General features: G+C 32.7%; 9 protein-coding genes and 1 pseudogene across 12 annotated transcripts; 2 read left to right on the forward strand and 8 right to left on the reverse strand.

Moving 5' to 3' along the window:
* Nucleotides 1-369: 369 nt before the first annotated feature.
* On the reverse strand, nt 370-9,945 carry LOC133202707 (uncharacterized). 3 transcript variants are annotated; one of them, XM_061338564.1, is made up of 10 exons: nt 9,686-9,719; nt 7,277-7,380; nt 6,881-7,006; nt 6,235-6,393; nt 5,615-5,751; nt 4,064-4,163; nt 3,687-3,781; nt 2,735-2,898; nt 2,409-2,549; nt 370-1,410 (listed from the first exon to the last, which is right to left on the reverse strand). In XM_061338564.1, exons 1-10 carry the CDS (start codon nt 9,708-9,710, stop codon nt 1,292-1,294), a joined length of 1,170 nt encoding a protein of 389 aa, XP_061194548.1. In that variant the 5' UTR covers nt 9,711-9,719; the 3' UTR covers nt 370-1,291. The 3 variants fall into 3 exon arrangements, with proteins under 3 accessions (XP_061194548.1, XP_061194550.1, XP_061194549.1); XM_061338566.1 differs by lacking the exon at nt 9,686-9,719 and adding an exon at nt 9,837-9,945 and having other exon boundaries at nt 371-1,410; nt 7,277-7,376; XM_061338565.1 differs by lacking the exon at nt 9,686-9,719 and adding an exon at nt 9,837-9,945 and having other exon boundaries at nt 371-1,410.
* Nucleotides 9,946-12,921: 2,976 nt separating this feature from the next.
* Nucleotides 12,922-25,183, reverse strand: LOC133202704 (histone deacetylase complex subunit SAP130-like). Of its 2 annotated transcripts, none has more exons than XM_061338562.1 (18): nt 25,061-25,183; nt 23,075-23,199; nt 22,742-22,838; nt 21,544-21,759; nt 21,183-21,384; nt 19,485-19,918; nt 18,626-18,709; nt 18,230-18,455; nt 17,714-17,871; nt 17,126-17,537; nt 16,655-16,780; nt 16,346-16,458; nt 16,116-16,215; nt 15,559-15,662; nt 15,146-15,280; nt 14,931-15,034; nt 14,572-14,700; nt 12,922-13,823 (listed from the first exon to the last, which is right to left on the reverse strand). In XM_061338562.1, the coding sequence occupies exons 2-18, from the start codon at nt 23,180-23,182 to the stop codon at nt 13,674-13,676; spliced, it is 2,898 nt and encodes a 965-aa protein (XP_061194546.1). In that variant the 5' UTR covers nt 23,183-23,199; nt 25,061-25,183; the 3' UTR covers nt 12,922-13,673. The 2 variants fall into 2 exon arrangements, with proteins under 2 accessions (XP_061194546.1, XP_061194545.1); XM_061338561.1 differs by having other exon boundaries at nt 19,485-19,921.
* Nucleotides 25,184-32,691: 7,508 nt separating this feature from the next.
* LOC133202883 (craniofacial development protein 2-like) lies at nt 32,692-33,543 on the reverse strand. The gene has a single exon (XM_061338754.1). The coding sequence runs from the start codon at nt 33,541-33,543 to the stop codon at nt 32,692-32,694; it is 852 nt and encodes a 283-aa protein (XP_061194738.1).
* Nucleotides 33,544-37,939: 4,396 nt separating this feature from the next.
* LOC133202706 (mannosyl-oligosaccharide glucosidase-like) lies at nt 37,940-45,732 on the reverse strand. The gene is made up of 2 exons (XM_061338563.1): nt 45,195-45,732; nt 37,940-40,015 (listed from the first exon to the last, which is right to left on the reverse strand). The coding sequence occupies exons 1-2, from the start codon at nt 45,435-45,437 to the stop codon at nt 38,144-38,146; spliced, it is 2,115 nt and encodes a 704-aa protein (XP_061194547.1). The 5' UTR covers nt 45,438-45,732; the 3' UTR covers nt 37,940-38,143.
* A 3,286-nt stretch (nt 45,733-49,018) lies between these two features.
* Nucleotides 49,019-57,724, reverse strand: LOC133202884 (uncharacterized). The gene is made up of 3 exons (XM_061338755.1): nt 56,085-57,724; nt 53,876-55,482; nt 49,019-51,267 (listed from the first exon to the last, which is right to left on the reverse strand). Exons 1-3 carry the CDS (start codon nt 57,722-57,724, stop codon nt 49,535-49,537), a joined length of 4,980 nt encoding a protein of 1,659 aa, XP_061194739.1. The 3' UTR covers nt 49,019-49,534.
* A 15,423-nt stretch (nt 57,725-73,147) lies between these two features.
* On the reverse strand, nt 73,148-75,150 carry LOC133202885 (uncharacterized; annotated as a pseudogene).
* Nucleotides 75,151-77,774: 2,624 nt separating this feature from the next.
* On the reverse strand, nt 77,775-79,041 carry LOC133202708 (uncharacterized). Its single transcript, XM_061338568.1, has 3 exons — nt 78,950-79,041; nt 78,213-78,430; nt 77,775-77,977 (listed from the first exon to the last, which is right to left on the reverse strand). Exons 1-3 carry the CDS (start codon nt 79,018-79,020, stop codon nt 77,868-77,870), a joined length of 399 nt encoding a protein of 132 aa, XP_061194552.1. The 5' UTR covers nt 79,021-79,041; the 3' UTR covers nt 77,775-77,867.
* An 8,543-nt stretch (nt 79,042-87,584) lies between these two features.
* LOC133202669 (uncharacterized) lies at nt 87,585-89,078 on the forward strand. The gene is made up of 3 exons (XM_061338526.1): nt 87,585-87,732; nt 88,206-88,423; nt 88,671-89,078. The coding sequence occupies exons 1-3, from the start codon at nt 87,617-87,619 to the stop codon at nt 88,778-88,780; spliced, it is 444 nt and encodes a 147-aa protein (XP_061194510.1). The 5' UTR covers nt 87,585-87,616; the 3' UTR covers nt 88,781-89,078.
* Nucleotides 89,079-91,849: 2,771 nt separating this feature from the next.
* LOC133202715 (uncharacterized) lies at nt 91,850-95,861 on the reverse strand. The gene is made up of 3 exons (XM_061338574.1): nt 95,669-95,861; nt 92,766-92,983; nt 91,850-92,004 (listed from the first exon to the last, which is right to left on the reverse strand). The coding sequence occupies exons 1-3, from the start codon at nt 95,791-95,793 to the stop codon at nt 91,898-91,900; spliced, it is 450 nt and encodes a 149-aa protein (XP_061194558.1). The 5' UTR covers nt 95,794-95,861; the 3' UTR covers nt 91,850-91,897.
* Nucleotides 95,862-101,853: 5,992 nt separating this feature from the next.
* LOC133202547 (uncharacterized) lies at nt 101,854-109,077 on the forward strand. The gene is made up of 3 exons (XM_061338385.1): nt 101,854-102,142; nt 107,086-107,279; nt 108,362-109,077. The coding sequence occupies exons 1-3, from the start codon at nt 102,024-102,026 to the stop codon at nt 108,820-108,822; spliced, it is 774 nt and encodes a 257-aa protein (XP_061194369.1). The 5' UTR covers nt 101,854-102,023; the 3' UTR covers nt 108,823-109,077.
* The last annotated feature ends 3,821 nt before the right edge of the window (nt 109,078-112,898 follow it).

Genomic DNA, 112,898 nt, shown 5'->3' on the forward strand with positions numbered 1-112,898 from the left:
CCTTATAACCGAGATTTCCTTATAAGTGAGTTCTTTATGACCGAGTTTTACTGTATACGCTCATTTAACAAAACCCTGAACTGGAGCAATTGAATCTACAAATTTTTCAAACAAAATTATTTCTAAAACAGATTCAAATTTATTTAACAACTCTATCAAATACATGATTGTGCAGGAAATACCAAGAAGAAAGTAAACCTAAATAAATTAAACATTTTCCACTGTGTTGTACGTTTAATTTGACAATTTATTTTACAGAATCTTATTGGCATTTTATTTATTAAAGAGGAGACCTATAACTTTAAATATAAATCAAGAATGAGGTATCAAAATCCCAAAGAAACAATCACAAATCAAATGATAATACAAAGAAGGTGGGTGAAAAAGATAGGAGAAATGCCCATGGTTCAACAAACGAGAAAGTGAAAAATTAAGTCTCAATTATATAACATTTTTATCCATATTTCAATTAACATTAGTGTATATTTGATGTAAAAATCTCCATAATTTTTAACAATCTCACAGGTTTTGAATTATTCATCTATAAGATACATCTACAAGTAGCATACACACACCAAAGAGGGCAAAAATGATCATTTCTTCATACTATAACACATTTTTTTTTTTACATACAATGCATGAGTGGGTCTTTGTTCCAGCTTTTAGAAAGTACATGTATGTACCTTCAAAGTATGCATTAAAATAAAATTATACATTTTTTGCGTAACAAAACTTGAGCAAGCACCTTACATACCTTTAAAATACACTTTTATAGCACAACATTCTATCCTTTTTTGAGAAATATCCAGTTATCTAAGCTGATTTACAAGGCTCATATTAAGAACAAGATTTAAATGCCACCATCTGATATGAGTTTATGAGTTAATTGTTTGGTGAATTGGTCAATGTGTCAATCTCTTAAGAAAAAAGAAATTCATGTTCAAAATTTTTATTGCTCATGTTCAAATTTCAAGAAAACCATAATTTTCTATTACCATAAAATTATTTTTGCTGAGAGAATTTTCCACAGAGAAGTTTCGTTTGTATTAATTTTATACCTTTAAATAATAAGAACTTCACTCCATAAACTTACTGTGGTAGTTCACAAACTGAATTTGATTTTTATACATGTGAAGCAGTAAAGGCATTTTCCACATCTAATTCACCTATGTTCATTATCATGTTTATATTTTTGCATCTCTACACTTTCAAATGTTTGAATACTAGTAAAGTCTCTGAATAAATGATTTTAAAACATCTAAAAAAAAATCTAAATATTTCTTGTAAAATATCAGCTAGGGTTTATAAAGTCATCCATGTCAGTCCAAATGTGAATCTGACTGCTATTTGGTGTGTTTCTTTGTTTTAAGAGGTGATTAATCCGACCATCAAAGAGTCCAAATGTTCCTCCTGAAATATTTTAACATTAAATATAGTTAAAAGGTAAAATATTTAATAATTGTATAAATACATTCTATTGATTTTATTTGCTTTTTTGATAAATATGCTTAAGAGCAAATTTTTTAAACAATACTTGTAAAAATGTTATTCTATTTCAATCTACACTTTGAATAAAATATATGTTAGAGGAAAAATATGGAACAATTAATGTATTCTTGTATACTTTTTGTACAGTTTGAGAGCACAAACGTAAATAGAACTATCTACAACTGTTATACTTCATAGGGATTAAAAAATTTTGATTTTAATTTTTTCAATATCCACACTCTCGACAGAGTTGTACCGGGGTATTTTTTTCTATATTTGCCCTCTCAATAAAGTCTTGAATTCATGAAGCTGTGATAAAATATGATATTGAAAAATTGCTTAATATATGTATATTCACAATGAGGACTCAATTTCCATTTGTAAAAATTTAAACATTCACAAATAGGAGCCATAGAAAATTAAGTTGAATTTTAAGTCTTTACATACTACTGTTATTAGTACTGTATGTGTACTTAAAAAAGCGGGCTTCATATTTTAGCGGCTTTGGCACAGACAATTCATGAATACCGCTAAGATATCATTTATAAATACAATTTATGGCACAAACATGTGTAGAGCTAATTCATGATTTTTCCAACAACTCCATACACAGTGATTGTGCTAAATTTTGAATACACCTATTTATGTACACTTAAAGTATGTCCAAAAGACCTTGTCCTTCAAGTGTTTATACATGTATCTAGGATCATAACAGAAAATGACTTTAGATAAGGACATGATCAAACTTTGTACACACATTCTAATTATAAGTGCTATGTCCTACACAAATTGAGAAAACATATTTCTGAGAGAAAAGCATATTGATTCCTATTGCTGATTTACCCAGTCTCCTACTTTTCATTGGGAAGGGGGAATACTTAAAACAAAATATAAGAAAAGTGTAAATAAAAACTGCATACCTGTGTGAATAAATAGAATCTGGTTTCCCCTGAATCTGTGAGGATTATTCTGTAACTCTGACACCAGACCTCGGACAGCTTTTCCAGTGTAAGTAGGATCAAGAATCACACCTGTTGATGCTCCTATGTCCATAATGAACTCTACAAAAATAAACTATCATTTTGTTTTTGAAGGTTTTAACACATGCTGAAGAGATTGTATTTGTCATTTATTTATTATAGCAAATGTATTTCTTTTTATAAGTTTATAAATGTAAGTATATTGTTGTAAAGTGCAATTTCCTTTTTGAGTCAATTTATAAAATTTTTTTTCTCTTTAAACCTACCTAATTCTTCTTCAGTAGAGAGGCCATAACCCCGACCTTTATAGCCCTCTATAATGTCCAGAATTTCCTCTGATTGGACATCTGTCAATCCAAGTTCTGATAGTGTTTCATTCACATGATTATGAAAGTACTTAGCATCATCACAAACTATAACAGCATGTACCCTAAAATAAAAAAGGGCATAGGAACAACTACATATTGGTGAAAAATAAATCATTGGTTTATAAAGCATTGATTCTATATTGTGTCAGAAAAAAATCTTTGATTTCCAAGCAGATTTTTTCCTAATTTTCCACAAACATTCTCTAGATGAATGAAGATATTAAAAAGGGCTTTCTGGAAAGATATACACACAGTAATTAAAAAAATATCAGATGGATGTTGACAATATCAAACGGCTAAACTTTTGATCTTGAGACAGGATTGTGATACAACTTGACCTTTATTCCTGCGTGATGAATGTATTACATGTAATGGCTTTGATCTTGAATGATGATACTGACTTGACCTTTGACCCTGTAATGACTTTATCTTTGATCTTGTCAAGGAATGGGTAAAATGACTAACTAGACTTTTATCTAATACTGATTTGACCTTTGATCTTTTAAGATAATACTGACTTGACCTTTGATTCTCTTTGATGAAATTGTTAGTGACTTGACCTTTAATCCTGTAAGATGAATGTGCAATGGGTAATGACTTGACGTTTGGTCTTGTATAATGATATTGACTTGACCTTTGATCCTGTGTGATGGAAAAGTAATGCCTTGACCTTTTATCCTGTAAGATGTATATGTTACAAGAAATACGGTAACTTGACTTTTTATCTTGTACAATGATACTGACTTGACCTTTGATCCTGTGTGATGTAAAAGTTAATGACTTGACTTTTTATCCTGTAAGATGAATATGTTACAAGTAATCACCTTTGATCTTGTATAATAATACTTACTTGACCTTTGATCCTGTGAGATGATTGGCTATACAGAGTCCCCCAACAGTCCCTCCACTACCACATGCCACCACAATATCTGTGATCCACGGTATCTACAAGTTTTAGTAATTACATGTAATAATAAAAAAAGTTATACATTACATGGAAATTGTTCCATGAAGACAAAGGTTATTAGGAGGCAAAACAAAGAAATTCAATTTGCCTCTCATTAATTAAGATCCAGATACCTTACTTCCTCCACACCTGTCTAAGATTTTATGGAGCAAAAGCGAAGATGTATGATCTAAACTTAATTTTTTGAATATGAAACAGACTTAATAGTTCAGGAATTGTGAAATGAAATGTGTTTATTTTTAATACTTACAGATACTTACACAAGGCAACATTTCTTCAAACACTGTAAGAAATCCAAACACTCCTAATGTGTTGGATCCACCAACTGGTATTAAATAGCTCTCCTCTCCTGTCTTCTCTCTGTTGAAGAAAGTACAGAAGTCAAATGAGCCACTACTCTCATTTCATCACTTTAACTACCTGAAAAATGATTATGTACATAAACAAAATCCATTATTGTGGTCTTTACTTTAAGACATTGGTTACAATTACAGCAAACTTGGATATTATTTATTCCTATTTTGGCCCTATTCTAGCCCTGGAGGCACATTTGACAAATCTGACTTATACTTAGTGGTGGAGATTTTCATTACAGTGTTGTTTGATTGATTGTAGCACTGCTACTTTTGCAAATATTGTTTTAAGATTTAACACATATATCCCTACTGTATGTAAGACTATGATCCTCTGTTGTGGCCACAACAAAACTCTGGAGACTAAACCTTGAAAAATTTGAATCTGTACCTCTATGTACTCCAAAGTTGATATTAAAAAGATGCTTGAATTTCTGATTGACAATATCTTTGTAGTTTTTGGAGATCATCTTTCAACAATCTGTCGGAATTCCAATGGGTACCAATTGTGCCCCATTATTACCAGACCTATGTTATATTCGTATGAAGCAGAATTTATTCCAAAACTTCATGAGAAGGAGAAAACACTTACTGTGGCCTTCAACTGGACATTTTTGAAATATTGACGAAGTATCATCAATAAACAATAGTAATTTCCATTCATATGTACACTTGATATATCCCAGTGAACTTGAAATAAAAGATATCACAGAGTCTGACACATCCATTCATATTTGAATATTTTACTAGAAAAAGACAATAATGGTAACCTAACACAAAAACTTTATGATAAACATGATGAATTCAACTTTACTGTCGTCAACTTCCCTTATTTATGTAACAATACAACCTTATCAACTGCATATGGAGTTTATGTCCCCCAGTAGATTCGATATGCAAAAGCATGCTCTAATTGAAAACAATTTCTAAAACGAAGCAAGCTTTTGACAAACGAGTTGATGAAACAAGGATATACAGTCTTGTTTGAAGTTGACATTTGCAAGTTCTACGTTTGATACAATGCCCTTGTCAGCAAATACAATCTGCCATTAAGTCAAATACTGGCCGATGTTTTTCATACAAACTGTTAGGCCATTATTAAAACTCACTTAATGGTCTACAGATTTTTCCATTTGCCTGATCATGACAAGGAGCACATGGCGGGTGTGAACGGTTGATGGGGGATGCTTACTCCTCCATGGCACCTGATCCCAACTCTGATACTTTTAGACATCAGTGTGTGCTCTGCTCCCGATTTGTATTGTTTCAATGGACTTTTGAGCTTGATTACTGTTCATTATCTCCATATCTCACTCTACAGATGTTTGCTTATTAAATTACTTAACTGCAACCTGTGGTATTAAAGAATATAGAGATATAACCAGATGCTCTTATTTGTATGAGTAATACATTTACAATGTACTATTCCCAGATACATAAGTACAAAAGTGTACAAACCTAATGGATTCAGCAAGTTTTTCCATTCTTGGTTTCAGTTCTGTGAGGTAGGGAGATAATTTTGGCACCATGTACATATGAGCACCACACATTCGATTCAACAATACATTGCCCTCACAACCAACATCAGCTTCACTCTGCAATGAGAGGATGTTATGTTTTGTCCCCACCCCCATCCCTCATTCATTTGTTATAGGAAAGCTATACTGTATACAGGGTTATTTTTGCCACAAATTATTTTTGCAATTTTACACTTGTGAGCAATTTTGTGCCATTTTAATTTCGCCTAGTCACATTTTTGTTTAAGAAATTATACCTTTTTTCTTTGTCACTCACTTGCGTCTAGGACAAAAGGAGCAAATATATAACAGAGGGGGGGGGGGGGGGCAATTTCCCTGTATACAGTTTAAGTTCTTGTGGTATTTATTTGAAGTAAATTTAATTTACTTAAAGACTTTGTGGATAGTTTCTTATTTAGCCTGCATGTAATTCTTTTCAGTATTATTTTATTTCTGTCTAAACTCTGTTTGTATCCTAGTCATTGTAAGAAAATGAGGAAATGATGTGTTAATACTTTGCACTACACAATTTAGTGTTGTTCATTACAAAATACTTTGTACCTCGATATCTGCCCTAAGCACTAGATGTGGAGTCATTCCCAGCTCTCTGGCGGCCAATGCAGTGATTCTGCAGTGATTGGACTGAATTCCACCACAAGTAATCACATGTTTACAACCCTTCTCTATAGCATCAGCCAATAGGAACTCAAGTTTTCTGACCTGTAGGTAAAACAGCATAAACAAGTATTAAATTCTATTTGAAGAAAATATATGAGCACTGCCTCCCTTAATTACTTAATAACAAAGATTTCGCTGAAGTAGTTTTCAGTCCTAATTTAATTTGAACAACAAAAAGTAATAGATTTTATCAAATCTGAATGCAAACAGAAAATAAAAAGTGTTTTCATTCTAAAGTTTGACTATCAAGTACATGTATTAATATGAACAAACTATAAACCCTTGATATCTAAAACATGTCCAATTTGGGAATGTCATAAAACTGAGATATTTCTGGGCTTGGAGAATTTGAAATTGAGGTTCAAATTCATTATATATTCAGGATAGCCAACTCTGACCTTTAACTAAGTCCTCTTATTCTAGATATTAGAAATCAAGATGCTGAGGTTCAATTTATTATGCTCTAAGTAAAAGTACCAGTATGAACATTTAAAATCCAATTAAAACTTAAAACATTATATCTACATGCCTTGTTTCCTGAGATGGCTGCTCCAGTAGCGTCCTCTCGTCTGATAAAAACTTCAAACTGTTTTGGAAAACCAGGAAGATTCCAGGGGTTTATCATCCTCACTTTATCATCACCTCTAGGGCTCAGCTTTAAATTCAATGAGGACTAGAGTTGGTTCCATTGGTGTATAAAATGAGTGGTGCTTATCAAATTCATATAAATGACAACACCCATCACATTTATAAAAAATTAAAATACAAAGTTTTTCGTTTATCTTATGAAGAGCAAACTTCGGATGTTTTTCTTCTTTCAAATCCTTCTTCATATTCAAAATTAATATTCATTGTCAACAAAGTGACTTAACAACCAGCCATGACCTTGAATTTTGCCAAACATTCTATGATCATTTCAACTTACTGGTATCATGGTTTTGGGAATATTCTTAAGGCCCTGCGCCCATCTTGGTGGATCATAAGGCAACAGTGTCTTTAGCATTGTAACTGTTTTGCTTCCCATTCTACCTGAAGAAAAGATCATTTTTTGTCATCTGTGAATTCATTTATTTACATTTGCAGCTGTTTTTTTTTTATTTTTTACTAAGCCAACTATGAAATTGACTTGAATGCCTTTTTGTGTATAGTCATGTGTAGAAATGTACACAGAGAAACACTTGCTATTGTGACATCACAGTGTTGCAACGGAAATGTAACAAAAAATATAATAATAAACAGCAGCAAAAAATTCAAATATTGAGTTTATATTTGTTAAAATTGTTTTTAAAGCATTAAAACGCAAATACAGTTTAACTTCCATATCTGCAAAACTGATATCTTGAATACCATGAATAATATGTCCAAGTGTTTTGGAAGTCCTAACCCTTTATTCTTCAAGTATTTAACCCTGGATATCTCGAATCCTCTGATATCTCAAGATTTACTTCTCAGTCCCTTTGAGCTTGAGATAACGAGGATTGACTGTTATCATAAGGAATGTTTTTTTTAGTTTTTGAATGACTTATGTTATGTTGGTGTGCAAATCACACAGACTTGCACGTAGACATATATGCTAGTGCACTTCATGAAATATGCTTAATATATGTGACACATCTGTGTTATTTACACATCAATTAAAGGGTTTTTATCACGTCTCAAAATTTTTGGATATGACAAAGTTTACATGTTATTTAAATCATATATCTAAAAATCTTTGCTAGGAAATTAATATTTTTGATGTTTCAGAGATTCAAAGTTTGAATTTCTCAATATGCATATATTGATTGCCAATGTTACCCGCCACTGCTCTAACATCATAGGTGTCAATCCTGGTTAAGCGAAGTACTTATTGTGTTTACAGAAGGATTCATTTGTTGCATCTATTAAACCTGTTAGATAATAATTAAGTGATAATTGGATAATTGACAGCTAGTAAGGTATAATTTGTGGCTTTAGGATGCACAGATGAACACAAGAAAGGTTTTAGGAAGATTTTTTCCACAGTTCCTGGACTTGTTCGAGAGATGAAATGGGGGTCTCTTTCCTCAAACGCGACGGCATTCATCTCCATTCAGAACAATGCCCGATCGTTAATTTTGTGTACTATAAATTATTTTAAGGAAAAGAAACCTTTCTTTAAAAAATTTCCAACATGCATTTTTAAAAGTCGCACAGAATCTAGTAGGAATGTTGTGAACTTAGTAATGGTGCACGGCGCCATTGAAGAAGTGTCACTTCTAGTATATGATATTCACTGCTGGAACAGATAGAAGATATTCAGGATTTATTTATATATAAATAATTGAAATAATGAAGAAGGAGAATTTAAAATTCCTATATTTATAAATATTTACGAAGTTAAACTTAGTAATTCGTTCTATTCAGTAGAAGTCCCGAGTTGTCAACGGCTTCGTCTTCGGTGACCTCTCCAATTGTCAACATATTTTCTGGTCATTTCTCTTTGCTAGGCATTCATACATAAAACATTGACCATTCATAACCAAAGGAATATGGCCGATGTAAAAATTTCAACCTGCCACATTGTGTGGTCTATTTATTTAACGTAAAAATGTATTCAATATATTTTTTCTTACGATAAGCTTTACAAGTTCTAATTGACACCTATGACGTTTCAGTACCACGTGACCCTTATCTAATTAGTTGAGATTTTTACTACAAGGACCTTATATTACGGGCGTTTCATCGTCTAATTACGACCGTTTTCAAAATTATTTCGTAATTAAATGATAATTATATGTTACAAGAATATAATTTTGTTTCATTTTTAAGAAATTTAGATACATGATAAAAACCCTTTAACACTCACCAATAAATTATATAAAATTAAAAAATTGGTCAAATTTAAAGAATATATAGATAATTATATTCTTTTAGGGGATTGCCATTTGATTCTTGGAGGGGGGGGGGGTTCTGCAAATTATGTTGATTCAGATTTCCAAGATCTTGCAGCCCCCTCCCCCCAAACAGGAATGAAATCGTTGTCTCTTCTTTATTTCTTTAAAAACAGAAAATTCCAATTTAATTAAAAAAAAAAAAATATTCCAAACTTGAATTATTTGTCTCCTGGATCAATCGGTAACATTAAGGAGCATAGCTGAGGTGGATTGATAATGAATTTCAAACTAGAATTTCAATCCAGTATTTTCTCAGTCGTCCGTGTCGAATTGTACTCGCCCATTTCATAGTCTATCATCAAATATTTTGACTGTAACAGATGGAAATAATGTAAACTGCATATATCCAATGAATCTTGCAAGTTAATGTGTTTCGCGGTCTTAAACTGTTAAAGCTTTTTACAGCAATTATTAAATACCATCTATGTCATATCTGGATTCCATTTTCTTTCGTAAGCATGCATTGTCTAGTATCCATAACCCAACCACATTGATAAGATGTGACCTACTTCTGCAAAACACCGAGTGCCCCATTGTAAATAAATAAATTGCATGGAATATTGCACTCACATAAGTATTAATATGAATACTTCTCCTTTTTCTTTTCAAATGTTACCGAAAATACAATTATTTATCCGCGTCAACTTTTTCTTTAGTTGTTTTAGCTTTGTAAGTTTGTTTACTTTTCAACATTTCGGTGATAAATCATACAGGAATAACATTCTCGTTCACTAATTTCAAAACCTTCGACAATCAATGTTGCTCCGGATTCAGCCAAACTCAGGTTCCGAAAATCTGGCCTCAAGACCAAAAACTGAAAACAGACTTAGTTCAAAATTTTTATTTTGTATAACTTGAGTTTTATATAATATATGTGCTTAAAAATTGCAGGTTTATATTACGTGATTACATTCAAGATCAAACAATTTTCTTTCATTATCAAAATTATTTCAAAAGTTATATTGATTTGAAATTTTGAATCAAGTCTGTTTTCAGTTTATAGTCTTGGGGCCAGGAGTTGGGTAATGTTGAAAATGCTCACAAAATTATCTCTTTATTCTCAAAGTAATGTGTATTTACCCATGATATTTCTTTAAAGTTAATAATTATAGTTAATCATATTATACGAGGGAAAATTATCAAATCTCTAATATATTTTCAGGACACTCCGACATGGGAATAAAAGCATTTTGTAATTGGAAATTAAATATATTTTAGGATAAAAAATTATAGGTATCCAGGCATTTGGAGAAAATTCCATGTATTTCATACTTACATGTATACGGTACTTTCTAAAGTTCTTCTATTTACTTCATATTGTTATATATACATGTAGTACCTAGTGTAAAACCTTTGTGCTATCAGTGCAAGACATCACAGACCACTTATAATTTCATATCGTGCTAATAAACATTGGTATCTAAGGCTAGATTAAAGGCTAAAGATGAATCTATTTAAGTATTTTGTACTTTTATAGAGACATTATCAACTTTTTACAAGACCGTTTCAAAGAACCCTGAATCAAATTGCGATGAATGAAATAAAAATTGTTGCACGACAGGATTTCAATTTCAATCTTTTAGAGAATTTTTAATCAAATAATAATTTTAAGAGATATCCTTACGTGAAAAAAGAAAATAAATACATATATTTTAAGTTAATCAATCTGCCATTGCAATCCAAAAATAAAACAAGAGCATAATATACGTGCTTATATTAAATACACGTACATTGTAAAGAAGAATGGATTCATACTTTCTGGTATGGATCGACTCATCTGAGTGCCTCCATTATCTTAATCCAGGGAAGTTTTTAAACACTTTTTTGCCAGGGGATCGTCATTGACAATTTTCTGAGCACTTTTAGTTTTTCGTAATTCTCGTTTCTCTTGCAGTAGATGGCCAAAGTAAAATGAGTTCAAGAAAAGGATCCTTTTCAGGACCAGAAACCAGGACACACAATACAAAGAAGATTGGAAAATCTCCGTACGCAGCTAGACCTACAATCACGTTACCAACCTCAAGACCAAATCAAGTCATAAGAGATAGCTCCAAGAAAATGCCAGCGAAACAACTGAAGCCAAAACCTCGCGAGAAGCAGCATGAAAATTCTTCTGGAAGAATCAACATTCAAAATCAGCAAGAACCGTCAAATGTAGAGAGTGCAAATTCCGAGACATCTCAAGAAGCGGGAGAGGATATTGTAACTCCAAGTGAAGATGGGAATTCTAAAGGTGAGGAACCTTCTCGGTGTGTATCTCAAGATTTCAGAGAAAACATGGCCGATGAAAGAGGGAATAATGGAATTCAAAATGATTCTACACAGACTGAAAATAAGGACAGCGAGACCGTGGAGGAGATAAACGAATCGACCAAAGAACACAATATCACAACGAGCGGAGTGACGTTGAAAAGTTTAACATCGTCTTTAAAGGAAAATACTCCCAAGAACATGGAATCAAAAGGTCCCATTTCGTCCGAAATATGCACATATCACGGAGAAACTTTCATTATGTTTTGCAATGATTGTAAATCATCGGTATGTTCCGAGTGTATTAGAACCGAACACAAAGAACATGAATGGATGCAGCTCCGCAAAGCTGGTAAAATAATGCGACAAAAACTGGTCCAGTACAGAAAAGATATTGTCAAAACTTACCTTCCCAATTACATGGCATGTTTAGAGAAATCACGAACTGAAAAGGAAAAAGTTCTTGACCAACGGAAAAAGAAAATGGAAGAAATTAATGCTCAGAGAGCTATTATAATAGCAAGAGTGTCTGAGCTCAGTCAAACAATGCTGAATTCTTGCGAGGATGATCTGAAGAAAAACGAGGACACTGTTCAGACAATGGAGAACAATATTGCTGAACTGGAGTTGGTGGCTTCAAAGTTGGAGGAAACCACTCTTCATTGTGCCAGCGATGCTGAGACAGTCCAGATGGAAACGCGACTCTCATCAATCCTGAACAAACTACAGGTAGATCCAACTGATGTCACTTTCAATAGAAACGTCGATTTCATTCCAGGGGAAATCGACATGGATCAAATCCAAATCATGATCGGCAAATTAACTGGCTTAGAGAACGATGACGTGAAACATGCAGACGACACTCCTACTGATCAAGATGTTTCCATGGTGAGCTCACGGTCACCAAGAAGACCACTACGGCCATTGAATGATTTTCAGAAATGTGTACAATGTAAGCGAATGGTTAAGAACGTTGTGAAAGTTAAATACATGTGTGGACATAAGATATGTAATTATTGCTGGTTTTCTACAATGAATAGCACCCGTTGTCCACATTGTAACTCTCTTTAGCTTTAATGGGTTTTTTCTGCCCTCAAATACAATGGATACATGCACTTTTCTGACTTCAGATGAACTGAAAAGTAAATAACTTAAATATGAAATACTTCATATTTTTTTCTTAATACATGCACTATATTATAAAGACTTGTCAGTTTGAAACACCCTATCTTATAATTACTGGTATACTTTGCCAAATCAATTATCTAATTATCAAAATGTATGTACAGACTGAACTCATCCAAAATTTGAACTGTTGAAATACACGATGATTCATTATATTGCATTTAAAAGACTTATCTGAACGTATCAAGTTACAAACAACATTTTGTAATTTCTTTACTCATTTTATTGTATTTTGTATGATAAATGCAATGTACAACATAATTTTCAACTTTCAGCTGACATAAATGTGACTATCAACCATGTGTTAATCACCTAAATAATAAAATTTGTAAACCAGAAATCACAAATGGTTTTTATCAATAATTCTTTTACTTCATGTCAAGTTTATACTATTATTACTTAAGATGAACTGTACAATGTCAAAGAGCTTTTTTAGAAAACTTATTTTTCACACAACTCTTTGGTGACAAAGTAACAAATAAAATGTATGTAACATGTTGAATGATGAAATAAATAAAATGACACAGAAAACACGTTCTACTGTCACAATGAAACAAGTGAATTTCAATATGAAATAATAGAACTTATATCAAATTTTCAACAATGCATAACAAATATAACACATGGATATTTAAGGGAGGTAAACCCTGGGAACTGCTGTAGATAACCTTTTTACATGTAAACATCATTAAGGTTCATCTTTCTTTTGATCATGTCATTGTCATGGTTACTTAAACTTAAAATTTGATTTCTATGCAAAGAATTGAAATCCAGTGTTAAAGACTTTTAACATTAAACCATGCCCTTAATAGAAACAATTAAAAGAAATAGCATAAACAGAAAAGAGGCAACAACAAATCTGTTGTCAAGTTCAGTTCTTGCTTTATACATGTATTTGTATCACATACTTTCCATACTCAGGTTGTCTCTCACTGATTGGTCAGATTGTATAATTTCATGCATTGGTCAATGCTATGATCTTTCCTTCTTTTTAATTGGTCTCTTGCTAACATGCTTATTGATAATTTCGGATATTTTCTGTTTATGATCTAGCACTTTCAACATGTTTGTTCTTGATTCTTCAAGTTGATCCATAATGAGTTTGCATCTTTGAATGTTTGCCTGCCAAAAAGATAAAACCAAACTCAAATAATTCAGAAATTCTCAGATGTCTACCTTATTGAAATTCTATCAGTATGAACAATTAATATTACTGTCACTCTCAGGTAGTCTTCAGAATTTTTTTGATAATGTTTTGTTTTATTTTTCATGCTGACAGTTATCAAAAACTCTGTATTTGGGATAGTATTGACAAGAAGCAAGTGTGTGAAAACTACTTTAAAACAAAATTTCTTACTACGTGTATTTGCTTGCAGCAGATTTTTTATGATGGCAAATAGCTTTGAATCATCCCTTTTATTTTCTTTAAAGTAATACGAGCTGCGACTTTGATGTCGGAGATTTGGTTGCAAAATTGTAATTAACTACTTCAATGACAGAAAAAAGAATGTTTATAAACTCTCTGTTGTTCATATTTGCGATGGAAGAATTAACTATTTCTAAGGTTTGGTTAAAGCAGAATTACATTATTGTCACCCTGTTCAATATTGATATACATGTAATACTTATGTAATACTAGATATTCGATTGTACAGAAATCTTTTTTCTGAAACTTTATTTAAGTCGAATTGATCAAAAAGGTTTAAATTACATAAAAATGTATCAAAATAGCACATTTTAACAGCAAAATTAAATTCTCAAAAATGCAGCTCATATTGCTTTTAAGTAGAACTGACAGTGCTAAAGTGTACACATGATTAAAGATAGCTCATCTTTACTCTATTTTTGTGGATCCCAGACATGTACTCACCTGAGTTAACTCGTGCATCATACTCAGTTCGTCCTCCATGGACACCACAGTGAGTTTATTCTGAGGACGTGGGGACAAAGCAGTTTGAATTGATGATAATTTGCTTAATAAAGTCTTCTCCAGATCATTCTGAAATGTTATAAAGCAGAATAATTATATCATGGGACATGTACATTATGTTTCATACACAATAATTATTTTTTTTCAAACACTCATAGGCTTAATCTGAAAATGTTTTCCATAAAATAAAGATTTAAAACTATTTATCCTTATCCATACATTTAAATATTTATTTAAAATTCAAATTCTTTTTCATAAATGCCTATTTTTTTTAATCAATGGCAGACCTGTAAACTCACCAGATCCTCCATCTGTGCTGCCATGTGATACAGCTTCCAGCCACTAGCCTTCTGAGCAGCTCCTCTCTGATTGGCTAATTCATTCACAGTAGGGCGTCGCTCCTCTGTAATATTCAAATTAATGCACTTTTTCCAGCAAAGTCCACTCTTTCTTTATTACTAAAAGGTTTGTGCAGCTTTCTAAAGTCTAATGGAGATTGAGTGATATTACATACCTTTTGGTTTAATTTCTGTATGTCTATTAAAATGATTATTTCTAGGTTTCCAAGAGATATTATAAAAGTTCATAAGAGAAATGTTGGGTCGACATTTCTCTACAGTCCATCGCACACCTTCATCATCCACATATTCTGCAACAATAAAAAATAATGATAAAATCAATCTGAAACAATTCAAATATGTATTCCATATTGCATGATTGACTTGGTTTTATCATGAGAAAACATAAATACTAAAATTTTATTACAAATTTTGTATTCTAATTACACTTGAAAGGCTTTTTCAGGAGATTACATGTACTTGAAAATATCTGAATGTGAATAAATTTACTTGTGAAAAAAATCACTTGTACAGATCTGTTCTTGAGAAAAAATGTCCTCTTATATCAAATCTCACAAGAGTTATCTACCTTCTCTAAATTCATTATTAATGTCTTCTTCCTCTTTCACAGATTCCACTGCCACCTTCTCCTCATCTGAGGACACATTGTCCTTCAGCTCCTCATTAGCATTTCTGAGAAAGTCATAAATACATTAGAAGAAAAAGTTTTAGCAGTAAAGGAAAACATCCCCCCTCCCCCAAATCTTATCATTCTTTGGCATGAGTAATATTAAATCATAAAGAAATCAATAAACATATCTCATGACAAAGACCAATTTTATTTTCACAGTTTTACTACTTCCAACATACAGTAAAACTTGGTTATAGGGAAGTCACTGAGACCTCAAAATCTGCTTCCTTATAACAGAAATTCTTTAAGTGCGTGCGTATAAGGAACAGAGTTAAAAGTCTTCAACGGGATTCATAGAAGATTACTCATATCCAAGATTCCTTATAAGGGAGTTCTTTGTAACCAAGTTTTACAGTAGTACAATGATATTTTATGCATAATCATGTATAGATTTACAACATTCATATTTTACTTTTCTAATCCTTACAATATAAATGAATGACGGTTAAACTTACAGCAGCTGTTTTCGTGGTTTCTTCCTGGGAGAAGCATCTGTGCTGTTGGGTAAAGAGTTGGACAAAGAAGCAATGCTGCTATTAATAGCTGCAGACAAACCTGTAAACAAAAACAAAGTTTATACGCTAATCTACAACCTACTGATTCAGGCTTAAGAATAATGCAAACAGAAAAGGCAATTAAATGCTTAATAATGTTCTCTACCCAGTAACCAAAAATAAGAATTTACCATTTTCCAGCCCTTCCATGGGTTCCTGTTTAATCTTGAGTTCAGCCATGTTGTTTTGAGTTGGTGTTGTGGCCTCGCTTGATAAGGCTGTATCAGTGGATGACTGACTTTCACTATTAAAATTCAAAATTTCTATTTTACCGTAATAAAATCAAAAGCATTAATGTATGCATATTGTACATGTATATGAACATCCTATGGTTACACACAACATTTGTGATGCTTGTATTTTCCTTTTATTATTTGTAAAATTTAAGTCTTTAATATACATGTCTATCTTTAATGAAAAATATAAATTTGAATTCCTACCCTGCAGGAGTAGCTGGAGTTTTGGGAGAGCTCGTGTTGGATTGGGGGGCAGAGTCTGTCCTAGAATCTGGACGAGGACTGTGTCTGTCCATTGTATTCAGACCACACACTGGTTTCTTCACAGGTCTATAATGCATAATTTAAAGGTACCACATACAGGCAAGTCGAAATTTTAGCGAGACCCAAATTTAGCGATTTGTCCTTAAAAATTAGTATTTAATTTTAGCAGGAAGTGATTTTTGCGATTTTTTGTGCATAGATAGATACCAGTAACAACTAATACAGAAATAAATATTTAAGGATATTTAAATTTGGCAATCTAAACACCCTCGATAAAAATGCCAAAATTGGATCCTCCCTAAAAGTATTTAAAGTACATTATAATGCATGATTCAAATTTTAAAAAATTTTTTTTTCAACAATGAGAAAACTAAAAGAAATCTAAAGCATTTATTAATTCAGATTACTCACCCTTCATTGGTTCGCTTTCTGAGAATGCTTGGTCTGGGTGAAGCATTTGGGGTACTGACTGGGGTATTGCTGTTAGATTGAGAATTCTGGGGTGTAACTGGAGTTGACGGATAATTAGGAGCAGGATTACACTGTCCCATGACTGTTAGTGCAGGAATAGGGATAGACGCTGCGGTGGCTGACGACAGGGTTGATAGACTGTCTGTTGGGGTGGTGGGACGTGCTGTTGACTCGGGAACGGCCGTTGATCCTGTGAAAGGAAGGTTTCCAGACAGTGCCTGTTGGGCTCGAATAGTATCCATGGTAACTACAACGGGCTGAGATTGATTCAATCGCACACCTGCCCCTGGTGTCCCAGAAAATGTGTGTGCTGCTTGTAATGAGGCTGCTAAATTTGGAGTTTGATTTTGCACTGAAATATCAATCATAAAATGTAAAAGATCCTTTGTTGAATTTATTAAATTAAGCAATACCACTAATTTCATTTGTTAGTCAGTTGTGTGACAAAAATGATAACTTTTATTACTACTGCACTCAGACGGGATATTGTGTTTTATTAATCAAATTCACTTTGAAGACTATACTTACGAAGCCCTGTTCTGATGGTAGAAGCTGTAGATATTGTAGGGATTGCATGTACATTTGGCTGCGCATTTGCCAAGGCCTGCTGCATCAAGGGACTGCAAGGATATTGCATCAAGTATTCAGGAATGAAGTATGGATATATCTGACTGGACAAGGCTGGCCTAAAAGATAAAATGAATATCAGCTAGATAAAAACACTAAACAATTAACAGACTGAACATGTTATTTTTCAATACTAGTAATGAGACCAAATTGTTACTGTATAACAAGAAACTAAACTTAGGATTATTTTTACACAAAAAATTCTTTACAAATGATATGTTCAACTTGTCACGTTTTATTTAGCCAGAAGACTTTAAAAAGTTCTATGCCACAACTTTCCCATTGCAATTATTGCCTACATTTTCTAAAAATTACAACATCAATACTTCCTCTACTATATCAAACTGAATAAGAAATAAAAAAATATCTCCAAGAGTGATCATGTTATTCCTTTTTCTACATGTTTGTGGTACTTGCCTTTCTGCATGAGTGAGAGTTGATGGTGCATTATGAGAAGTACTAGGCTGAGTCCGGTGTGGCATGAATATGCTAGCGGTAGACGTGGAGTGGGCTGGTGGCGCAGTCCCTGGATGGGTGGACTCCGGTCGAGGCCTTTCCAGAGTGCTTGGGGTGAGGGGAAGGGTGGAGCTAACTGTGTGAGGGGCCAGAGACAAAGGGGGCTGTCTCACTGGGGGTACTTTTGCTACAAAATGATAACAAACCTTGCCATAGCTTGCATTTTATAGAATTACTAAGATTAATTCAGTCTAAGAGAGAAAAATACATAAACATTTAATATGTAATATTGCGATCTCATTTTTTTCCTTTGTTTTGACACCATCCAACATAAAAAACTTAATAAAATTGTTCTACCTATGGGAATGGTTGTGGCTGTCGTGGTAACAGATGACAAAGCTGCAGATAAAGCAGCAGAAGAGGATGATGGGATAGTGATACCTGAAAAAGTTAAAATCAAATGTAGAAACTCCAACATGAATCATTACAGGAACCTTTTACCTCTGAAATATGCTTCCTGGTTCTCACAGCATGCCGTTTTCTTCTGAAATCTTGTGCAATCTACTAGCTTTTTCAGTGTATAATCAAGAAAAATTAATTTCAAGTTTTGAATTGTTTACACACATTCAGATGATGAAACCGAAGTAAAGCTAACTTACTTGAATGCCTATAAAAACAATATAATTCTATATTTACATTCCACATGTATTTTGCTTAGAAAGTGTGAGGAAAGCATGGCATTCAAAACACCATAACACAGACAGGGGGTCAAAAGGTTAAAGTATGCATTTTATTTTGATATCACAAACGCTGTGGAAGTGCAGTGTCATAAGCGAATATCAAAATTCACGCTCACATTGAAAAGAAGCTGTTGCAATGGCTCTTCCATTTGTTGTAACTTTACCGAGGGATAATACAGGAATTTTGAAATAAAAATCACATTTGCAGTCAAGGCAAGGAGTTAAAAATGTAAATATAAGCAATAAATCATTATTTTTTGAAAGATATAGCCTCATAACTAAAATGATGTGTGCAAACAAATTTTCATAACGCGCTTATGTGCGTTACTCAATTTGTTTGCACACACCGTTGCAGTTATGAGACTATATCTTTCAAAAAATAATGATTCAATGCTTAAGTATCTTTGTGTTTCTAATTCATAATCAGAAGAGATGTAGGATGTTGAAAATCTAATAAATTATTCCCCATTCATTACCTTTGTTAGTCTTCAATGGATTTGTCACAAGATTATGTGGAGTCACTGATGAGTTTGAAGTCTGAGTCACAAACACTTTAGTCCCAGAGAATGTGGAAGTCTGTGGCACATGTACTGTTTTAGGGGGTCGAATAACCGGATCACTAGTCGTCCTCACGGGTTGCTTTGCATCCAGGGACCTCTGTAAGGACCCAGCGATAACAGACTTCACTGCGGCTTCCCCAACTGGTCGGACCTGAGTTGTAATAATTGTTTTGGGGGCTGTATCAACTGTAGTTGTTCTCAAGGCCTGAATGAGCGGCTTTTGAACATCTATTGTTCTCTGTATAGTGGGAGGTTTGGAGATACCCTCCCCAGCTTGGCGGGGGGCTTGTAGGGTAATCTGAATGCTGCCCTGTGGGGTTGTGACTGTGCTTGGTACAGTTACATTTGTCCTGCTGAAAAAAAGAAATCATTACTGAGAAACAACTTTTTGAGACTTTCATTCATTATTTTCAGGAAATTATACCTATGTTATTTCATATGATCACTTTAAGCAATGTTTTCCCTAGTCATTTTTTCACTATTATTCCCATTCTCCATTTAAGACTAGAAGTAGGAACAGTTTGAATCTTTCAGGGATTTATCTATCTTATTTGACTATCCTTTTCACGTGAAGGGGGAAATATTAGAAAAAAAAAACCAATTGCTCAACATTTACACTGGAGATCTGAATATACTATGGGAGTCTGGTGGCATGCCCCCAGGAAATTTTCAAGAAAAAAATGTTACAAAAATGCATTCTGAGAGCTAATCTGTGGTATTTCTGGAAGTTTCAAAAATAAAAATATTTCTAATATTGCATGTATGTTAAATCGGGAAATTTTTTGTCATAAAAAGGGAAATTTTGACATTTTTTTCCAAATGGGAAAGGTAACCTTTACCATTAGTTAAAATATCATTGATAAACCATTGTAACTTTATATGATACATACAACAACTATCTTACAGTATTTACACAGCATCCCTAAATCTCTGAAACAGTAAAACTTAGGGCTATCTACCCAACCCTCAGACAACAATTTTTTTATTCTATCAATGGAGTTGCATATGAACAAATTGATTCAAAGAAGGGTTGTTCAAGTTGATAATTTACATGATAAATTACATAATTTACTACTTACTGTTTACTACTGTCTAACTCTGCCTGCTTGGTTTAATAATCATCATTTTAACTTTTTTTTTTCTCAGTTTCAAACAGAAGTGAGCTTCTTGAAAACATTTGTAACATTTAGAGGAAATTTGAGCTGGCAATAAAGAGAACAAGGAAATCTTGAGCCCAGTTTATTTATCAGCTACTTCCTCTCATGATTCAGATCATTATTATTGAAGTCTTATACTGAAGTTACAAGTGGAAGTAATTAATGCACACCTGCAGCTGTTGTAAGTCATTACATCTCAAAATATCTCATTTAAATGTAAATTTTTATGACAAAATGTTTATATTATATAAAAACATGACATAATATCACTACCAAAAAATTTCATCACAAAGAAAATTGCTTTTATCCCAGGACCTGTGTATGAAAAAATAAATTTTATGCATGGTTTCTTCTTCAAGAAAAATATTTCTATGGGTGGCACCTATGGGTGGCACCCCCTGAAATCTTCTGGAGTCCTGCAGTAGGGTGGATTTTTTTTTACTGGAATAGCCCATACCTTGATCCTTCACTGGCCTGAGTGACAGCAATGGTTACCCCTGGAGTAGGAGACTTTGATGTTGGGGGTGTGGTTGATTTGATGAGAGAGGAGGTCTGAACCTTTGTACCAGGACTCTGAAGGCTGACCGTGGGGTGTCTCACCATTGGCAGGGCAGTCATGGACTTAGGCCCAGCAAATGCCGATGCTGCAGCCATAGGACCTAAAACAGCATAAGGAACATGTATGCCTAGTGGAATTTTTCCTTCCATATAGACAACTCAGTAAAGCTGTACATATGTGGAAATCTCCTATTTTTTTTAATATAATTTATTTTCAATTTTGTTTGCTAATTAGTATGTGAAAACATCTGAGCTCTAACCTTTTGGGAGATGAGAGGCAAATCCAAGATGTTGAGTGCTGCCACCCCTCAGAATAGAGCTGACATTGGTAGCTGTCCCTGGGCTTATCTGGACAATACTACCCTGGGGGATAGTGGGGGTGGTGGTAGTGTTGACAAGGGGTAGAGTGGAGGGTGCTGAAGGGGCAGCAGTGGTTACCACACTAGCCACTGGTCTTGGCACTTCTGACAATAAAGCTGAAAATAATGCAGTATTTTTAAAATTTAATTAAATATATTCAGTTAATTAAATATGTCTACTAATTATTGAATGATACATAGTTTTTACATTACTCAATAATCACTATTCTAACTTCTTATCTCACTTCCTGTGTAAATTTCAAATACCATGACAAGCCAAAAATACCAAAATGCAACACATTATCTACCTCATTTTGCAATACACCAATAATAGGAAATAACAATAACAACAAGAGGCCCATGGGCCACAACGCTCAGCTGAGTAACTTTGGCCCTGCTGTTTTTCACCAGATTTTCCCACTTGTAATACCTATTGAGGCCCCATCCTACCCCTGGGGTCATGATTTGAACAATTTAGAATCTAAGCTACCCCAGAATGCTTCCACCTAAGTTTCTCCTTTTCTGGCCCAGTGGTTCTTGAGGAGGCCAGTGGTTCTTGAGGAGAAGATTTTTAAAGATTTTTTTTCTTTATATTTCAATGTAATAATTGGATTCCCTATTGTGGCCCAACCCTACCCACGGGGGTCATGATTTGAAGAAATACGAATCTACATTACCCCAGGATGCTTCCACTTAAGTTTCAGCTTTTCTGGCCCAGTGGTTCTTGAGAAAAAGATTTTTTAATAACCCCACCTTATTTTTGTCTTTTCTTGATTATCTCCCCTTGTAAGGGGGCTTGGCCCTTCATTTTTATAATTTAAACTTCCTTCACCCAATGATCAACTTTGGTGAAAATTGGCCCAGTGGTTCTTGATAGGAAGTTGAAAATGTGAAAAGTTTACAGACGGACGGATGGACAGACAACAGGTGATCAGAAAAGCTCACTTGAGCTTTCAGCTCAGGTGAGCTAAAAACTGCATTCCCATAATACAAACAATGTCAGCTAAAAGAATTTATTAATACATAGATTCATTAACATGTCTTTGATTCATATCTTTAGACATTAGACACATTAGATCTCTTTGCTGGATTTTTATACCTTGAGGAATAATGGCTGCTAGACTCCCACCATCTCCTGTCTTTCCACTTGTTAGGTTGATTGGTACCATTGGTTGGTTCAATGATTTAGATGCTGCCTGTGGAACAAATAATTTATATCCATTTCAAGACTTTTTTTATGATTAAACATGTTAAAAGTATAAACATGTAAAAGGTTTATTTATAATGTAAACATACTTTTTTCCATGACCCACTTTTTTCCATGGGGTTACAATTCCATGGTATCACAATTTTGGTTTAATCCACGAGTATAAAATAATGCAGCTTTTTTTGGATTGCCATTAAATGCACTTAAAATTGCAATAAAACTTACTTGCAGTTCTTGATAATGACTGAGGATAGCATGTCCTGGGAGATTGATTGTGGGGGTGGAGGATATCACAGGGGGATCCTCTTTTTCTCCAGCAGTTCTGTTACTCATGTTTAAGGGGAGTTTACCTAAATATTCAAGGATTAGAATATTAAAATAAATCACATTTATTCAAATACATAGAGACAATTTCAACTGTTGCAGTGAAATACTGTAATTTATTCATGAATAAAAGTGATAGTTTGTCACAGTGTGAAAGAATATCAAAGTCATGTGATATTTTGGCACAATGTGAAGTGTGGCAAAACTCTTTGATTTTCGTTCCCTTCAGGAAGAGTGTTGAAAAAATACTCCCTGCCAGGCCTGTTATAATATAGATAAGTTATCTTTACATTCTCAATTTTAGGATCGCTAAGCTTCGACATTTTAACTGCTCAACTATGATGTCACAGCCTAAGACAGAGGCAATGGGAAAATCAAAGAAAATGTAATAAACAGAAAATTCAAATGTATTTTAGTTGAACATGGATTTTTTTCACTTGTGAGACAGGATTTTTTTTTTTTATACTTTTCACTTGTGCTTTGCACTTGTGAAAATAAAAAAAAATTCCTGTCCTGTCTGAGTGAAATAAATTCTACATTCAACTACAAAACATTGAAAATCCTCTAGATGCACTTATTAATATGTACTATAATACATGAATTGGATTGACAGCAGGCTTAGCCTATTTATATGAGTCATATTAAGCATGTTCAGAATTAAAATTAAAAACACTGTTGCTTTCTAACAATTCCAACTTTTATATGATCTAATATATGCATTTTCTTATACATGTATTCAACTTCCATTTTCAATTATTTTTGCATCATTTTTAGCATGATGATATGCACTTAACTAATAAACAATATCTTCATATATCATACTGTCTTTGATATTTAAATTATTTATAAATTATTAAATGAAGTAACCTGATACAGAATTTCTGTAATATTTTTAATTAGACATCAACATTTTTTTTTTTTGATAGGGTTGTGAATATTTACTTCTCATTGAATTTTATCATAGAAATACTTAACTGCAGCTAAGTATCCTGGGTTTTTCAACTCTAAAAATTTGAAAGTCAAATTATCATGACCCCCCCCCCCCCCATTAAGTTGAAAATGACAAACATTTGTTCCTCTGTAAACTACAGCAAACTAAAAATATATGTCAAAGCATCGAAAATCAGTATGTAGAAAAACAAATTAACAGTCAATACTTAAGCATGTTTAGAGTGCAGAAAGGAATAAAATGACATTCTTGCAATCATGAGTACAAACTTCTGATCAATGAAAATTCTCAAATATGTGTAATCTAGCTATTTAAATGTACCACAATTTCACAAATAATATATATGAATTTCTATCTAATTATCTAAAATAATGCATTGCGCATCATGATTTACAAATAATTATATTTTGATATCTCCCCTGGCTTTCTTGTACTTCACCCTTGCGTCATTCGGAATCCTCGTACTTCTTCAAAGACACACATATGCAAGCACTTGATTGTTAAATACTTTACTACAGCGACCTACTCTACAGAATAATATGATAACGTTGCACTTAACAACAAGTTTTCACTCTCCGTTTGTCATAAAAGTCCTTCTGTAGAGATGTCATCTCCATTATTCCACAAATACTTCGTTCAATTTCATACTTTTGAAACGACCCATCAATTTGCCACCATACATAAAACAGACCCATTTTGAGTCCCGCCAACGTCTTCATAATACGTATTTTTCAAACCTTTTTCGTGAAGCACTAATTACAAATAAAACAAAATCCTATCAAATCCCTGCCAACATTAATCCTAAACTGTATGGAATACAAAATCTACCTGTCGACACCATTTCAAACGGGAACATGAAGAAAACCCACTGAAACCAAAATAACTGTTCATTCCCTTTCTTTTAGAGACTGAAGGGAAACCTGATCATTGCTACTTACCGATTCATGACAGAGTAATGAAATATATCTAGCAGAGGTAAATAGTTGTCGATTTTTTTTTTATCGTAGACAGCCGTGTTTTGCTTTGCTTCCGAGGTCAAGCATGCCGAACCAATGGTATTTGTAAACTTAAAAATGATTGGATGATGTGTCCATGTGACTTTCTCTTCGTTAAATTATTCGGCAAATCTCGTAATTTTCCGTTACCTATATATAGACATATTACGAATGAATCACTAAATAATAAAAAAATATATATATGTAACAAAATTACAGTTTTTCCTCTTCTATTTATATTACAAATTTTTTATTTTTCTTATCCAATCCGGTAAATTAAAACTTGCATTTATATCTATACAAGCAGAAATGATCAAACATAAACATAACTTTTATTCTTTTTGACTATAATTAAATTCAAACTTTGAAAGTAAAAAAATTCTTTAATCCAATAAAAATAAAATAGTATTGATATAAAATTGCATTTTGCAGGCATGTTTGCTATACTGATTTTAACAATGCTTTTATAACAATATCACAGAAAAGCATATCGAACTGACGAGCATGAGGTGCTCTCTGATTATCTATCCACAGGCACCGTGCAAATTCTGACAATCTTTTTTAGACAAGATAACGGAAAATAACAAATATCGAAGCATTGTAATGGTAGGCAAGGAATTCATGTATATATATTTGCTAAGTTATCGTGAAAAAAAAATTCTCAGAAGGAAGGGGAGGGGTTATACCAACCATTCGCCAGGTACCTGTGTTATCTGCATGTATCATGGATTGCCGCATGAAAGATCTACATTTATCATATTTTTTCATGATTTCAAAGAGACTGACAAAACAAAATTTGAAAATAACGGGAACAAACCGTGAAGTTCTCTCTATTTTTAACACATGAAGACAGACTGACTAAAGCCACCCCACTATTTCACTTCGTTGTAGTAAAGTAGAGGCTGGGTTTAAGTCAGACTGTGCTTGAAGAGTAAGCTGTTTTAGTGTCATTGTGTTTCCTTTATATACTGCATGAAAAAGTAATTTAGAGAATGAATACTTTTGTTTTATTTATTTTTTGTATATCAATTCATAATAAATTTATAAGTTTATAATATTTAGATAAAGAGTATATATAGAGCTTAAGGCGAAGGTTAAAGTTTCTCAAATGCAAGTCAAACTCCAGGTCAAGGTCAAAATTGTTGGTATCCAAAGAAAGATCTACCTACAAGGAATACACCTGTGAAATCTGAAAACCCTAGTGCAAACTGTTTAAAAGATATGGCCAAGGTTAAAGTTTTTTGAAAGTGGATCAAACTCTTAGGTCAAGGTCAAAAGTTGAGAAATATTTACACCCTTGGGAAGGTCCTGCCACGATGAATACACACGTGAAATATGAAAGCCCTAGCACCTACTGTTCGAAAGTTATGACCAAAGTTAAAGTTGGGTATATTTTTGCAAGATAAGTTATGGAGGTTATAAATAAAATGTAATGAAAAGATGAATTTTTTCCCTGGAGTTTTAAATAACGAATTTTAACCTTATGTATTTTATTAAAACATCGCAATGTTTATTTTTAATTTCGTTAATTTAGGTCTCAGTCTCTACTTTTTATTTGATGTCTGAAAAATAGTTGTGCATACTGACACAGGAGTTCGCATACCTATCAATTTTACCGAAATTTTTAGTAAATAAAAAAAAATACGTAATACCTGAAAATTTCGGTAAAATTGATAGGTATGCGAACTCCTGTGATACTGATTACGAAATTTTTGGCGATGTTTAAAAGCCACTATAAGATGGATGCATTTCTTGTTTGAAATCCTTCTGCAGGAAAAAACAAGATGTGTTTGTCAAACACTGATGCCCCCGTATGGCAGCTTATGGTGAAGGTCATCATCTCAAGCCACGGTCCGGAGTCTGCATATATAGTTCTCTCCTACGGGAGAGGATCGTACATTTAGGTAGTGGTTTGCGACGATGGGCGAAGATTAAAATTTCTCAAATGCAAGTCAAAATCAAGGTCAAGAGATAAAAAATGCTGGTACCCAAAGAAAGGTCTTGTCTCGAGGAATATACCTGTGAATTTTGAAAGCCCTAGCTCCAACTGCTCAAAAGTTATGGCGAAGGTTAAAGTTTTTTAAAAGTAAGTAAAACGTCAAAGTCAAGGACAAATGGGGCCCCAAGGGAAGGTCTTGTCAAAAGTGATACACATGTTCGTGAAATGTAAAAGCCATAGAACCAAACGTTCACATGTTATGGCCAAGGTTAACGTTTTTTAAAAGTAGGTCAAACTCCAAGGTCAATGCCAAAATTGTTGGTATCCAAAGGAAAGTCTTGTCCAAAGAAATGCACATGTGAAGTATGAAAGCCGTAGCACCAAATGTTTAAAAGGTATGGCATTTTCAAAATGATTTTTTAAAGTAGGTCAAACTCCAAGGTCAAAGGATCAAATTTGATGGTATCCAAAGGTCTTGCCACAAGGATTACATTTGTGAAGTATGAAAGCCCTAGCACCAACCATTCAAAAGTTATGACGAAGGTTAAAGTTTTTCAAAGTAGGTCAAACTCCAAGGTCAAGGTCAAAGTTGTTGGTATCCAAGAGAAGGTCTTGTCACGAGGATTACATATGTGAAGTTTGAAACCTTAGCACCAACTGTTCAAAAGTTATGGCCAAGGTTAAAGTCTCATAAAATTTTGCACAAGTGTGTCAAACTCCAAGGTCAAGGTCAAAAGGTCAATTATGATGGTACCCAAAGAAAGGTCTTGTCACAAGGAATACACATCTGAAATATGAAAGTCATAACTCCAACCAATCAAAAGTTATGGACAAGGTTAAAGTTTTTGCGGACAAACAGACAGACAGACGGACGGACAGGGCAAAAACCATATACCCCCGAATCTTCGATACGGGGGCATAAAAAATTCCATAGAAAACTCCCAGAAAAAGCATTTGACTTTCTGTCTTTTAATAAAATTGATTTCGCTTGTCTATAGACAATGTTTTAGGAAATTGAAGATCTAATAAAATACACATTTTTCAGGATTCTAGTATTTATTCTGAAACTTGAAATCCAAATGCTAAGGAGCTTAATTACTTCCATAAGGCAATTATTGGGGTATAAAAATTAAACAAAAATTCTTTCCATGGAAATTTTATTAACAACAAGATGTGTTTGTGAAACACTGATGCCCCCGTATGGCAACTTATAGCAAATGTTAAACTTTCTCAAATCAAACATGTTTGTACCCAAAGTAAGGTCTTCTCACAAGAAATACACTTGTGAAATATGAAAGCCCTAGCACCACCTGTTCAAAAATTATGGCCAAGGTCAAAGATTTTTAAAAGTAGGTCAAACTCCAAGGTCAGGGTCAAAGGGTGAAAGTGTTGGTATCAAATGGAACGTCTTGTTACAAGGATTACAAATGTGAAGTATGAAGCCCAAGCCCCAACCGTTCAAATGTTATGACCAAGGTTAAAGTTTTTTAAAGTAGATCAAACTCGTAGGTCAAGGTCAACGGGTCAAAGTCGTTGGTATATAAAGGAAGGTCTTGTCACAAGGATTAAATATGAGAAGAATGAAAGCCCAAGCCCCAACCGTTCAAAAGTTATGGCCAAGGTTAAAGTTTTTTAAAAGTAGATCAAACTCCTAGGTCAAGGTCAAAGGATCAAAGTCGTTGGTATATAAAGGAAGGTCTTGTCACAAGAATTGAATATGTGAAGAATGAAAGCCCAAGCCCTAACTGTTCAAAAGTTATGGCCAAGGTTAAAGTTTTTTAAAAGTAGGTCAAACTCCTAGGTCAAAGTCAATGAGTCAAAGTGGTTGGTATCTAAAGGAAGGTCTTGTCACAAGGATTAAGTATGTGAAGTATGAAAGCCCAAGCCCTAACCGTTCAAAAGTTATGGTCACGGTTAAAGTTGGGTAAAATTTTGAAAAATGGGTCCAACTCCAAGGTCAAGGTCAAAAGGTCAAATTTGATGGTACCCAAAGAAGGTCTTGTCACAAGGAATACACATGTGAAATATGAAAGCGATAGCATCAACCAATCAAAAGTTATTGGCAAGGTTAAAGTTTTTGCGGACAAACAGACAAACAGATTAACAGATAAACAGACAGGCAGACGGACAAGGCAAAAACTATATACCCCCGAATCCTCGATTACGGGGGCATAAAAATAACTTTTAAATTGGTATTTAAAAAAAAAATATGGTTTCTGCGTGGTTTGAAACCAAACGACACAAATTCCATCAAGCTTTGATATCTGCTCCTCAACCAGGAACGATAACTCTTATAATTACTTTTAATTGAATGTCTCAAGATGAATCTTGAAATTGAATTTTTCGTGCAACAATGTTCATTTCACGCATATTGATAAGATTAAAGGTTCTTTGAAGCATTAAACTGGCCATGTACGTTATTCGTCCGTCGTCGTTCGTAAACGTTTGAACCTTTTTAGCTTTTTCTATGGAGCGACTGAGTCATTTTCATCAAACTGGCATATAGCTTTCATAGATTTCATGACCTCTTTTGGGGACCTGACGGGTGTGACAAAACCGAGAAAATTATTGCAATCTTCAGAAATCTTCTCAAACACTTCTGGACATCAGGCAGTAATTCAAACTGTTGTCAAGATGATCATAAGCACCGAACCGTCTACTGAAATTGTGAAATTCATGAGAACTGAGTTCAGAGTTTAAGCTCAGTGTGGGGTTAAGGTTAAGTTTAGCATATACATTGTACATGTACTAAATATGCATAATATCTTAGAAATATGCTTTATTTTTGGAGATAAAGGAGAAAAAAATATTGGCATGATTATTTATAATTAGTGTTCCCAGAAATAATTGAGAATTTTCTAGTGAAATATTTTTTCAAAATATTTTAAAAATATTTACAGTTTGAAAATAGATTTTTATCAAATGACAGTACTTGCTATTTTCTTATTTTATATGCAGTTTTCATGAATAGCTTTACATTTTTTATACTAGTACTTCCGGTAATATTGCTAATGTTCAATAAAGCCTATTGTAGATATCTATTATCAAAACATTTCAAAACTAGCGATACTTCTAAAACACTGAGTATTTCACTTTCTACTATTGATTCACTTGGGACAAAATATTGAGAAATGGAAAAGAATTCGGCAGAGGGAAAGATCGAGCTGTTAAAGCTAGGAATGAAACCCCATTTTTCTACATTTAGTGTTGTTCTTACTGAGCAAATATCCAAGCATTCTTTGATATATGAATGTTAGTTTACTATGCCTACAAAATATTCCTTAACTGAATTCCTCCTCTTTTTTTAACATTTTGTACCACATAATACAAAGTAGATGGGGAAATACTCGGTATTTCAGGAACATCGTCAGATTTAACAACCCACTACTAATACATACTAGTAATTTAAGGAGGTTGGATCCTGCTATCAAAAGCAATGAGAATCTATTATCAAGTACATTTTTAGAATCTTCGTACATACCTTAATTAAAAATCAAAACAACATATGGGGGTCAATGACCTTTATGCACTGTAATTACATGTTACTTAGTCCTCTTCGTTCTGCTCAGCACATAAGACCATCACCAGAGACTTCCAGGTTGGTCTATCTTATGTCCATCTCTGGACCTGCCCCCATGACCAGTTGTTTCTTTAATTTCTTTCTCCACCGATCTTCTTCATGTCTCATTTGGTCTTCCTCTCTTTCTACTACCAGTTGGTGTCCATCTCAATGCAACCCTTGGGATGGAGGTTGGGTGCATTCTACAAACGTGTCCTATCCACAGCCATTTTCTTATCTTTATAGGAGTGGTGTTAGTCCTTTTGTACAGCTCTTCATTTGAGATGGTATTGGCAAGTAAATGCATAATATTCTGCGAAGGCAACGGGTCTGGAAGGCATCTAATTTGTTTGAAATGGCTTTTGTAACTTTCCATGACTTAGCACCAAACAGGAGGACCCCAAGCACATTACTCTTGAAAATCCCAATTTTGGTATTAATACTGGTCTTTGCTGACCTCCAGATGTTTCGCAGTGCAACATACGCTCCCGTGGCTTTAGAAATCCGAGCTAGTACAACTACCTCAGAGTTCCCATCTGTGGTGATCTTGCTTCCTAGATAGACAAAGTCTGTGACCTCTTCTATTTTTATATTATTTAGGGTGACGGGTTCGTCTGATTTAGTGTTGACATTTATGATCATAGTCCTGGTGTTGTTTATTTTCAGACCAATCTTTCCTGTTGTTTTTGCTAGCTGGTTGGTTTTTTCTTGCATAACACGACGTTGGTGAGCAAGCAGTGCTATATCATCTACAAAATCTAGGTCTTCAAGCATTTCTGACATAGCCCAACTGATTCCCGTCCGCTTATTCTTGGTGGTTTCTCGCATGATCTAATCAATGCAGAATGTGAAGAGAAGAGGGGACAGCAGACATCCTTGTTTTACTCCAGTCTTCAATTTAAACTCCTCTGATAGGTTTGATCCACACAAAACTCTGGCATTTATGTCTGTGTTTAACATATTAATGATGGAGATGATTTTATCTGGGATCCCATAATGACTGAAATTTTTTTCTAAGGCTAGGCGATTAACACTGTCAAAAGCTTTGTAAAGTCGATAAAGTTGATATAAAGAGGAGAGTTCCATTCTTTGTTCTGCTCCAATATTTGTCTGAAAGTGAATATCTGGTCGGCAGATGACCTTCCCTTTCTAAAACCTGTTTGTTCTTTCCGCAGTAGGGGATCTGCTATGTCTGTGATTCTCTTAAGTATCACTCTGCGTAGAACTTTCATGGTTACCGAGAGCAACATTGTCCCTTTATAGTTGTTGCAGTTTGAGAGGTCTCCTTTTTTTGGTAGTTTAACTATAAGGCCTGTTTTCCAGAAAGTTGGTATCTCTTCTGATTCCCATATCTTCTGTAGAATATTTGTCAAGATGGTAGGTGTCCAGTATTCTTCGGCCTTGAGAAGCTCTGTATTTATCTGGTCAATGTCTGAAGCCTTTCCATGTTTTAGTTTCGCAATTCCCTTTTTCATCTCTTCTTCACTGGGTGGATCTGTATTAATGTCCAATGCGTCTATGGCTGGCGTTATTAGGACCTTATTTTCTGTACCAATAATATTGAACACTTCCTAAAAATGTTCTTTCCAGCGTTTCTGTATGTCTTCTTCTTTCGATAATACATTTCCTTTTTTATCTCTATCTGGTAAATCTGGTGATTGAAATTTACCTGCTAGTGTTTTTGTTATTCGATAGAGGGTCTGCATATCTTCTTTAGAAGCTGCTTGTTCTTCTCGTTACCTAGTTTCTCTGTGTATGCCTTCCTGTCTGCTCTTGCATTCTGTTTTATTTCTTTGTCTATAGTCCGATATTCTATTTGGAGCTGATTTTTTTTTTGTCTCTATGATTTAATGGACAGGATTTTCGTTTTCTTTTCTTTCCGTTGCTCTACTATTTTCCATGTATTATCTGAGATCCATTCTTCTTTTTTCCTCTTTCTTGGACCAAGTTGTTGCTGAGCATTTTCTAATAATACTTCATTAAATGTTTCCATATCAATTTCATCTGTGTGTTCCATGAGAACCGAAAACTTGTTCTGAACTTTTAATTGAAAAGATCTCACAATTTTTGTGTCTTTTAGCATTTGGGTGTTACTTGAAGGCGGTATTTAATTTTTTTTCTCCTTGATTTCCTTAACATCAACTTGACTTTAGCCAATACTAATGAGTGGTCACTTCCCACGTCAGCTCCTTGTTTTGCAACTACATCCAAAAGACTACTTTTCCATCTCTTGTTAATGATGATATGGTCAATTTGGTTTTTCGTACGACCATCTGAGGAGTTCCATGTTGTCTTATGGATATCTTTGTGCATAAATATAGTTCCACCAATTATCAAGTTGTTTTCTTGGCAGAAAGTGCACAGCCTCTCTCCATTGCTGTTACATTCTCCTAATCCTTGCTCACCCATGTTGTTTTCTTTGCCTTGGTTTCTTTTCCCAACTTTTGCATTTAAGTCTTCCAAGATAAGCAGAGCATCGTGAGATGGTGTATTGTCTACTATCTCTTGTAAGCCATCACAGAAGGAGAATTTTTTATCATCTTCTGCATCATCTGTTGGCACCACTACAGTACGTTTGGCAAAAGCTGAGCTGAATCTTGCTGTTATGATCAGTTCACTCTCAGGTTTCCATTCTAGTAGACTTCTATAAACCTCTTTTGTTATGATTAGTTCTACCCCTCTACTATGATATTCATCAGTTCTTCCAGAGTAGAGTATTTGATGTCCTGTCACTAGTTGTTTAGACCCATTACCTGTCCATCTAGTTTCACTTACTCCAAGGAGCTCGATCTTGTAATGCTCTATTTCCCTCACTACTTGCGCCAGTTTTCCTGTTTGATAGAGGGTACGCACGTCCCAGCAGCCCACTCTACGTGTTATTTTTGGTCGAAGGACATCACCTATCAGAGTGGGAAATTCACCCGTCATACTACCAGTATTCTGAGTGGTTTCAATCCTTCTTCCATCATTTTGATCTCTGGTTAAGGTTTCTGTGGCTGCATTTTTTTGACATGTTAGGGTTGCTGGCCCTAAGCATAACCCCCTGAACTCGGAAGGCCAGTGGTTTTCTTTCAGGTTTGTCCTTACCTTAGATGATTGCGCTTCATTTCTTTCGTGTCCATCTACACGGATTTTCTGTCTGAATTTTCTTCCATAGCCTTTGACTTTCTCAAGCCTTCCCAGTGAGGCTATTTGTCCCTTAGTAGGAGGCTAGGTTTGCAGGCACCAGGGCATATCCACTCACCGGTGGACCATGCATGCCGTGCATCTAGGGGCCTAATCTCCTCCAAGACCCTGTGGTTCTGCTTGGGGCCGTAAGGTACCCAATGTCAATCTGCTACCTTGGGGAGGTTTCCATATCTGGACCACATAGGTCTAACTGTGGAGAGGCTGTACCTGGCAGATAAGACTTATATATTCTGCTTTCTTTCCGCAGCGAACTGCTAGCCAGGGCTGGAGCTGAAAGCGAGAAAGACAAGCACATAAACAGACAGACACACACACTGTACGCATCACACAGCCGTTTAGCAGACGTAATTACATGTACGTCTAACATTAAATTAATTTTTAAAGTTTTTCCTCCAATATTTTTTTATTCAAATAAAATATGGAAACAAACTTAGTCTTATTTCATCTTGAATAGACACATTAAAATTTGTGACAACTAAAAAGTTTCAAATTACTTCGTATGGTCAATTATTTGACCTTTCTACACTCAAAAATGTAATTTTTCTGGCATAAAAAATTGAATAAGCAAGAAAAAAAATCATTTGAAAGTAATGACATTCTACTGAATTTAAGAAGAATGGTTAAAAGTATCTTATATATTCAAAAAAAATAAAAAAATAAAAATAAAATTGGGGGTCTGTGATGTTAATTTAAAAAAAATAATACTAAAATGGTGTTAATTTTAAGCTTAAATAAGGGCTATTTTTTCTGGATTTTCACAATAAATTTGCTATATAATAGAATTCATGACAGTTTTTTTAATATATACTTTAGGACCAGCATAAAACAGTTCTCGGCGCAAAATAACTCTGTGTGCAGGCTACATGGAAAAACAGGAATCCAAACTTTAAATACTTCAAAAGAGAAAAACGATCATTTTCTTCTAAAAACCCTTCCGCCACAAAATACAGTTCATCACTTAATGCTTTTGGTATGGAATTTAATCATGGATTTTTAACTGAAAATAGTTCAATTGGCATTGTAGAATCCAAATTCATAGTAAGAACTAAAACATTATGCAGAATTTTTGAAATATAGGTCAAGTAAAAAATCTGCTCCAAAGCTCAGGAGCGAACCCCTTTTAATATGCTTTCCTTTTTCGATAGCAGTTATTTTGAACATTAGCATACAACAGGAAGTATGTAAAATAAATGGGAGGCTATCATCATTAGAAAGTAGGATATATTGATTGTATGTTGTTTTACGTCTCACTCGAGAATTTTTCACTCACATAGAGACGTCACCATATACCGGTGAAGGGCTTCAAATTAAGACCTATACTCGGCACTCAGGGCCATTGAGCAGTGAAGGATCTTTATCGTGCCAACGCTTGCCGTGACACGGGGCTTCGGTTTTTAAGATCTCATCCGAAGGACCCGCAACTTTCACTTCAAAGTGCCGAGCGCTTGGCGAAGGAACAGTTGATACCTATTTTTTTTATCGACTTAGGTCAGTCGCGGCCGGGGCTCGAACCCACGACCTTCCGATCACGGAGCGAGCGCTCTACCGAATGAGCTACGTGACAGTCTAAGAAAGTAGGAGGCATTGTCATTAAATAAAAAAAAAATGATGGTAAAAAATTATATTGTATGTTATTAATCCAAAATTTTAGAGAAATGTATCATAAGAAAAATATCAGTGATTTCTGGGAACACAACAATAAACAAATACCCCACTTCCAAAATAATAAGGTGAATGACCCAATGTTCAGGCCACAAGGTGGAAGTAATTTGGTTAATGGTTATTGAGACTTCATAACACTTTTGAATTTCTCTTACCTATGAACAATTAGCAGGTAAACTCTGCATGATTACAATCAGTACTCAGCCTTTTAACAAAACTGTAAAATCTATGGCCTTGGGCCCTAGACTCAAACCCAAAGTCTAGACTTGGTTAGTTATAAACTGAAAATTAACTATTTTTATTTTAATAGTAATCTATTTTCATGGACATCCAGCAGGTAAACTCTTCGCATGAATAAAATAAGCCATTAGATCTTTACTTACCAAATTGAGAATTCATGCCCCAGGATAGGGACAAGTCGGTCATTTCTTGAAACAACATTGTAACTTTGAAAATTTGTCTTCCATTCTCATGGATATTTAACGAATAAACTATTTAAATAAGTTTAACGAACAGTTAGCCCTCTATCAAAATTGTGAATTTCATGTCTCCTGAATGGGTTGAAGCCATAGGATGTAGCTCAGTTGGTATTAACATGAAATTGATGTGAACTTAATCCCATGGACTTAAATTTAAAAGGAGCAAGATCTGCATAATCACAGACAGTAGTTGTCCCATGGGACATTTTGCAAAATTATTTGAAATTCATATCACCCCGTCCAGGGTTCAGCCACGGGTTGGGGCTAAATTGGTCATATATTGAAAATGCTATTATACTTTGCATCTTTTGATTTTTATACTTTTTGACATACAGCAGGCAATCTTGTTGCAGAATTATAGTGAGCACTAAGCAGCTAATACTTTGACAAAATTCTAAAATTCATTTCCCCTGGATCCAGAAAGAAGGTCTTAGTTGGGGCATAGTTGGCCATTCAACATGCTCTATATCATAAGTGATCATTTCTACTTTCAATATAATGTAGGAATCTGATAGTGAACATAGATTCATTGCCAAATGGATAGTAAACATATATAACAGTCTCTATCGCATTGCAAAGTTCATGTCACTTGAATCAAGACTCAATTTTCAACTGAGGCTGAGTTAGTCATTTCAGGAGAAACTTATGAACATCAAGTGGCCGGCAAGTCCAAACCTTCATTTCTTCTCTTTGTTACTGGTCAAACAATGGGAACTTTGCAGCTTATTTTGTTTTTCATTCCTTTAGATAGCTTAATACTACACCATATTCAAGAAGTGGTGTAAATCAAATGTGAATTCTTAAAACTTAAGAACTTTTGAAAAATTTAAAATCTCAAAACCTTTCAAACATCAATAGCTTAAAAAATACGACTTTTCTATGTAACCATTCATCAAAAATAAAAAATAAAATTAAAGAGCAACTTGAGAGTCATCACAGAAAACTTCTTGATAAAAATAGAAATTTTCATTTCTTCAAATATTTTGCTAAAAATCATTCTGCATAAAAGAACTCTGAAGTTGCTATGAAAAAAAAGGTTGCTGGAGTTCCGTTACTCATTTACAATATCTATGTGGGCTTTGGAGACTAAGTTTCAAACAGACTGTTAAAATTCAATGGACGCGATAGAAGAAAAAACTTCTTGTTGTGGCTTTCAACGCCACATTTAGATATATAGGACGTTAGACTTTAATCAATTTACACTCATTTACTTTCATTCGTGAATTGACTCGATATATCCAAGTAAACTCGAAATAAAAAACACTAATGAGTCTGCCACATCTGTTTCATATTTGGATGTTATACTGACTACAGACGATAATGGCCAACTAACAACTAAACCACATGACAATATGACTTAGTTTGCAAAAACACAAAACAGCACACCACATTCGTCATATATTTCAATATTTTACTGTGTCTAGTCTTCCAAGGAAAAATTGACAACTATAGCTTATGCAAATGACTTGAACTTTTTCGTTGTGGCGTTACATATTTATGTCTCCCAACTTGTATTTATATCACAAGGACATCATTGGTGTAGAATCTATTTGTACCCCGAGACAGCTTTGACAAATACGTTCTTGTTACCTTGGTTTCAACCATCACCTTCAAAGTCAACATTTCTCAATTTCTATTGTCGTTATAATTGCCCTATTAATAAATAGAGTTTATCTTTGGGCAATTTTTGACGGGCACGTTTTAGAACAATTGTAAGGCCATTGTTCTCATACCATTTTAGACCCATTTACCTGATCAATAAATTGATACACTGGGTACATGACGAATGTGACCCGTTGACAGAGGAAAGTTACTGCTGCTCGGCACATGATCCCACCTCTGATGTTTCCAATGGTCTGTTTTTTTCAGTCTACAAGTTCCCATAAAGCGACACAAAATACGGGGGTTAATCAAGGTCCCAAGATCATGAATTTAAAATGTATTCAACACACAAAAATACAATTTTTATTGAAAAAAATATTGAGACACTGCATGTAATGCACATAGTATATCGTTGCAAAACTAGTTTTACTACATTCTAGAAATCAGAGTGAAGACAATATATATATGTAAAAGAATAGAATTTACATTTCATCTGTTGTATACAAGTATTTACGTTTATCCCACTGCTTAAAAAAAAAATAAGAAAAATAGCTATTCTGTTGATTCAACATTGTTTACAATGGAACTGAGAATGTTTAATAATTTTCTGCCATTATGTTAACAACAGGTGAACACCAACCGTTACATGGGTAAGTCCCCTTTCCTTCTCCAGTTGTATCATCATATTGTTCATAAACAAAGCCTGTTTTTCTTTGCTGTCTGATAACATTATTTACTATATTTATTCGTAATTCTTTATAAATGCTTCGTGCTAAACTTCTGTGTTGCCCAGGAATCTTTGCATAATGATAAAGGCTACTAAGAGTAAGATAGTTCATGTGAATCCAAATAGATCCTCGCCAATGCGGTATGCCAAATTTTGTATTTTTTGTCTGATAAAAAGGGGAATGTTTTGACAGTGAACGTAAACCAAATTCAGTCCACAACAATTCCTTTTTAGTAATGTCAAGAAGACTATCTCTTAGATGAGAAGATCCTGGTTCTAGGGTTTTTAGCATCAATGGATACAAGCTAACATATCCAAAAGTTTCAACAAACTGAGGTTTAGGATCTACAAATACAATCCTTTCCAAATTGTTTTGGTCCAGCTCGAGCGAATTAGTATGAGACCCATAATCACTAAAGAAGTCTTGTTCTGCATTCCAATGATATTTTTTCAACAAATCGTTGTCATGTAGGTTTTCGGAAATTTTGCGGTATGTGTCCGTATTTTCACCTACCCTTTGTCCAACATCTGCTACCACTCTTGATACAAGTTCCATCCAGCATCGAAGATCCACATGTCTTTCATCTTCAGAAGGATGGGATGGCCTTGGATAATCATCCAGTCCAGAAGCGGGGGTTTGCGGAATCAGTTCTATTTTGGTAGTTTTATTTCTTCCTCTCCAGTAGTACGTGGTAGGTTTTCGAGACTTTTGACTTTCATGTAACCAGTTGAACCATTTTTCAAGTCTCGGGTAGATTTTTTCCAAGAAAAGAGTCATTGAATTACTGCTATCTGACAAGAATTTTTCAATAACCAAAAATATAGTAGGAGGATTTGCAATGTTATTATGCTGTATTATCTCACCAATCCTAGCTTGAGCTTCAATTCCCAAGGCCTGCACTGGTGGAATCCATCCCTCGACATTCATCAAGTTTAACCAATGAGAAATTATTTCTTTAGTAATTGTCTGATTCCAAAGATGTATAAGAAGATTATCAAACCCGACACTCCATAAAATCCCTCTAGGAATAGTTTTTGACGTTATTGAGGTAAACAGAGGTGCTGGTCCATATAAAACTGGTGTGTTATTGTGCGATGGTTGAACTAATGACTTTCGATCAAAATGCGATCTTATTCTTTCAATTAGAGAAGAGTTTTGTACCGATTTAACGAGCGACTCTCCATAAAAATAACTTATTCCTCCAAGCATGTTACTTAAAGTTTCCTTTGCGAAGTTTATATCATCAGTTTTATAACGTTTTGATTTAAGCTGGAAGATCTTGGAAAACCTGGTATCAAATTCTTTTGCATACTTTTCCAATTCTTCAGAGTAAACATTGTCTTTTAAAACTTTGTCATAAAATCGAAAGCTACCAGATTCAAAAATTATTTCAATTTCAAAAGGTAATTCTGCTGTCACTTGATGCACTACGAAATTAGGTTTATCATTAGTCTGTAGATTTTTGAGAACAAAGATTTTATTTTCCATGTAATCTTTCACTAGATTCCTGGTGACTATTGACTTAAGATTTTGAAGACTGGGCGCTTGAGTGCTAAGGTAATGGTATTTAAAATTTTCAGACCTTTTTACTTTGGAGAAAGAAATTCGAAATTTGTCAAGCTCATTTGTTTCCCCTTGTATATACTCAAGCTTTGTTGAGTCGAGATGTGCGGTCAACTCTCCTTGGCCATCTAAGGCAACATACATTAGAAAAGACACAATCACTGGTTCCTCTTCTCTCTAAAAGAAAAAAAAAATTAAATAGTCTACTTGAAAAGGTCAAGGAAAGTCTATTTTTTGATTCCTCGACAGGCTCGGATCTGTGTTTTACAAGTAGTTGCTTTTTGAACCTCCACGTTTTACAGAAGAAAATGCAGCTAAAACATCCCGATTTTTCCTTAAACTCCAATATGCCAACAAAGGAATTGACGCGGTTAATATAAATAATATTATTAATCACAAAAGGGTCCAGTCTTGTATTCACCATATTTCAAGTTGAAGAGTACATCTTGTATTTCCTACAAATATACATCGACTATTGCTTCCAAACTTTTTAATTACAAGAAAACTTTACAGAGCCTGGATATTGAGCATCTGATACATAATCCTCCTTCCTGTTCATGTTCTTCTTCACCCTACATCTAGAGTCCTGCTGGACACGTTATTACCGGTGACGTGAATATAGTTAATATTGAGGACCTTAAATCATTAATTTTAAAAGGGCCGAAATTTAGGGAAACCCGATCTTTTAACAGGCGTGAAAATCTCATAAATACACGAATTATGGATTTTGAAGACCTTGACACGTTGTCAGAGTGGATAAAGTGTATCGGATATATGTTAAAATATCACATTAAGCGATTGAGGGGCAAAATGAAAACCAACTATCCTTCTGTTTTCAATAATTCAGATGTGAAAAATGAATTAAATAGATTACAAGACCAGTATGTACATATCCCTGCTGACAAAGCATGTAACAACAATTAATGTCTTTGTTTGTAAGGCTCATGATTTAAATTGTATATTAGAGGTACTGGGATTTAATTCAACAAGTGACAATCCAACTTATACCATAGCTCCTTTTCTAAAGAGGAAATGCTTCAAAATCATATGTCACTTTTGAATATTTTTAATATTCCCAACAACCAACATGAATTTGAATTACCATATCTATATTGGATTCCGAAACTTCATAAAAATCCTTACAAACAAAGATACATAGTGGGTTCCAGTAAATGTTCTACCAAGCCTCTTTCTTTACACCTCACTAAAATATTAAGTAGTGAAGGGGAAACTTCAGGAATACTGTGCAACAATATATTCGAGAAGTCAATATCACTAAAATATAAAGTAGTGAATGAGAAACTCCAGGAGTACTGTGCAACAATATATTCGAGAAGTGGTTTAAATCAGATGTGGATACTTAAAAATTCCAAGGAAGTTTTGGAAAATTTGAAATCACAAAATTATACCAAAATCAACAACATAAACTTTTAAATTTTTCAACTTTATGTAAAACCATTCCCTTAGGTAAATTAAAGTCTAGGCTTTTTGATATCATTGACAGCTGATTTTCCAATAAAAATGGAACTCGTAAATTTACTTACCTTGTCATTGGTCATTTGCAAAAGTATTTAGTTAAAAAAAATTCTGATTGTACACACAAGTACTCTGAAGTTGATATTAAAAAGATGCTTGAGTTTCTGATTGACAATATCTATGTTGTTTTTGGACAGGTCTTCCAACAATCTATTGGAATTCCCATGGGTACCAATTGCGCCCCGTTATTAGCAGACTTATTTTTGTATTCATATGAAGCAGAATTTGTTCAAAAGCTTGTACGTGAAAAGAAGAAAACACTTGCTGTGACCTTCAACTCGACATTTAGACATATCGACGGCGTATTGTCAATTAACAATGGTTATTTCCATTCGTATGTCGATACGATATATCCCAGTGAGCTTGAAATAAAAAATACCACAGAGTCTGACAGAACTGTTTCATATTTGTTTATTTTACCAGAAAAAGACGTTAATGGTACTCTAACAACCAAGCTTTATGAAAAACGTGATGACTTTAACTTTTCAATCGTCAACTTCCCTTACTTATGCAGCAATATACCCTCATCACCTACATACGGGGTTTATATTTCTCAGTTGATTCGATACGCAAGAGCATGTCTTATGTATGACCAATTTCTAAAACGAGGTAAATTATTGACAAACAAGTTGATGAAACTAGAATATCAGCAGTCTCGTTTAAAATCATCATTTCGTAAGTTCCATACATTACATACAATGACCTTGTCAGCAAATACAATATATCATCAAGTCAAATGGTGACTGACGTTTTTCATACTAATTGTTAGGCCATTATTTACACACTAAATTGTCGACGGATTTTTCCGCTATTACCCGATCACGACAAGGAGCATACGGCGGGTGTGACCGGTCGGCAGGGGATGCTCACTCCTCCATGGCACCTGATCCTACCTCTGATACTTTTAGCTAGACATCCGTGTGTGCTCTGCTCCCAATTTGTATTGTTTCAATGGACTTTTGAGCTTGATTACTCTCCATGCATAAGAACAAAAGTGTACAAACCTAATGGTTTCAGCAAGTTTTTCCATTCTTGGTTTCAGTTCTGTGAGGTAGGGAGATAATTTTGGCACCATGTACATACGAGCACCACCTCTGATGTTTTAGAGGTCCGTTTTTTGCTCTGCTCCAAAAATTGAATTGTTTAACGGATTTTTGAGCTTGAATACTGTTTGTTATCTCCATACATTTCATCAATACCTTGCCTCGCTTTAGAAATTGTTCCTACGTAGAACATGCTCTTGCGTATCAATTCAGTTGGGAGATATAAACTCCATATGCAGGTGAAAATGATATATTGCATCACGTTTTACATAAAGTTTTGATGTTAGTTTGCCATTAGTGTTTTAGTAAAATATCCAAATAGGTATTATTCCTGTCTACTATAATAATAGATCTAAACACAAGTAATGCAGTTATATTACATTTTAATTGCTTGTTCGCCCAATATTTGTCCAAAAAAAAAAAAAAAACAAAAACAAAAACAAAAAACAAAACAAAACAAAAAAAAAAAAAAAAAAAAAAAAAAAAAAAAAAAAAACAAGAGAATCAAACGTTGAGACCGAAACCTTGTCATCAATCACCTCTTTTAAACTTTGTATCATTCTGTTGGGATGGGGGTCATTTTTCAACGGGGGGTCAATTTTTATAGGTTGGACAGGTAGAAAACTGACCCCTACCGTTCTTTTTTTTTTTTTTATAAAAAAGTCAAAACATTTTTCTACGCATGGGGGGTGATTTGTCTACGTCGAAAAATGACCCCCGATCAATACTACATGAATGATATTTTAAATGATATTTTACATTTTTAGACACTACCAGCTAGGCATTATCTGATCGTGAAGCTCTGTTAGATAGGAACTAATATGCATTTAACCATAGAAGGTAAGGGCGCAAGGTCGTGTGTCAGAAAATCTAGTATTTAAATGAGACAGAATGAGACAAGCAAACACAGCCCTTACAGTTTAAAAGATATCGATATCTTTTTGTTCTGCAAATGGCATTAATCTGCGTTCATGTTGTTTTTAAGGCATTGTCTTAACAATCAAAACTGTAGGAATTAAAGAATTAATTCATAAAACACATCAGAACAGTGGGGCCATGAAAACCCCAATTGATGTCATATTTTAAAAAGTTAAATCAATTGACAAAGTGAATCATGATGTTTTTCATGGAAATATATAGGTAATATATTCACCAAAACATCGGGTTCATCATTACTCATGACTAGTCATATCGAAATGCGCATCTTTGAGTAGTGTGCATGCAGGCTACAATATTTTACATAGGAATATTCAGATTTTTGAAAAAGGTACTAGTATTTCAAATTAAGAAATATTTTTCGAAAGTAGTACAGCGACACTTTATTACATTTATTTGTGAAAATTCCAGAGTCACGGAGATTCAAGTTTGTTAACATAAAGGAGGATAATGTTGAGATGGGACAGAAATCTGGTATCAAATGATAATAATTTTAAAAAAAATTAAAAATCATTTCAGGCTAGTCAATGTATTGATGTTCAGAATCTCAGTGTAGTGCGTAGTCATGACCCCTTGCACTTCGATGAGGTCACAATATTATGTTACACCGTGACTAGTGCTTAATGTACATAAAATAAGACACATGAATGGCACACTGTTAAAATAATAAATATGTTATGAATAGAAGTTAAAACATGTTTTATGCTACTAAAAAGTATGGTCAATCAGCAGGTTCCACATATCTGTCATAATGGTGTCAAGTCCTTTGAGGATGTGTGTTTACCATAATATGAAGGCAATTCATAATATCTCCATACAGGTGAAATTTTTTATAATTTTCTTGAAAAAGTCATACATTTTGCATTATCATTAGTTACTTAAATGTCATGGTAAATTATATATACCTAGGGTATAAAAAATACGGATATGTACCTTTTACAACAATGAAAACAAAGAAGATGGGCGAACAAGGCGAGCGAAATGTCTATGGTGCGACAAATATGAAGGTGAAAAATTAAATCTCAATATAACAATTTATTTTTGATATTTCATCTAACATTAAGGTATACTTTATTTGAAATCTCACTGGATTCTTATACTCAAAGTTTGCAGAAAAATATTTTTTTTTTTTTTTGGTTAACAAAAACATGGAACAAAAACCCACTATACCTAAAAAATACACTTTTATGACACAATATTTATATCTTTCATAGAAATACTTGAAGTCCATTTAGTCAAGGGTCATATCACAAACATGATTTAAATGCCACTACTCATTAGGGATCCGTTTTACAAAAGAACTTACGACTGAGACCAAAACTTCAGGTGATTGTAAAATCTTGCACAATTAATGATTTGATTACAAATTCCCAGCAAAAATATATCTTTCTAAATTCTTTTTAGAAAGATTAAAACCATTTTCATATTAACGAAAAAGGAAAGCTATTTGCAAAATTAATTTTAAGTTCGTTCTTAGCGCAAGTTCGTTTGTAAAACGGGGCCCAGGAGTTGTATAGCGTAGTGGTTAGCGTGTTAATCTCAAAGAGAAATGATATTTCTTGCTAGGGGTTCGAACCCCAAGAATATTTTTTGAATAAATAGAATAATTTTTGCCGAGAAAATTTTCCTTAGAAAAGTTTTATTTGACATAATTTCATGAATTTCAATTATGACAACTTTACTCTAAATACTAAATTCAGAAATTGAATATGATTTTTATATATTTTAAGATATGGGTATTCTTCACGCCTAGTTCCCCATCTCCTTTATCGTGTTGTTTTTGATAAAATAGGATAAACGTTAACAAAACAAAGAATATTAAAAACAAGCCCAACACACACCTTTGAGTCTGCAGTGATCCTTGCTGTCCAGTCTCCTCCATGAAATCCACCGGGCTTTTTCACAAATGAAGTATTGAATGTAAAGTTTTTTTCAATTATTCTTTGAATACCAAAATTGACGCCATCGTGCTTAAGCCATCCATATATGAGATCATCATTCTCATCACACCAATGCCTTATGCTTGGAAAATATTCACCTGGGTCCTTTCCATCAGGAAGTTCCTGAGGCTGTTCATACCACATCAAACCAAAAACTGGAGATTTGGGTGAACGAGTCTTTAAACCGAAGTACAGATTAGCTCTGTACGTTCCCCAAAATAAATCTGAATTTACGGAGTTGGTGACTTGGATTTTGTTAAAAAGAGTATTTACACTATTTTCTGAAGAAGGCTCACTTATTGATAAGAATAGTATAATTCCTGCAATTACTAGTACTAAAATAATCGTCAAAATAAGCAAATACTTGCAGTAAGTGCATCGAGAAGCTGTATGACCAGCTCTATTATGAGGAACAGCTTGTGCAGCAGTTAAATTTCCGTCAGTGGAATATGAAGAAGAGTGTTGTCTTCTATTCTGAGCACGTCTCCTCGTCTCCATGCTTGTTTTCCAGATTTAATGTATGAAATATGAAGATACCTTAAAATTGCAAATAGCTTAAATATCAGGAAATGTGGGTCACAGCAATTTCGCTAACAAAAAGGTGCGGTTTATTAATGCATGGTTAGTTTTTCTTTCAAATTGTGCTGCACATTGTTTGGTTATTTAAAAACTAGGGCTGGGTATCGGCAGGAAATTTCGTATTGCGATATATTGCAATATTTTTATCTGTATTGCGATATGAATTGCAATATTTTCAATGACAGTTGAAATGCCCCCTTTCTTATTTTTATTTACCTCCATCGACATGTATAAGCAACGTGTGTAAAACTATTATAAATACATTGTTACACATTTTTTGTTGATTTCTATACAGTTTTGAAACGAAATGTAACCATACAACAGCAACCTTACCATTTGGTTTTGTTTGGGACGATTGAAAACGTTTTTGATAATTATATTAAATTTCATATTTTACTTATTCAAGGCATTTTAAGCCCATGCAGTTTACCGGTATATCGGCACTGGAAAAACGTATCGCAATTCGATATTTTTATTAATGAATTGCAATATACCGAAATATCGAAAGAATTGCACAGACCTATAATAAAAACTCTGGATCTTGGGAATATCGATATATTTATGTCGAATGGTATATGTAGACGTTCGTCCTCAATGTCGTCCCCAGCTATGCCCCCCCCCCCTCCCTGGATAAACATTCTAGCTAAATAAACGTACATGACAAAATAATCATACACTACAGTTTAGTACATGTATTTTGTTTATGAAAATTTAATGTAATTCGAGAAAAAGCTAGTCTGATTAAGTAGTGATATTTTATTCCAGATTTTTGTGTAAATCTATCTTCCAAAATTATAATAATGACGATTCAGAATTATTTTCAAAATTATATCAAAGATTCATTCCTAAATCAACGATTTGGCACACATAACTTATGGTTGATTATAAGTATCAAACTTGAAGGCCACCAAAGAATGTTTATGTTACTATCAATATTCTCTCTCCATCTCTCTTCGAGGTTTACTTTCTCACACAGAATGAACAGGCTTCGACCGTTTTCGCAGAAAAAGAAAAAAAAAAACATCGAAACACGATCAGTTATTTATTCAGGCGAACGGATAGTTTCAGCTTTTCCGTTTTTTGTCTCAAAGCTATTTGTCTTGACGGATTATTTTTCATCTATAACTTGACTCATCAAAACTTTTTAATTCGTCTTGTTTTTAAATAAAAAAAAATTGAAAAGAATGGACAGATCCAGGTAAATGATAAGAAATATAAAAACATCTTCTAAGTATGCTTCAAGCTTAGTTTTCATTTTCAAAGTTGGAAGACCATATACACTCCATCTGGGAATAGGTAGCGCTTGGGATTGTTCTTGTGGTGGACGTTCTGATGTGAAACCCTACCTATACTGGATTCCTAAACTTTATACAAAGATACATTGCAGGATTCAGCAAATGCTCTACCTGCAAGCCTCTGTTTTTACTCATTCCAATATTGCTGTAAAGGAGAAACTTCAGACGTACTTTGTAATAGCATACTCTAGAAGTGATGTATACCAGATGTGGATTCTTAAAAACTCCAAAGAACTTTTAGAAAATATAAAGTCACCAAATTTTTCAAAAGTCAATAACATAAAAACGCACTACTTTTCTATATACAACCATTCCTCACGGCTTTTTGATATCATAGACAACTGATTCTTCAATAAAAATTTCACATCTTGTGATTGGTCACCAGCAAAATTACCTCGTTTAAAATCACTCTGATTATACACACAAGTAATCTGAAGTTGATATTAAAAGGATGCTGGAGTTCCTCATTGACAACAAATTGTTGAAATTTTGATGGACATTAATTGTGCTCCTTTATTAGCTGACCTGTTTTTATATTCCTATGAAGCAGAGTCTATTCAAACACCTCTACATGAGAAGAAAACACTAGCCCTGGCCTTCAAATTCACATTCAGGTATATCGACGACGTTTTATCAGTTAACAATAGTCATTTCCGTTCATATGTCGACTTGATATATTCCAGTGAACTTGAAATAAAAGACACCACCTAGATTGCCACATCTGTTTCATATTTGGATGTTACTGACTATAGACGATAAGCATGATGAGGGTCAACTAACAACTAAATTGTATGACAAACGAGATGACTTCAGCTTTTCCATCGTCAACTCTCTTTTTTAATGTAGTACATGTTATATTCCGCTTTCAACTGCACATGGTGTTTATGTCTCCCAACTTATTAGATATACTCAAGAGCACGTTCTGAGTACGATATTTTTTTTTAACCGAGGCAGGCTAATCAAAGAAAAGTTGATGTTACAGGGATTTCAACCTCGTTTAAAGTCAGCGTCTCGTAAATTCTATTGTCGTTAAAATGACTTTGTTAGCAACTATAACCTATCACTGGATCGTACTCTGACTGCCTTGTTTCTTACCAACTGTTAGGCTTTTGTTTTTATATTAAATTGACTACATAATGTTCCGTCTACTTGATCAATAAATAGGGCTCATGGCGGGTGGGACAGGGGATGCTAACTCTTCCTAAGCACTTGATCCCACCTCTGGAATTTCTGGGGGTCTGTGTTTATGCCCTGTTCACAGATTTGTTTTGTTTATAGATTTTATTTCTAAAGATCGATCACTGTTCGTTATCTTCGCCTTTTTCGTTAGAGCAAAGATAACTAGTTATTGAATTTATCACTGTAGTTTTTCAATAGCAGGCCCTTTATCAAATACAAAGCTATATTGAAATCAGACCAAATCTGTAGGAGGAATAGCGTTTTAAAGGAATTTGTTTTAGAAATTTCAATTTTTAGTAACCAAGGCAACACCGTTCATCAAAACCCGATGCACTAAATTATGTATCTTAGTGAAGTAAACCTGTGTGTCAAGTTATATTGAAATTAGACCAAAAATGTAGAAGGAATAGCGTTTTAAAGAATTTCACAGAAATTTCTATTTTTTGTAACCATGGCAACACCGTTCACCCAAATCAAAACCGATGCACTTAGTGTAGTTTACTTTTGTTCCAAGTTATAATGAAATCAGACCAAAACTGTAGGAGGAGTAGCGTTTTGAAAAATTGTTTACACACAGATGGACAGCTAGACGGACGGACGACGAACACCTTACTATCGCATTTAAGCTCTTCTGGTCTCTGACCAGTAGATCTAAAGAAAATTAACAAAAAGTTAAAATTTGAATTTTATTTTTAATATAGAAATATAATCATAAAATGAAATCTCTGTGAATTCCAGTAACTAATCACTAATATCCCTGATACATGAATAACAAATAAAAAGAATAAACCAGCAATAAAAAAACCCCATTCATTTCACATTTTATGTTGATATGTATTTTAAAACAACAGATTTAACACATACAATTTGTATTTAAAGCAACTGATTTAAATGTTATGACATTTTCCCTCATTTCTCTTATTCATTTCATACATGTCATATTTCTAAATTACACATTCTCCTTAACTACAAAATATGCATTAGTTTTCTTATTACAAAGAACATGTAACAATTGTACTATGTTATAGACTTGACATAGTTTTAGGATACTTTTAGGAAATGTTGGACTTTCCGTTTTCTTGGTTATTACACATGACAGTATTTGTAGGAATCTCAGAAGTAGTTTTTGAAGAAGACTCAGGTTGATCAATATCTGTTAATAACTTTCCGGTTTTAGAAACATACACGTCATGTCATTTTCAAATGTTTCTGCTTGTTTTCTTTAGCCTGCTCTTCACTAGAATCTGGTGGATCATATTCCTCTAGTTTTCGTTTTGAAATAGCTTTTACAACTGAACTCAATCGTTTCACTGCATTGTCAAGGTCACTTTGGTTATAAACATACAAGCTCTGCTTCTGTGAAGTAAATTCCTTCGAATCGACAGACGTAACTGGGCTTTTTCTAGATTGAACATTTGTATTGGTTGTTTTGGATATTTTTTTGTGGCTTTCAGAATCAGTAGAATTAATTTCATTATGTGGTGACATACACTCGAATGCTTCTAAAGTAATTTTAATATCAGCGAATAAATTTTTTCGGTCACCTATGCGAATGCAGTCGTTTTCTTCACTTGGAGAACCTTTTTCAAATAAATTTTGAACAGGTTTTTGCTTGTGCAAAAGTTTATTAACTTTTGCCAAAATATGGGGAGATGATCTACATTTTGTAAGTTTGATAAAGTCCCTCAAATCTGGATGCATAAAAAGAATTGACTTCCCTTTCTCATTCTCTAAAGTCTCCCTCCAGTTGTTCATTAACAGTGAAGGGCTGGTTTTTTGTACAGTTAGTACCGATTTGCCTTCAAGAGAATTTTGAGATTTTTTAAAATCCAATGTAGTGGTCAACTGATTACTAGACACTTCTCCATTTTTCAACTCTACAGGAGATGATGAGCTCTTCAAGGTATTACGGCAGCTGTCACCTTCCAGATTCAATTCTGTGTTGGCAACCTTCACTAAATCATTGTAATTTTTAATACCGCTTTGCAATACGGTACCAGTACTCACAATTTCTTTTGTTTCCATGTCAGTAATTTCATTACTTTCAGAAGAAATGGAAACCATGACCTTTGAGTGTTCTTCATTTGATGGAACTTGTGTTAAAGTGTTGGGCCTTTTACAAAAGCTTATCAGATCTGATATAACTTCTTCTACTTCGACTGATTTAGATAAGCTATTAGTCTTTGATGAACTAGCATGCACACTTCTTTCCTTTGGAGTTCTTGTCTTTTGCAAAGGATGGACTGGCATTTCTTGATTGCTTTCCTTGTTGTAAGAAATACTGAAACTTGGAGATATTAGCCCATAAGATGTTTCATTTTTCTCTTCCAAACTGTCAACTTTGTCTTTAACTTCCAAACCTAGAACACTTGTATTTTTTCTTGAACTGTCGATGTCATTATACCCTGAATTATTTTCTCTGTCTTCTTTCGGAGCTAATATTGGCTTTTGTAACTTAAAACTGCTTCGAGACGGACTATCTGACCTTTTATCTTTAACTTTTTTGAAGAACATATCTGTACCAGTTGTCGAATTTTCCAGTTCTTTTGGAATATGATCTGCTTTTGATTCCTTTAGTGGCTCTGTAACATGAAGTTTATTTTTCATCTCTTCAATACTGTTTGAATTTCTATGCATTTTCCTTACTTCCTGATCTATGAGATCACAAACAGTATTAGGGATTCTATCTAGAATATCTTTACAATATGCGCCAGATTTTTTCTTATCTCCATTGCTTTGGATATTAGACTCACGAACTACCTCTGAGCAACCATTCATTCCTGCCATTATATGGTTGTGTGGATCAAGCCTCATCCGCTTGTGTGGAGTCCGTGTCTGCATATCTTCATCTCCATTGCCTGAATCAGCAACTGCAGAGCATTTTTTCTCTGACAGTTTCCGTTTTAGACCAACAGAATCTCCTGAAGAAAAAAAGAAGAAGAGATATACTTTCTTGCTGTAAACACAAAACTTAATGATAAATATACAGGTTTATATTGAATCGTGTAGATATTCATAAAAATAGGTTAAAAAGCAGGGTTAAGCAGACATTGAGCAGTAACCTTTTGTTTTAACAAAAATACTTTAAATTAACTTACACTACCATTTTCTTTTTCCGACTGTTTTGAGCAAGCTCAAATAAACATGGTAAGGAATTTTCCCATGCATAAATTTTATTATTTCTACTAAAGTGATAATAAACTAGAAACATGTCCATAGGACATGAATGCCCCGCTAAGGGTATATTAGTACTGCAACATGAAAATCTGTATTGGTGTATGAAGTTTTATGAATACAACAAACTGTATATCTTGAATAGTTTCTGTTTCTTTAAATTAAAAGCGAAATCTAAAAAATTGAATAAAGTTGATAAATTTTCACCAAATTATGTATAAATGCACAAACTTATATAAAAATATCTTAAACAGTTTCTGTAAAACTAAACTAAATGCAAATTTAAGAAAAATGAGGTCAAGGTCACAGGAAAGATCAAAGGTCAACAGTTTTTTTTTGCTCTCTGCAGTATGTATCAGCATATGAAGATCAGCATATTAAGTTTGATAACACTACTTTGAATGGTTTCTTTAAAACTGGGCTAAACACTAATTTAAGAAAAATGAGTCAAGGTCACAGGAAAGGTCAAGGTCAAAAAATGTTGATGCAGTTGAATAACTCTCATTAATATGTATCAGCATAAGAAGTTTGGTAAAAATATCTGGAAAAGTTTCTTTGAAACCGAGCTTTGAACTGAGCTAAATGAAAAGTGCGACTGAAAGACTGAAGGATGGAAGATGGACATGACAAACTCTATATGCCCCAGCCATATTCAAGGCGGAGCATAATTTTTTTTTTTTTAATAAATCAAATTTTTAAGTATTTTGACCCTACAATTCACTTGGAATTCTGAAAATTGAATTCTCTGCTTTCGCATGTCTCGATTTTTTTGGTAGAAATTCATTCCATGATTAGAGAGTTGAAAAACAATATTATTGGCAGTTTTAAGGTTATATGTAACAATCATTTTTAAATGCTAATTGAATCAACCTATAAACCTTAAAGTTTGCAAGACACACCAACATGCAAATGCTGTTAATTTTTATCAGATATCATATACCAAAATGAAGCATTCTAATCCCTGCTTTTGAATTTCTTATGATTACATTCAAACTGCAATGCTAAACATGATACAGATTTCTAATATCTGGCAATTCATTTCTTTTTTGTTTGATTTTTTGAAATTTTGAAAGATCAGATTTATTGGGGAAAAAGAACTTCTGGAAAAATAACTTGATATGCATATTCCTGAATCTTCACACACTAAACTCATTATATTAATTTATCTCTAATTTGACATGCAGTTTTCTGTATCGAAATTCTCCTTGTCCAGTACTTGATAATTACAGCCATGGGAGAAGTAGAATTTCTCTTTTAATATACATTACTGTAAAATTATATCAATGAAAACAAGATGTGTTTGTGAAACACTGATGCCCCCGTATGACAGCTTATGGCAAAGGTTAAAGTTTCACAAATGCAAGTCAAACTCCAGGTCAAAAAATCAAAAAGGTTGGTACCCAAAGAAAGGTATTGTCTCGAGAAATATACCTGTGAAATATGAAAGCCCTAGTATAAACAGTTGAAAAGTTATGGCGAAGTTTAAAGTTTTTTCAAAGTAAGTAAAACGGCAAGGTCAAGGTCAAATGGTGCCCAAGGGAAGGTCTTGTCACAAATGATACACATATTTTTGGTATCCAAAGGAAGGTCTTGTCACAAGGAATACACATGTGAAGTGTGAAAGCCTCAACACCAACTGTTCAAAAGTTATGGCCAAGGTTAAAGTTTTTCAAAATTAGGTCAAACACCAAGGTCAAGGTCAAAGTTGTTGGTATCTAAAGGAAGGTCATGTCACAAGGAATGCATATGTGAAGTATGAAAACCCTAGCACTAACTTTTCAAAAGTTATGGCTAAGGTTAAAATTTTTCAAAATTGAAGTAGGTCAAACTCCAAGGTCAAGGTCAAAAGGTCAAAGTTGTTGGTATCCAAAGAAAGGTATTGTCACAAGGGGTACACATGCAAAATATGAAAGACCTAGCACAAATAGTTCAAAAGTTAAGGCCATGGTTAAATTTTTTTCAACAGTAGATCAAACTCCAAGGTCAAAGGGTCAAAGATGTTGGTACCCAAAGGAAGGTCTTTTCACAAGGAATACACATGTGAAGTTTGAAAGCCTAAGCTCCAACTGTTCAAAAGTTATGGCCAAGGTTAAAGTCTCATAAAATTTTGCAAAAGTGGGTCAAACTCCAAGGTCAAGGTAAAAAATGATGGTACCCAAACAAAGGTCTTGTCAAAAGGAATATACATGTGAAATATGAAAGCCATAGCTCCAACCAATCAAAAGTTATGGGCAAGGTTAACGTTTTTGCAGACAGACAGCTAGACAGACAGACGGACGGACAGGGCAAAAACTATATGCCCCCGAAAATATACATATACCTCATGTAGCTCTTTATCAGTAAGTCAGAATTTACCTATGTTTGGTTGAACTATCATCAAATTTTGAATAGCCTGTCCTTTTTCAAACTGACCATACTCCTCTTTCTTTTCTTGGCATTCTTTGACAGACTTGTGTTCAATAGTAATTTTTTGACTGTTCTTTGCAACGTCTGTATTTGGCAAATTATTTAAAATTCTATCTTTCTTTGTTTCACAATTGACTGCTGATTGTTTCAAATTGTGATATTCATTTTCCCCTTTCTTTTCTGTTGTTGATACTACAGTATGATACAAAGTTCCTTCATTTGTTAGTGTCGAGTTTGAATTGCTTCTGTCCAATGAATCTTGTCCCATTTCCTTAGCTGTAAATGATGTATTATTTGATGGGCTGTCTCGCTTACATAAATACCGACGGTGATCGTCTCTCAAAAAGATGTACTTATCCACTTTAACCTCTAACAAACTAGTGTCAATCGAGAGTTCTTCCGCTATTTTCACTCTTGAGCCACCCAGAGTGTTATCTAAAGAACTTCTGTGGACCTTAAGTGCACTCTGTGTAAAAAATCGTTGAAGACATACTCTACAAGAATATTCAAAAAGTCTTTTATGAGCACGTGCAAGATGGCCATAAAATGTCTCTAAATGCGCAAAAATCTGATTACAAATACAGCATTTTAAGCGTTTTGCTCCATTCAGTTTTTTATTCTTATGTTGTAGAGCAACATGTTCCACAAATTCTGTATCCTGCTTGAATTCTTGGTTACAAAGCAAACAACATAGAACCCATGGTGAGAGATGGTCAATAACATGATTCATAAGAAGATGGTTATTTTTCTGGAGTATTCCACATAGCGGGCAAGAAAACTTGAAACCATGAACAGTTTTCTCATGAATTGATAGCTCATGGAAAGATGCAAATTTTTCTTTACAATGACAGCAGAAGAACCCTTCTAATAAATCAGAGGAGATCGCCCTGGAATAATACGAGTGAACTCTCCTTAGATGCTGCTGAATAAGCTCAGGCTTGAAAAATCTTTTACTGCATATGTAACAAGTATATGTGGTATCCTTTGGATCCAGATTAATGGCATTCAATGGACTTGGCAAGTGAGACTGGCTTGCTGATGAAGATGGCTGGTTCTCTAAAATAGTTGACATCATTGCTGACTGGTTGTCTGAGAGAGGATGTATGTCTCTTTGGGTATGCAAATTTGAATTTGATATTTCAGACTGTCTTCTTACTACAAAATCAGTTACTTTCTGTAATGTTGATAATGGAACAGTAACATGTGATTCCTGATATTTTTGTGATCTCCGTTTTTTCACAGAAACTTGTTGTATTGAATTTGATATTTCAGACTGTCTTCTTACTACAAAATCAGTTACTTTCTGTAATGTTGATAATGGAACAGTAACATGTGATTCCTGATTTTTTTGCGAACTCTGTTCTTTCACAGAAACTTGTTGTAATGAAAAATATTTGGAATTTACAGCTGTTTGATCGCTTGGATTAGTTGTTTCCTCCGAGGCCTGATCTCCAATGGATTTTTTTCCAAGTGCTTTCCGTTTTACTTCATTTGGTGGTTTGTTGACTTCTGTTGACACTTCATCTGGTATTACAATGATCTCTTGATGAATGATCCTGAAAACAATAATATAATGTTTTATTTTTTTTTATTAAAATTTTTTTGCAAATGCATACTTTTTCAGACATACTGTAAATTTCTTATTTTACACGAGTACTTAATATCGCGAAGTGGCCCAAGGACGTCAAACCACAAGAACAATAATTCGCGTATGGGTGATTTATCTAGAGATTTTACGTACATTAAAGCACCATAAAAATAAAAGCGAGTAATTTTATTTCGCAAGTGGTGCTTCTCGCGTAATTATGCGATAATTTATTTCTTGCGTATATTTAGAAATCTACAGTATACAATGATTACTAAATATAAGCTGAGCTAGAAAACAAAGAAATTGACAGTCTTCTTAGAAATCAAAAACGAGTTTTAGTCACTATAGTATGGGCCATAAGAATGCTTTTCCTTGGCATGATGTAAACATGATGATAAGTTCATCTCTGCTACTAGAATACTAGAGTGACATAAGTATGTACATGTACCACAACTTTTAAGAAATGTCAATGACTAGGCATGCAAACAGCATACATCCTATAATATATCCTATGAAAATTAACTTGGAAAATCCTAACTGATACAGTATATAGTGAATTAAAATATATACCTAGCAGCTGGAAGGATACCAATTTCCTCCTCTTCATCAGACGATAAGCAAATTACATCTGAAGAAGCAACATCTTCAACTTCATCACATTTTTCATTTTTGCTGTTGTCTTCCTCTTGGTTTGGTTTTTTTCTTATACCATCTCCAAATGTTGAAACTGAGAGAGTACCAACTTCAGAATATTTTTCTGATCTCAATGCTGGTTTTTCAATAGTGCTGACATTTTGTTCTGCAACTTTTTCTGTACTCTGAGATGCACTATTCTCACTCTTCTCTGGTTGTTGAATTTCTTGAGCTATGTTATTTTGAGCTGATATCACTTCCTTTGTCAAAAATTCCACATCATCAGACATTGTACTAGAAACTTCATCAAAGGAGATTTTTGTCAAAGATGCAGAAGTAGGAGTCACAGGGATATCAAGTTCCTTGAGATTGATCTTCTCATCCATAACAAAATGGACTTCCAGCTTCTCACTACCATCTTCGTTTGTAATTGTCTTCACTTCAGATTTTAATCCTAGCTGATTGATTAATGTCTGAATGGTAGTTTGATTTAATTCATCTGTTTTTGGCGATGGTGTGCTTTGGGCATGTTTTCCAACAATTGGTTGATGATCATCATATACTGCTTGAGCATCACTCAAGCAAGCTCTTTCTTCCTTTTTCATTTCTGATAAAAGCTGTATTTTTTTCAAATCTTTAATTTCATTGAAATTACTTTTTCTTTCTCCTGAAATTCCCTCTGCTTCATTTATGGTAGAGTACTTTTTAGCATCTGCTATTACATTGCATTCATGCTTAGCTGTCATTTCCTTTATGTTTTCTACAGGTTCAATAGCATCATCTGAGAAGGAAACTTCAGATACAGAACTTGACTCTAATCCATTGAACTCACAAGTCATTTCATTGCTATTTCTTAACATCAAACCTGTTTTTGGTTGGCTCTCATGTTCTTTTGAAGAAACATCTTCTTTTACATTATTCTCACTATCTTCCTCATCAGAGTCAAAACTGACAATAATATAGTCATCATCAACATCACTGTCATCATCAATGTCTATAACTTCTACTGTTGACTTTTTCCCTTTCTCTTCTTTATGGCAATATTTTTTAAGGTCAGATCCTTTTTTCAGTTCCTCTTCTTCTACATCAATTTTCTCACAGCTGTTTTCTGCTATTTTTTCTCCTTGATATGTGGTTTCCTTTTTCTCATTTTCAGTAACTGATGTGCATTTGAAGGATGAAATTAATACACTTTCAACTGATTTATCTTCTGAATGTTCTTTTATTCCTTTTTCTTCTAAATCAGCTTTACTTTCATCAGAAAGGTGTTTTGTATCTATTTTTCCAGCTTCATTTTCTATTGAGTTGGAACTTTTCAATTTCTGATCCTGACCTTCAATACAAACAAGATCCTCGATTGTGTTGCAAGTTGAATTAGAAGTCATACTGTCTATTTGTGTTTTAGGGAGAGTTTTCTTGTCTATTACTGCATTCTGACACTTATTATTTATCTTGGATTGCTTGCCTTCTCCATTTTCTTCAACAACGACCTCCACTTCCTTAACAAGATTAATGGCAGGATCCTTACCACCATTTGGTGAATTTTGCATATCTAATAAATTTTCCATCTCAGACATCTCTTCTGCGAAAAAAAATCTAATTATTTCTTTGAACATAATTTTAAATGAAAGGAAAAACTACAATTTAAACATTCATAAACATAGGTAATCAGAGATTACAAAGCTCACCCCAACGAATGTTGTCTTTAAGAAAGACAAAAACCCACACAAAACTAATAATATAGTAGTGTGCATCCCTAGATGCAACATTTATGCAATTTTGGTCTGATAGGGCTTGCAGTTACTTGGGAATGGACTTATCTAAAAACTTTAAACTAGTCATTCATCCAGAAAATGCAAGTAAAATCCAGCATCCGAAGCAAGTCCAGTAGTGTGCATCCTTAGATGTATCATCCATACAATTTTGGTCAACATAGGACTTACATTTACTTGGAAATGAGATTTGCTCCAAGAACTTTAACCTGGTCACTCATTCGGAAAATGTAGGTCACATCCACCATCTGAAGCAAGTCCAGTAGTGCGCATTCGTAGATGTATCATCCATGCAAGTTTGATCAATATAGGGCTTATACATGTAGTTACATGTACTTGGAAATGAGATCTGCTCCAAAAACTTTAACCTGGTCAATCATATGAAAAATGTAGTTCAGATCCAACATCCAAAGCAAGTCCAGTAATGTGAATCCTTAGGTGTATCATCCATGCAAGTTTGGTCAACATATGACTTATAGTTACTTAGAAACGAGATCTGCTCCAAAACTTTAACTTGCTCCAAAAACATTAACCTAGTCATTCTTTAGCTGAAATTGCAGCATCTGAAACCCTAACTGGTACAATGAAACACACTAGAAGCATCCTCCATGCACCTCTGATTGATGTACATTGTAAGGAATAGAAGTACTTGAAAAGAAATCTGCTCCAAAAACTTTAACCTGGGCGCTAACGCAGATGGTATTACATAAGCTCCCCCTACATCATTGAGGTGAGCTAAAATTTAAGATAAGTCTTTTTTTCATTCTTTCATATATTTACCTTCTCCTTTAAGTAATTTTAAAATAACTTTAAATCATTAAATATTCACCGTCTATACTACTTTGAGTATCTTTACTACTTTGAGTATAATGACGCAGCATCAACATACATTGGGATGGAAGAATTTCTCAGCAGATGTCACACCTTAACTTCCAGTTATCTTCTGAAAAACAAGCAATTTCTGTTTTATTTCTTTGCTACAATACAAGAAGATTCTATGTATACAAAGTCTTATGTCTACAAAGTGCCTAATTTAGCTAAATAAATACTTGTATACTCTCTTTTACATAATATGTCTTGAAATAAATTACCTTGAATGGCTCATAATGAAATACAATAAACACTTTCTTCAATCAATAACAAGAATAACTAGTTATGAAAGGACAAGAAAGGATAACATCATTTCTGCCCCCTGGTTTGTGATGTCTCTGAAAATGATACAACAGTTCATCATTAAAAAACCTGTTGTCATCCCTATTACAAAATGAGCATTGATTATAAGTTTTGGGGTGCACAAAGATCACAGGAAGGTCCTTCATTTGAATAAACTTGAATCCCTTTTACCAAAGGATACTCTAGGCCAAGATTGGTTGAAATTGGCACAGTGTTTCTGGAGAAGAAGATTAAAATGTGAAAAGTTTAAGACAATGCCGACAGACAATGGACAAATTTTGATCAGAAAAGCTCGCTTGAGTCTTCAGCTCAGGTGAACTAAAAAGGATTAAATGGCAAAACTTTCAAGCCACAGAAATGTGTTTAACATTGTATCTCAAGTTTTTGTGTATACACTGTTGAATTAGTTTAAAATTTTAAGAAAGAATGATTTTTTTTTTGAAATGCTAATACATGTACATCATTGGATAACTATACATGAACATAGAACATTCAATTAAATATACATTTACCAGAAGGATGAGTCTTTCTACAAAGGACTGGACATTTCCAGTGTTGACTGAGCTGGTCCTTTGAAGAAAAACTTCTGCCACAGTTGACATTTTATTCTTGTTGAGGATTTTTGACATTTTTCACTTTTTTATGCTGATTCAGGAAATATCACAAGAGAAAAGGCTTATTACAAACCCCACACACAAGAGAAGTTGAATCTGAAAGAATAGTGAATAAGAGACACATATATTTACATGTTATTCATCATTCAACATTTCAAATATAATTCATTTCAAAACCATAATTTCTTGAACCCCTTCTCCTACCCTGTATGAAAAAAATAAGCCTTACATGGTTCAATAATTTTTGATATGTAATATTTAAACCATTATAAATTATCACTTAGTATGTCTTATGGGGGTTCCATATTTTGCAGTCATTATATCTTGAACCCACCCCTTATCCCCACCAGACTTGGGGTATGTGTAATGGTAATGTGTTGTAATCATTGCATTTTTTAACTGTAATGGGTGTGATGGACCTTTTTTCAATTACAAGTAATTGTGTTGAAATTCACCATTTTCATGACAATGTCAGCAGTGATACCACTTTTAAAAATAGGTCAAGTGACACCTGTTCATTTAGCTGCAGAACTGCAGCTCTTTGGTAATTCAGACAGACAAACTAGAGAGCTACATATCCGTAATATTCAAACACTGTAAAAACCTGTAAAAATCTACACATTTTTGTTGCACCCTTTGGGTATTTTTATTGTGTATGTACCCACCAAAAGCATGGTGTCCATTAATTAACCCTCTTAAATAATTAATGAATACACTGTGTTAATGTCATGCTTTTAAGTGGATTGAATTGTGCTTGAAGAGTTCAGTAGTCTTTTTACTGATGTTAAATGTACTTGTTATTTGATGGTGGTGTCCATGATGTTTTTTTGGTGTCCGTGATATGTTTTTTTAGGGTTTCAATTCCTTTGGAAAATCTATAAATTATTCTATTTTTTGTATCAATTTATTAAAATTGTAATGAAATATTTCTAGGTTAGAAAAAAATCACATTCAGACATCCATGTTGGGGTCATGCTGTTTGGGACAGTTAAAAGGTAAATAAAGTATCAAGATCATGAGTAAAATATATGGTCAATTAATGGATAAATTCAATACCATGCTTTTGGAAGAGGAAGGCATATAATACAACAAATGATATCCAAAACATGCAACAAAAAATCAATGCAAGCTGTTTAAACAAAGTCTTATTATAAAAAAAATGTGACTACACAGCCTAGAATGATTGTTAACAGGTGTAAGCTACAATACAGTGCACCGAAGTGGTAGAAATATTCTCTTTGAATGAAACGTTCTGAGCTTTCATTTGAACAATGGTTGTTACATTATCAATGACATGCCCTAGGGCTGGAACGATTCAGGGTTCAATTGATTCAGTTCGGTTTTGGTTCTGAATGATATGGTTCGGTTTTTCTCGATTTGATTTGATTTAATATAAAACAGTCTAAATATTTCTCATCATAAATGAAAAATAATACTGTAGATTTCTTATTTTACGCGAGTACTTAATATCGTGAAATGGCTCTTAGGCGTCAAATCGCGAGAACAATAATTCGCAAGTGGACAGTTGGCCAAAAGACTTTAAATGGATTTAAGCTCCAAAAAAATAAAAACAAGTAATTTCATTTCGCGTGAGCTGCTTCTCGTGGAATTACACGATAATTAATTCCTCATGTATATTTAGCAATCTACAGTAACCTCTGCTTTATAAACTCCTTTACTTAAGGATAACAAACATAAAATTCATAAAAAATAAAATATTGTAAAAGGAAAAGGTGTTTATGGAATAAAAAAAAAATCACTGACTTCAAATTGGCACCATCAGTATAACAAGAGGCCCAAGGGCCTTAACGGTCACCTGAGTATAATACAACAATTTAGAGGATCCATAGAGTATAAAATGAACTGAAAGCTCAAGCTTTGTTGCCCAAAAGCAAGAAAAATAGGGTGATCTGGATCAACAAAATAATTAGTCTAGTGTTCAGTAACAGTACATAAATTAGGTTCTAATCTGTTCCCCATTTATCACTATCACCAGACAGTATATAAACAAACTTATAATCAGTGCTTCTGTACTCTTTTAATTCCTTGTTGAAATCTCTTACATTGGCCTCTCTTGGTCTTTGATGAACATTTAATAAGACAAGTTATTTTTGTCTCATTTTTATTTATCTGTTACTTACAAGTCTACCTGATCATTAAAACTATGAAAGTACTTTTTGTATTATACAATAAAAATTCTTGCATAATTCTCTTATTCTATTAACCTTTCAAGCACATTATTTACAGTGATTAATTATCACAAGTAAATGGCAAAGGGGAAAAACTCCTCTCAGTAGAATACAATTTAATAGAGCCCTGGCCTGGACCAGAACACTTGACCAAATGCAGGGGTAGACAAATAGAATTTTTCAGTACTTGCCCTCAGACATGTTACCATCGTAAAATTACTTGTCCTACCAAAAAATATGCTTGTCCCACTTTTTCTTAATTAACATAAAATTAAAGCATTATCGTTAAACATTAAATTATTTCTCAACTGATACACTACATGGGGACCAAACTAGACATAAAATCACTTAATTTTTTGCACGGAAAAATTTAGGGGTAAGTCTTGTTCCAGGGAGATTTCTTAGCTTGTGCAGTGCGCATAATTTAAACTTTTCTCTGTATTACTTTAACATCCCAAAAATACTGAAAGAGAGAAATTTTTTTTTTTGAATATTATAAAGTATTTGATTATGAAAACCACCACTGCATGTCGATTGTGACTTTCAGTGATCGCCAGTCAACAGCTCCAATTTTAATATCAGTATAACACGTTTGTACTCACGGCATGAATTTTTACATTATTTTTTACAATACCTAAAAAGGTCTAAAATCCTCTTCAACTTTTTTGACATGGAATCGATAGCTGCTATGTTTTACGTCCTGTGTGTATTTTAACTACACATAAATGGGTAAATTCTAGAGGAGTTCCGACTGAGTATTCGATGTAGTGATGAACAGCAGCGAAAAACAGGTGCTCTACTGTGATTCATTACATTTCAACAGCGATAAAACAAACAACATTTGATTTTTTGTTAACTGGAGAAGCACTTGTCCGCGGGCAGGTACCACTTATCAAATAACTTGCCCGCCAAACAAAATTGGTTGTCCCGGGCGTCGGGCAATGCTATTTGTCTAGCCCTGAAATGGTTCTGATGTTCAAAAATCTGGTAAAAATACCCTTCTTTATTAAAACTTTTACTCTTTTTGCCTCTGATATGCCCAGGTGCAGAGAAGATTTTTAAAGCATTAATGTATTTTCACTATATATAATAAATAGAGCCCCACCCTAATATCAGAACCTCTGATCCAGGGGCCATGAAATTCACAATTTTGGAAGAGGCATCCTTGCTTATCATAACCATGTATTTGTTTAAATAATACCCAGGAGAAGAGAAGATTTTCAAAGAAATAATGCACTTTCATTATATGATCTATATAGCCCCGCCCTAGCACCAGAACCCCTGATCCTGGGGCCATGAATTTCACAATTTTGGTAGAGTCACCCTTGCTTATCATAACTATGTATTCAATTTGTTTCAATAATACCCAGGAGTAGAAGGAGTAAAGAAGTTCTAAGATTTTCAAAGAAATAATGCACTTTCACTATATGATCTATATAGCCCCCCCCCTAGCACCAGAACCCCGGACCCTACGGTCATGAATTTCACAATTTTGGTAGAGTCACTCTTGCTTATCATAACTATGTATTCAATTTGTTTCAATAATACCCAGGAGTAGAGAAGAAGATTTTCAAAGAAATAATGCACTTGAATTTCACAATTTTTGTAGAGGGCTCAATGCTTATTACAATCATGCTAACAGTTTGACTGCTTGATGTCCAGGAGTAAAGAAGAAGATTTTTAAAGATTGCATTAATTTTGATGGTTTTGGCCCCATCCCTCAGGCCACAGGGGGGTAGGGGCCACTAATTTCACAATTATTGTTCCCCTTCACCCATAGATGCTATATGCCAAAATTGGTTGAAATTGGTCTGCTGGTTCCAGAGAAGAAGCTGAAAATGTTCAAAAGTTTACGACCGACGAATGACGGACGAAAAGAGATAGCAATAGGTCACCTGAGTGACTCAGGTGACCTAAAATGTACTTCCGGTCTCCTATTGGTGGCCATTTTGTTTACATGTGTTACGTAAATTTTTAACCAAACCGAATTCTGGATTGGTGCACTGAATCAAACAGTATGATGCACCGAAATTTTTGGTGCACCGCCAAGCACTCATGCCCATTTCTTAAGAAAGAAGAAAGTGGTTTATTGTGGCACGAAAGGGTAGGGAAACACCAATCTGCTTTGAGAGAGAGCCCTTGATTGTTGTAAATGTTCTCACATACTTTATTAGAATACCTTTGGAACAGGTATTCAATGAATAAATTGGCTAGTGGTGTTCCAGTCATCGATTATAATCGAAAATCAGTCGACTCCTGGCATAATCCAAGCCCTTGATTACAAAATTTTTATTCCATTAATCGGGTTAATGTTTTTTTAATTTTACAAGCGTAATAGTTTTTAAGCCGAATATTCCAGCCATGACTTGTCTATTAACTTATTTGTGTATCATAATGGCGCAGACGAACATTGTGTTCCCGGGTAACAACGCTCAATCCCGAGTATGGATGTACTTTGGATTCCACAAAATGAACGAAGAACCAGCTGGACTAGATAGAACATTCTATCGTTTAAATGATATTGTCCTACTGACTAGGGCTTGTCACGAGACACAGTTAGATTATTCTAACTACAGCTGGACCACCACAGAAAGTAGTTATTCACCCATTTATACCATTTAATAAACTTAATTGACAGACTTTGTAAATGTCCGACTATAATTGATAATTAGTCAGTTAGAGTAGCCCGATCATCGATTATGAAATTCTTACTGATTCCCTTCTGAAGTTCACTAATATAAGCTTATCAAATCGCCAGTGTACATAAACACTGGAAATAAGTGTTTGTTCCATACACATGTTCTGATAACTTAAACATGTTAAATATAGACATGACTAATACATACATTTAACTATGTACATATTCTTTGCAACACGCAAGTTTAAGAAAAGCAGGGGGTATCTCATTCTCCTAACGTAATAGTTTCCCTATTTCTGTTCAGCATCCAGAAATACAGTCAAACCTCGTTACCTCGAACTTGGTGGGACCGAGAAAAAACTTTGAGATATCCAAGGATTGGAGATATCGAAGGTAAAATACTTAAAGAATAAGCGGTTGTGACTTCCAAATCACTTCGAAATATCAATGGTATTCGAGATATCAGTGTTCAAGATATTGAGGTTCAGCTGTATATGTAAATACAACTGTGCTCATTCAAATAGTTGTACCATAAAACATATTAATTTTTCTGTATGAACTTTCACAAGACAACTTATTTACCTGTGATACCTTCACCTTTAGCCAAGCAAATTTGACAACCACCTGTGGAGGTCAGATGGGTTCGATCATATATGCTTTTTAGTATTTCGTACATAACTTTTTAATAAATAATTATTACACGCTGGGAGCAAGCCCTTTTGTTTTAGTATTTCGTATATACGACTTTTTATACACGCCAGGAGCAAGCCCCAGTGCCAAGTCCAACTACATGTACTTTTTACTATTAAGATGTGTCATCTGGAACAACTTACCAGATAAGTCTGCTTTTCTGAAGAAACTTAAACAGTTGCACTTCTTTACTTAACACCTTCCATTCATGATAATGTTGTTTTTAATGTTTTTTAATACTCACCTAAGTAATCCGTGTTTCAATCCAACCTATCCGCCATCTTGAGCATTGTGTAAACGTAGTACGCAGTAAACAACGAGTGCTTGGTAAAATGAGTCACCCAAGACAAACCGGGCGGGCTTGAAATCCTACCCGTTTTACCAACCTTTGTACTGCTGATGAACTAAAACTTTTAAAAACAATGTATTTGTATTAGTCAAAAATGTGGATTAATGATTGATATATCTACATTCAAATATGAAAGTAGTAATCTTATCACCATTTATAAACCATAGGCGTCGGAAGCAAATTGAAAGGGGGGGGGGGTCTATAATTGAAAGAGAAAAAAATTCAAACCTGAAAAAAAAAACTTGACAAGCCCCCCCCCCCCCAAAAAAAAGGAAAATTGAAAATTGTCCAAACTCGAAAATCTCGAAAGGGGGGGGGGGGAGGGGTTAGAATCGAGTCCCAGGCACTTGACGTTACACATTTTTCTTATAAAAAATTATAACCCCATATACATGTACCTTATAATATGGTTTACGGTGCCACCGTTAAGGCGAACGTAATTGTATACAGAAACAACAACAACAAAAACAGCCAAACAAAAAACAAAAACACTGAAAAAAATACATAGCTTACACTTTAAACTTTGATCCGCCTCTTCAAACTTCAAGCCGCACTAGACAAGTCTAGACAACAAGCACTTGTTTCGTATACGGGGCACCCCCTACTTATTTTTACCACAAGGTATCTGACTCGATTTCAAATGATAGAGTAATCATACAGTTCTTAATATCTCTAATCATGATGTGTATCGTTTACAGGATTTATGAGATTGATACTTTTTCTATCTTCAGCACCCCAAAAAAAAAAGGTAAAAACAAATGGTAAATACAAAAGTCACATTATTAAGACTTGCAGGATTTATGATATCGATCACTGTTTATTATAGTCACCCTTTTCTTAACTTTCACAAGGTTAGCTTTCCCCAAATGAAGCAAATAAATAATTCCCATCTGATTGTCTTGTAATACCACAGTCATATTTCATAAATAGCAACAATCAAAAGAAAGTCTACTTCAAAAATACTTAACAATATTAACAACGCATACAAAAATTAAACAAAGATAAATAACTAAAAATATAACTTCATGTAAACAATGTGATGTTATTTTTATTTTACAAAACAACAATAACTAAAAACAAAATTTCAAAATAATATATCTTAACTATACAGAGCACTATCTAAACAACTAATACACAATAAGGCAATGTTCGTTTCAACAAAATACTTCAACAAAAGTAATAACTAATAACAAGTGAAAAGTCTCGTCTAAAATTAAATGTTCATGTTTAACACATACAAAAGAAATATGGATTTGAATTACTCACTCTTTGAAATTTCATATCACAGTGAACAAAATTATTGACATGGGACACCAGCAAAAACAATAAACAAACAAATCTCAAACAGTAAAAATATTAACTTAAATGTCAAATCCATATACGAGAAATCAACAATACAACACGAAGAGAATATGAATAACAAAAGAATGCTCAATATCAAATTTTCACAAACAATAAACTCTACATGACATACATGTATACATCAACAATTAACTCTACATGAAATACATGTACAAAATTCATTGCATTAAAAAAAAAATCTTGATCAAATAGATAACAAAAAACTTGTAAAAACTTAAAATAATTATACTCATACAAAAACACTCTCTTTACAGCTAGTCGATTAGTAAATTGAAAAGTAAATCACGTCGGTGCAATCTCATAAATAAATTACACATTATTATTTCATACGAGTCAGTTAATTTGCCTGTTACATGACTTAATTATTCATCTCAAAATATTATGTAATTAAGCTCATTTCAAAGCTTAGATTACTATTGCAGGTGCTTATGATAACTTCCTTAAGTTAATCTAGGGACGTATATACTAACCCTGGTTAATCTGTTTGGCTCGAACAAATATGAGTGTATCATGAGAAGGTCGGAAAGCTTAAAGATCTACAGGTAAATGAACTATTCAACTTAATTTGAAATTTTTAAAACAGAAAATGACGACGTGAGTTATATAAATTGCATATCACACACACACACACACACAGCCCCCTCACACACAGCCCCCTCGCACACACACACAAAGAACAACAACAACAACAAAAATAAATAAATAAATAAATAAATAAATAAATAAATAAAATAATAATATAAAAATAAATAAAACAAAACAAAACAAACACACAAAAAACTTAGATTTGATGTTATATTATCACTAGTATACTATTAAGAGGCAGTCCACCGAAAAACCAGGCAGTATTGTATTAATAGGCGGCACATCGAATGTGAGGAATATTTGATATTTTATTAAAAACAATATCAATGTAGCCCAAAAGGAATAATGTAATTGAAGATTTGTTTGATAATTGCTTATTTAGTAAAATATCCTTGTGTTTTGTGTTTTTGAATGCCCCTATATAAACCATTGAATGTAGGTCAGAAACAAAGAACTGTAATTTCTAATACATTTTTAACAGGACTATAATTCACATTTAACTAAATCTAGAAATATTTCAAATTTTTGTTTAAAAAATAAATTCAGTGGGAAAAATACTTTTGATAGTAGTTTTCTGGCAAAATATAAGGACGTTTTTATGAAATTTTGCGATGCAACAGTTATCTCCCGTGGCATCGGTAAATCTGCTCAACACCTTTTTATCGGAATCCTGGTGAAATATTTAGAATCGATACACTAAAGAAAATAATTAAACAAAAAAATAAATAATTTATTTTCAAAATATAATTCATTTTCGCCTCCAGACGTAATATTTAGATTAAAATTGGCTCTATTATTCAGGTTGAATCCACGTTTCCATTGATGTATCAGTGACGTCATATACCTGACTAATATTGCGTCACAATGAAATAGTTACAAGTTTCCAGAGAAGTTTGTAAATTCTTTGCGTAAAAGATTTAAAAAAAATGATTTCTCTTTTTCTGTTTAATTACTCTTCAGAGTGCATTATTCTAAATGTTAAATAATATTTTAATATCCAAATGTATTTTATACACGGGCGGTGTCTCAGCTAGATGACGTTTTGATAAGTAATTTTATACATGTCTGAGAACTAATTTTTTTTTTAACTGATTTACTAGGATATGCGTAAAAATAATTAATGAAGTGTTTATCATGAACATTTCTTATAAAATTGGGAATCAATGATGAATGTTTTAGATTTACGCAATACTTAATTCAACGAAGTTGAAATGTTTACTTCATGATATTTGTAAAAACTTAAATATATTTATCTATGCAGTCAAATCAAAATAAACAATCCGAAGTACGATTAAAAATGAAAAAACCTGAAAAATAAGTTACAAAAATATATGTATTGAGTTAAACTACTGCTGAACTCCCCATTATAATTTGGCACTAAAACGGAAGATGGTTTAGTGAAACATTTCGTTTTTTTTTTTTTATTTTACTTATTTATTTTTTAATTTGGCGATTGAAACAATCACACACTCACATTTAATATGGAGTTTAAACATGTGACTATGTTGGCCAATTCTAAAATGTTTTCACGTTCATGAAACCAATTTTTAAAAATAATGATGTCATGACCCCCCCCCCCCCCCTGCTTTTTGCTTGCGATTTATCGGCTCTTGAATAATGATACTATATATGAAAGAACTTATTTTCTTATTTATATAAAATCAAATTATGTAAAAGAGGAAAAGGCTTTACAGATGATAGGTAAGAAAAAACTTGGATAAAGTCGAGACTGTACACATAAAAATATTTCCTGTATTTAGGCAAGTTTAATTTCGCCACTGATAGAATTTACTCTTTGATTCCTGAGGAAATAAAAAATAAATTTTACTTGGAAATAAGATAAATAATAAAGCTAGAAAGCTGTCTGCTCTCATTTGTTGCATAATGCATGTACAAATACTTTTTTTTAAATACCGAGTATCTATTAAGAATTCAATCAGATGTTTTACATGTAATCTTCATGTACGTAAAAGACATTAGTAATTTAAATAATATATAAATTTGAATCTATGGTTACACTCATTTAAAAACAGTTAACTGACTGAAAAGAAATAAAAGACAAACATATTTTTCTGATAAATTAAAATGAAGAGCCAAATTTAGGAAATGTTTCTAAATTTACAGTAAAAACCGATCCCGATCCGATCAAAAATAATGCAAAATTAACAAATTTATCAAACTCAAGGCACCTGCCACCTATATAACATGTTAAAAAATAAATCAAGTAAATTTTTACTCATATTACAACAAAAGAGCCAAATTTAACATTACAATTATAGTATTTTTTTCTTTATATAATTCCGGTCGGGATCGGTTTCATTTGGGAAAAAAAAAAAAAAAGAAGGTAAATTTGACTCCTTTTATTTCTTTCAATATACCTGTTCCCACTGATTTTATTGAGTGATTCAAAAGTTTGTACTTTGTATTCATAATAACATAAGAAAAAAAATCTGTCCTTGTAATGTATTGGGTTTTATAACGTAATGAAAATTGGATACTGAATTCAAAAAGTTACTTGCTTAACTCAAATTTGGACCATATAATTTTTTCTAAAGAAGTATAAATTGGAGGCTTATTCATTAATAAAATAAAAGATAAGAATCTATGCTATAAATAATATTCATCAACACATCCAGCTTTTGAGTATCTGTTACATATAAAACAAAATAAAAACTTAGTAATTATTTTTACCCTTATGTTGACCTTTTTGCACTTAAAATTAAGCATTTACCAAAAATAGGACTAGAGGAGCACTAATTTTTTTTTAATGTTGTCATGTGTAAACAAGTGCTTTAATAAGTCTACATGCAAAAAATAATTAAAATCCATGACATGCGATGTGCCACCCATTGCCTGGTTTTTCGGTGGACTGCCTCTTAATACAACAATTATAATTTCTAAACAAACTCTTCACAAAGACTCTCACTGATTTCAAAAGAAAAAAATCAGTATGCGTGATGATATGTATGATTTAATTGAACTTATCATGTCGGGGTAGGAAATGCTGTAAAAAGGGGATATTTTCTGTACATTCAGAGGGGAAGATTGAATGCAATCAGTTTAGGATTTCTTCCTCGGAATGAGACTGATTTGCTAATATTGCATATTGTCCGGCGGACAAATCTTACCCCTGCAATTTTAGCAATGGGGACTCTTTGCTAGATATATAATTGAACACCTGACCCCCTCCCCCATCCCCAGCTTTGCCCGCCTGTGAATATATATTTAAGTTTCTTTAGTAGAAGTTGCTTCCCTTACAACAAGGCAAAGAAGACTGAGCTAAGTGAACTCTTGATATTTTGATATTTTTATAATTTTCCTTATTTGTTTGTTTTGTTTATTGTTTAACGTCCCTCTCGAGATTTTTTCACTCATATGGAGACACCACCACTTGCCGGTGGAGAGCTACAAAGTTTGACCTATACTCGGCACTTAGGGTCATTGAGCAGTGAGGGATCTTTTTCGTGCCAGCACCTACTGCGACACAGGATCTCGGTTTATACAGTCTCATCCGAAGGACCGGTCTCCACGTCCCACAGTGGGATTCGAACCCGCGACGTAAGGATCAACTTCTTACTCCGTGACTCTACAGCGAACGCTCTAACCACTGCGCCACGCGGGCGACTAGTTTTCGTTATTACATTACATTTCATTACATATTATATATATGCTATCTATATATCCGTATCAATAAGAAACAAAACACTTTAAAGATTTTTGTTTACTTCTTGTAATAAAATGGTGGGAATAAGCAAACCAAGATGATGAAATATATTTATTAAATACATACACATATGCTCAACCTAGCTTGTTATTTTTAAGGAAACAACACGTCCACGTGCCCTTTCTTGTCCAGGAATCATTCAAAATATTATCATGACTAATGTTTCTATGTAAGAAATTATTGTTTAAGAAAGTTGTCACACTGAAGACTTCAAGTGCGTTCACGAACGTATCGGCTATGTAGCCTCTACGTAAAGCTTCAGTCTTGCAGTCTAGCTACGTATAACGGAGAGCTATAGCACAAAGATGTTCTCCATAGATTACACTTCGCAGCACACAAGATTTTAACAGGGGAATGTTTCTTCATTTTATCCATTAAATCTACATCGTAGCGAATTAAATGTATATATTTTGAAATAAACTCTTTTCGATCCAAAACTAAGTTTTTACTTTTTATTAATATTCTTCCTGAAATTAAACGCAGCCCAGATGACCAAATTCTAAATCCAGGGGTGTCGTCTTGAGAGAACACAAAATGTCTTTTATATCATCATAATTGTATCGAAAGAGCACACACACCACGGTTTTTCTACAGGTGCAATTTACATCATGTACTGAATTTACATGCACAATTTTACAATTGTATATAGAGATAAACATAAGCAATGGTGACAAATTGAAACAGGTTTTATAGCATGCGTGAGTATGGAGATAGACAATTAGTACAATTAAAGATGTCTGTATTCCACAAGATCGGGGAGCACGTCTTATCAATATTTTTAATAAACGTACATAGCTGAACTATTTTATCAAACAAGTCTAACTGACACCGTATTGATAGATTATATAAACGGCCTTTCTTAAGAATTTCAAATATTGCTTTATTTGCTTTGTCTATTTGCCTTAGTTTTGCTTTTTTTGAATGTCAGATCCCGATGCACTACATAAAATACCTAAATAATTCATTTCAATAACAACTTCTATAATATTTTCGCCGTACATAAATTCGTGTTTTTCTTTCTGCTTTCCTTTACTTCTTGTCAAGACCTTTGTTTCATTAATGATAATCTTTAAATTCCAATTTCTGCAATATTTTTCAAAGCAATCAATTTTGCAATTGGCTTGTAAATGTTAAGTAGATTCAGCTATCAATACAGTGTCATCGGCATATAAGAGAGTAAATAATTTTAAATATACTTTCAAATGCTGTTCAAACATATCAGATACTGAAGGTACACCAACTGGCATATTGCACTGAAAAAGTTCTATAAGTCATTCAAATATATTGAAAATAAAAAAGATGACAGATTTTCTCCTTGTCTGACACCATTTTTGCAGTTAAAAAAATTAGGAACTTCATTGTCATATATACTATTTTTGACTTAATTTGCTTATACATGTTTGTTATAACATTGTACATATTTCCATTAATATTGTTTGCACAAAGTTTATACCACAAAGCCATATATGTTAATTCTACCGCTTTATGCGGAAGTCTACCACTTTTTTAAGTTTTATATAATATTCAAATACACGTGATGAATATTGTTTATTACAGTTTTTGAAGACCCTATAAATGTTAGACTGAAGAATTCGAAAATCTGTTAACACGTGTTATTCAAATAGTTTGATGTAACAAAAAAAAAAAAAAAAAAAAAAAAAAAAACAAACAAACAAACAAACAAACAAAAATTTTAGTAAGTTCCACACATTTGATACGAAGCAATTCTACATCTCAAGTTGTATTATTGTATATACAATTTTCAAAATAATAAGTTCTAGGAAAGCTCTAGCTCACATATATATTGTGCTTTTACCGCGGTTATACATGGAATTAGATGTACAGGTATTTCAGATCAAATATTCATCATGATGACAAATGTAGCTTTTATGAAGGGTAATTATTTCTAATTGTTTCCGTAAGAAGTTTTCTTGTTGCACATTAGAACTGTCCGGATAGAAGGAATGGTCAATGTTAATATTTATCACGTGAGCTAATTTGAAGGACGGGCATTCCAAGCATCACTTCACCCACACCAGGTTTTCTACAGGTGTAATTTACATCAAGCTTTAAATATATGATGGTCAACGGCGCTGAACGACCAACACTAATAAGTCTGGCCATTGGAGAGATTTTGTACAGATATTTTTATATTTGACGTCAAGACAGACATCTCACTTTGAAGTAAGCCTTCATGATATAGTATTTTCCGAGAGATAACAGGTTAACATTTAAGGAGTTTCCGACGGAATTCAGACAGACGTCAGTTTCTAGAAAAGAGTAGCAAAACATTCTTTTTCACAACTGTTATCTTGCAGTATATTGATACAAAGTATATATTATTAACATTTTTTCTGTTACTATAATATATAGTTCCTCATATAACTGAATCTATTGCTCTTTAAAACACTTTTTAAAATGTTTTTAATTTTTAATACATACCAATATTTGGACGTCCGACGTACATGTTGTTGAGTGAAAAATTATGTAAAGCAAACTTTTCATAACCCACAGGTGATTTACTACTGAAACACACGGAAAATGGCGAAGTTTTCCGAAAGCGTAGTGTAACCAGTGTTCTTGTCATCCGCCACACTACCTCTCCCGAGGAACACGCAGGATCAACATATAAATTGAATCTTTATCAATTATCCTGGGAAAAAGATTGAAATAAAAGTTATGGAATATAATTCTTCTGAATGTAACAGGCGAAATTTCATTTATATGAAATATTACTTTGCGTGGCTATTGATTAAGAGTATTGTCCTTTCTGACATATTTCATTTTACCAAATAAAATCTGCAACATGACTATTGCAGATTTTATTTGGTAAAATGAAATATGTCAGAAAGGACAGTATTGTTTATGACTTTTAAGTTTATATATGTTTTTACATTGTAAAGAGAATATGAAGAAAATAAATTAAGAAAAAAACCCCCATTTTGATATGTAATCCCTCTAGTTCAATCATTTAGGAACATTTAGAATAATGTTATAGAATAAGCAAATGATTTAAAGTTACTGTGGTATAAGCTGATAATCTTGCATTCATAGTAAAATATAAATGATATAGCTGTATCAACTATATCATTAATCAACTATTAAATAAACCATTAATGATACATCATCCATCAATGATACAAAATCACCTCAGTTATGGATATGTCTTATGTATCTAAGAAATAAAAATTCTTGTTAACTACAATGCACGAACAAATGATAAGTCAAATATATCATTGAAAGATGCAAAGTCACCCACTAATATAACATTTATTAAATTATAAGTATACAAAACAATTAGGTTTTGTATCATTAGTTTAAGTTACCAATTCCAAACTTTTTTTTTTTGCATACAGTGTTCTTTTTTCAAGGAAAGAAGTCAGAATAAAATTACTCTTACATGTTTAATTCAAATTTTTTTTGTACTGAAAATCAAATCAAGAAACCCAATATACATTTTGATTTATTTTGGAAGCTCTAATTCATTCAAAATTAATAAACCAGTCCTTAAATTTAAATACCAGATGATAAATTTTAATCAGATGCATTATAATGAAACGTCTGTGTTCATAAGTTAATTGATTTATGACTTCTAGTTATTTTTATGAATTGAAAATTGATCAAAAATTTAATTCTTTTAATTTTATGAACAGGCATACTTACTGTTGTCCTTTCACATTTGCACACACAAGACTGGCTCTATCCCAGATGGAAACAGAGGAGGACAGATCAACGTAGATCACAGAAAAATATGCTACAAGAGAACAGAATTTAAAGACAAACATATTAGTTATAGTTAATATTTTTACCGAGAAAATATAGCTTTAGATGCAATTGAAAAATTTCAGGGAGCATTATTTTGAGAAAAAGAACGCACAGTCTTATTTATACTGCTCAAGCGCGTCATTTTTAAAATTTCAAAAACATGCATTGCGAGTAAACATAAACACACACAAGTACGGGAACGCATGGGTCGTGACTTAATTATTATTTTCACACCTCAGACAGGTGAAATTTTTTTGAACGAAACAATGAACAATGAAGGTAAACGAGCGCAAGACATTGAACTATTGGTTTACGCACACTTTGTTGAATCGTATGAAAAAAAAATATCGTTTTAGTCTATTATAAAATGCATGTTGATATTTTTCCTTCTGGGGTTTTTCTTTTTTTGGTATGTTTTGAGATATACTATTATCGTTCACAATCTGATTCGATGTTTTTCAGCAAAAGCTGCACAAAAAACGCAGAATGCACTTAGTATACAGAAAAATAACTCGATTATTTCTTATTGTTGAGCTTCATTTAATTGAATTATTAAAAATAACCAGTTTTTAACGACTTCTTAATCCTCGAAAGATTGTCATTTGGTTTTTGTACGCGAATACAATTTTTCGCAGAAATTGATTATTGTTCTATATAATCTTTAGTATTATAAAAAGCAATTTATAGTATACGAATCTTACGTTTTTATGTACATACAGTAATTTAAGCACAGAAGAAATTTTGGAAAAATTTGTGCAATGTTTTGCAACATTTGTTTATTTTCTTTCTAAAAACCTCAATACTCTAATCAATCTTGCTCGTTATGCAAGGTGTGCGTTGTGATCAATAAAATAAATGCTGAAAAATGTGTTATTCTATTTTTTTGTTTTTGTTTTTGACTTATTTCAGAATTTTCATATAAGTACATTTTTCAAACTTATTGTTTGTCACACACGATAAAAAACAATAAACCAAATTAATGATTTAAAAATACATGACCATTTTAGAAGATAAATAATACAATATTAATGAATCATATACATGTAGAAGAAGTCAGTATTGTACCTTTTTTGGAAGACAAAGTAATTGATTTAAAAGAAAAAATGAATTCATACAGCAGGCTAGTGCAGTCTTGCTAATAGGCTCGCTAATGTAAAATCATACGATAGTAGAAAAAGACGTTCATTAAGTGGAAATTTTTTGGAGATATTTTACAAAGGTTCAGATTAGGGAAACAAAACGGCAAGGACTTTACTTACAACTATTTTCAGAATAATATATAATTGAAAATCTGGAATCGCTTCTTCATTATATGGTAAATGTGAGTATGATCAAAACAATATACTTATAAGATATTTAGTGGATTTCGAACCCATTTTATATACTGTATTAATTATATCATGTTTGTATAGTTGATATAAATAGGTACTAGAGTATATAATCTTGACAATTTTTGTAATATTATTTACATATAAGCGAATTTAATTGATTTGTTACTTAAATGGAAAAGATGGCGAAAAAAACATGGATCGATCTAAAAAAAAAAATAAATACAAATCTGTCAGTCGCCTACATGGTGCAGTAGTTAGAACGTTTGCTATAGAGTCGCGGAGTAAGGAGTTGATCCTTACGTCGCGGGTTCGAATCCCACTGTGGGAAACCGTTCCTTAGTCAAATTCAGTATAAAAAACAATTGCCTAACAATAGGTATGAAACAATTAAGTCAGCCAAAATACGACCAAACGACAGGTTACATGTATATTTGCCCACAAGGCCATCATTACGGCCATAGAATTTTCGAAATGGACTTTAAACGAGGTTGTTGAAATCCCTGTAACATCAAAAAATTATCTATCAGTAGCCTGCCTAAAACTGGCATTAATTTCTTAACAAATTTCGATTTGATAATTCTATCATAATTCATGTTACATGTACCAATGCCATATTTTCTAAATATCATATGTCCAGGCACTTGATCCCACCACGGTAGTTTCTAGAGGACTGTGTTTATGTCCTGTTCAAAGATTTGTATTGTTTGTAGCTTCTTTTTTTTTAATCAACATTGTTCTTCATCTTCAACTTTTTCACAATGATACATATCCATTGTTCTTTCTTCGTGTTAATAACGGCCAATAATTAGAAGAAAAAAAAAAGACTTAGCACTCAGGGAAAACATGTTATTATTTTACTTGTTGAAGAGCAACAACATGAATTAATGTTTTATACTTGTTGTAAACCAAGAACAAATATAGGACATACATTTAACCAAATTTCAGTTAAAAGAAGAATTAAATGACAGGTTTAGACCAATTTTTGTTTATTTGAGTGAAATATTAATATTAGAATGTGAATGTGAGTAAAATTATAATATTATGATATAGTTAAGGCATATAAACAATTAAACATCTTCATTAAAGAATATATATATATATATATGAAATGGCGAACAAGTACATAAGTATATAAGATTATTTTATTAAAAACATAAAAAAATATATTGCAGGTTATGTAAACATAAAGAAAAATATGTAGAATTCATGACATCACAACATACATTAAGATCACTTATGAACTACTGATTGCAGAGACAAGTTTCTGTGCTTATTAACAAAATTTTCTATCACTTTCACATACAACTATTATGTAGCACACAAACTGACTGCGAAATGAAGGAAAATTCGCGTAGTGAGCCAATCTGAAGAAAGTATGGTCAAACAGAAAATCATTAACCTGGTCGTTGAACATAAGTTTTTTTACCAAGCCCTTAATATGTTAACAGCGGGGAAAAGGCCAGGTAAGCATTTGTGGTCATTGGACGGCTTTTGGACGGATATAATCATGAGTTTGTTAGGTATGTCATCAGGAGATACACCTTACTCTGAAGTAAGCTTTCGTGATGAAGTATTTTCTAAGGGATAGCAAATTCACATCCAAAACGTTTCCCACAGAGTTTAAACATACTTCCGTTTCTATAAAAAAAATGCAAGAAGATTAAGAAAATTATAATAATAATACAAATTCAAAAAATATCTTTTTCACTTTTTTATTTATACAGGTTTGTAACATTGCAATTATTACGAATATTTTCTCAATCTGTCTTATCTATTAACTTCTAATGAAATGTGAAATTATTTCTAGTTTAATAGATATTACTTTCTAAAGTGAAGCATCTGCGGTATTAACTTTTTAAAAACAAAATCTCACCGATATTTGGACTTCCAACGAACATATTATTAAATGAGATATTGTAGACACTGAATTTCTCATAACCCACGAGTGCTTTGCTACTAAAACACACAGCAAATGCTGAAGGTCTTCGAAAGTGCAAAGCCACTATAGTTCTGGTCATGCGCCATTCTATCTCTCCCGATGAACACGCAGAATCAACATATAAGCTGCGATATGAGTCCTGGTCAATTATTCTGAAAAAAAAAACCCTAAAAGTTTTGGTAGCAATAAAATTTTATAGTTGTGTTTCAAACAATTTCATGCATTTAACTACAAGGTAAATAGCGAATTCATTTCTAAGAGTGGAATCAAAGAGATACAGACATATGTTAAGAAGCATTTTATTTCAATTATTAATTAAGCATATCAATAGTGTCACGTTTTGTAATTAATTGTTCTTTCTTAATTAAAGTCCGAAATTAATTTAGTAATGTTCCTCTATACAGACCACTGAAAACTATCAACTTAACCTACTTTTTAAAATCAAAATTATTTTTGGATCTTTTCTAATAAATAAATTCCACCAAAACGTTGAATTTGAATGAGCAGATACATTAGAGAAGAATTGTCACTATCTAATTAAATTTTCATGTACTGTACCTTCAATTTTATTATTATTCTAACATTTCAAATGAATATTTTATTTTACTTTAAAATAATTACTTTATTTACTTTTACTCTAATTACTTGATTTAATTTTACTTGATACTTACTGTTTTCCATCCACATTTTTACATACAAGACTGGCTCTATCCCAGATAGTAACGGCTAAAATAGCGTTCATTTGAGACAATGCAAGAAGAGCAAAGACTGTGGAAATGGCCAACGGAAACATGACTGTAAAGAATATTTCTATTCAGGTTTTCTTAGTTAGAGGAAAGTATCTTGAGAGAATGATGGAATAATGGACACAAGAACATATTTATATACTGTTCGAACGCGTCATTTTAAAATTTCAAAACATATCGAGAGTAAAAACATACGCAAACGTACGAATGAGTAAATAAATCGTGACTGAATTATAATTTTCACTCCTCGGACAGGTCGCGTGGGTGAACAATGTTAAACGGCAGACGATAAAAGGTAAAGGTCGTCAAGCGCAAAAAAATCGAGAATCTTTCCGTCTACAGTATTTTGTTTCAGAATATAAACGTAAATTAAGTTAGCTAGAAATTTTTTTTACAAACGTAAATAAAAGATTTATTTTTCTGGTTATATTTGTCAATAAAACATTCTACATTTCATTAACTCCATTTAATCTGATAAAAGCAGTTCTGGAATACTTTTCATTTGCTGGCAACGTCTATCTTTGCAGTATTGGTACGGGTTAGAATAAAAATTTAATTTGATATTTCGAGAAAAAAAATCAAACTTTCTTTCTTTCTTCCTTTCTTTCAGGTCTATTGAAATGTTCTTTTCAATTACTCTGATTTTTTCTGTAATTTTGCAAGAAAGAATACTGTTTATTTTAAAGATTGAAAGCATAATCAATTTTATCAGTTTTATCGATTTGTATGTCGATTGACTACAGTTATCTAAGCAATTTATCTTGCTTGTTGTTAGTGATAGTTGATAAATGAAAATGCATTGATTTTTTAAAAATAAATGTTTATATTTTTTACTTTATATTTTCTATATAATTTTAAAAATCTCTTCATGAGAATACCTTTTTAAATGAAAAACGTTGTACACGTACATGTACATACAAAATACTTATTTAAATTGCAATCAATTGTTTATATTCCAGGGTTCCAGGTTAATCATATATTATTTCAATTACAAATAAAGCATTTTATTTGAAATAAGCAAAATATATAACTATGGATAAAAAGCAATTCTCAGGAAAAGAGGGGAAAGGGTGAAAGAATTGCTCCATTTAATGTCTTTTCTATTCAAGTAGTATTCTGTCATTAAATCAGGTTTGATATATTTAAGCAATTAAACACGTGGTTAAGTGTTTCTTGATTTAGAATGCAGTCAAAGAAATTCGTGCCCTTAAATCTAATCTTTATTAGATATGGAACCTTCAATGGGTCAACTTAATGCCTGTCACACGTCTGTAAATTAAGCTATTTATAATTAGGTATGTTATCAATGTCTGTTTTAATTTCTGTGTAATGTACATTTATGTTTCTAGATAACTTGAAATGCGATGTAAAATGTCATGTTGATTTGCAAGGTGGTGACCTTCTTCTTATTATACCTAATAAAGATACTAAAGTTATTTATATCAAATAAATTATTATTAAACGAACTATGTGGAATTTCCTTATATCTTTTAACTATCATATCCAGATATGAATCTCTTAGGCAACTCAATGGAAAGCAGTAAAATGTATAACAAAAACTTTGATAAAAAGTTTATTTATGAACAAGGATTTTTTCAATGCGATTCTGGAGCAAAATTCAAAGACGTTATATTTTAATTGTTAAATCTGTCGATTTGAACATATTTTTGCAATACATAACAGAATTGAAAACATAGGACGTGATGACTTTAACTTTTACATTTGTATACTTTCCTTATTTATACAGTAATATTCCACATCTGCATATGGTGTTCATGCCTTTCAACTTAATTGTTACTCAAGATCATCATCTGAGTAAGATCAATTTTGAATTCGAGGCAGGCTAACATTAGATAAGTTGATGTTACAGGGATTTCAAGAATCTCGTTTAAAGTCATAATTTCATAAATTCTCTGGTCGTTATTATGACCGTGTTAAAAAAAAGAACTTTTAAAAGATAAAAAGTAAGCTAATAGCCTATAATTTGGTCGATTTTTGACTGACATATTTCATACAAATTGTTAGGCCTTTGGTTTTATACTAAATTTGACTACGGAATATTTGAACCAGCCGATCAATACAAAAGGCTCACAGCAAGTATACCCGGTCCATAGGGGATCATTTTTCCTCTTAAGCACCTATTCCCGTCTTTGGAATTTTCAGGAGTTCGTGTTTTATGCATTGTTCACAGATTTGTATTGTGTGTAGTTTTTTTTTTTTAGATCGTTATCTTCTCTTTTCTTCATTCTCTCAACTTACAAGTTCCTCACCCGCTATTAGTAAAGTTAATACAATTGTCATACTAACATTTACATAATGAGTGGTATGGCAAATGATATATATATATATATATATATATATATATATATATATATATATATATATATATATATATATATATATATATATATATATATATATATATATATATATGAACGATGAAAAATGTCAATCAATAACTCAAAAGCAATTAACGTGTGTCTATTAAGATTGTTTCTTCCCGACTAAACGTTTGTCAAAGAGATTTTTTATGCATTCATATATCTCTTACAAACAAAATAATGAAAAAAAATCCTCTAACTGACCACAACTACAGTTAGGAGAAAGAAATGTACTTGCGACAGAACCTAAGACATCTCAATATACAAAAATCTTATGTACAGGAGCATTTCCTAATTATTTAGCATGAAAATAAAAAAAGCCCAGTCCCATTTCCTGACACTGACTGTATAATGACCACAATATTGTCTCTCGCAGTCCATTCATAGGATAAAAATCTGTTGTCATATTTCATGAATGTAATATTGCTTCCTGTCCGCTGACGGTGTTTAGTTCATAAGCACTGGTGACACTCCATTAATTATTTACTAATCACTGTCCTACCAATTCACCTGTACAGAATATGGGGGAGTAACTATCTTGAAGTTGCCTTCCAGGATGTGTACTTGAAATGTAAGTAAAGCAATTCTAATTTTTTTATTGTTTCGAAGAGTGAACGTGCACTACAGATGCACTTGGCTGTAATTCTCTTAAATCTAATAATTCCACCATAGAGGGAAATGAGCTATAATTGAGCCAAATTTACAAACATTGATAAAATTATACTTCAGACAATTTTATGTCATTTAATCAATGTCTTTGATAGGGAACATAATAAACGTTTTCTGATTATTGTATATACAATGTATAAGGTATCAAGATCATACGCCTATTCAATTGATGAAGTTTGCAAACAATTGATTTTGTTTGTTTGTTTGTTGTTTAACGTCCCTCTCGAGAATTTTTCACTCATATGGAGACGCCACCACTTGCCGGTGGAGGGCTACAAATTTTGACCTATACTCAATACTTAGGGCCATTGAGCAGTGAGGGATCTTTTTCGTGCCAGCACCTACGGCGACACGGGACCTCGGTTTATACGGTCTCATCGCAAGGACCGGTCTCCACGTCCTGCAGTGGATTCGAACCCGCGACGTAAAGATCAACTCCTTACTCATGCGACTCTAGAGCAGACGCTGCAAACAATTGAAAACACGTGTATTATCAAGGTTTTTAAAAACTATATAGAAATAGTCCGTAAATTCTACAGTACAGGAAAAATTGGCTTCAAGAAAGTTATTATAACATAGCTGTTTCAATAGACACAGAGCACGCATCGATTATTATTTCAAAAGTTAAAAATTTAAACATGAATGCAAAACGAATCTGATCCATGATACATGTCCGAGTCGACAAAATATTTAGGAACTGCATGTAGATGTAAGTTTAACCAAATATATTCATTCTTTCGGCCTTCTATTCTTTTCATTAGAATTATGCTTTTAGTTTTCTATATGTACGAACATATAGACAGAAAAATTGAACAGTATGACTAAATGATACACTCATTCCAGTTCTTTGGTAGAGGTTAATATAGAAAGGTGCCATCTGTTTTGGTAGTTCTAATAAAGTACACATATTATTAAGATAAATAACCATTCAGCTATTTAAAACCATTTTATGAATTTAAGCTTTTATAATAGCTATGTAAGGCAAAGATTTGAACCTATATATCTTAAAGTCTTAAAACATAAACTTTTATGGAAATTAGAATAAACATAACATATGCCATAATTCAAAGTTATTCGGACAACCAATTTATGCATATTATATCCTGGATGATAGAAAAGAACTATGACTAAACCCTTATTCGGCTGTTACTTTGCAATAAAACTAATTTCAAATGAAAATGAGGATAAAGTTAAAAAATGATAAATCTGTTAGAGAGTCTTAAGAAAGGAAAAAAAAATTAATTACATGTAAAGATTCAAGAAAACAATAATAAAACAAAATTATATAAAAAATGTTTTATCCTGTATACATATTAATGCATTATAAAGAAAGGCCAGAAGGATAATAGAAAAAAAAATTGAATATATTTTGCCTGCAAAGACAGGATTTTAATATCAGACAAAAAAATAATAATAATATGGGAATTGTAAAGGCAAAATATACCTTCTCTATCAGTTTCCTAGTTGACGTGAAGAAATAATCATAGATTATTATTTTACGTTTACTATCTGGCAAACCATTCTCTTGTTAAAGGTTAAGAAGCGCTTAAGAATTATGGACAAATTCTAAACAAATTAGAAAACTAACTTACATACTGCATATACTACATAAGAATTTCTAATGAATCAAGATGTTTTTTTTTTCGATTGATTGAAAACACAATTATAAGATCTTGTTGCAGAAATTATTTTTGAATCAAGCATATTTGTTCTACTCCAACGGGTATTCCATTTGCCTCCATCAATTAAGACTTTGGTGTTTTGGCTGTCGATATGTCATGTTTTAAGATTTTTGCAGTTTATCACATAATAATTATACAATCAGTTAATTACACTAAAAGTGTTTTGAATTTTTTTTAAGTTTATAAGTTAAGAAACTTGCTGTATATGGTCCCAGGATTTTAGCTCATTACCGCGACCTTCAGTACTTTTAAAGAACACATGCATATGTCATTTTAGAAACATATTGTAACCTTGGAACTTTATACACAATTTTAAAAATGAAACAATTGTTTAGGGGGCTTTTACAGAATATTATGTACATCTTTGATTTAATTTCTCAATTTTCATATATTTTAAATACCAAATGTGATGAAATCTGTAAAAGTATAAGTGCTGTTGAATGTAAGAGTGGTTTATTCTACGGAGTCATTTTGTTAACTTTTCGGAGGCCCAAGATCATGCATGTTTAATAAATGCACATTTAAGTTTGGAAGATAATTTATGTCATCTAAGCGTATCAAGTTGAATACATTACATAAATAAAAACGATAATTACCACGTGCATATGTTTTAGCCTCCCTACTTGGAAAATAACTCTCAATAAAAAAGGAACAATGCTAAATATCACAAATTGAATATGAAATATCATTTTGAGGCCTAGTATTTTACAAATATAAGGTTTTTGCAACATGAATCACCCCAGTGCAATAAAAGTCTGAAATATGTTACACAGAAATATAAAGTGGCGCGTCTTAATTTATATTTTTAGGTTGATATTGCGTAAAAATATTTAGACCAGAAGTTTAAGAGATAATACACTGTGCCAATACTTAAAATATTTTATTGTACTTCCAAATCAATTTTTACATCAATCGACCTGCAAGATATAACTCTTCGTGATTAAGAAAATTTTGATAGGCAGGAAGATTGTATTGTTTTATTTAAAAGATAAAGTTCTGATCCTTAGATATTATAAATATGTAATCTTTATTGCCCAAGACATACATTTTATAGCATTAAGTCAATATATCAAACATCAAAAGTGGATTGTGTGTCATAGTAAAATATACATAAGTAATAATATATAATGTTAAATTGTAACAAACTTTAATAATAACAGTTTGACCATATAAGTCTTCTTTATTTAAATATTTCAGATTTCCAACGTACGTTTCGGCATGAGCATCACTGTAGAGACATAATTTGTCCAAATGCGCATCTGGTGCATCCAAATTGGTACCGTATATGATTTATATTAGACAGAAATGATTTTCTGACACTTGTGATCCAAAACATTATGAGAAATCGGTTTGTTAGCAGTAGGAAAAAAGACTTTATTGTAGAGATTTTAGTTTTATTGTTGCCTTAGCATATAGTGTATCCATTGTGAAGAAAAAATCTTTATAGGAAGTAAATGAAAGTAATATTAAAAGATTAAACAGAGATGAGTTGACGTGTAACGTCAATACAGTGGTTTTATTCTTAGACAAGAGGCACATGGGCCACAACACTTACCTTAGTAACTACGACCCTTCTTGTTCTTCACCAGTACCCTTAATTTCATAATACTAGTACTCTTATTAACCTTTGATTACCTCTGTAGCCCTACCCGACCCCAGTAGTCATGATTTGAATTAATTTGTTTCTACACTACCTAAGGATGCTATGATAAAGATTTTACTGCTCATGGCTCATTGCACATTTTGTCAGACGTTTTCACAAAATTTAAAGTTTTATCTTTTTTTAGCCCCGTGATTCTTAGGAAGAAGATTTTTAAATGAACCCTAGCCTATTTTTCTTCATAATCGTCCCGTGGAAGAGAGCATGTCCTTCAATTGAGCAAATTTTAGTTTTCTTCACCAAAGGATAATCTGTGCCAAGTTGTGGCTGAAAGTGGCCGAGTGATTCTGGAGAAGAAAATGAATTTGTAAAATGCTTACAAATTTTGATCAGAAAAGCTCACTTGATCCTCCGGTTCAGGTGAGCATAAAAAATGACAGGATGTGTAATATGTTTATTTATTTCAAATTCATAATGCAAAATAGTTCCATCAATTACTTTGTCTTGCTATGATAGCCTCATTACTTCATTTTAATTGTTCATTTGGGCGGGATTATTTCATAGAGCAATAAAGAACAAACAAGATTGTAATTTGTCACATTTATTGCACTTCAAACAATTTAAAAGCATGTAGCATTTTACACAATTTTATTAAAACAGTTTCACGATTTCAGATATACGTTTCTGTATGAATATCATCCATTTGGTAAACACACATGCAGAACAAATATTAACATGTACATTGTCAAATTTTATGTCATTGATGTCTTAATGGACCAACCACAACATAATTGTATAAATGTGTTTGTAATCTGTGCATTCATATCAAACAACAAAAAAAAACAGGGACTGTCAAACTCAACAAAGACTATAATTGTCAGTTTAAAATTTGCGCATAATTCTGTTAATGAACTTAAATGTCATATTAGAATAAATTGTGCATCGTACCAAGTTGATAAAGTTTATTTGAAAGGATTTTAAAAAGTTACATATCGAGCGATCACTGACTTCTGAACAATTTATTCAATTATACATTTTTCCCATAAAAACCAAATAAAAATAGGCGCTTATACAATATATATATATATATATATATATATATATATATATATATATATATATATATATATATATATATATATATATATATATATATATATATATATATATATATATATATATATATATGATATCATGCATGTATGTATGTTCGACTTTAAAAAGCTCATGCTCCAGACACATTATGATTCAAATTGCAAATGTTCTTATGGAAATTGCCTACATTGATATCCAATAGTGTCCAATCCGATTTTGCTTACATTGCTAAAACCATTCTCGCTACATAATGAAGATAATTTCACTTTTAATTTGATACTTTTCATGATTACTGTTTAATTTTTCTTAAACGATACTTAATTACAAAAAGCTTTTTTTTAATACAAGATAATGATAGCTTATGTAATGTCGTAAATGACAACGTATTTAAAATAAATGACTGTCGTAGTGTAGTTGCTGCAAGCTTTTTGCAGACCAATATTCAAATATTTCCCTCAAAGGTAAATTAAGGTTTTTTTTTATACTGAATCCTCTCAGAAACATGTGAAATTGTCCTGATAAAATAATTAGAATCATATTATTGTCTTAAAAAATATCACAGTTTCATCTAAGTCCTTTAGACCTCCTTTACTTTATTCTATATAGCCATTTCTGATTTTCAGTTATCTTTATAATTTTTTTTAATATTACCTTTTCATAAACTTAAATTGAATATTAAAATGTAATTAATAAATTAAAATGTTTTATATCAGTATTTGAAATAAAAATGAAAAACCCAGTTGGATTGATTGGTTACTCCTAGTACAATTTTGAGATAAATTTTGATTATTTCTGGAAAATAAACGCTGCACACGACTCTTTCATCTTAAGCTTGTGAGCTTATTACAAACAAACAGTTAAATCACGATAATGTATTCATAATTTGACATTCTTAGACTGACGTTTCACAATTGAATGTGAAATGTGTGCGTGATGACAACTTCTTAGCGCACAACAACATGACCTATACGTTTTTATTATTTATTTTTATGAGGTAACGATAATACACCTCTATACGGGCAGTCCTTAATTGAAGCCCACGTGATTCGGTCACTGTGACGTAGAATATCTACTTAAATAAAGTGGCCTGCACTGAAAATCTTCAAAAAATATTTGCAGCAAAAGAGAAACATCTCTTAATATTATAGCTATTATAACTGAAATCATGGAAGTTAGTCGTGTCTTTGTACCTACTATTATAATATTAATCTTTCCAGTATGTCTGTCTGTGCCGTTATGGGACCGTGCTTCTCTTGTTTGTGCTGCTATTTCTGGGAAACAGTGAGTTTTGTTTTTAATTTAAATACTATTAATTGCATATCATCCTTGAATGCAAATTCTGAAGATATCTTTTCAGTATGTTTAAAAGAACCCTATTAAAGTTCTAAGAATTTTAAATTCTAAATTTCATTCTGGTTCACTTTATTTATAAAATAAATAATTTTATTTTGGCTGATAGCTGTTTAAATAAAAGCATCGTTTTTTAAAAAAAAAAAAAAAAAAAAAAAAAAAAAAACATGTCCAGTTTTTTTTCTCTAAAAGCCCTGAATGATTGTTTCAAATATTATGAATAAAGGCATATAAAAATAATTTTAAATTATTTTATTTACAAAAACATTACTCGAAGAGAAAATTACTTTGTATGCAAATTTTGATAAACAAAATTAATTGCAAATTTTGAAACAAAACGACCAGCTCTATAACAATTTTGTCTTTCTTTTCTTTTGTCTAATAGCAGATTGTTTTTATTGTAGTGTCCTAGAGGAGGACTCCAATCGATATTTTCTTGTCCCTCCGACTTGTAATCAAGGAGAAGTAGCCTGGAGAATGACCCAATCTTACGTCGCCCTCCGATTTTGGAGACCTAAGCCATTCACGGTGTGTTTCAGCAGTAACACACCTGTCAATTATGAGAAATATCACGTTTTTAATGCTTCTGTTGGAAATATGTACGCTGGAAGTCCTAATATGTGTGAGTATTTCTTTTTTGCAAAGATAGGTAATTTTTCTATGTTAAAACATCTATCATGATATCTTAATACACTTTATATCAACAGTTCATGTCAATTTATATTTGGAGATATTTACCGTTCAATCGTTTAAAGAGAACGTGTAGATTGAGCTAGGTCATGAATTACTCTACCGCAACGAAAAACAATAAATCTATCATATTTCATTTAGGTCACAGTTTGTAATAAATCTTGTTTTTTCCTTTGCAGACAAAAAGACCTGTATTAATTCCATTGGAAATAGGTTGGACATAATAGTGCAGGCCAAAAAATCCTTTTACGTCATGAGAGCTAAATTTACTGTTCATTGCAATTCTTGAGGAGCCATGTTGTAGGACACTGAATGAACCAGACGACCTGAAGCAGTCTGGAAACAACAATCCCGGTGACTGATCCTGTTATTTTGACCGGAAGTAAATTAACCACCACCAACACAATGACCCGACAAAGAATGCCCAGTTTAATATGCAATCTGATGTGTCAGTCTACAAAGTGGTATTTAAATACCAATGCTTTCTTGAAGAATCAGCAAAATATTTATTGTAACAGGAGCCATTATATTCTTATGTTTACTTTTTATTTGTTTACTTTTTTGTATAAAAAAATGAAAAAATAAACGTCAATGCATTCCAGTTTGCTTTGTTTTTACATACAAGTACAGTGTACTTCAAATCTTTGGAGATAATATATACAGAACGTGTTCAGTTCAAAACATTTGTGAGGTTGCCGCAATGATACGATGTCGATCAAGTTTTTATTAACTAGGTTTAAATTTAACAAACATCAGGCCTATTTACAATTGTGCAGTTCGTCTCATCAAATTTCAAACGAGAGAAAACATAATCTGATTCGGGTTGACAACATCTTCCCTGCAGCTCTCAATCAAGTATTTGATTAATTCCAAATAAATAATCCTAAATTAAGGGTAAATTCAGATTTCCCATAAAATGCTGAAAAGGTTCGATAAAATGCTATATCAAACATTCTAATACACTCATATATATGAGAGACATGCATCTCAATACTTTTTTTTTTTTTATCGCAGACGCTTTTAAACGTATAAATGATATTTTCGTAAGTTCTATGGTCGATACAATGACCTTGCCAGCAAATACAATTTATCATTAAGTCAAATGCTGACTGACGTTTTTCATACTAATTGTTAGGCCATTATTTACACACTGAATTGTCGACGGATTTTTCCGTTATTACCCGATCATGATAAGGAGCATATGGCGGGTGTGACCGGTCGGCAGGGGATGCTCATTCCTCCATTGCACCTGATCCCACCTCTGATGTTTTGGAGGTCCTTATTTGCTCTACTCCAAAATTTGTATTGTTTAATGGACTTCTGAACTTGAGTTATCTCCATACATTTCACTCAACATTTCGTCTCTTTTACAGAAGAAATTTAAAATGTATTTTTTAATTAATCTTAAAAATTAAAGCATCCTGCTGTTTCATACTTTGCGGTCAAACTTATAACAAGTGTAAAAGCTTCTACAGAATTTGAAGAGTAGAAGTTTGGTAAATGGTTCAATTAAAAATTATACTTTGTTCCTTTAATTTGTTGTCATGCTAAATTGTGGATCATATGCTCGTGTAATTTGCATCGCATATTTTTTTCCAAATAGCAATCAGATTTCAAATAACCATTAAATTTCTTATATTTTCATAAAAAATGGAAAGTTACATTTATTATTAGGTAATAATGGTGATCATTAAATGAGCATTACATGTAAGATAATGATTTTTCTTTTCAAAATTGAAAATACTTCGTTATTCTTCGTGAACCTTATCCTTATCATCTTTAATGTTTTATCTTAAAAAAAATAATGCATAATGATTATATGAATTAGTTTAAATTATACATGTAATTTGCTAGTATATATGTTTTGTTTTTAATTTTCGAGTTGACCATACATTGCGCTATTAGTCCAATGTCTAGCTGATCATTTTTTATGTTTCCACTTCATACATTCATTGGTATTGCTATGTTTAGAATCAGTTATATAAAGTTAACTTTTTTATCTTATTCTGTGAATTCTGTATTTCTATACTTTTGTGACAGTTTTTTTTTCCCCAAGCAATATGTCTCCTCTCCTAGTTGTCTTCTAAGATTTTTGTTTATTTCTTATTATGTGAATAAGACTTCTTATTAAATAAAACGGTTATTTATTGGGGGTGGGGGTGGCGGCGGGGAATGTAAATATCATACTGTAAAAAGAGAGATAACTGCTTTATAACCATTTTGTAATTTTTTTTATTGAAGAATTTCTACACGAAGCATTAATGTTTCATTATAAGGTGATCATTCTGAAGTATAAAACTTTTTTTTTAATCTTAGAGTATGATTGGGATGTAAAAACAAAGAAAGAGGGGGAAAATGATCAATTTCTGCAAGAAAAGAAATATTAATGCGATACAAGGTCAAAATTACATAAAAGATATAATCCCAACGAGATCAAAAGGTTTATATGACTGTATCTAAAAGGAAAGTTAGATTTCAATCTGAAGTAAAGGTATTTTCTTTCCAAAAATATTTTAAAGATCAAGATGAATTAGCGTTAGCACTTCATGATAAATATGCAAGCGTGAAGCATTGTAGTTCATGTACCTCATGAATTCTTAAAAATTAAATTCATATCTTATTTTTACATTATTTTTCTGATGACTTGCCACATATTTTTGTCATTCAACGATCATTTTTAAAAAAGAAGTTTACACTATTTTTTTTACTCCAATCACATCACAATGGAAATATTCTTACTTATCCAACGGTAGTTCATGAGAACATGAACTTTTTCTTATTTGCAAAGAATCTTGAGGAAAAATGTTTGGGAATGTAACTTTTAAATAAACATATATTTAAATGAACCTTAAATTAGAAATACTTGAATAGTATTCTTCACTTTTTCTGAATGATGCCACGTTTGTTAAATAAAATTCAAGCATACCTGTATGTATTTAATTTTCATTACAGTGAAGTGATAACTTTCCCATTAACTCGTAATTAACAGACTGGTAATTCCCCTTAAAAACAAGAAATTTTGAAAAAAGACACTTAGACCTTATAAAATGTAATTTAATTAAACGAAATTCTTTTTTTTTTTTTTTTGGTACCCATCTGCTTTTGGTGTCCCTTCGCCTAAGTGATTAATTGTACACATAAGTCACACCGGTCTCATTATCAAAGTTACTGGTATGATTATAATGGACAAAGCATTATTAAATGTAAATATTAAGATTTGATTGGCGTTTTATTGTTTAATGTCGACTCGGTAATATTTCAGCGATATTTCGGCGGCAGGATAAGGAACAGTCTTATCACAAAAAAAAGAAAGAAAAAAAACAACAACTTGGAGATAAAAAAAAAACAACAAACAAACAACACAACATATAGATTTATTTGTATTTCCTACACAAACTCATCAAAATTAGACACAGTTGACTTTGAAGTTGGCAGTTAGTACATAAAATGTATCCAAGGCTTCTAACGCTATGTCAAGGTTTAATCCCGAGGACATCACACAGATGTCACGATCTGAAATTAAATCAATAAGACCCCTCAATTTCATGTATTCATGACATAAATTATAAATTTTATTTTGATCATGACAATGTCAGCTTACAATTGCAACATAAGACGAACACTATTTTTTTTTTCCATACATCGACATCATTTAAAAAAATTTTTTTTGTCCCTTTTCTAATTTGAAGGTCATTCTCCTTTTTTTAAACGATGAAGAATTCCACTGAATCTTTATTCACTTTATTCGTAGAAAATGAATGGATGGTTGATTATTTTAAAATTGGTTCATTTTCCAATATAGGAACATTTGCATTTTAATAATATATCACCCTTCGTTATAATGTATTAGAGTCTGTTTATAATTGAAGAACAGGATACCGTTTCATATAATATCTTTGGAACAATGAATTTTTACCCCAAATTTCCAACAAGTATCAAAGCTCTAGTGGGTCACAAAAATATTATATTTCTATGACATTAGATATGTTGTTATCTACCTCCAACAAAAAAAAAATTTAATATGGAAATTACAGAGGTGTGAACTTTGTATCTTATTCTAATAAGATTTTTTTTATGAAAAAGAGGTAAAGACCAAAGCAAATGTAAATCATAAAAAATAAAAAGTTAAGCAAATTTAGATCATCGTGATGGGCAATTCATATAAATTCCATATTCTAATTCTTAGTAAAAAAGTCTCAAAGGAGACCTATTCTTCTGATTGCTCATTATCAAATACAGAAAAAACGGAATCCTGCCATGCTGCCTGGGATTACCTCGGTTTGGACTTCCGGCGTACGTTGGCGATCCATCCATCTTGTAAACGCTGTACTTTTCCATACCAGGGATGGCATTGCTTCTAAAACAAACCTTAAATGGGGATGGTTTTCGGAATTTCAGATACACATAAGTCGTACTGTATCTCCATGCTATTTCTCCCGACTGACAGTTGGCATCTAAGTTAACCACTCGATCAGAATTTTCCTCAACCACACTAAAAAGTAATAATAGGTTTATTTGATAGTAAATATCTCCTCTTAAATATAGTTTTATAATCATTATTCTTATTTCCTCATAAGATCTTCGAGACGCTTATGGATTTATTTCAAACATTTTGCTATTATAATTTATGAACTGAAAATTGCATGGATTACTAATTGATGACATAACCTAAAGGACATTTATTACTTATAATACACCGTTATTAAATCAATTATAGATAAAATTTTCAAACGTTTGATTACCACTTTGTCGATTCCTATCATGAATTTCAATAACAGAACACATTGCTAGGGGATGTGTATAAACCTCCACAGGACGAAAGACCATCTTTAAGCAATCGCTTAATGGTGGCTTAATGGTAGCTTAATGGTGGCTTATAGAAGTTATTTCCTTTAAGCCATGCACCATTAAGCCACCATTAAGCTGCAGCTTCTAGGTGCTTAATGTCCAGACTTCATTAAGCTACCATTAAGCCACCTTTAAGCTGCAGCTTACTGGTGACTTAATGTCCAAACTTAATTAAACCACCTTAACGCATCCAGTATCAAGTCTTTAAACTAACTTGTTAAGTTTGAAGTTGTTTCTGTATCATTTACGCAAATACTTATTCAATTCATAATTCAATTCATAATTTTTTTCTCGCTATTTCTAACATCTTTGTCAATGCGTATAATCTCGGGAACTGAGAACAGCTTCACCAAATGCCTTAAAATTTTCGCTCCCTAAAATCAGTTTGTTTGATTACTTCTTTTAAAATTATTTTTATCCATAAATACATAATATATATTTTAAAAAAATCACATATTTTTCTTTCGTGTTTGGAGAGCCACGTTCCACTGCCGAATTCATAGGAAATGCAATTAGTGTCATTTTCTTCTGGAATATCTCTTAGTCTCTTAATTTTTCTTTGGGTAGAGAAATGTTTAAGATATAAAAAAAATATAAAGGTAACTATATATTATATTGCCAATCATTGAATTAATTCATGAATAATTTGAATTAATTCGTGGTTAAGTGCCATTATTTTTTCCTTTCTTTTAAAATACTGCAGAAGTAAGTATTTATTTAAAATAATGCAGAAGTAAGAATTGATCAAAATATAGTCGGTCTTCAATGATTGTTATTTCAAAATCAATTTTCAGAAGAACAGCCGATCAGATTAAACAGGGTATCCGGCCAGATTTATACACATTGAGAAGCGGGGTAAAGAATCAGTGTACAGTATATCGCCTAGTTAGACAATAGACCTTAATTAGGTGTCCCCACCAGTCCCCGGTCAATTAACAAGAAACTATATACACGGGAACGTACAGTGACAGATTTTGATGATCTATTTTTTACAAAACTTAAAATTTACGCAAGCATATAACAAATTAGAAATTATGATTGTACACAAAAAGACAATTACTTTGATACCCATAATGAAATAAAAAGAATTAAAACTGAAGATGATATGTTACAAAAATATTTTAATTTAATTGTTACGCAAAGATTGTCAAAAATCGTAAATATCCGCAGCATATTTATAAGAACTATAATCTGTTTTTTCCCATTCGTTCTCTTTCGATGATATATTCCTTTTTAATAACAAAATTTTCTTATATCTGTTGAATTTCAATCTTTTTATGCTTATAAATCTGCGAATAACAGAACGAGGAATTCAGTTACTTAAAATCAAAAAGTTGTTTCACACCATCACACCGAACTCCGGTCCACGGTTAAGAATTATTAACGTAATATAAAACTTTATCAAAATTTCTTTTTTAAAATATATGTATATATATATAAATATAATTATTCGTATTATTGATTAATAAATATAAACAGCAGGGAAAAAAATACATGTACAAGTACCTGTAACCATTCCAAACAAGTTTTAATAAAAATAAAGGTTTTATATTTCGCTTCATTTTCAACAGCCTCGATAGCTCAGTGGTTAAAGAATTCGTCCTTCAATCTAAAGGTCGTGGGATCGAATCCTGTGCGGAATGTTTCTTTTAATCATTTATTATTATTTTTTTTTAATTTTCTTTCTTTTAGATTATTTTCACCGAATTAACAAATGTATAAACTCGACATTTATAATTTTTGTGAAAAAATCATTATAAAAATAATATTTAATCCGTAAAAGCAGTTTTATCGACTGCGTAATAATGACTTAATAGTGGCTTAAAGGTGGTTTAATGGTAAACTAATGGAGTTTGGACATTAAGCACCTATAAGTCTGGCTTAATGGTGGCTTAATGGTGACTTAATGATTGTCTAGAAGCTACCATTAAGCACCTATAAGCCACCATTAAGCTACCTTTAAGCATCCATTAAGGACTTTGAGATGGCTTAATGGTAACTTAATGGTGGTGTATTTATTACTTAAATGTAGCTTAAAGGTGCTTAATGGTGACTTAAAGACAACCATTAAACCATCATTAAGGACCTATAAGCCACCATTAAGCCAAACTTAAAGGAAGTGTTTCATCTTGTGCTCGTCTGTCTTCACAAAAAAACTTAATGCTTTTTGCTACTGGTATTGAACAAACACAATGACACTATCCCACATGCTAACGGAAAGCTGCACAAATTAAATTTCACTTTCCGAAAACATTGCAAGGGTCTCTACATAAACCTAGTTTGTCTTCACAAAAAAAAAAAAAAAAAACAAAAAAAAAAAAAAACTTACTGCTTTTTGCTATTGGTATCACAAACAACAGTAGCTCTATCCCACATTCTAACAGAAGCAGTCATTGGTATCACATTGCCCAAGTATAACATAACCAAAACAGGAATGCACAGTACTAAATCCATGGCAAAATGTTTATTTCTACGAAAGAAACGTGCACTCAAGTCTTAATATCGTTTGTATTTTTTGCTTCAGGGTTTGGTATGCCAAAATGTCAAATTGTCCTAGTTATGCCTTTTTGTGTGGGTACTGTTTTGTTGGTACTGATGGTACGAGGAGTGTGTAATATGAAACAATTGCCCTACGGAAGCAACTTTATTGAAATAAGGTTAAGGTTTATGATAGAAATTCGATATAATTTGAATGTACAAAATATTGCAAGAAATATTCATAAACAAATGAATGGAAAACGTGTTGCTGCATGAGTTAGTATGCATTTACCAACTGAACTTTCGATTCGATATTTCTGTTCAATATTTACAATCAACAATGATATTACGAGTAAGTTTAGTTTTCAGGCAAAAGTTCTCAGTTCATTCTCAAATGCTGGTATGTTACAGATAATTTTGTATCTGTTTTTACTCATTTTAATATTACACTGTTCAAGTTTTACTTAAGGAGGAGAAGGACCTTGAGCTGAAAAAATACTTGTCATTCAATTTTTTTCTTCTTCATATTTTGTATATTTCTAAGTAAGTATGTCCCACATATCTTAAAGCAGTTATATCATTAGGTTTCTTACCTGATTTTGGAGATATTGATTGACAAATACTATGCCCTACCGTATCTAATTGGAGTTTTAATTCTCCATGTTTCCGGGCTCATTACTCTGTCCATAATGGGATTTTTAAAGCATATATAAAAAATATCAAAGTTGACATCTGTCTTTTAAATTATTTCAGAGTATAACTAGGATTTAAAATTCGATTCGAAAAAGCAAGTTTTGTCTATAACACTGCATCTGGATAGGGAAAATTACGCTCTTTTTAAGACAACTTAAACAATAAAAACGTAATTTACAAAAAATTCTATCATTCAATATCTTTTAATTTACGTTGAAATGCAAATCCTTCAAATTATTGATTAACTATAAAAATTTCGAACGATGAAGCTGACCTCATTATTTCACAGGACATCGTTAAAGAGGATATAAGCATGACAAAATCGTGTCATGTTACATTTCTCGAGTACGGGAAAAACCTACTATGACGTCACACGTAAGCTAAATAAGCGAAATAAGATATACCTACATATGATTTCCGTCATCAGCCATGCAAAAATAATTTTTGTGTTCTCCATTTCTCAAAATAGTTCATCATATACTGATTACGACCTGTTTTACATAATAATACCGCCCCTGTGTTCCCCGAGTTATGATTTTGCTGTACTAACAGATCGTGTATGACGTTACCGACTTGTTGGACACGCGGTTTAGGGAAACAGAGGAGTGGATCAATCTTTTTCATAATTTGTTAATGTTTACAAGAATGTTAAAACTTTTTTATTTTTTTATATAAGATGGTAATAAAGTTAAAAATGTCAAAAAATTATACAAGAATTGATACGTTATATGTTTTGCACTTATATAAACGGAGACTATGGCTTAGTTAAACAGTCGTGTGACCATGTGTCCTTCATCCCCTTAATGCTTTGACTTGCAACCCATATTTTTATTCGCTTTTTTACCTTGATCATTTTGGTTACTTTTTACCTGACAATATTAACACATTTATAGCGTCTAACACCCTTCATGATTACGAGCTTCTTCAAAAGTTATGTTACATACCACATTATTATGAGCTGGAACATTTTTATTTAATAAGTATATGCCTCTTAAGTCGCTTATGCCTCTTTAGTCGTTTTATTTTGTAATTCTTTTAAATTCTCCATAAAACCACATTCTTATAAGTGTTCCGAGCTGCAAATGTGTGTGGCATTCACCACAAGAAATAAAATACTGTATACAACACTTTTATGTGAGGAAAGTCTTTACTAGACGTTTCAGTGTTTTGCTTTTCCATTGTTTATTGTCTCACCTTCTTTGTGGTTCAGACATGTAGACCAATCCCTAAAAAATAACAAGAATCAACTAAAGTATCAAAGTTTTTACTGTAGTAAATCAAAGATTTCACTATAAATAGTAAATCAAAGTAATTTACTAAGAATGTCAAATTAATTCGATAAACATGTAATATGAGTGTTCTGTCCTTTCTGACAAAATTCATTTTATCAAATAAAATCTGCAACATGACTTCATGTACAAATTTTATATAAGAAATATCAAAATTTTTGTAAAGGACAGTACGAAAGAAATAATCATAAAAAATGAATAGAAAACGTGTTGCTATAGATATGAGTTAGCATGCAATCACCAAATGAACTTCGATTCGATATTTCTGTTCAATATTCACAATCAACAATAACGTAAAGTTTTACTTTAGTAAATCAAAGATTTTTCTATTAATAGTAAATCAAAGGATTTTTACTACGAATGTCAAATCGTTTTACTAATATTTTGCCCCTCAATTGGATTTTTTTTTATATTGAAAGGAAATATTTTTCATATGTATTCACAAACTTTTTCAAAAATTTACATTATTGAAATTTAAGTTTACAAATATAACAGTTCTATCACTCCAAAAAAAGTTCTAGAGAGAGTTTTATAGTGAGTCAAAGAATCAAAGTATCAACTATAGTAAACTATAATAATGTTTTGTAAGGGATGTCTCACCTCCTGTCAACAAAATAAATTGTATGTATTGTATGTTGTTTTATGGAGAACTTTTCAGTCATTTAGAGACATCGCCATATATTGGTGAAGGGCTATATAGATCTATACTCGACACTCAAGGCCATTAAGTAGTGAGGGTTTTTTATCATGCCAACTCTACCGTGACACGGGACATCGATTTTTAAGGTCTCATCCGAAAGACCTGCAACTTTCTGCAACTTTCACTTCAAAGGGCCAAGCGCTTCGCAAAGGAACAATTGTTACCTAATTTATCGACTTAGGTCAATGGCGGCCAGCGTTTGGACCCACGAACATTCGATCACGGAGCGATCGCTCTACCGATTGAGCTACCAATACGGTTAATCAAATTAGAAAACGTCCTCCTAGTGCAACCCTTGAATTCCTTGGAAAGTTTCTTTCATCATTCTAAACATGTTCTTTTTGTTCCTCTATCAGCGAATGGTGTATTCATCGTTCACAAGTCCTAAATTTTCTTTCAAAATTGTATAAACGCTCCCTTCCGATGAAATATATGGAGATTACGAACAGTATTCAAGCTCAAAGTCCATTAAATGATACAAAAAAGGAGCAGAGCAAACACGGACCTCCAAAACATCAGAGGTGGGATCAGGTGCCATGGAGGAGTGAGCATCCCCTGCCGACCGGTCACAGCCCGCAATGCTCCTTGTCATGATCGGGAAATAACGGAAAAATTCGTCGACAATTCAGTGTGTAAATAATGGCCTAATAATAAGTACGAAAAACGTCAGTCGGCATTTGACTCGATCAATGATAAATTATATTTGCTGACAAGGTCATGGTATCGAGCATAGAACTTACGAAATGATGACTTTAAACGAGACTGCTGATATTCTTGTTTCATCAACTTGTTTGTCAATAATTTACCTCGTTTTAGAAATTGTACATACATGTACGTAGAGCATGCTCTTGTGTATCGAATCAACTGAGAGATATAAACCCCGTATGCAGGTGATGAAGGAATATTGCTGCATAAGTAAGGGAAGTTGACGATTGAAAAGTTAAAGTCATCAGGTTTATCATAAAGCTTGGTTGTTAAGGACCCTCTCTACACTGCACCCTAATTTCAGGGTACTTTTGTGTAGTTAGACTGACCCCCCACTTGACATAAAATAGAATAAGTTGTAATCTGCACTGTATGACATAATTTAAAATAAATTCAAGTGTTCTAAACATTATATTAGACCAAGATAGATTAGTTGAAGACATTATTTGCATGTATTTTCTCCATCTGAGTAAGGAAAAGCGATTTTTCTTAATCACTACTTCATTGTCTTTGAAGATTTTTCCCGGATAAAAAAGGCAGGCTCCCTATATTAAATATGAATTAGTTAATTTCAAAATATCCTTCTTTACGTTATATAATTTTTTTAAAGTCCAAAAAACATTTTTCATCGGTGTGTAGAGGGTCCTTAAATTACCATTAACGTCTTTTTCAAGTAAAATATCCAAATATGAAACAGATGAGTCAGACTCTGTGATATCTTTTATATCAAGTTCACCGGGATGTATCGTATCGACATAAGAACGGAAATAAGTAAACCATTGTTAATTGACAATACGTCGTCGATATATCTAAATGTCGAGTTGAAGGCCACAGCAAGTGTTTTCTTCGTTTCACGTATAAGATTTTGGACAAATTCTGCTTCATATGAATACAAAAAAGGTCATAATATATCATAATATCATACAAGTCATCTGGATATTATCTCCAACTGTATGTCTTCAATCTTTTAGCTAAACCTTTCGTTTACTAATGTCTTTCATAGTATATCTTTAAAGACTACCCCTTACTATTTTGATAATCTTTAACATGTGAATTTAATCTGCTAAAAATAAACAAGGATACATTAATTGTCAATAAATTTTAAGACAACTTTTTGAAGGGTCCCTTTATGATCAACATTAATTTATCAGGTTGTCTTCGGCTCTTATAATTGATGTAAGAGAAAATATATATTACTTATGCATTTATCCTACATTGATCTAAAACTGTGTTCAGCTCATATCATCAAAGATACAAAAAGGTTAAATAGAAAAGCTGTAGTACGACTGCCAATCTTACAATGATCAAGTATAATTTTTTAACCTTAGCAAAACATGCATCACACAATCATAATTTTTGCAACTCGCCGGGTTTTTTTTTCCTTGTAAATATTCCAATGCAGCATATTAATAACTAATGTATCAAAGAAATATTTCTTATCTGTCATAAAACCGAATTTGAGTTGTCAATTTGGTGTGAGTAGACGCTCTTAAGATTGCAAGTTAGAGTGCATTTTTTTTCTATGGTAATATGGTTGCTGGTGAGTCAAGGCAGACTTGCTACAAGTATTTACCGTCACCGTAGGTTAGTCGGTAGAGCTCTCGGAAGGTCGCTGCATGGTTCAAGCCTTTGCAGCGACTTGCCCAAGTTGATAAAAAAAATAGGTAGCAACTGTTCCTTGGTCAAGCTCTCAACACTTTGAAGTAAAAGTCATGGTTCTTTCAGATGAGACCTTTAAAACTTAGGCCCCGTGTCACGGTAGTCGTTGGCACGATAAACTAAATGCCCTCACTGCTCAATGGCCCTGAGTCCCCAAATAAAGGTCTGAGATTGAAGCCCTTCACGGGTGTATGGTGACATCTCTATATGAGTGAAAAAATTCTCTAAAAGGACATTAAACAACATACATGTACAATCAATCAATCTAATCTATATCTTTTTAAATCCCCCTTTGTAGTTTATGTGAAAACATAAAAGTAAATCACTGAACGGCACCGACAAATGTTGTTTATGAAAAATGATTATTATGTTCTTTTCTAAAAAAAAAAAAAAAAATAGATAAGCAAATATTATATAAAAGTAATTAAACAACAGGGACATAATTTATCAGTATTTTTATTCTACAGTAGCATACCAAAATAACTGAAAGAGTTAAAAATTTAGGCAAAAATGTTTAGAAAAATGCAATCTAGGCAGTAAAATGTTAACATACACACCAATTAAACAACATGGCCATAACACATGTATACAGTTATCGACTTTTTCATACTTTTTCTATCATACCAAAATTAAGAAAAGAGGTAGAGACGTATGTAAACAGTCTAAAAAAAAAAAAAAATAGATAATCAAATACTGTAAACACTAATCAAACAACTTGGTCATAATTTATCAATATTTTTATATTTATATCAGCATGGCAAAATGAGGGAAAGATGTAAATATTAATAAAAAGACAGTCAACTTTTATGTACACTAATTAAACAATATGGTCACAATTTACCAATATTTTTACACGTAGTGGAAGACAGAGGCAAAACTTAATATGAAAAAAAAGACTTGTCAAAAAACATTGTTCTAACTTTTGTGTACATCCGCTGTTGTCTTTCATTTGTCAATGGGATTTCCGTGTAGTATTCGTTGTATGCAGTGATTAATTAGCACCTTGACAAGACACTATTTCATTATAATTCAAGAGTGACGAAGATTTAACTACAAATAGTGACAATTTCCAAACTCTAATTAGTTTTCGTTTTCTAATCCAGGAGATAAATGATTCAAGGAGAAATTAATACATATTGAATCTTTGGTTTATCTTAAACATGAAAAAAATAATTGTAACAATTCTCTTGGGGCTTTGTATGATTGGAGACTGTGCTACACCGCTCAAAGCTATGAAGAAACGTCTGACACAGGAACAATGTAAACAGAAAGTTGCCGGGTAAGTTCTTATGCTCAGTGCTTGTCCTGTTGTTGTTTATTTTTAGAAGACATCAACTGACTGCAGTTTAGCAAATGAGACTTAAAAATAATTTCATGTATTTACCAAGATGATAAGTACGTAAACTTTCTTTTTCAGTGTGTTATAAATCGTAGATTGCGCGTACTGTTTAATGTAGGAACACTTCAAATTCAAAATAAAACAAAAGGTCTGCACAGTTTAAACATAAAGTATTAATTTGTTTACAGCTAAATGTTTTTATCAAAGTTGAAAATATATGAAAAATTATTTTAAATGTTGGTCAAAATCAAGAAATTATTCTTTTAATTTTTATATTGTGACAAGAAATGTGAAGATAACGAATAGTTACCGTGCTCAAAAGTTCAATGAAACAATAAAAATTGTGAGCAGAGCTAGCACACATGGACCTCTGAAAACATCAGAGGTGGGAATAGTTTATTTGTCTGTTTGCTTGTTTGACGTCCCTTCAAGAATTTTCATATTGAGACTTCACCACTTCCCGGTTGAGGGCTACAAACTTAGACCTGGCTCCAGGGCCATAAAAATGAGACGAGCTCACTTTTGATCTCTGTCTCACTTTTCCACTATATATTCCTTTCGTAGAAGTGAGACTAAGATCATAAGTTAGCTCGTCTCGGTTTTATGGCCCCGGAGCCTGTACACGCGTACAGCACTTACGGCCTTTTTGAGCAGAGAGGGATCTAGATTTTTTCGTGCCAGTCCCTACTGCGACACGGGACCTCAGTTTATACGGCTTCATCCGAAGGACCGGGTGCCATGGAAGAGTAAGCATCCCTGTCGACCGGTCACACACCTGCCTTGTGCCCTTTGTCATGATAGGGTAAATGATAAAATCCGTAGTCAATTCAGTATGTAAATAATGGCCTATAATTTGTATGAAAGACATCAGTCAACATTCGACCTAAAACAACAGTTCGTATTTGCAAACAATTTCATTGTGTTGACCATACAAAAATTGGCTTTATACGAGATTGTAGATACTCTTGGATCATTAATTTATTTGTCAGAAGTTTGCCTTATTTTAGATATGATCGAATGAAATACATGCTCTTTCGTGTCGAATAAAGTGGGAGTCAAAAACCCCCATATGAAGTGATAATGGTTTATTGCTACATAAATAAGGGAATTTGGCGATAGAAAAGTTGAAGTCATCACGTTTATCAATAAAGTTATCGTAAGTTGTTAGTTTTATCAATATATTTCTCTAGTAAAATATCCAAATATGAAGCGGATGTATCCGACTTCATATATTTTTTCATTTCCAGTTCAATTATATCGAATCAATGTATGAATGAAAATAACTACTGTTCATTGTTGGGACGTCATCGATATATCTAATTGTCGAATTGTTGGCCTCGGCAAGAGACTTCATCTTTTCATGTAAAATTTTTAAAAATAAATTCTACTTCATACGAATACGAAAAGAGGTCCACTAATAATGGGACTGGTAATTTAACTGACGATACACGTGCGTAAAGCACCTGATGTCATACTAAGCTTTGGTAAAGTGCTATCACAGGTGCAAGGTTAAGAAATGTTTGTTGTTTTGGTCCGGGATTGTATGTAAAATCTGAAAATGTTCCGATGAAGCATCAAAGAAATTTAGATAGATGTCATTGTTTCCTTGTTGTCGCGATATAAAACTTAGCTTGTATATTTCAAACTAGACAAGTGTTCAAGATTTCAATTTTAAGAACCATTCAAAGTTCAAATAAAACTCATTCCGAGAACAAGAAAATCTTACTGCGCAAATAGTCTGGACTTAGTTGGAAAAGCACGATGAACAGGGAAATATAAAACTTTTTTTTTTCAAAAACGCTGACAAAAGGAATGCAACCCTTTATAGATAAATGACTTGATCTCGAGAAATGTATAAAAATTTTGCAATCTTTAAAGAAGCATTAGTTTGCCCGACATTGAAATAATTATGAAATGGATAGATTAATTCATCTTCACTGAATTTTGAACATTTCTGGATCATCATGAACGATTTCTGCCAAACAAAACATTCCACATTCCATAAGTGGTATTATGTTGTTCTCGAAAAATAGTACAGTATAGATGAACATGTAGAAGGGCTCTACTAGTCCCTCTTCTAGATACCTCTTGTGATTGGAACAAAGTGCTTTTCTAAGGATTAACAGTCATGGGGATGTATTTCTCAAGATGTAAGGGCCAATTAGCAACTGAACTGTATGACAAACGAGATCACTTCAGCTTTTCCATTATCTAGCATCTGCATATGGTGTTTTTGTCTCCCATCTTATTCGATACTCAAGAGCATGATCTGAGTACGATAAATTTTGAAATTGGGACAGGCTAATGACAAATAAATTGATGTTACAGATTTCAACGATCTTGTTTAAAGTTAGCCTTTCGTAAATTCTACAGTCGTAATAATGACCTTATTACATGTACATGTAGCAATTAAAACCTATCAATGGATCGTATTTTGACTGAGATATTTCTTATCAATTGTTAGGCCTTTGTTTTATACTAATTTGGACTATGGATTACTCCGTTTGTCTGATCAATATATAGGTCTATCTGCGGTGTGACTGGTCGACAGGGGATGCTTACTCCTCCTAGGCACCTGATCCTGTACCTGTGCAATTACCATGGGTCCGTGTTTTGTGCCATGTTTGTAGATTTGTTTTGTTTGTACTTTGTAGGGATGTCAACGAATATTCGAACATTCGAATATTCATTCGATGAGTTGATATTCGAATATGAATTTAAGATTCGAATATCCGGTGTTTTTCAGACTTCAAAAATAAGTACATGTACTGTGATTAATAAATTTTGATTAGAACAGTGCTGGAATTATCCCTGTTTAATTTACTAGCGATTAATTCAGTTTCGATCGCCTGATTTCTTTCACTACTTTCTTATCTTAATCTTGATCATTGAATGAATGTCCGATAGAATCAGTCTAATTAATATTATAAAGGGCTTAATTTCAGAATAAATGTGTAAATTACTTGATTATCTTGGGTTGTACATAATCCTGCAGCTGAATTTTATATTAATTATCGGGAAATAAGTTAATTACCTAGGAAAATTGTCTATGGAAATATTTGTATAATTATATTTTAAAAACATTGAATCAAAGATTATAATCATATCTCTTATTAGGCAGATAATTGTAATTTATTACACATATTGAAATCTGAACAGTATACAGTTACGACTATCTTGCCTTTTTGTAAGATGACTGGTTCCTCAGTTGGACCTACTATAAATGCACATGTTTCATTTGTTAAAATTATATTTTTCTACATTTAAATCAATTATTTATTTCAAACTTTAATTAAAACATCAAATGGAATTCCTTATTGTACACCTACAAAAGTCTTCATACAGTTTTACTTCCAATATAAGAATACCTACACTAAACCTTTCATGAGAGTAGGATGATGCATATTTAAAATAAACCAGATTTTATTAATTCTATCGAATATTCGAATATATTCGAATACTTTCATTGAATATTCGAATATCAATTATTGACAAAATTGACATATCCCTAGTTTGTAGGTTTTTTGAGATCGATCACTGCTTGTTATCTTAACCTATTTTATGTACACGAAGGTGGGGATACTGAAATAGGTAAAGTGTCTACGAAATTTACTGGAAGGTAACAATTTTTGTCAGAGTTCAAAATTCTCATTTTATGAATGATTGTTAATAGATTTTTTTTTCCTTTAGAAAACAGATATTGCGTATTCCGTATTTTAAGCAACAAGTATTAAGATTTTGACGAGATTTGATAGAAATTTATTAACAATCTTCTTCCTTTGTGTATAATATTGATCAAAATAATCATTAAAAATAATATATGATTGTTCAGGTGTCATCTTTATATGCTTTTTTTTAGTACAAACTATATACATGTATTATACTGAAGGTGTATTGTGCTAATTTATTTAGGCCAAAAATGAGGGACCACACCCAGCTTTTAGGACGCCTATAGTCCTTTATCATATACAACAATGTACTACAGTTTAATTTAAAATCTTGTAAAAAAAAAATTGTAATTTATTACTGCTAAACAAAATTAAAGAATAAGAATAGACTAAGAACTCAATGTATTTCTCTGTTTGACCATAAAGTAAAAGTACATTCATAGCTTCTTAAGTACATATTGCTGCATTAAATCAATTAAAAAAATACTATAAAAAGGACCAGGGAAAACTCATGGATTAGTCAATCTGATTTTCATTACACCTTAATTATGACCATAATTCCTTTTTTAATTAGTAAAGAATTTTTTTTAAAAAAAGAATATTCAATGAATTTAATTGAATGCATTTACAGACTTTAATCTTAAAGACTTACAGACATTTGAACCTAATTAGCTTTAGCCTTCCCTAATTTAAGGAGTGTGCATAATTGATGATGAATTGTATGAAGGAAACATAAAAAAAAGATGAAAAGACTTTAGTAAGTCTGTATACATTTTGAGATTGATCGCTTTAAACAGGCTAATTACGTTGACTCAAAAGAGATTCATACAATGCACTTGTTGTTAAAATATTGAATTATCTGATTAATCCTCCTCATCAATCAATACAGAAAAAAATAAATTAATTTTTAAGCCCCAGAATAATATGCACAATGTGAATATATTCATTTTTGGTTTCTTTGATGAAAAAAAATACGTTCAAGGATACACATGAAAACATCAAAAGTCTGACGTACGTCTGTATTAAGAAACAAATGAATCAAAACCGTCTGTCAGTTTTGTTTTATTTTTCACAATGATACCTTTCGTCAATTCAAATTTTGGGTTTTATTTCAGAATATTTGCACAGATTTATATCAAGGATAATTTCAGCGTTAATAAAATGAAAATTTATAAGTTATCAACTTTAAACTGTCTTTTACAAAAAAAATTGCAGAATGAAGACAAGATCACAGTCTTCGTACGTCAGCGTCAATCCAACGTGTGATCTCGGGAAAGTCTCAGTCATGTATTCACGTAGTGAGCTTCAACTCTCGTTCTGGCGAGATTATCCCTACCAGATTTGCTTGGTGGAATTAAAACGTTATGAGGTTCTCCGAGCCTGGGATGCATCTAGGCAACAAATCCAACGTAAGATACATGTGAATCTTTATTTAGCTATTACATGTACGTTGTGACTATCTAGATTTTGAGTTGGGTCATGTGTTCAATTAAGGGAATGAATGATTGGTATATACAAATCTAAGGTACTAAGAGATAAATTGGGTCTAATTTTTTTTTTAAATTGCTTAATAATGATAAGTCATACATGTAGAAATAAGGTTACTTGCTGCATAGCTGAAATACAAGTATAAAACAACTACAAAAAGAGAACAACGGCAAATCGTTCAGTCTGTCCGCATGGAAACACTTCTTTTCACAACTCTGAATATTTATTGTTTGTCAGATGTGACGCAAAGGAGAAGTGCAATGTTGTTTCGCCTCAAGCCTAGCCCCGTGCAAGTAAGGGGTGCCAAAGGTCACATCTGGTACAATAAATATATCCTCTCCGAGAACAATTTACGCTAATTTATGAAAATCTGTCAAATTTGTACTTTCAAAAAATCTTTTGGTAAATTAATATTTATTCTCGGAAGTGCAGATAAGAAAAGGATTGTTACAGACAAGCACGCATTTTTTAGTTTTGATTTTGGCACATGTAATAGCATTGCTATTAAAGTTTTCTATGGGAATGCAAAAGTACAATCATCTACAACGGCAATATAAGGCTGTTTTTAAATAAATATAACTATTAAGTTTGGAAGAGAAATGAACTTGCAGTGGTTCGATTTTCAGAAGTCAAATCGCTGGCCTAGTTAATAGTGACAGAAAGATTATTATATCTAAAAATATAGATTTTTACAATTGATATATTGTTATTGTTGCAAAACATAAGTAAAGAAGACGTTACTGTAAGTATATTGTATATTTCATAGAATTCCCTGAACGTACCGTATGCAGTAAGAAGTTTTCTAGACAATTAGCTATGCGATAGAAACTTAATCAAGTCTTTAAGTTGTAAAGTTTATCAATATCACAATCCTTCCCTCATTCGGTTCTTTTAAACTCTTCATTTGAGAGCAGTGCGATCATTACTTTTAAGCATTATGAATTTTTTCTCAATGACATTTTTGCATGATATATTACAATATTTCTCTATGTTTATTGTACAGCTATAAGAGACGGAAATAATGTTTGCTTCCAAAACAGAAATCCAAATGGTGGAACAGTGAATGTTCTTCTAAAACCGAGTGGATTTACTTATATTTCTGAAGTTTACTATGAAATCCAAAGACTACAAACTTCGGGTTCATTCTCTGCTGTCTCTCCCTCACGTGATCAACGTCCACTACCAATCACCACTCCTCTGCCAGAGAGGAGGTTCCGCCTATTTCGTGATGTCATCACACCAGTACCAAGACTACGCGATTTACGCATGCGTCGTCCCGTGGTTTTCCCTAGCCCAGTTCCTTCGCCTAGCCCATTACCATTATCCAGACGATGGTTCCTCGGACAACTTCCTAGATTTACAAACAGAATGCGAGGGGATGTGAGAAGACTCAGGGGAAATAATATGCAGGAGAGAGACAATATCCGCTTTAGACAAGGATTACAGAGATTTTTTGGACAGTGATTGAAAAAAGGGTAATGGAAATATACTGTTTACAAACTATAATGAAAAAGTGCATGTAGGTGTGGATGTTTGGAAATAAAAAACCTTCAAATGTAATAGGAACAAACAAAAATCAAACCTTAGACATCTTGTTTGTTAATCATAGGCTCAAGTAACATGTGAAGGGGGAGGGACAAGCTACAGATTGATGTTTTGCAATACACATAAAAGTATCTTGTCGTGTTGTATTAAAATAAAAGGAACATGAACCTGTGGAACGCGTCCATATATGTATGTAGTTTTGTGTTTCACTATATTCATACTTAGTCTAATATTATAGGGCTCAGGCAAAATGCAGGAATTTTTTCGGGGGGGGGGGGGTCCACCCCAGTCAAAAAAAATTCCAACCCAAAAATTTCTTGACAAGCAAAAAATAAAAAACAAAAAACAAAAAAAAACCCGTAAAATCCATTGCCCAAAGGTGAAAAACATCTATTTCGTGGTGGTGATAGTGGGGTCCATGTTTTCTAGGGGATCCAAAGTCATTTTTAATTTGCTTCAGAATATACTTTTAATAACTCTCCAAATCCCGGGGGGGGGGGGGGGTTTGACCCCCACCTCTCTTGATCCGCGCATGAGGGCTATTGAACTTACATGTATATTGGTGAATATTGGCACGAGTTGGCTGCTTGCGAATGCATACATGTATACGTATGTAGAGCAAACGAGTGTCAATATTCACCAACATAAGTTCAATAACTCTTATTATATAACTAAAACATTTTCCAATTGATTTAAATTAAATGTTTAAATTGAATAACTCAAAATTGATACTGAGAATTTTTCAGTATCGGTAATTAAATTGAAACTGTGCATTATCAGCGTCTGTCCTGGAAGTGTTCAATATCACATCATTCCAATAAACCTACAAAGCGTTATGATCAGCTAATTGAGGTATTTATTGAGGCTTATAGGTAATAAATATTAATCGATAATTTCAATTTTGTGTGAAAATAGACACGTCTTACCTAGCTGCCACTACTCATCAAAAATACTGCCGTTCAGCGCGGTTGACCAATCGACTTTTTTTTTGTTACAACGGGGCGTTCGATATTGAATGCCCGCGTTCGGAATGTCAGTCGCACCTCGTTATCTCGAACTCGATGGGACCAAGAAAAACGAGATATCCGATGATTCGAGATATATCGAGGGTAAAATACTTTTAAAAAAGCGGTTGGGACTTCATATACTTGGTATTCGAGATACCGAATAGGACATCTCATCAACGCAGTAAAAAGAAATAATTGGTATATTAGTTTGGAGTACTTTACTGGCGAACTACTTTTGAATGCTTTCAACGTGTTGTACCTTAAGCCAGTACCTGAATAAGCTATAGCTGCTTAAAGAATTTTTTTCTAATTCATATTGAATGGTTTTCACTGTAGACTATACCTATTTTTGATGTCGTACAGGTATTACACTTACGACAGGCAATGAGACCTCAATCATCTTCATGGTGCAAGTCTGTCCATGGTCTAAGTATATATTTCAGAATAAGAAGTAGATGTGAGTCGGTAATAAAATTTTTTGACATCGATGAATTGTCAAATACTTTGAAACGTGTTAAGCCTTGTCGTTGTTCGGTTAACACATGTGTAACAGTAACTTTCAATTTATTAATAACTGTGCATGCACAGTGTACACGCTGGAGGGTTTGAAGGACTTTACCGACCAAAGCAATATGATATTTAACACAGCACAATTAATTGGTTATAAATGTAGCTTAGAACTACATTTAAAGCTTATATTTTTGTTTGCCAAGTTAATTAAGATTTTAGTTAGACATGTATTTCAATCTCAATTCGACACTTCCCCAAAGTTTTGGGATCACGTACGTGTACAGGAATCACATCATTCTCCGTCGTCCTCGCTTCTCGTTCTAACATGACAAATACTAGGTTACGTATGACAAGCTAAGGGGCTAAAAACTGTAAGTTTCAAGGTCGTTTGTAAAAAGTCAAGGGAACGGGATTCAAAAGTTTAAGCAAAACACACAGGATCCGGGGGTGGGTGGGTGTTATCAGATGAAAAAATTGAAATACATGAATGTACAGTTACCATGTAAACACAGGGAAGTTCACAAAAAAGTCGAGCAAAATTATTCTTTATGGACATACAGCCATGCATCTTTTACTTGGATGAATCAATATGGCAAATCCTTTCCTCACATTTATTTAACGCAAAGGTTAAATGCAAATCTTGCACCTTCTCCCTCTCTTCTCGCCTTCATTCTGCCACTCCCTTTAATTATCTACCTTCTGATTGTTTTGTCGTCTCCCTGTTGATGGGGCATCAGTATCTATGCCCTATCTTTATTTCATACTATCCCCTAACATAAGGATGTTTCGAAACCTTTGTCATTGAATGGAAAAGATCTAAGACACCCAGAAAATATTAGAGACAGTGGTCCGTTTTACAATAGGACTAAGACCAAAATTTATGTTAATTGTAAAACCTTGCTAAACACATGATTCTGTTAAAAACTGCATGCATAAATAGTTTTCTAATTTTTTTAAATTTTAAGATTAAAAACAATGTTCCAATTAATGTAAGAAAAGTTATACTCAAAACTAAATTTTGGTCCTAGTATAAACTGAGATGTATATAAAAATTTGCTCAAACACCCGATTCAAACGAAGTTTGTATAAACGGAACATAAATTCCGCATATTTTCAAGTAAAAGATTCTATATCTGTATCATGCTAAACATTCATATGCGTGTTTGACTCCCAGTATTTTGCACGTTTAAAGGGTGAAGTACCAAATAAGATACTTGGACACTAGTCTTGTGCAGAAGTATAAATTTAATGTCTTCATACATGATCATTTTGAGGCTATTATTTTAAATTGAATTTGTGTATTCGAATGAAAAAAAAGTTCTATACAGAAGTAAGACAGAACACTTAGTCTAGCAATAAGGGGAATGTTGCATGCTAAAAACAGAAGTCTCTGATGAGACTGTAGCTCTACTGGTTTGTACTTATAACAAAGGAAGATTAAAGTAGCACTTGGACTTGAAACTTTGCAACAGCAATAAATAGCATAATGATCCTTGGTTTAGTCTCTTTTTGTGGCAATATTTATTGCAATCATCAAAACTGTAGGAGGAATAGCCTTTTAAAAGAATTTTACAGAAATTTTGATTTTAGTAACCATGGCAACATCAGTCAACAAAATCAAAAAAAAAAAAAATAAATAAATAAAGACAATTATGTATCTTAGTGTAGTCTACTTGTGTGCCAAGTTATACTGAAATCAGATCAAAACTGTAGGAGGAGTAACATTTTGAAAGTATTTCAAGGAAATTTCTATTTTTAGTAACCAAGGCAACACCGTTCATCGAAATCAAAAATTGATAAACAGAATTATGTATCTTACTGTCTTCTATACTTGTGTGCCAAGTTATACTGAAATCAGATCAAAACTGTAGGAGTAGTAGGGTTTTGAAAGTATTTCACAGAAATGTCTATTTTAGTAACCATGGAAACACCGTTCATCGAAATCAAAAATTGATACACAGAATTATGTATCTTAGTGTAGTCTACTAGTGTGCCAAATTATATTGAAATCAGATCAAAACTGTAGGAGGAGTAGCATTTTGAAAGTTTTTTTCAGAAATTTCTATTTTTAGTTACCATGGCAACACCGTTCATTGAAATCAGAAACCGTTAAACGGAATTATGCATCTTAGTGTAGTCTAGTTGTGTCTTAAGTTATATTAAAATCAGAAAAAAACTGTAGGAGGAGTAGCATTTTGAAAGTACTTCCCAGAAATCTCTATTTTTAGTAACCATGGCAACAACGTTCATCGGAATCTAACACCGATATACAGAATTATGTATCTTAGTGTAGACTACTTGTGTGCCAAGTTATATTGAAATCAGACTAAAACTGTAGGAGGAGTAGCATTTTGAAAAATTGTTTACAGACGGACAGACTGCTAGAGAGACAGACAGACAGACGGACGGACGACGGACACCTTACTATCGCATAAGCTCTTCTGGTCTCTGACCAGTAGAGCTAAAAAAATTATCATC

The sequence above is a fragment of the Saccostrea echinata genome, unplaced genomic scaffold, assembly GCF_033153115.1.
Source record: "Saccostrea echinata isolate AGI-Se365-2 ecotype Australia unplaced genomic scaffold, CSIRO_AGI_Sech_v1 ptg000047l, whole genome shotgun sequence".
Taxonomy (NCBI): domain Eukaryota; kingdom Metazoa; phylum Mollusca; class Bivalvia; order Ostreida; family Ostreidae; genus Saccostrea; species Saccostrea echinata.

Coding starts and splice junctions, on each gene's coding strand:
- LOC133202547 (XM_061338385.1), top strand. CDS start 102,024: ATGAAAAAAATAATTGTAACAATTCTCTTGGGGCTTTGTATGATTGGA. Junction 102,143..107,085: donor TGTAAACAGAAAGTTGCCGG/GTAAGTTCTTAT, acceptor AAAAAATTGCAG/AATGAAGACAAGATCACAGT. Junction 107,280..108,361: donor ATCTAGGCAACAAATCCAAC/GTAAGATACATG, acceptor TTTATTGTACAG/CTATAAGAGACGGAAATAAT.
- LOC133202715 (XM_061338574.1), bottom strand. CDS start 95,793: ATGGATTTAGTACTGTGCATTCCTGTTTTGGTTATGTTATACTTGGGC. Junction 92,984..95,668: donor GATACCAATAGCAAAAAGCA/GTAAGTTTTTTT, acceptor ATTACTTTTTAG/TGTGGTTGAGGAAAATTCTG. Junction 92,005..92,765: donor CGCCGGAAGTCCAAACCGAG/GTAATCCCAGGC, acceptor ATTTAATTTCAG/ATCGTGACATCTGTGTGATG.
- LOC133202708 (XM_061338568.1), bottom strand. CDS start 79,020: ATGAACGCTATTTTAGCCGTTACTATCTGGGATAGAGCCAGTCTTGTA. Junction 78,431..78,949: donor AAAAATGTGGATGGAAAACA/GTAAGTATCAAG, acceptor TTTTTTTTTCAG/AATAATTGACCAGGACTCAT. Junction 77,978..78,212: donor CGTTGGAAGTCCAAATATCG/GTGAGATTTTGT, acceptor TTTTTTTTATAG/AAACGGAAGTATGTTTAAAC.
- LOC133202883 (XM_061338754.1), bottom strand. CDS start 33,543: ATGACGGGTGAATTTCCCACTCTGATAGGTGATGTCCTTCGACCAAAA.
- LOC133202706 (XM_061338563.1), bottom strand. CDS start 45,437: ATGTGGTATGAACAGCCTCAGGAACTTCCTGATGGAAAGGACCCAGGT. Junction 40,016..45,194: donor GGATCACTGCAGACTCAAAG/GTGTGTGTTGGG, acceptor TTTTTCTTTTAG/AGAGAAGAGGAACCAGTGAT.
- LOC133202884 (XM_061338755.1), bottom strand. CDS start 57,724: ATGTCTGAGATGGAAAATTTATTAGATATGCAAAATTCACCAAATGGT. Junction 55,483..56,084: donor GGTATCCTTCCAGCTGCTAG/GTATATATTTTA, acceptor TATTGTTTTCAG/GATCATTCATCAAGAGATCA. Junction 51,268..53,875: donor GATAGTTCAACCAAACATAG/GTAAATTCTGAC, acceptor TTTTTTCTTCAG/GAGATTCTGTTGGTCTAAAA.
- LOC133202707 (XM_061338564.1), bottom strand. CDS start 9,710: ATGGAATCCAGATATGACATAGATG. Junction 7,007..7,276: donor TTCCCAAAACCATGATACCA/GTAAGTTGAAAT, acceptor TTGAATTTAAAG/CTGAGCCCTAGAGGTGATGA. Junction 2,550..2,734: donor CTCTACTGAAGAAGAATTAG/GTAGGTTTAAAG, acceptor TTATTTTTGTAG/AGTTCATTATGGACATAGGA.
- LOC133202704 (XM_061338561.1), bottom strand. CDS start 23,182: ATGAGTAACAGAACTGCTGGAGAAAAAGAGGATCCCCCTGTGATATCC. Junction 18,456..18,625: donor AGCCACAACCATTCCCATAG/GTAGAACAATTT, acceptor ATCATTTTGTAG/CAAAAGTACCCCCAGTGAGA. Junction 17,872..18,229: donor ACTCTCACTCATGCAGAAAG/GCAAGTACCACA, acceptor TTTATCTTTTAG/GCCAGCCTTGTCCAGTCAGA.
- LOC133202669 (XM_061338526.1), top strand. CDS start 87,617: ATGGAAGTTAGTCGTGTCTTTGTACCTACTATTATAATATTAATCTTT. Junction 87,733..88,205: donor GCTGCTATTTCTGGGAAACA/GTGAGTTTTGTT, acceptor TTTTTATTGTAG/TGTCCTAGAGGAGGACTCCA. Junction 88,424..88,670: donor CGCTGGAAGTCCTAATATGT/GTGAGTATTTCT, acceptor TTTCCTTTGCAG/ACAAAAAGACCTGTATTAAT.